Below are 144,179 nucleotides of genomic sequence, written 5' to 3' on the forward strand. Positions count from 1 at the left end.
ACAGGATCTGGCTTCCTGGAGGTGCTGATGAAGGTTGTGCAAGTGTCCTTGAACTTTTTGAGAAGAACTCCAAACAGTATCTCCTGAAGTATCTATCCTGTAAGGATGTAATGTTATTTTACTATTATTTTTAAGAAACAGCATTATTTGCTTTTGGTAAAGTATGAAAGTACCAAGGGCATTCACTGCACTGTTGGACAGAGCAGAGTGGACATTTCCTGGTATGTAAATACATTCAGATAAATCAGAATCACAGAATGGTTTGGTTGGAAGAAGCATTTCAAGATCATCCTCTTCCCAGCCCTTGGACTGGAGAGAACATTGTTGGAGAATGACAAAGCAAAGTTTCTTTGAGCCAGGAGATTTCTGTTTCATTTCTCATCGTATTTCTCTGTTGTAGACTGTGCTTTGTCTTTATTTATGACTGATAATGACAACCGAAATACACTGAGGAGCTTGGGACTGTATTTCAAGAGGAGCATATTTTGAAATCCAAAATGCAAAACTTCAGGGAGATAGTGTTTTGACTGTGTCAAAGTTTAATTGGGAAGGATTTTCATCCCAGATGAATTGCACTGGTGTTGCTACTATTTCGGCTATTGAACACATGCCTCTACTGTTCTGTTCTTCAGAATGGGGTTAACTGCTTCAGCCTTGGTAAAGTGAACTAGACCCATGCCTCTACAATTCCTGCTTCCCATCTGAAGGTTTCTTTTAAGTGATTTTGGTGCTTGTAAGGTTTCAGATGTTTGGTTTTGTTGGGTTTTTTTGTGCCAAATACTAGTTAAGCACTTCACTTTAATTTGCACCATACTTTGTAATGTGATTGAATGCTTTTCTTCTGCTGTTATGTTGTCCTTTCGCTGTTTTAGGAAGCTATGTTCAAAAAGTGTTTTTAATGCCCCTGGCCAGAGGACTCAGGCAAACCAGAAGCCCTGGCATGCTGCAGTAATGCTGAAGTAGAGCGCAGGGGAAGCAGCAGCTGAGCACAGGCTGTGTGGCAGAGGTGTCCTTGTGGTTGGGCAGCAAGGGCTGGGTGGGCACCCCCACCTTGGAAACTGCTGATGTGTGACAGATCTCCCCTCTGAAGCTGACAAGCTCTTGGGTTTGACTTTTTATTCCAGGAGGAAAAAGCAGATTTCAGACTAAGGATCTGAAATTTCATTCAGGGATAAAGCAGGATTTGCTATGCTAATTTCTTTTGCATGGGACATCAAAATAGAAGAAAAAGAGACATCGTTAATCGGATTTCATTTGTGTCCATCCATGTGGCTCTGCAGGAGTTTTTTCACTCTTTCTATAATTTTTCTTCCCAACTCCTTATACCTGAGTTCAGACCTGATGTTTCTGTTTCATGATGGGCAGGGTGAATGTTGTAGGGAGCTGGGTTTTGTTGGGGAGGCCATGCTGGTTAGGCTGAGGTCTGGTGTGCTGCAGGGGCTTGGAGTGCCCCATCAGTGGGAGAGCAGCTGGCACGGGGTCCCAGAGGCACTGGTGTGGGGTCCAGGACCAGACTCTACCCAGGCAGCCAGCCGGGTCAGCATCCGGCAGACCCACCACCTCCCAGACAGCTGGCACCGTAACCAAACACCAGCAGTTTTCAGAGCAAGACACATCTAATAACATTAATTTTCTAATAGAGCAGACGGTAAGGTAACTAAAGCCAGGTTGATTTGGCTTCGTTGGGATTTTTACCTAATGATCTTCCAGAAAGCAGGTGCACTGGCAGTAATTCTAAGCTTTAGAAAGCCCAAACAGTGTACAAAGTAAACCTTTGATGCTGTGGGGATTTTATAGGAGGGGGAGCCGCATTAGTTTTAGGTCATTACAAAACATTTGCTGACTACAACAGTATTAATGGTACTTTCATGGCAATCAGTTAATGACTGTCAACAAACAGAGTTGATTTCAGTTCAAATTGTGATTTTAAATCAAACTAGCCAGCTGTCAGACATGGGAGCAGTGTGGATGGTTCCTCCTGCAGCATCATGTGGTGACGCTCCTGCATTCATCGTTCTATCAGGTGTGTGTTGGGAGCCAGGTTTGAGATTCATTCACATACACCACCCAATACTAGTTTTAGGATGATGAAGTTACACAAAAAACCCAACTCACCTCTGCCTCACTGCTCCTTTTTACTATGGTAACATGAACTTCTGACAGTTATATTACAACTTCTTTATGCTTTGGTAAAGGAGGAAAGCAGCTACTTTTATGGCCTGATTCAGTAAAAGTCTCCTTTTGAGCTTCAATACCATGAAAATCCATCCAAGGCCATGAAAACTTCCCTAATCCCAGGGTGTTTTCCTAGGGCACAGTAGGCCATTTATAAGGGGCAAGACGGAATAATCTATTATACTGCATGTATCCCTCAACAGTTCTTCTGGATTATCAATTGTATGAGCTTTGAAAGTGAACAGTGAAGTGTCTGTATTGGTAAATATGTCTCTATAATGGTAGTGCATTATTCATGACAGGCTACTCTTCTCTGCATCTTTAGCTCACTTTTGAAATATTCGGATGTGCCAAAGCTCTTCCTACAGATGTATACAACTAAGGGTACTTAAACTGGAAGGGAACTGGAAAAAAAAGAGTCCAATATACCTCTAGCTTTTATATTTTAGCCACTGTGGGATGAAGACACATTCAGCCATCACCCTGGCCTTAGTATGTCTCTTCTTTAGTTTTTCTAATTCCTCAACTTGCTGTGATTGTCATTTTTATAAGGGACTTTCTCAAGTCATGAATATTTGTTTTCCTTTATACTTCTATACTGATTAGCACACCATGAGTATTACTTAAAACTTTTAATTAAAAAACCACACAAGACATTTTAATTGCACTTGAGTGTGGGAGACTGTGAAGGTGGCCTCAGCAGAAGAACTTGGATGGGTGTAACAGCAGTCCATAGTACATTCTTTGAAAAGCTCTGAAAAGTCATAAAAGGTTCAACGAATTAATGCTCTTGCAAAACAGGTGTTACTTACTTTATAATAATGTAAAAAGGAAGAGCTTTTCTAATGATGCAGATATCAGAGGGAAAAACAGAGCCAAGGAGTCTTCACTGCTCTCATCCTCTGAACCTGTTCCTCCTGCTTCAGCATTTGAATTAGTTTTGTACTTGGGCTCAGTTTCTCATTGAGGTGTTTCGTTGATACTTCCCTTTGTTTGGTCTTGGCCTGAGCTTGGTGTGTAATATCTCAGTTCCAGACAGTCTTTCTTTCCCACACAGATGTAAGAAAACCCCTCAGATTCAATCTTCAGGTGTGGGGAAAAAATCTGATTTTTTAACAGATGTAGCTTGAAAAGCTTTGAAACCAATGAGGACAATCATAAAATGTACTTCTATAAACATGTTTGAAGTCCTGAATGAAATAACTAATAAAGCCCTGTAATGCAGTTGGACTATATAGTGTATTACCAGCTAACATTAGCTAAGGAACTTTCAGCTTAGTACATATTCTAGCTTTTTGTGCAAGAACTGGTAAATCTGGAGCTTTAGAATTGAGTTAGTAAAGGGATCATATTGCCAATATTAGATTTCTGAGAGGCCAACAATAAAACACAGGCAAGCTATCAGCAAGGGGTTGCATAGAGAGAAATCTTGCTGCTGTGCTATCTCCAATAGCTCACAGGAATCGGTGAATTACGGGCTTCCTAAGCAGGCAGTTGACTACGGAAAATTACCTGTCATAAAGTTGTCTTACACGTTTTTGAAACCTTTTCTGCTTTTGCTTCCAGTGAGTTTTGCTAATGAGTTCAACAGTCAAATTACTTCTGAAAAAATCCAGACTTCCTTGTATTGTCTGATTATTTCATTGTGTAATGTGAGAAGGAATGGCTTCTGTATGAGGGAAAAAAATACAGATTAAGATGAAAGATGCAGGGAAAGTGAACTATTATACAGCTGTGTTTGTCATCTATTCTTCATAGCTCTTGCATTTCCATTAAATGATTTAGAGATGGAAAGACCAGGGCTGATGGCTGTATTCAAATGTGGGTATTGCTGGGGTTTGTGCAGTTTCATGATGATACTTTCTGCTCCGTAGTCTTGTTGTAAAATTCCACACATTCTGCTTGGCTTCTTACTGTGATTAAGCATTGAGCCTGTAGTTCAAGGAAACCATTCACACCTCCAGGTCTATTTTCTGAGTAGGAATAATTATGTTAGAGACCATGACTCTGGACATTTTACCAGTGTTCCCTAAGTGCACTGTGTAATGTTTATTGGCATGTGACTTTTTATTTATGATCAGAGGTTTTTTCTGCAACTCTGTTCAGCTGCTTTAGGTTTTGATGTTTCTTTTAAATCCTTTCAGGCCTATTTATGAGTAATTCTACTCATTCTGCATTCCATAGTGTTCTACACTCCATAGTAATTCTACACTCCATAGTGTTGAAACTCTCTGGTGCAGTAAAGAGCTGTCAGTCTGGTTTCACATGATTGTATGGTTAAAAAAAAGTGAAGATGTGTCAGATAATTCCCTTATAATTAACTGATGAGGTAGTGAAGGTCAAGAGAAAGTCCAACTTCTTCTAGAATTTGTTAACAAAGTCCTTATTTTAGAGAAGACTCGTAGGGCTCAATTTAATTGAAACTGTCCACTTGATGTCTTTATGTATTCCTAAGGTCTTAAAGTTCAGTATAGGCATCATTTGGTGTTCTGCAACACTTCTGTAATTGATTATGGCAGCAGTTTAAGAAACAATAAAGAAGACACTCTGAGTGAAAACCTCAGAAAAGAATATCCTAGATGAAACTTTGAGAAAGAGGGGAAGAAAAAAAAAAAAAAGGGTATCTGAGCAGTCTGAAGTTTGGGCAGCAGACCTGGTAAAGGAATGGTACTTTTCCAAAGAAAGCTAGCCAGCCCATTCACGTGAGAGTGGTAGATAAACAGGAGTTCATTTGATGGTTTTGGGATTTTTTCCTGTGTAGAACAAAAGGGACAAGTAGCTCTTGTGTTGTAAGCAATTATGGCAGGGAAGGTTCCTTATGTACTTTCTTTCCATTTCTCTTTAGATGTGTATGTACATTTTGGACCAGGAATTCCATAGTTCTGTGTCAATTTAACCATGGATGGCGGGGGGGATTCAATAGACTGGACTTTTGTCATATGACGTTACAGGTGCTTCCTACCTTCCAGGAGCCATCTGAGCCTAATGGAAGATTGTACTTACGGAGGCCTTTTCATTTACAGTTAGGTAGACTTGGATAGTCTTCAGATAACTTATAGTCCTGGGAAGTACAGAATGTGGGAATTCGATGTCCTGTCTTTTCTCCTACCACCCTTATTCTTGCTGTGACCTTGAGCAGCGCATGAAGTCTCAGTGGCTGTGCTAAAGGATATGAGTTTAAACAAGTGTCTTTCCTATGCACATAAATTAATGTTCATGCAAATATTGCATTTTATTTTACATACACAATCTTTTTCTTAATCACACATTTTGTGTGTTCTGATGTCTGTGGAAAATGTATAGTGCATTTTTACCTTGAATTAGATTTTCATGTATATCAAATCTAAATCTATCCTCTTTCAGTTTAAAGCTATTTCCGCTCATCCTGTCACTACATGTCGTTTTAAAAAGTCCCTCTCCAGCTTTCTTGTAGGCCCCCTTTAGGCACTGGAAGTTGCAATGAGGTCCCTCCAGAGCCTTCTCTTCTCCAGGCTGAACAAGCCCAGCTCTTTCAACCTGTCTTTATAGGAGAGATTCTCCAACTCTCTGGTTATTTTCATGCTCTCCTCTGGACTTGCTCCAACAGGTCCATCACAATTAACTAAAAGATCTGGCCAGAATGAGGTCAAGCCTTATAAGTTCAAGCCTTGGTTTAGGACAGTGAGGATAAGCAAATGTTTTCTCCGACTCCTTTTTTCTTATGATTTTTTTTTTTGTTCTACAGGTATGCAGTCATAAGACTATAAAATGTATCACCATCTATTCTGTGAGCTACGTTTCTGGGAATTCTTAAAAATTTGTAGAGTAAGTTCAGTGGGGTTGGTAAATTCAGGAGAATAGTGTGAATTCAAGTGCAAAGGAAACTTGGAATTCCACATTTGCCTCTAAGCCGCTGAGTTTCATCACTAAGTTTGGACCAACAACTTCACTATCCTCACATAAAATGAATGCTATATTTTATTCTATACATTTTACCTATGTGAAGGTAAAGCAGTCAGTGGCCGTTTATTTGCAGTGTCATTGCCTTGAATTTTTTGCAATGTTAAACTTTCAAATCTGGGTTCTTAGAAATCCACTTCTGTACCTCAATGATGAAACTATATACCAAATGTCTAAGTGATCTTGTAGACACTTAAAATGAATTAGGGAGCCTAAACAAGGGCACCTTGTTTGAAAATGTTAACAGGAATTTTGCTGTAACTCACATGAAATTAAATTCCATCCCTTTGCATTATTGCATTCCTGGTTTGACTATAAATTATGATTTTAGTCTTTATGGTAACATTAAATTGTAGATGATGAACATGGAAAACTCCACAATCAAGAAAAGTGTTGAATTATTCAAATATCTTTGAATTTCATGTAGAATAAAAATTACTTGATTATGTTTTAGTACCTTTTTGGTCCCTTTAGCTACAAATTTGATGTTGGGGGGGGATTAGGAGGTGGGAGAGAAGGAAGGGAAGAAAGAGATTGCTTTCTCCCCAGCATCAAATTCAACTTGACCAAAGCACATCGTATTTTAGTCATTAGTTCAATCACATTTTTCCTTGAATGTCATTCTGTGCTGCACAGTTTGTTATTTTCACCACATGTAACATCAAAGCAGCATATTAAGATGGAGCTGAAGAACCTGGAAGTACAACCTTTCCTTCTCAAATAAATATATTCAGTCCTGCAGACTGTGCCCATTAGTGGCTGCAGAAGCGGAAGACAGAACCCTTTTACTCTCTGTATGGGCAGAGAGCAGCAGGCACTTGATAAATGAATGGAGAAGTCTATGTCAGCTTCAGAGAAGGAAACGAAAGAACCAGAGGAAGAGCAGTGAAAAAAGAGACTGTCAGGGGAAACTGCTGAAAGATTAACTGTAGTTTTCCATTGCTTACTTCGTCTGCTGTTTCTTATTTGTTTGTTTGTTTTACCTATGCAACTGGAGTCCTGTAGTAATATATCCTTTTTCCCCCTTTTTTTAAGAACTAATTTTAAAGGACTGTCGAAAATATACCTGGGTAAATCATGTCTCCTTTTGTGAATGTAGTTTAGCTTTCAGACTATGTATGTGTCAGAGGAAGAAGTTGTCTCAGTAGAAAGAGAGAACACTTTCATTGAAAGATGGCATGGCTGTCCTTGCATGACTGTTGTCTAGTTGATTGATCTGACTTTCTTAAGTCCAAAATTTACACATCTGAGAATCCTTCTGCACCTCACAATATAGAAACCTTCAAAGACTAAGTTGATATTTGCTTCATGGTTTTAAACCTCTCAGCATGAACAGTATTTCATGGGAGTGTGGAGGAGAACAGAGGCTGATTCTTTCTAACAGCAATGAACCTGCCTCCATGGTTCGACACTGAAACCTTTGGACTTTGGGAAAGTTCAGAACCAAACCTGCCTGCTCAGGTTCTTCTGCCAAATAAAAATTAATGCTATGTTTCAGTGCTAGAAGCTGATATGAGAAGAGCTTGCTCTGTTAATGGTCATTATTTGATTCTTCCTGACTCTGGTCATTTATTAAAAGAGATGAAATTTGATTAAGATTCAGTCTCAACCTATCTGTAATTTACATAGAGGTTCTAGCAAACTTTACTAATATGCAGAGTTCGCAGTGATGGTCCATTTTTTCCTGTAGGTTTCTCTGCTTGGCTTTCATCCCGGCTGTTAGGTAAAATTAAGGCCCAGAAAATCGGATTATTACATCCCAAGGGGCTGGACTGATAAGCAGCACATGATTGTTGATCTGCTTGCTACCTAGTGTTGGTGGTGTTTGAGGTGCTGCTAGATGCAAAACCAATTTGTTAACAATTAGTGCTCATTAGAATCATTTCCTGTTATCAATTTTAGATGTTTGACGAAGCACTTTCAGGAAATTGCACCCCAAAAAAAAAAAAATTAGTAGCTGTACATCAATGCTTAGTAATTACAACTCTTTAGGGCCTAGTGTCAATCTTAACTAACTGGTTTCATTGGTTTCCAAGTAATTATTTCTGCTTTGGATCCCACCTGCTATCCCCTCCAGATTAAAGATGCTTTGGAACAAGGACATAGTTCTTGATTAGCAGAGTTGCTGAGAAAGGAATGAGAAAACAAAAGCAACTTTTTTATTTTCTGTCTTGGTTTGTCATGGCTTGGGCTTTTCATCTTGCGTAACTACCAATGGATTACATGATATACAATATAGGAATTAATGTCAGCCTGGAATTAAGTGTGATTTCCATTGGCCTTCACATTTAACATGTGGGTTTAATTTTAAATGCATCCTTGCCTTTATACACACACCGAGAATTGTGGAGCCATTAAAATCAAATTTACAAATGGTAACATTAGATATAATGGCATGTTATAATAAAAGCTTTGATATTTAGGAGTTGAAGAGGATATCTGTTGAGTTTCTTAGGAATTTGGGCTATAATTACTATTAATCCGGTTTACATGCCAGAAGATATTTGAATGCAAGATTATTTAATAAAGAGCACAATGTGTGTATATATATGTCAAAAGCACCAGATCAGGCACACCTGCATTTCCACATACACTGGATAGGTATGATGAGTTGTTATAGACTCATGCCTTTTATGAGTACACTGGAATTTTGGCTAAATTTGGCAGTGTCAAAGGTGAAGCTAGTAATATAGCCATTTGGGTTAATTTTCTCTTCTTCCTTCTTTGCTTTAAATTTTTAGCAACATCAGCTGAGGTTTCACAAGCACACTGCTAAAATGCTTGCAAACATTTAAAATGTATTCTGTGATCCCTGTTGCACAAGGTGGAGACCTAACATAAGACTTGACTTGTGCCTTTCCCACCCCCATTCATGAATTAGTCTCACGATTACTGTAAAAATTAAGGCGAGTGTGGGTGAAATACGTGAGGCTAAGTCCCTCTAACCTTAATAAACAGAGATGGTATTGACATAAGTGAATTTTGTTTAACCACAGTACATTTGCTTCTTAATTAGTGAATATTCATCTGTCATCATCAGCAGTTATGACACCCCTCCCCGCTAACACGTTCTGTCATAAATAATCAATGAGAGGCTATTAATATTCATGAGTGAGGATCTGTGTAGTCATGTGCACTGATGCAGAGACAGGGGGAGTGTTGCCATGAACTGAGTCGAAACTCTGTGTGTGTATACGTGAGTGTAAGATAGTTAGGGAAAGGGAAGAAGAGCATGCTGCTACACACTGCCCTGCCTTGTGCTTCCAGCTAACAGTGGTGTGCCTGTGTTTCGGAGCTGGAGTGACTGATGAAAAACAGTAGTCAAGTCTGGAGGGTGATTCCCTGTCAGTGCATTTGCCTTTCAGTGCTGGGGAAATTAGAAGCTTTGCTCTTGTGCTGCTTATTAGGATGGGCTGCAATCTGTGCACTTTTCAGAAGAGAGAGGAGCACTACAAACTGCTCTATGAAGTTTCACAGGTGAGTGCAGAGGATATTACCAGCATCTCCAGAGTAAAAATCTATGTTCTTTACAGAGAGTAAGTAGAAATGCTTTTGTTTTCCTTTGCCTTTTTTTTTTCTTTGCAAAATTGCTAGCTAAGTTGTTGTTGGGGGATTTGGTAATTATTAGTATTTTGGGTGCCTGTTGTTTCTGCTCGTTTGCCACTCCCCCTTCAGATGACTTCCTGTGGGATTCTTTTAACATTTTTGTGCATCTTCTGCCAAGATGTCAGTCATATAGCAGCAGTCTCACTGAACCGTATCAGTGATGTTTTAAGGGAGCTCTTGGCTTTGATAGTAAGACTGATTTCAGATAAGTTGCCCTGCTGCCTCTGAAAGCATTAGGTCTGTGATCTCAGGTATTTCTAAGTTAAGGAACAAAGTTTTTATGGCATGTCTGTGCTGGCCAAGAAGCATGTTAAATTTTCAGATTAATTAATTAAAACTGAAATTATGCTGAAATGTGCTTGTTATGTTTAAACAGGTACTGAGTACAACAGGGTTTCCATGGGTGAGGTATGCAGCTTGTTCTTTCACTGTGTGTCTGTTATTTCTGTTTACTACTATACAAAGATCTCAATCCCATCTAGATATTTTGGTGTCTCAGCATCATAACAGTGTGAGCAGCAGTGTGGCAGTGTGCTGCTGATGTGTTCCCAGCTCCTTCAGTATAAGATGAGAAAAGACGAAACAGGCACTTACCATAATAGCCCATAATTTTTGCTCAGATCCTATTGAATCAGTATTTGATTTGCAGCTTTTTGTTTGTTTTTTCCTCTTGGCACAGCAGACCCTTGCATACTAAAGTTTAGTGCCTTTCAGCATCTGTTCTCTCCCTCTCTGTAATTTGTCCTGGCTTTGACACATTGCCGTTGACGGAGGCTGAATGCTTGCAGTTTTGGACTGCACTGCTGCTGACAGGCAGCACGGAGGAGAGAAAACAGTTTACGGTGTTGGTGGTCTATTGGCACAGCAGCAGCTAAGTGCCCATTGCCGACTGGTTCCCTCCGAGTTCCTCCTGACGTGATTCATTTCGCAGTGGGCTAATTACAAAGTGGATTCTCTACACATGAAGCAGCCTCCTCAGTTGTGGTGTTAATGCACATTTTCATGGTAATGTGATCAGAGCCTCATTAGCCAGTTTCCAAAATGATCCTCTGCATTAATTAAATATAAAAATGACGCTTTTTATCACCATAGAGAGGAAGAAGAAGATTAGCATTGTTAATTACTACTGGGGGCAATACCTTTGCATCATTTCTTACCACAGAGCAGCAGGCATATTCAGTCCTAAAAGAGTGTCCGTCTGCAGGTAACCTGCCCATTGCCTTGCCTGGTGAAGATGGTCTCTAGGTGGAACACTTCCCTTTAGTTCAATATTTAGTTGTAATCCTATCATCATGTTTTCTTACAGCAATAGCACAGGGAAAAGCATAGCAGCAGATTTCCTTCTCCTCCCTTTCCCCCTCCCCAGCTCTGGATTGCCAAACTGATCTGAAACTGTAAAATGGAGAGAGTGTAGATCGATGTCTGCTTTTCTGTGCCAGGGAATAAGAAATGCAGGTTGTGCTATGAAAGGGATTAGACATTTCTTAAAGGGTTGCATGTGTGTGAAAAAAGAGGCTGTGCCTGGTTTAGAGTGAATGCATTTTCAAAGTATTCCTTGCAGTAATGTTGGATAGTAATAAATGCTATTGAAATGATCAGCACATCCAAAGGTGGGAGTTTTAGGAGATTCTAGAGAAATTCTTCCCTTTATCTGTTATCTTCTCTGCTGTTGAGTTGGAGTGACTGTGGATGTGAACAGCCAAAATGAACTAATGCTTTCACTTTTTACTCTGGTGCTTGCCAGATAAAGTGTAATCCTTGGGAGGATCTGAGAGAGTTTCCTTGGGGAGTTGAAATGCAGTGAGCCTGGTGCTGCATCTTGTGCTGTTCAGGAAATGTCACTGATAAGGTACAGAAGGAGAGCAGAGAAATGACTTAGTGTGCTTACTGCCAGATCCTGTGTTCATCTGTAAACTCATTCCTATCTTTGTTTCAGTGTACGCAGGTCAGAGCCCAAAGGATACCGAGCATATTTTTAACCAGGTGCTGCAGTAGAGATCAGGTAGTATCTTGCACCATTACTGCTTCTGTGTACAACACTGTTTTGCTGCTATGGGGGGAAGCGGCAGTAGAAGATGATAAATTAAATTAAGCCAAGGCAGGCATTACTACTTGATTTGCAAATCCCTTTTTAACTCTCCAGTCCTGTAATTCCTACACCACAGCCTTGGCTCTTTCATCTGCATGATTTCTGGAGAGCTTGGGACAAGTTAGCCTGTCAGGGACATGAACTGACTGAGGATGAGCTGTGGCTCACTAGCATATGTGGATCAGATAGATTAATTTATATTCATAAGAAGAAGCAATTCTAGCCTCATCGCTCACCTTTCCTGTGCTAGGCTACCTGATACCGTGGGTGGTCTGTGCACTCCTGTACTTAAAATACAGTAAACAAAGGAAAGTGTGTTTGCAGAGGAAAACCATGCAAGTGCTTACAGCGAGGCATGTTTTCTGCTACTGTTTGTACTAAGGTCATATTAAGCAGCAGAGAGGTTTTTATTGTAGAGCTGCTGGGAAATGAAGATGTCGTTAGAATATGTATAATTCCTTGCTCTTCCCCCCACCCTCTTCCTCCAGGCTCATTTGCCTTTCACTGAGGTAGCAGTTCAGAGACCATGGAGGCCCTTTCCAAAACCAGCATTTGCCTGTGTGATAGAGACTTTCATTTGGATAATTGTGTCTTGCATGTGCAGGTTGGGGTTAAAACAAAAGTAACAGTCATGTTTTAAGAATGAAAGCTTTTGAGATACCACTACACATTGGTCAAGGACCCTTATGCTTCCAAGTGCCTCTTCACCTGTCTTCAGGACGTGAGGATGGCTCAGCTTGTTGACTTCACCATAAGAAAGTATCAGGAGTAGGACTCCCCCTCCCCTCAAGTCCTCTTCTCCATATGCCTACCAGTAGAGAAATGGAAGATGTGTCCATTTGAAAATTATGGCCCTACATGCTACTTCATGGGCACTCGATGATTATTATTATTTCCTGTGTGCTGAATAAGCAGGATTGAGCTAATGAGTGCATCCAGGAAGTCTAAGTCAAATCACTTGAAGAAGATAGGACATGGTGTGTGCTCTTGTCCATTAGGAGCAGACGTCTGCTGTTCTTAGCTGATTTTCTCTTGCACTGCTGGGGTAAAAGAAGTGAGTTTAAGTGATTTGTTAGCTGCATGATGAGAGCTCTTCCCATTTAGGGGAAAGGGTAAGAGAAATATGGCAAGGATTGGAGGGAATGAAACTGAAACGCTATCTGATCCATCATCAGTAGTGATCTTCAATAGTCTTGTGTGAGACTCAAGGAAATGAAATTTTTTCACAGAATTCTGTAGATATCATATGGAAATCATTTCTGTTTGCTCGATTTTTTATGCTTTGTTTTAAAAATATATTGTTAACCAAGGGAAAAAGAGGGGAAGGAGAGAGAGAACACAGTACTTTCGGAGGTCAACCAAAGACCAGTGTGAACTTCTATTTTGAGTTACAAGTTAAGAACCAGTCCTGGTTCAGATGACCTTAGATTTTAAAGGAGAAAGGAGAAAAACTAGAAGAGAAAACAGAGGCAGTCTGGGATGGCTCACAAAGACAGTGGTAGCGCTGGGATTAAAATTAGAAGGTTGCATATTTATATTTTACGTTTGACCTGAGATGATACTAGAGCCTGCTTGCAGCATTTTTAAATCCTCTGAAGACTGATTATGCAGTTTGCTTCTCATGTTGGTTTCCATAATTAGCATAAAGCTCAAATTTTCACCAGTTTAGAGTTCTGATTTTACGTTCATTTTGACATCCCTTGGGCTACTTGAAGTACTAAGTTTTAGTGGTACATCTCTTCAAATTCAAAGATGTTCACAAGAGAGATATCAAGCCTGCCCACTGAAACAGCAGAAGCACTTCTGTATTTTTCAGGAAATGCTGATACAGCTGGCATTAGAAGAAAGAAAGAAGACTGGGGAGCAAGCAGTGTTTCTTGTCACTGGGACCTGCCTTCTCTGGTCTTGATGAAGTTTGGGTTTATTCATAGGGTTAAATAGAGTATGTGATCCTTATTTTCCTTCTGAGCCAACCTCCAGCCACTTGTATTCATTTTTGTACTTATGACCTGTGAGATATTTACATTACAACTCCTCAGTGTGGTGTTTGGCATTAGCTCTCAGTCTTCTGGAGATACTTGCTGGCAGTTTTTGTGTCCCCTTTGTTTGCTCCTCATGAATTTCAGCAACAATAGGAAAGTACTGTCTTGTGCTGCATCAACACAAACACATTTTTGGGTCCATTTATATTTAAGTTCTTTTTTAATAGAAATTCTGTAGCAGGACACTTTTACCTCTGGAGAATATGAAAGGAGAAAATTCTAAATTTAATTGTCTGGAAATAGTCAAATTATCTGAGTTGAACGAAATCAGTAGCAAAAGTAGATCTGGTTTTACTGCGTTTTCTAACTTTTCCTTCTTGCTTTTCTCTAAATCTTTAAACAAAACAATTGAAACCCCACTGATTCTTATTTTTTCTAAGCAACTCTTCTGAATGCTGATTTGTCTGTTTGAGAAGTTCAGAAATAAATTTTGAGGTGCTGAAGGATTCAGCAAACTTGTAGGAGTTCTATTTCCTCTCAGCTTAACTGACCGATTTTAGAGCTCTACTTTATGTAATTCCCCTCAAAGCTGCACTGTCTCATATTAGTACAGCAGTGTATTTATGGTAAAAATGTAATCAAGTAAAGCTTGTCGTACATTTCTAGCCATGTCCTAGAAACTTGCTTGGAATTTCCTTAAAGAACCTCAGCTGAACTGAAAAGACTTTAAAAACTGAGTTCGTAGAAGTTGACTTCTCCTACAGATAAGAGATGTTCTTTGTGGTTAGCAGGTACAGCTATGCCGTTTCTTCTGTTTCCTTGCTTATTTGCTTTACACTAATAATTGAGCAGCATTCATCTAAGTAACTAATCCCATTGCCATGTTTCTGCAGGATGTACTCAAAAGAGGTACTAGTGTTGTGGCATTGCTAACAACTGAGCTCTTGCTCCTGGTGGAGAAGCTCACCATCCCACACTGAATACTGGTCCATGGAACTAGGGAGCTTTGACTGCACAGCAGTAACCATCCAAAAAGCCCTGGGCACCCATGTCTCAGCTCTGTGCTTTGCGTCACCGCATGCCAATTGCTTACAAAAGATACATCTGAAATGCAGCCTCTTGTCTGGATTTAGGCTCTCTCCACAGAGCTGTGTTTAGGTGTGAAGGCTCCTTGAGGAGTCCTGGAAGATTGTGCCATGGGGATTTGGGTCTGGGGACATGTACGCTGCTTAAAACAACCAGTGCTGGCCACCTGGATGGATGGTGTCTGTTGAGAAGACACCCATGCATACAACTAGACATCTAAGGGAGTCGTCATCTGATTTTCTAGAAACCTAAACCTGTTAGCAGGATTTCTGGGATTGTTCTTTTAAACATGACACCTGAATTATATGCTAAGTACCTACATGGTATTTTGGATCTCACACCAACTACCTTTGATAAAACACTTAATTTTTTTTTCTGAAAAAATTCAAGAAAATGTGAAGTGTTGCCATGGACTTCAGAAGGGCGAGGCTTTCATTTTCTGTCCTTGTTTACTGTCTTGTGAAAGACGTATAGGTCCTGCACATACCTCAAGAGGAAAGATAAAGAAAGAGTCCCGAGATAAGAAAGCAGACAATAGTATGTGAGATAAAAATTCAGGGAGATGGGTACAACAAAGGCAGCTATAAAAAGACATACCGAGATTATATCAATAATCTGCAGGGATATGCAATGCCATGAAAAAAATAATAATAAAAAAGAAGTGGTTGAGGTACTGAATAGCACGATTTCTCTGTCAGTTTGCTGTTTCTTGCATCTTGAATTTAACAATGGGGATTAAGGATTCTTCTAATGATCAGATTTTTAGACCTTTTTTACAGAGCTATCCTTTCTTGAGGCTTGCTTCCTGATGTGATTTGGTATGGATATAATCCTCAGGCCTAAGGCAAAACATATCTTTATGTAGAGTCTTATGCATCAGTGATGTGATGAAGCCAATTTTGCTACCTTGAGCATTCACAGAATAACTGCCAAAGAAGCATATTTTAGGTGTTCAGTAGTTTTCTTTTGTGGTTCATTGAAGGGGATGGACATTAAAATGTCAGCCAAACACTCTGCCAAGTGTATGTTAAGGGTCAGCTGACAGTAGATACTTCACAAGTTTTCTTTCAAGAGCTAAGAGCTTACTGGAGACAGGTACAGCAGGGCTTGGTGATAACTAGCAGTTCTTCCACCCCTAGGGATTTGGTGAGGTCTCATAAAAATGATTAACAAAAAAAGAAGCTGAAAAGTGCTTGGATATTTGGCTTTAAGGCTGTTTAACTTCAGTTTGTTTGACCTGTTATTTTAAAGGATATGAGCTGTTTGTAGAAGTACCTGGTTTTTTGTCTACCCCGTAACTTTGAACCCACTGGCTGATTTCACCCACAAAGGCTTTTCTCATCTTGTAGGTTCAAGCAAAGTTTTGGTGATAGTGTTAGGCAGATTTTTTCTTTCCAAGTGCAAGTGGATTTCCTAGTTTGCAAACATTGCCTCAAAACATGAAAGAATTTAAAAATCTGGATGCAGATTATTCTTTATACACTTACTTTGTGTTTCTCAGTGGTATCAGTGAAGATAAGATAGTTACTTGCTATTTTGTGTGTAATAAGCTTGTCATTTCTTTTGCTTTCCTCAATAATTGTAACAAAAATGTCTGTTAAGTAAGGATATTAGATCAGTAACTGTTCAAATGTTATCTATATTTTTTTTATACTCAAGTATTTCACAAATACTTTTATGCCAGGGACTGAACTTAGAAATGTAATTGTGGTGCCTTTATGTAACACACTGCAAACTCTCACAGTTTTTTGTATTTTAGTTTGAAATAGTGGTGTGGATGGGCAGAAGACAGTATGGATATTTGGCCATTTTCACATAACAGGGTGATGGAAACTTGCATGATCCCCGTTGTTGCAGGTTTTTATTGTTTCATTTTGAGGAAGTTAGGAAACTCTACATATCCTTTTTCTCTCAGGTGATAAAAATAATTCATTCCTTTTCCTCCAGGATGAAGGTTGGGGTTTTTGTTTTGTTTTGTTTTTAACCAAGAGAAGCAAACCCCAATAATCAGCAAAGTGAAGCAAAACAAGCATTCATTTTCCTTTGTTTTGTGGTCTGATTGTGTACAATAGCAGTTTATTCCCTGGAGGTTTTGGCCATGAAGTTTGATCTCTGAAACAATATAGGCATGGTGGAATAAGTAATCTTACAAACTACCACATCATATATAGAATTCCCATGTTTTATGTTTATTAATGTCAAAATTGAACCTGAGAGGACTCAATTTGGAAAAGTCTACAAATGTCTTTAATTTGTATAAATACAACTTAGGTTTTGTAGTCTTCACCCAGATGGAGATTTTTTTCTGGTTTGTTTCATACCTCTTAGTATTTTGGGGGGTAGTTGTTTGGGGTTTTTTTCCTAGCTCCTGGAATTACACTGATTTGAAAAAAACCCTTTTCATTAAAAGTAGCCTCACGATCAGTGTGAAAAGTTTGAAAATATCAATCAGGTTTAGTTTACAGTTAAGGAAATTTGAAAGGAATTGGAGTAAACTTGAAAGATAATGTTTAGAAACATTAATTCTTGAGGGTTTAGTATTCTTCTTATGTCTAGGGTAGGCATCATTGCATGAGGCTGAGACCCACCCATCTGGAGTTAGCAGATGTGCATGGCCCTAAGGAGAGAGAAAAGGTTTAGCCTGTGATTTCGGAGTTTGTCCACAGACATCAGTGCCAAAAAGAGCCAGCCCTGGCTGCGTCAGCACGTCATGGCACGCTTGAGACCCTGGCTGGATTCTGGGTAGGATTGCAGGTTCTGCCCCTACACCTGTAGACATGCCTTCAGGGTCCTGCTTGCAAGTGTCAGTGCAGCTTCTGTGTCCATGTGCAGCAAACTGGTGAGGCTCCTGGGAAAGAACCATAAGCTTACTAGGTGTTCAGTTTCTCTCTGATGTCAGAAAGATAATGAACTGCAATGCCAGGACCCATGTCCTGAGGACCAAGAGGAGCATGGGAATGGGTGAACTTTGCTAAATCCTTATGAGGACTGAGCAGCTGAAATACTCAGAGAAAAGGATTATCTTTGGTTACGTGTGGTATAACAAAACAGTTGACTGACCCATTTAATATGTTTGATTGTATTTATAATGTGCTTTTTTGCATATTATACTGATGGATTTGCAGGGAAAGCTGCTCAGGGAATAATCATTATTCAGGCCTTTGACTTCCTCATGGCTAGAGTGTGAAATACTCGGATTATTCATGATATACATGAGCATATGAACTGTCAGCTCAAAACAAGTCTTAATGGCAAGAGAAGATGGAAGAAGGGGTGAATTATTAGTTGAAGTTCAGCATTTGGAATGCTTTCTCAGAGGTCAGGATTACTAAAAGTGGGGGTGGCATCTCTCATTGCAATATGGTTTTATGCATTTTCTTTAATTTAATTTGTCACGTACCCTACTATTACAGTAAGGAAAGACACAGACCCGTAAGTTTATAAATGGGGAATTCCAGGTGTGTGTGGTGTCTACATTGTTTTTAACTAAGGAATATAATTCCCTCAAAATCAAAATCCTTCATAGAAAACATAAATATTTCATCAAAACATGGTCTTAGACGAAAAACACGGGAAAGAAATTTCCAGAAATGTCTGAATATTATTTGTGTATCACCATAGTATGATATTTAGGTTGATTAACTTTTGAAACATACTCAATAGTTTTTTAAATGGTGTGTTACTTCATATATTGTGAAATTTGGAAGCCAAAAATGAGTCAAGTGTTCTTTTATCTTAAAATATTTTGCTCTTTCCAGAGTTGTGTGTACCGTTTGTGAAATCTCAAACCCTCTCCTGATGTGGAATTTCCACTCTCTATGAATTTCCCATTCTGAGATACATGGGTAACTCCTCCTAAGTATAATCTTCTTTACCAGCATATGCTTCTTGTAGAGATTTTGTCAGAGAGCAATCTCATAACTTGTGGGAGAGAGGGAAAGTATATATATAGTATACAACATAATATATATGTTTATGTAAACAGCTTCCAACTTTGTGCTTGTTAGAAAAAGAATACATCACCTTTACAGTATGTGTTGTGATACCAGAGAGAGACATTGCCCTGTTTAAGAGAATTTGCCAAAAGCTGGCTTTTTGCTTTCTGGATATCTCATGCCACTGGTTGGGTGGCTGTGGCATATCAAGGTGTAGGGCATTTAGCATGGCAGCGGGACTTGGAGGTCTGGCTCTAGTTCCTTCTGTTGTGGGTATATTTTAAGAGGTCATGGTTTCTCTTTTCCTTTTCTGGTATAAAGTTCTGTATTATTTAAAGCTTTAAAGATTAACTGTAGAGATCTCAGCAAATAGCTAATGAAGAAACTGGAATAGTATTGTCTGATAATGATGATGGTGATAACAATAAACATCGTAAAATGCTAGATCGATCCACTTAGCAATTACTGGTAAAGTTATAACACAAGTGGATCATTACAGTAGAGCGTAGACCTGCCTGCGTTTCCTAACAGCTCTGGGGTCACATGCTTCCTCAAGTCCAGAAAAGGTTTGGTTCAGTTTGTTAGATTACTGTTTTTACCTTCGCTATACGCTAAAGGTCGGTTTTGACAGGAATTTTCTTTGCAATTTCCTCAGAACCTTTTCTCTGATAACTAATGGGACATGTTGCTTTTTAATTCATATATTTTATTGTATTGTGCAAATTAGAGACTTTTTAGTATGGAATAATTCTAAATACTAATTTATTGGTATTGCTTTCTTCAGGTCATAATAAAAATGGGGGATTTTTGCTACTTGTTCATCGGTAGTTAAGTCCTGTTGCTGTCAATAAGTTCAGCATAGGTATAAAGTCTCCTCAGTCATTTGAGCATAATATATTTCAAATCTCAGGTGTGAATATTACTAAACCATTTAAAACCTTCTCAATTAAGTAGTTTTAAGTTCTCAATACAGGAGATTGTTCCCATTTGTCTCCAAATGACCGCTTTCTCCCCAGATTTACGTATTTCCTTGAATTAAAAATTTCATTTGGTCATGTTCAGTAGGAGAACGTCTTTGAAATTCTGACCTGTGGGAACATGATGAATAGTGACAGGAGAAGGATTTTTCCCAGTGAGAATACCAAATCATGTAGCTCTGTAGTTTCACTTACTAAATATTGTCCAGCCTCTATTGTTGAACCCTAAGCTGCCAGTGTCACTTTGTCAGGATGTTTTCTGTCCTGTGACTAGTAGCTTCAAATGTACTCATCCATCTTCTTGTCCCATTACATTTCATGTGACTGATGTTCTGCACCCATTAAAATTGATGGGAAAGAACAAAGAGAAGAAAAATGTGCCCTTCAACTGATTACGCCTTTGAAAGAGCACATTAGACTCTACTGCTATATTGAGTAAATTGAACAGTTATTTCTGGTTTTAACTATATTACTTAACTTTTATTAATCCTTATTAGCAGTAGATCCATTATTTTATTATTTTGGTATTATATTGAGAGCAGTAAGTTTATGTCAGTATTTGCTCCTTTAATCTTGTGACAGTAAGTGAATATACAGACTCTCTCAGATGTGTCAGCTGCCTCTGGTAATCTTGCCCATGAGGTACTGCTAGCATGCCTGAATACCTTCTCAGGGATGGATGGAGGTATGTTTGACAAGTCCAGCCCTTTCCTCTGTGGAAGGACTCACAAGCTTTTTATTGGCCACAGCTGTGAGGTGAGAGAGCACTTCTGTGGGATGTCGCAAGGTTCTGCTTGCTGATAAGTGCTTGCTCACTGTGTGCTGAAATCTTCAGGGCAAGTAAGTGGAGACTAGAAATACAGGAGCCTTTGTAGTATTGGCTTTATCTTTATTTCATGCATACAGCTGGATTCCCAAAGTGCTAGTCCAATGTTTCACAGTTAGATGAGGGCCATTAGCCAGCTAACTGGAAAGGATAGATGTCATATTCACTGTCAACCAAAGACAAAACACAGAGGAAAATCAAAAGGGAAGGCTCTTGAGTGATCGGTAGATCTGATTATTTATAGTTTATATGACAGCCTTCTCAATACAGCAGCCAACCATTCATTCCCGTTTGTGCATAGTAATGAGTTTGTCATTTCTTTTGTTTTCAGATCTGGGCTTTGACCATGGGCACTTGCTGCCCCCAAAATGCAACATACCAGGCCCCTTTAGGCTGCCTGATGTTCTTGTAGAGATTTCAGCAAATGTTGAATGCAGCTGTTCACTTCCCTATTGGTACTAGTATGCATTAAGCGCATGTAAAATTCAAATATGTTATGGATTTGTAAAATTCTGTGGCGGGATTTTGCGTTTCTTAGACTTTGTCTTGAAGTTAATGCTGTATCTTGGCAATTCAGGCTTAGTTGCTGCTCTGTCTGAAGTTCCCAAAGTGTGTTTGGCTTGGGGCCTGGGAAGTGCTGCAGAGAGCTCTGAGTCTTGATTTCCTACACCATTATCTATAATTATTTGAGATTGCTGATAGGCTTCAAGGCCTGTTTCTTTGTCCAACATTTTTTTTCAAGCTGGAGAGTGTACTGTGAAGTGGATAATATTCGTATGTTGGCAGTGCATTCACGTGGGTAATTATTTATCCATATTTTAAAGACAATTGTTCACATCTATAATTTGTGAAGAGGAGCTTGATTAAGACTAAAATAGGCAAATAAGACTTCAAGAACCTTAATTTAGTAATTTCTGTGTGAGCTCTCCTGCTCTCTTTAGTCGCTTGCTTGACCTCCAGCTGAGAATGGATTCATTATTGTAAAGGAACATTCTTACAGATAATTAACTCCTGAAATGAGTAGAAGTTAGGCAAAAATGCAATGAACCTGAACCTTTAGCCAGGTCCTACTTCTGCAGGTCAGCTCTGGACTGTTCAAGCACATTGTCACCCTTAATATTAGAGGCACTTGAACAAGTAACCCCACTGTAACCAGGGGCAGGGATATATTGCTACTCTTTTGCTGTGTGCTAAAATGACTTGGGGGAAAAGGCACTGGTGGCAGAAGGCACCAGGACAAAAGTATGCAAGAGAGAGCTGATGCTTTGAAATTTGCACCCCTGCAATGGTTATTCTTTCCCATGCATATGTCTTCAGTGGACTATGAAGAAGGTGGGAATTGGGATAGAAAACTTGGCTTACCATTCTTGATTGCAGTGACTACAGCAGCTGCTGGAAATAGGTCCCAATGAATAAATTCTGTTGCAAAGAAAACCACTTCTTAGCACACTATTCAGAAAGGTCATCATTCAAATAATAGTGCTGTTAATTTCTAGCATGACTTGAGAAGGGATAGATCTGAACCTCCCAACTCCCCAGACCTCAGGAGATTTTTGTTGGAAGCTACTCTGGGCCCTTGAGTTACAGAATTTCAGAAAAGCTGTTGTTCCCATGTTTCGGATTTGGAAGACATTGATAATTGCCTAGCTTTTTGTTATAGTGAGGAAAATCTGAATGCAAGAAGAGGAATGAGAAATCTGGATTTCCTTGTATTGCAGAGATACACTGTACAGCACTGACAGAATATTTACTCCTGTCTCATTCTTCTAATTTGATTATCTGACTACCATATCAATCTTTGTTCATTGTCAAAACAAAATTATGAAGTATGATAAGTGTTGCTGGTTGTACCTCAGCAACAACTGAAAGATGGGAAAGAATGGAAGATTAGAGCTGTTCTAAAAGATTTATTTGCAAGTTGTCCACAACGAAATGTGCCAAGGGTACAAAGTGTTGTGAGATGACTCTTCAAGCTATTTCAACCAAAAGGTCTTTTATGGTTTCTGTTTTGCTTCCTGTCTACATACGTATGTTATGGCTGTATTCAGTAGTAGAAAGTATTGAATTCTGACTGACTAGCTTTCTTTACATTCCACAGCACATGTATAGTCACTTGAGAAATGCAAATCGAATGGGCATTACTAATATGTACAACAATGCGGAGTAAAACTTCACTGTCCACAGTTAAAATACTGCAAATATTGTTCAAGTGGTAGGCTGGGTTTTTCTCTAGTGGATGGTTGTGTCTTTTACCTTGCTATTAAAGAAACAAATACAGTGTTGCACCAGGGAAGTTCACCTGGCTTCCTTGTACTGGCATGGTTTTTGTTTCGCCCATGCAAAAGGAAGAGAGGTTTTCCCTGGACTCTGATGAGCGGGATGTGCCACTACTTGCAGTAATGTCAGGGAGCTCTCAGAGTTTTTCTTATAGGATCTGAGGATGATCCATAAGCAAGCTAGTCTCATGGTTGCATTTGTAGGATAGGGCTGTTTTGGTCATCGCTTTCCAGGTAGGTAACTTTCAGGTTCTGTAAGTTTCTGTTTGTTATTTCAGGCATCTGTAAAAGTGTGTTTATGGAAAGCAATATTCAGAATTAAACCTCTCAGTAAGGACATTTCTATACTTTAAGTGCAATGGAGGTTTGCATTTACAGAGGGGAAAGTAATAGGTTGACATTATGTTGGGCTCAATTGGAGAACAGAGGTCAAATTCATCTCTGGAGAATGAATCATCTTTTCCTAGCATGCTACTGGAAATACAAGGTACTATTTGTTTCCTATTCTTAGAAACAGGCCTGTAGTTTTTAATCTATTTAGCATTCACAGAGCACCTGACACACTAAGATCTTTGTTAAGTGCATTATAGGCTGTGTAAATAAATTAGGAGGACAATAATGCATTAGGGATAATCCACTGACCAAAATTACAGGGCGGCATTTTTGCTAGGACCCCTGTGAAAGTAAATTAATGGGAAATCATAGAATCATAGAATAGTTAGGGTTGGAAAGGACCATAAGATCATCTAGTTCCAACCCCCCTGCCATCGCACTAAACCAAATACTTCGAACTTTTCTGTGAGAAGAGCCCTAATTTATATTTCATTCACAGCTTCTAGAAAATACTATGTGATGCAGATAAAGTCATCAGAACAAGATGATGCTAAAAATTCATAAATATGTTTACACTTGCAAGTGGCAAATGTTACAGCTTTCAGAGCTGAGAGTATATTCAGGAATATTGTCCATATGCCTCTATTGGCTGATAAAGTAATGCAGCTTGTGTTACTCTAAATGAACATTCAGAGATTGGAAACTTGCCGTTGTTTGAGAATTTAGACCTTACTCTACAAACTATAAACTTCTGATTATCCTTTACAAATGTTTTAGCTTCAAGAAGCATTTTCTTAAATTGCAGATACTTGGCTGTTTACACATTTGCAGCTAAAGAGTTGCAGTAGCTTGGATAGAACGGGCATAACAGGGTTAGATTCTGTTCATTTTTGTGAACTGTTATAAAGAAACCCAAAGTATAGAGATGTGGGTATTTATCTAAGAATATAAATAATTTTACAGAGCAGGAGACTTCAATTAAATACTACTTTTTATGCCTTGCTATATGTAACTGATTCATACTGGGGAACTGAGAAAGCAAAGTCCTCCATCACCTATATTCAGGAATGTGGAGAGAAAATTCATTAAATTAACATTAGCTTAAGAAAAATGAAACTTCTGAGCCATTACAGTTTACTGTTTACACTGAAACAAAAAAAAAAAGAAAAAAATGACCTTTGTGACAGAATATGTGACTTGAACAGGCAGTTCCATATAAAATTGAGAAGTCGCAAATGTCCTCCGCTTGAGTGATGGTGTGCATGTGATCTTAGTTCTGCTTCATTAGCCCCTAGTGAATGAGTGGTAAATTTTTCCTATTTATACATCTTCTGTCAGGGGATCATAAACATAGCCTGACTAGTGCATGTTTTCACTGCAGCCATTTCATTTATATATTTTTTTGCAGCTTTGATGAATAGGTTATATTCCACTTGAATAAATTTTTCTTCTTTTCAAATATTCAGATAGGTATTAGCAGTGGTTAATTATGCACTCAGTACCTTTTGTAATAGAACTATCTGTCATTATGGCAAGCTTTTATGTTGTATTTGGGGGATTCAGTCTTCTCAGTAAAATACTGCTTTTGCAGTATGCATGGGAATGATCAATTTTATTTTCTGCTGATTTGATAATTTTCTACTAAAATATAATCTTCTGCGCTATGGATTTTGTGGCCAATTGAAAGACTTTTCACTCTGCTAATAGAATATCTAATGCTTCAGCTTTTTACTTTTCATTTCTGTAAGCATGCCTTTAGATTTTTCTGCACTATGATACATTTGCATCTCCTTTTAAGGGTAAGAAATGTGCAGCTAGGTTATGTTTTCTGTGTCATTCATTAACTCAGCATATCTGGTACATGAACAACATTTCTTTTTTCCTGGATGTTGCACCAGTGGTGACGTTTTTTGTAGAATGTTGGGTAAGCCACTGGACATACTACAAATATGATGAATGTTGCATAGGTTGATGGATAGTTTGTTTTACTCGGTCCTTTTTATACATATGCAAATCACATTGCTGGGCTTGGCTAGGTTAAGTTTTGTGTGATCCTATACCTCTATGTTTCTGCTTTTCCTGCTTTCATAATTTTTGTCCAGGACTTTCCAAGGCCCTATCGAGAGTTAGATACTTGTCACAACTGAATTTCAAGCAGTTTCAGCAAATTTCTTAGTGTTCTATAAACCCTTCAGTCTTAAATCCTGTTAAAGGAGCAAACCGAATTGAAGTGGAAAGTGGTTATCTTTGAGATGCACCCGAGCAAGCTTTCGCAAAATGCTCTGCCAGTCCTATTGCACCACATCAACCTGTAGGATGAAGCATGTTACACCTCCAGCTTCTGGCAAAGACTTATTCTCCAGACCCTTCACCAGCTTCATTGCCCTTTTCTGGATGCGCTCCAGCACCTCAATGTCTTTTTTGTGGTGAGGGGCCCAGAACTGAACACAGGATTCGAGGTGCAGTCTCATCAGTGCCCAGTACAGGGGGCTGATCACTGCCCTGGCCCTGCTGGCCACACTATCGCTGATACAGCCCAGGATGCTGTTGGCCGCCTTGGCTGCCTGGGCACAAGCTCGCTCATGTTCAGCAGCTGACAGCACCCCTGGGTCCTTTTCCACTGAGCAGCTTTCCAGCCACTCTTCCCCAGGTTTGTAGTGTCGCATGGGGTTGTTATGGCCCAAATGCAGGACCTGGCACTTTCCCTTGTTGAACTTCATACAGTCAGCCTCAGCCCATCGACCCAGCCTGTTCAGATCCCCCCTGAAGAGCCTTCCCACCCTCAGGCAGATCAGCACTCCCAGCCAACTTGGTGTCGTCAGCAAACTTACTGCAGGTGCACTCAATTCCCTCATCCAGATCGTCAGTGAAGATATTAAACAGAACTGGCCCCAGTACTGAGCCCTGGGGGATACCACCGGTGACCAGCCGTTTAACTCCATTCACCACCACTCTTTGGTCCTGGCCTTCCAGCCAGGGTTTACCCAGCAAAGAGTACACCCATCCAAACTGTGAGCAGCCAGTTTCTCCAGGAGAATGCTGTGGGAAACAGTGTCAAAGTCTCTGCTAAAGTCTAGGTAGACAACATCTGCTGCCTTTCCCTCATCCACTAAGCAGGTCACCTTGTCATAGAAGGAGATCAGGTCAGTCAAGCAGGACCTGCTGTTCATAAACCCATGCTGACTGGGCCTGATCACCTGATTGTCGTACATGCTGCATTATGGCACTCAGGATGATCTGTTCCATAACCTTCTCCAGCACCAAGGTCAGGCTGACAGGCCTGTGGATCCCTAGATCCTCCTTCCAGCCTTTCTTGCAGATGGAGTCACATTTGCAACTTCCTGTCAACTGGACCTCCCAGGTTAGCCAGGACTGCTGATAAATGATGGAAAGTGGCTAGGTGAGCACTTCCACCAGCTCCCTCATTAACCTTGGGTGGATCCCATCCGGCCCCATGGACTTGTGTATGTCTTGGTGATGTAGCAGGTTGCTGACCATTTCCCCTTGGATTATGGGGGCTTCATTCAGCTCCCCATCCCTGTCTTCCAGCTTAGGGGGCTGAGTACCTGGAGAACAACTGGTCTTACTATTACGAACTGAGGCAAAGAAGGCATTAAGTACCTCAGCCTTTTCCTCAGCGTTTGTCACTATGTTACCCCTGAAATTTACCTTTGTGAAGAATGAGAGAGATGGGGAGCTGCATCTAGATTTTTCTGATGTAGCAGAACTCTTCGCTATCTTTGCTGTGCAAGTCCCATGGCTTGCTCATGGGGTGGATTCTGTTCCTCTTTTAGCCTTTGAGTTCTACAGATCTTTCCGTTCAAAATAAAGATTTAAAGGAACCTTGCACTTAGTTCATAAGTATCTATAGGTACATTGCACAGGATGTGTTATAGTACTACTCAAGGTCTGTTACCTTAACTATATAATATCAAAGCACCTATCAGTCTAGTAGAATAATATTGATCTGAAACCAAGAAGTAAAGGAAAAAAAGTGTGCAAAAAAGTTCTGTTCAAGGTCTCATGTGTTGCCAAGAACATCAAATTAGGGCTTCCGTCCGCTTCAACGCACACCCACCCCCCCAAAAAAACCCCAAAACTAAACAAAAAAACAAAAAAAAAAAACCCAAAGAAAACAAACCTCTGCTGAAGATAAACAGAAAAAACACAATTGGAGTTGTTTGGGGATTATGCCTGGTGATGTTATAGCAGTTCTTCAGGTAGAGAAAATGGCTCTTGCTTATGTTTTCATGGAAGGGTAGGTACATGTATAAAAATAATTATGCTTGGATCAGCATATTTGCAGGTTAACAATCAACTGCTGATTATCTGCTGATTCTTGCAAAACAGAAAATCTGTTCTTATACAAACATTAATTATGGAATATCTGACAGAATCATTCCAAACTAGTTTAATTATACACAGGATTTATACCCTGTTTAATTGCATTTTACACTGAAGAAAGATCGAGCCCAGACCTCTTACTAAAGCTCATTTTATATCTTTACATTTGCTTTGGAGGTTAAACAGACTGGCTTGTCCTGGGTGCTTCACTGTTGTGGTAGACCAGTTTTTTAGTAGCTCCCCAACCTCTGTTAATTACCATGTTGGGATGCGGCTTCTGTGTCACATCAATGGATTGCATCTATTACATCCAATAAAATTGGTGTGTGGCGGTTATTGATGGGGCCTCAACCATCACAGTTTTATTAAGACCATTTTTACACCTAGGTTACAAGCTAACAGTGCCATTATCTCTCCCCAAAATCCCTTGGCAGTTAGTACTGCCAGCAGCAGTAGAAATTACAGAGGGATTAATCTCTGGCTCCAGTCCCCAAAAGCTTTTCTCCGGAGGTACAGAATGATATGTTGAACTGTGTTAAGCAGTGAAAGATTTAATGAAAAAAAAGCCCCAAGTGCCTGCCTATATCAGAATCGGCGTCTGTCCCTTTCCAAACTTGTCAATACCATTTTCTGTCTGTGCAGGCCTGCTGGGCTGCTGAGACATGCATGATAGCTTGGGCTGTTTTGTTGCAGTAGTTGCTTTTAAAAGCCTGACCCTGCAGAAGGTTTGTCGGCGGTCGATTTCAGAGGAAAATGAGGATATGGAGTAGAAGGAGGAGGGAATTACAGATCTCTTGAGAGTCCCTTTCATTCTTTCAGCTATGGGCGAGTGTCTGGCATGGTGAGCAGAGCAGGGGGAGACAGATCCTGTGGATGAGGACAAAGAGTGACACTGGGCACAAAAGGGTGAGGGAGAGGCAAGGGGATGCGGTGATTTGGCAGGTCATTCCCGTGGCGCCCTGCTCTGCCTGATAAGGGTGGGTTTTACAGCGGAGATGCTCCCGTGGACACACCTCCGTGCACAGTGCAGAGGCACTGGGGTTTGGGAAAGGGACGATAAGGAACACAATGAATAACTAACAAAGCTCATTTAATGAGTGCAGTCATTTGCATTAGAGTGCCAAATAGCTTTGCTCCTGGTGGCTGAGTGTCATACCCAGCTACAAATATTATTAGTATCATTTCAATGACATCTAAGGGTGACAGTAAACTGTATGGAAAGATTAGGAGGTTTCAAATATTGCAGAAAAAAAGGAAGCCAAGAGAATAGCCAGCTGAGCATCCCTAGCTTTTGCTTGGGGTAGGGAAGTTACGGCAGGATTGCTAAAATAGGCTGCTTTGAGTTCTGGAGGGCTTATACAAGTAAAGGAAAATTACAAGACAGAACCGACATCATGGTATACATCATGCCGCCTTTACATTTTATGACTAACTTTTTTCAAATGCCAAAGAAAATGCATGGTAATTGGAGATTCAGAGATAGCTTCTGTGCGTAGGTGATGCCTATAGGCACAGCATCTACACATCAGCAGAGCAATCCTTATGACATTCTTGAAGACGCAGTATAAAACGTTAGTGCTAATCAGAGATTTCTTTGTGTATGTTTCTTTGTATTGTTTTCACTTTCATTCATAATGTTTTCCAGTAAAATATAAATGGATGCCTTTTGTGCTATGTTTTATTCTTCATGCCTCATTCCCAAGGGGAACAAAAAAAAATCATTACTTTTAATGACAGGGAGATATCATACAGGTAAAACATATTTCAATCTTTAGCCTACCACAAACAAAGAATATAAAAATCCGTGACCCAGAGACAACTGCAGGCTTCAGCTTCAACTCAAGTTACAATCTACCACCAGGTCCCTGGCTTGTATCATCTGTTTCTTCAATGCAAAAAAATAAAGGACATTCAGGACTCATACGATATATCTGAATGTTAGTTGCAGAATTAATATCCATTTACAATGCATGGTCTTGATACTCAGACACAAAAGCCAAGAACATTCTAGATTTAATAAATAACCTCTTATTCTTTAGTATCCTTTTTCCTTCCTAGTGTTTATTTCCCTGGTCATTTTTCCTTGGACATTAAGTGGTCTGAACTCATGCATATTGAACTTTTTATGTGTATATAGTTCATATATGTTTATATGCTCTGTATTTCCACTAGCTAGTAGTAGCTAGTGGCAATATAGAAAATGAATATTCTAAGTGTCAGAAGGTGGAAAGGTGGTAAATATTGCAAAGCATCTGTGTAACTCTTATAGGAGAGCTTTAATCTCTTGTTCTGTTTGGGGTACTTCCTTGCTGGAATACTTCTGAGAAATTAGAGAGTCCATGGAAGTCGAGAGACAAATGAACCATACTTGAAGAGAGCTAAAAAGCATTAAGAGCCTCAGACCTGAGAAGTTTGGGGGCTTCATCGTTCCTAAGAAAGCCAGTGATCATGGATGATTCCCAGCAGCATTTAAGGGGGGAACATGTTTGCACAGCCTGATTAAGTCTTACTACATTAGTAAGGGCCCCATCAGACTGTGGACAACCTCCAGCAATGACCAATCCTTCACTGACTTGAGCATCAACATAATTCTGATTTTCTGGTTTTCCTGTTGTATGATCATTTTTTGTTATTATTGCTGCTGCTATAAAAGTTAGTTAATAATTTTCTCCACTTCTCTTGCAGTTGTGAAATAAAGATACAGAAAAGCCAAGGGCGGTGGTGTTTGGGGTTTTTTTGTTTGATTTGGAGTTTGGGGTTTTTTTATTTTGTCAATACAATTATGTTTTAGATGTTCAGTTCACGTGTATAATATATGATCTGAATCCAATCTAGATCAGCTTTGATGCTTGGTAGGTGTTTGATCAGCCTACAGAAATACTTAAGTGAGGTAATTGCTGTAGAATTTCAGTATCCTCTGTAAGAAAGCAGAATGTACTTTAAGCCAGTGTTTTGTAATACCATTATGTCTTCAGATTTTTGCAAGTATATCTTAAAAATGCTTTCATTCCAGTGAGTCTCCCAGTCTCAACTGGGAGCACAGTAAGAAAATAAGAACAAAGTAACGAGAAAAATTTGAGCTATCCCAATATTTTAAGAAACCTTTTGGCTTTGACGTAGTTCAGCTAAAAGTTCATTCATTAGTAGCAAGCATTTCAGTTAAAAACCTGACTACACATTTTCTGTTTCCAGAAGTAATAAAAGGAACTTCTTAATTGACAAAACATTTCCGCCACTGAGATACTGACTTTCCAATCCATCGCAGTGTCAGGGGGTTATTGGCTGGAGTCTGAGGAGCCTGACTTCCAGTTGCCATTATTCATGTGCGCTATGACATGTTGTATTGCTTTCTGCCTTTAAAAGCCCGTAGTGTGCATAGATTTATTTCCAATTAAATAAATACAATTATGCATGATTTCTGAAAGTGTCTTCTGAAAGTTTGCCCTCAAAGAGGAAGGAATATTTATTTAAAGCATTAATGACTAGATGGGATCAACTCATTTATCTGAAGAGGCTTAACCTGCTGGTAAGCTGCCTGGGAGGAAATCCTAGGCATATACTGGCTCAGTGCAATGGGGTTGTGATTCGTGACAGGGCCTCCTGCTGGCTCCAAAATATAAACATAACTATAACAACATAAAAAAGCTGTGAGATTATATCAGAACAGCACGTCACCTCTTTCCTTTCATTGCTGTAACTTACTCACAGGCTTTACTGGGACTTTTCCCAGAGTTTAAAATGCTAGATGCATAGAGGCAGTTTTTCATTTTGGAGATTTGTTGAGCAATAACTGTTTAGCAGTATTTTTGCAAATAAAACATTCTTACAGTTTTCTAAGGTCCTCTACTACTGGAGGGTAATCTATTGTCACTACCTTCAGTTTTCATTCTCACCTGTGTGTGAATGTCCTTTTGTAGTTTAGTCTATTGCCAGTGTCAAACCAGAATTGAGGCATTCTTGCTTATTAATATATTATGAAAACGCTACACTGCCAACTGAGCTTAATCTCTCACACTGACTCCTAGTCATCTTTCAGAAGTGTACAGAAAGTGAAAATGGGCCACTTGAAACATTTTAACCTGATTGGAAACAATCTTTTTCTCTCCTTATCCTTGCAGCTCCCTGGTTAAAATTGTGTAGACTGCTGAGCTGAATGTGGAAGCACAAAGCGTTGTTCAGATGACCACCCGTCACTTTGTGCTTATTGATAGGCTTCGAAGGAGAGTACTGTGTGACTGACAGATGCAAAGGAGCACATGCTCTGCTTTAAATTCGGCATTGTCAAAATAGTGACGTACGCTTGGAGAAAGCCGCTTATTGCTAAGGATATGCAGCATGGCTCAGTGCATAGAGCTTCATAATTTATGTGAGGGGGGAAACAGGGGAAGGAGAAAGAGAGAATAAATATGCAAGTAACAGAATTATAGAGCTGAAGTTACACCTAAGGGTTGGCATGAAAGTGAAGCTCAAGACGTTTATTATCCTTATGATGGGAGAGGTCTATTTTTTCAAGATACAAATAGGAGTATCTCTTCTCCATGCCTATGAAGGGTGAGACAATAAATAACATGATTAAACTGCAACAATATAGGTTTGGGTTTGAGTCTAAGAAAAAAAAACCTTACAAGAGTAAAAAGGATGTCTTGGAGTTGCTAGTAGGCATCTGTTAGTAGCAGGTTTTGAGAACATTAAATAAACTCCTCTCAGATAAATCCTTGAGACAGCGTGGATTAGGTGATCGCCTGAGGTCTGTCTAGGCCTATTTTTCAATGATTTTACATCGTGTGTGTGTGCTGTGTACATGTGAGGAAGGAGAAAAAGGAGAGATGATGATTTTTACTTAGAAGGGAAGTTGCAAATCATCCCTCCATTCTCTGATCCTTTTTGCAGTTGCATATATTATAAGAGCAAAGGGAAAAAATGACATTTTTCAACATTTTAGTGAAAGCTGTATCTTCACTTGGTGTTCTGTAGAGCAAGCATAGAAACGTGATGAGGAAAAGTGCAGTATAGCATCACTTGGAGGTAGAAAGGGAATTAGAAAGTAGTAAATACATGGCCTTATTTATATGATTACACTCATTCAAGCTGAGCAGCGAATTCTTCTGATAGGGCAGAACTTGAGGACTCTGGCTTTTGTCTGGCCAAATTGCTCATGGCCTAGAGCCAGTGATAGGCAGGGGGGTAACCAAGCCCCCAGACTCAAAGGCAGCCCTGTGATTTCCGGTCCAGCTGCAGCCAGATGGTCAGTGAGCTCCTGGGGCAGGGACCCCCACCCTGTCTGGGGTGTGTGGGTGCAGTGTGCTATGGCTGCCCTTCTCCCTGCCCACCGCTTGGGCAGGGAGCAAACATGTTAGCATCTACGTGACCTTACAGAAGAGACTCCATACATTTCCCATCTGAAACTTGGCTAAGAGCATTTTGTTCCCAAGATTTCATGGGACTTTTCGTGTCAGGATGATCCTACTCATTGAACCATGAGCAGCATGTTGTGGAAGAGTCAGTTTGTTGGAAAAGAGGAATGTTTGTTAATCATTTTACAGTTGTCATAGTCCGTTGGTCATCTGTATTACCTTAGAGATAGAATCCATTGAAAAGGTTGCACGTTAAGTAGGACTCTTCTTCCTGCCAGTGCACCATTGCTATGAAGTTTCTGTGGTCAATGTGCAGCTGTAAAAAACTATTTGTATGTAGCAGCTGACTGAGAATTCTCTTGCAACTGTTTTATGTGAATGGGTCTTCTTTTAGCAAAATATTTTCTATATGGTATTTTTCTTCCCACCTGCTAGGTATCATTTATTCTTTTGCACAAGTGAGTACATTAATGCTGTGTTTTGAAGGCAAGTCAACAGTTTAATTGGTTGTCTTATTTAGTCCTCTGGAAATAATGAAAGACTATAGCATTGAATTGTCATTTAGCTACCATAGCCCTGGATGTACATAGAACATGGCATAGCAGAGTTAAATCATTTATTAACTCCTTAACAATGTATATTTAATCAGTTTTCTGGTGCTTCAGACCTTGCAATCGATAAATACCTTTTACTTCCTTGCCTTTAATTAGTGTATGTTTGTCAAATTGGCTGACTTGTAAGCTGCAAATGGTACAAGGTAGTGAATTCTTTACATCATTAAATGGGACAGTTGTGAATTTTTGCCAGGATACTCTTGTAAGAGAAAATAAAATGAATCTCAGTGCTTGACATGAATCCAGTGATTTTTTTATTTTTTTTTCCCCAAAACTGTGAGTGAATTATTGAGACTAAAATTTGCAAGGGAAAAATGTCTTGTAACAAGGCAGATTTCACATTTATCACTGTAGTTTTGTTCCTCCATGCTTATAATTACAAACCTGGTGTATTGGTGCAGTCACCTCTTCATACAGAAGGTTCTGCACAGGCGTGGAGTTTCTTAAGGTAGTGCCCACGTTTGAATCAGAAATTATGTCCACTGAGGTCTAAGAGCTGGTTTCTTTTTTGGATTAGGCAAGAGCATTTGATAAAACCACACGTGAGCAGATAGATCTCTTACCAGATCTAATTATGCAGTTTTAGTCAAATCTGAAACAGATGCCCTTCTGCTTACCTATTGTTGAAGCCATTTGATACCACTCTAATATTACACTGACATCAGGCAGGAAGGCCCTTTGTATTCCCCACTGAATCAGGCTCCTTAGGTGCTAATTTAATAACTTCACAGTCCCAGGAACCAAAAGCGAGTTTGCAGCACACGTGTTTGCACCTCTCCCTACGAGGTGAGCTGGCTGCCATGGGGAAGAGGATGCATTTGTTTATGTCAGTGCTATGTGAGAGGGGAATTGACAAGCAGGAGCACCTTAATGGCTTCAAACTACCTGTTAATGATTGTGGTGCTGGTGCCTGCCTGGCAGCCTCAGTCTCCAATTAAGCATCTGCCGGAGCTGGAAGCAGGGCTCTTAATTGGAAAGAAACAGATTCAAACCGGGTTGCATTTTCTGCCAAGACAGATTTATCAACAAAGCCATGCCTTAATCCATTATATCTCCTTTCCTACCCCCACCTGGCTTTTCTCTCAGTGGTCCCCACTGCTGCAGGCACAGCCTTCGAGCAGGGCAGGTAGCAGATGGATGCTCAGCACCTCAGGGAGGTTTGGTTCTCCCCTAACCTTTCCCTGACCTGGGGCCCAGTGATGAATGCTGCCCTAATTGCTGACTTTTTTTCCCCCAGACCCTCCACAGCACGCATGCGCCCATTAAGATATATTGTCTAGTACACATTCAGGAGATCTGTTTGCAGCTATCTTTTACATAGAACTGATTGTTTAATTGCAGATTAAAGATTAATGCAAGTATAATGATTCCATGAGGACACTTCAGACAAAAGCATCCTGCATCAGGCAGCCTGCATCCATTTTTCAATTTGGCCATAAATTTGGCTGGGAATTAAATAGTAAGTAGCCGTGATTGCAACACTGGTCTCTGAAGGCACTCACGGGAATGAAAATAAATGAACAAGCTCTCACACAAAGCATGTTTCATTATGGTCATTAGTGGACAGATCCTCAGCAGGGACTGGAGGTGAGATTGTATACAAGAAATGTTGGCACATGTCTGATGAAACTGAAATAGTAAGGAAGTGAGTATAAAAACGTTCAGGTCACAGAGCCTATGGATGACAAACTTGTTTTCTCTGCCTGTGAGTGTGTTATAAATGACAAAGGCCAATTTTTGCCATATAATCAATTTATTTGATTTGAGCAAGCGATAACAGATAAAACACAGCGCTGGGCGGCCGGGAAGTCTCTGCTCTTCCACAGCGCGTGCCCCTTCCCTGCAGATCCGGTCTTTTATACTTCTTTCCTTCCGGTGTACGTGTTCTTTCCATTCTTCATCTGCGCATGTGGGGCTTGTTGCTGGGGGGCGAATTCTGCCTCTTAGTGGTCGTGGGGATGAAGGTGAGTTGTCTTCCTCATCCACCTTTTACCTACTTTCTTGATCTTGCCGTGCTAAAAGTTTCACAACTTCGCTCCCAGCATGTCCTATACACGTTCCCGGATATTTGCGGTTATTTCCTGTAGCAGTTCGTTATACACAGTTTCAGACTACGTGACAATTGCACAAGGTTACATGGCAGTTTACACGTTCATATATTATACCCAGCTTCTTGATGAACAAACTTTATCGATTACAATCACATATCACAAGTGTAAGCCGCAGGAGGTGCAGAAATGGAGAGACCCCTGGTATGGATTCCAGCATAGCTGTATCTTATCTTTTACAGAGTATGAGCATGTTGGGGAAAATGTTTACAGTGTCATGAATGCATAATTGTTTATGTTATTTATGTACCAGGAGTTACTACAATTCATTACCCTGGTGATTTTGATGAATTATTAAGGTTTTGCTTTCTGTTATGTTTTTCAGGTAAGGGTCTTTTTGTTTTCCTTAAAATGCCCAGCTGGATGGTAAGTTTTTTCTTTCTCTTAATTTCTCTTCCCTTGTGTGACGTGCTGTGAACAGAATCATAAACTATCTAGGTTGAAGGGGACGGCTGGAGGCCATCAGTTCCAGCCCCCTCTCAGAGCAGGGCTGGTTTTATGCAAGTTGCTTAGGGCCTTCTCCAAGGATGGAGACTTCACAGCCTCCCCCAGGAACCTCTCCCAGTGTCTCACTACCCTTGTGACAAAGCATTTTTACTGATGACCGACTGGGGTGTCCTTTTGTTTTGCCTTGTGTCCATTGGCTTCTGTCCTGCTCCTGTGCGTCAGTGGGAAGAGCCTGGCCCTGTCCTCTCTGGACCACCCCACAAGGCTGTTGGTGGCATCAGTAAGATCTCCCTTAGCCTTCTCAAAGTGCTGGAACCTGTGTTGTGAGATGGGTCTGAGTTTCAGGCTTCTGAAGCACTGAAGTTACAGATTATTTCAGCTCAGTTTGGTTAAAACTGCTTTCTGGGGACTCCCCAATGTCTTGCATAGCTTTTTGAAATCTTAGCAGCAGCCACTAATTATGAGTGATAAAACCTTCTATTTCTTCTGTGTAACTAGCATTTTCAGTATAATTGATGCTATTTTGGGACTGACTAGCAATCCTAAAGTTAAAATTGTTCTTCTTCTGAAAAAGCATTATATTATGATAAAATATTTCCTTTTTGTTAAGTAACTAAAGCAATTCACTTGGGCTTTACTGAAATGTAACTAAAGGAATTCATTGGGGATTACTGAAGTGTGTTTGACTCAGCTTGCCAGACTTTCAGTGTAATAAGAATAAAACTGATGACAGCTTTAAAGTACTCAGTGTTTTGGGTTTTGTTTGTTTTCCATTCATTGAAGAGTCAGAAGCATTTGTTTAAAAATAAGGTCCTGTTTGCTCCAGTGTCTAGCAGATTTTTTGCCTTTTGTTACATCTTTGAAGTTGTACTTGTTTCTGTAACTTGTTAAAGGGCTACTAATTATAGTCTCAAAAACAGAGATATTATTTAACATCTACAGGAAGTTATGGAATGAGATGATGACATAAATAACATACTGATAAAGCAAATTTCATGGTCTTATTGTCAATCTGTGTTCCTCCTTTTGTTCTATTTTTTCTGGTTTGGTGATTTGTTTTGGGTTGTTTTTTGTTCATATACTGAACTAAAAACTCTTCTAGGCGCACATTGTTGGTTTTGCATTCATACAAAGACAGGACAGCAGTTTCTCCGTAAGTCCACTACATTTTGTAGCTGTTAACATGGTAATATATTTAATAAAGCTAATCTGTGTTTGTTCTGAACATAAGTGGAAATCTACCTGCCCATGCATATGTCCCTGTGTGTGTAGGAGAACGCAGATACTTTTTGGCACTAGTGTTTTGCTGCATTCCCTGAGAATAGCATGAAAACCAAGTGCTCGTAGCTGCCCACTGTTGTCTTACTATCTGTAGCATCAAGAGAGAATCATGTTTCATTCCTCCTTTAACCCATTTCACAATTTTTGGTAAGGATCTCCTTACCCAGCCCCTGCCTGACTGCCCAGCCACATGCCCTGTTGGCAGACCTCCGCTCATCCTGCTCTTAGCAGACTGGTCTGCTCTTGCCTGCAGGATGCTCCACTCTACAAATCCTTCCATTTCAAGAGCCAAAAATGCCACTGAGCTCAAGCTGCATCTACTTAACCCATACAGATCAACTTGGATATTTCAGGTATTCACCAACTCACTCCCAGTCAACCAGGTTAAAGACTTGTCTTTATAATTGGAAAGTAGAAAGCCAGCTACTTCATCTGGAGTATTAGCCTTTTTCTTTGATATCCTACACATTCCCTTTTCTATATACAGATGACGATAAAACTTTAGGGACCATTTAAGCCTATCCCAAATTTGGTGGCTTATTCAGTGGTTAAAAATTAGCTTACTCTTTAGTAGAGCAGAGTAAAGCAGCAGGCAAAGAAAAGTCTCTTGTAACACATGGAGAAGTAATGTCCTATGGCATGAGGGGTAGGGCCTAGATCCAGCAAACTGTTTAGGATCTTGAATATTTTTTAAACTCTACCTTTTCCATTTCTTTAAGGAATTGGGAGCCTTTGAACCAAAATCCAAGTGTTTTCCTTGTGGGGAAGGAATAAGGAGTCTGTTTGCTAAATAAGCTACAGTGAAATGTAGGAAGTCCTTGCAAAATCAGAAGCAGATGAATGTTGAAATATAGCTCAGTAAAGCTGTAGTTTCTCAGATGCTGTGTGATCTACCTTACCTGATCAATAAAGTTTATTTCTTTTTATTATTCAATTGTCTTTGCTGTATTAGGGCACTGTGATGTGTATTACTAGATAACACCACTGCATTTTTCAAGGATTCTGTGTTTATCAAAGCTGCTGGAGTAAAATGCTTTGAAGGGAACAAAAAGGCAATCTCTGACAATACTTAGATTTTTTTTTTTATGATTAACTTTTTCAGAGATGTAAGTATTTTGTAGGTTAAACTTAATAGAAGTCTTTATTTTAGGAGCTAATAATACATGAGGAGGTGCTCTTTTTGCTTCAAAAGACCACCAGGTCCTTGAATATATTGCCCTTTTGTTTTTTAGAAGGTAGCCTTACTATAAATAAGTTAGTGCCACAATTCTGGTAGTGAATTCAGAAAGAGGAAGAGAGAAAGAAGATTATTCACCCTAGACATGTTTTATTCATCTACGTGATTTATTATAAGGTTTTAACGATTCATAGTTGTTAGTAATCTGTTTGTAATTGTTCAATAATTCAAGTATCATAGGGCACAGGCTGTTCCAGTAATTGTCGATGCCTTTACAACAATCACCTTGTATAGATGTGCAAATACAACTCTGATAAGGGCTGTTTGCATGGAAGTGCTAGTACTTCACGTGCAGTAATGCTGCACTTCATGATAACTCCGGTGATGCATACACAGGGAGAGTGTTAGTGCTGTGGGCAGGCAGAGGAAGGCACCTTATCTTGTTTCATACAGAACACAATACTCACTCACTGAAATAGTTTCAGAAATATCAGTACTCTTTCCCATCCTGTTGTTTCTTCAACAAGCTGGTTTGAATATCGAGGATGAGCTTTCTGTCATTAGCAGCGTATTTCTTTTGTACTGAGCCAACAGTGAGATTTTTATAGAGAGCGCCATCAATCATAGTCCAGCATTACTTCAAGATAATTTACTTAGGATGGATTATTAAAGAAAGATTAAGGATGTGTTAAAGTAGTTTATTTTATATTAATAACACACCTGAAAAATGTGTGGTCATTCCAAGGTGCTCCCATAGGCTATTTGTAAGAAACGAGCTATATGTAGTACATCCCTTACAATTGAATGTCTGGAGATGATACAGAGTTCATGGAGAGAGTTCCTTGGGCAAGAGACAGTGTGTTAGCTGTAGAGAGGAAGACTGAGTTAGAACACAAAGGTGCATAAAAAGAAATAGGAAAAAGGTGTGAAACAGAATTAGTTGTTCTGGTTCTTGGAATCAGTGTGAAACGGGAAATCTTCATTAAGAAAATTGAGGAGAGACATTTTATTTTTGCAGCAGGACATGCATTAGCTGTCCTGCTCTGCATGGACTGTGCTGGGTGGAGAGAGTGAGAACAGCAGAGCCCAACAATGTGCTCACTTTGCCTGTCGATCAAATCTTTCCGAGCAGGCTGTTCTTTTGGCAGCAGCCTTCATGGTCTGCAGGAACTGATGGAGATACTTGCTTTTCCATTGGTGGCATTAAGAATATATTGATGAGTGAGGAGTCATGGAATGGGTAAGAGTAGCTAAAAGATTAGCTGTCCTAGGAGACCCTGCCAGGGTACCAACATGTAAACATTTAAATGGGATGTTTTTCACTATCTAGAAAGTGGTTTAGCAGTGGTTTTCTGACAGATACGTGTCTTCCTTACTGGTCTAAATCAATTCCTCAAGGTGCAAGAAGGAGGACATGACTCCAGTCTGGAATTGGTGCTGTTCAGGGGCTGCTGAGAGCCAACTCCTCCTTCACACACAACTTTCCTGTGACCTCTCAGGCCAGTGAATTCCCCTTGTGGTGGATGCGATCTCAGAGAGAGACCAGAAAAGCGGGTTACCCACTCCTGAAACACCTTTGTGAGACTTCTGGCAGTTTTTAATTCATCATGTGCTACATGTAATCAAAACAGAAATTGCTCAGATGCTGAAAGATTGGTACCTGATGAAATTGTGACAGGAAATACTTCTAGCTCTGATCTGGTGTTTGCAATGTGTGAGGGAGAGAAATCTGTTCTTGTGAGGTCTTTTATTCACTCTGCTTTCAAGAGCTGGAACAATCTGTCTCTGTGCTTATTTAATTAATGTGATGTCAACAGCGATAATGTGTTAAATAATATAGAATGAGTTGTAAACAAAGCAGGATTTGAATCTTCCAAATATACCACAACCAAAATTAATTGGCCAACCTCAGGGGAAATCGTAGTGCTGAACCTTCTTCTTGGGCTTTGTTTCCTTTTTTATGAACAGTGAATTAGTTTCAGGTTTGAAGCATGCTGAAATATTACCAGTTTGGCTGCCTCACTTTGAGAAATAGCTCACGCTCTCTCTCAAAGAAGAAGGAGGGGTAGAGGGAGGAAAAAAACCCAAACTCCCATGGCTGTTAGAGGCATAAAACCAGGATCTGAACTCAGTATCAGTCTGAAGCAAGACTGGAAGCGGTCCTATGTGAACAGTGACAGTATCCAAATTAAGCCATTAAAACACTGGAAGGTGATTTTAATTAGCAAACATCTGCATCTGATTAGCCAAATGTAAGTGAAAGTAAGGCTGCCTGAATAAAAACTTCTGGTGGCTTGTTAGTTAAGATATTTTTATTTTATTATGCTCTTGCTGTTTTTCTTGTTCATTTTCCTCTCCATGGGGGCTGATGCCAATTTATCCACTAGTATCTCACTGATACTGAAATCGTATTTCACCATGGTTGCAGCCAAGCTGTCAAGAAATGAAAGAAGCTTGAGTGGAATTCATGTGCCCTATTTCAGCCATGTATTTGGACTTGAGAAAAACAGGGTAAGAAACAGGCACCATCGGAGAGCAGCTGGCCTCTTCCTTAACAGGGGTAAAATGGATCAGATTGGCTTGAATCTATCCTCTTCCACACTTGGGGTTCAAAGGAAGCACGCGGCCACTAGGCATATAGCTTTGGATATCTAAAAGGCAGGTGAGGTGGATGCTATCTCATGTTTGCATAGTAGTATAAGCCTATGGTAGAATAAACCTCCCAGGCAGAATGGATACAGTGCCCTGTGGGAACCTTCTTCCTCTCCATGCCTCTCCTATGCTTATGTGACCTAAACCCTGCTGTTGCCTTAATTACGAGCACTGAGACCTGGCCTCATGTTGCAATGTTCATCTGCTTTTCTGCCTGCAGGGGCACATTTAGCCTCTGTTTTTTTTCTGCCGTGTTTCTGTTTCGCTGCTCTGAAGCAACTGCAGAGAATAAAAAAGGGAGAATTCCAAAGTTTCTGTTGTATTTTACATTAATCTGGGGATTTATCCATCCTGACTGTCATTGGAGCAAATAAACGATCTTACCTGCTAGAACTCCTGAAGTCTTCAGAGGAAGAAAGAAGGCACCCTTTGCTTTTAGTTGTTTTCCTTTTATTTTAAATGAATGGTGACTTTTACCACGGAATAGTATGCAATCTGTAGGATTGCTCCAAAAGGCAAACCAGACTTCAAACAAAGCAAATATGAAAGACCTTTGTGGGTTGTGTTTTTGTGTGTGTGTTGGTTGTGGGGTTTGTTTTTTTCACATTCCTGCTTGCAAAGGAGTGCAGAAACACTAACAACCTCACTTTCTTTGATAACAGTGGAGGCAAAAAAAAAGCCTTTTTTTTTTTTCTTCTTTTGAGAGTTTAGGGGCAATACATAGAACTGATGTATGACATGCTGCTCCTTTGTAAAAGTACGGAGAATATTAAAATACTCCCATTATCAGTGCTTAGCCTCAAGCTTCCTTTAATGATCCCACCACATCTTGTAAGAACTAGAACTAAATTGAGTATGTGACTTCAGAAGGTAGCTACACAGTAACAATTAATGGTTCTTGTCAAAGTCCTGCGCAATCAGTAGCCATGAATTATGACATCTAACCACTAGTCCTTTTAATCTCCACTAAAGGTTTTCGGGTTCCTTATTAAAGCATCAATCTGTGGCTCTGATGTGTCCCCTCAAAAGAAAAAATAAACAACTAATCAACTAGACAGTGTTCTTTGTGGTTTAATTCAAAGGCTGCTGTTGTACATATATTGCATTTATATGCTAATATCAGTTCATCAGACATTTAGACATGTAATCTTTTCATCTATATTTTGAGTCCTTGTTATTATGTCAGTCTGCTGTTGAACTTTCCCCTGCTCTCCATTCAGAGAAGTAGCTAATACAGTCAGCTAAGCAGATGAAAGAGTTACAGAGATAGGAGTTGGATCCTGCTGTTCTTGTTTTACTCACCAATAAAAGTTGTGCAACTTTTTTATAAAACTAAAGTAAAACAACTCTTAACAATGATGTGAGCAAAAAGAGCTTATAAGTGGTCCATAACAAGAATGAACAAGCTTTGCCTTTCTCTACAGGGTTTCTTTTTTAATGTGCTGTATCTGATCCTGGTGCCTTGTCTAATTTAGAGAATAACTATAGATGTGCTTGAAACTTGTGAGGGCTAAGAGCTGAGACACATTTATTCCCGGATTTGGTTTGCAAGCAAGGCTAGCGGGTCATTTCTCCTTGCTCTCCATCCCTCTGCCATGAGTAGCTGGCAATTTTTCTGTGATGTATACTTGTCCTCCATTTTAGCTTGAGGTCCTGCCATTTTCCATCTGAATGTTACCATCTAGTCCAATTCACACCAGCCAACCTTCTGGGTTACATCACTGAGCCGTGGGATCCAGTACAGACCATTGCTATCAGGACAGGAGGTGGCAAGGGCTGGAAGTAGATCTTCCTCTAACATGTTGTGTGCCCTGGATTTTGAGTATTAATTTGTCTTGATCAAAGACTTGTCATGCCTGGTTTGAAGTTTGGAATATTTAGTGTGGTTTTCCCCAGTATGACTCATTCTAAAAAAAGATACATCAAATTCCTTGTCTCTTTTTGACTGAAAGATGGGCTCATTGTGGCCCTGGGAGGAGGCAGGTGAAATAGAGTTGAAACCTCTTTGCCCAGTGCATGACTGTCATGAAGTCACAACAGATACTCTGGTTGTTTTAATCTCTTTCTTTCCTGTTTTCTCTTCACCTTCATCCTTTTCTAGCAGCATGATGGTACTTCTAGCCTCGACTCACTCACATTGCTGGCTCTTCTGGAAATTAATTCTGGAGGCTTTCAAGGCCTACGTTATTCGTGATTTTATTATTTGGGTAGGTTTGTTTGTTTGTTTGGGGTTTTCTGGTGGTTTTTTGGGTTTTTTTTAAGAGCAGCAGAAGATGGATTGTGCCCAGTAGTCTCAATAGTGAGCTTCTGTCTTTGGCAGAGGATGTTTGGGTGTGAGACACAGGCTTCCATGTGCAAGACTTCTGCATAGTAGCCAGTGCTAAAAAGCTAACATTTCCCTAGTAGAAAAACTCTAAAGGGTTCAACCTTCAAACATATTCTTAAAAGCTTTGAATTCCTCGTGACTTCAGAAAGCTCAGTTCAGAGCTAAATTCAGAAGATCCAAAGTACCTTTGTGATACATCTGCTTGTCCAGTATTATGTGAATGGGTACATTCCTAAAGTAAGACAGGAAATTTCTCAGAATCAGGCTTTCTCATGTAATTTACAGTCCTAGTCATACACCAGTGGGGGGAAAAAAAAAAAAAAGCATTGATACACAAGAATGGAAAAGAATCATTTCTTAAAAAGTAAAAGATGGAAACTCTTTTGCATAGATAAGTGCAGATGAAAGCATTTCACCTTTCAATTCCTGAACTAATTTTAGCATCCTAATTAGAGGATTAATTATCTCTGTATACTTCATTCAAGTCTTGCAGTTATTTTCCCTGTTCTTAATTGGTGATGTGGTTTGACATTACCTTTTGCCAATGTAGTCAATAATATTTTAAAATTAGTTAAATCCAGCCTTAATTGGTATTGTTCTGTAATAGCAACAGATTGATTTTGATTTTATTATTTTTTCATTTCTTTTTGACAGTAACTCCTCTTTTGGAGTCTTAGAGAAAGAGTATCTAATTTTTGATCCATTTTAATGATGGATCCAATCTCCACCAATCAATAAGAAATATTTTCTGTGATAGCTTACTCTGCAAATGAAGTAAAATCTGTTGTATAACTGGACCCGCAAAACAGGAAGTTCTGCCTTGCAGAGAAAAATGTCACTCATATCCAAAATCATGAACTAGAGGCGTTTGGGCATATTATATTATTTTCTTATAATCTACTCCTGAATAAGGTAATCCTTCACTGTTATAAGCTGCTGAGTCCTTGTTCTTGTTTCTTTCTGGGTTTTTACTCTTCGCTTACACCACCTCTTGCTCTACATGTGCTAACTACCCTTTTGTTAGCCTTCATATAATTAATACAGTTCAGTTCAGAGCAACTGCTGCAGTCCTCATTTCTTTTAAAGTTGCTGTGTCTGGTATGGATGAGAAGAAAGGCTTGCCTGTCTAAATTCCATGTATATTCCCCAGCTCTCTTGGGCTGTCATTCAGTGATGCAGTAAATGCAGCTCTACAGTTCATAAATACAAGAGAGCAAGTTCTGTGACTGTATTGCATTTGTCACTGGTTGGGTTAAAATTCATCTTCCAGTTTTGTTGAAAAAATGTTGGTTGGCTAATATCCTACCAGCAGGCTTATGCTTAATACCAAATCAGATACCATCTCTCTGCACCGTTCTAACTTTATGCTGGTTCAACAGTTGTCTGTTCTCCCTCAGTGTCATGTCATTGGCATTGCACCATAAACTTGCTATCATGCACTCTGGCAATACATCAGAAATGTGATTATAATGCAGGGTGATACAACTGTACGTATATTTAGGATCAGCAAATTGTGGAACTGCTGCATGACCTTTTCTTGTATGAGATATGTTATCATGTTCTATGTACTTTACTCTGATGTCTTTAGATAATAGTAGCAATAACACCATGACTAACTCTGTGTTGTATGTTGCTGAAACAGAGAAATTCTCTATTATTAGGTCATTTATTGAAAACAATGGAGATGAAATCGAGTGCAACTCCATCTCTTACAGTAGAAATGAGACACATTACATATTCTGATGTTTTCAAAGCCTCCCATTTTGATTTTTTTTTTTAATGTTCAGTTGCTCGGGTACCTTCTTAAAGCAGATCCTGAAGGTATGCATCAGCACTAGGACATATGAAGCAGCATTGTGATCCTTTTTGGTCATCAATTAGAATACCATTATTACTGTTTTGATGCACTTTTATTTTCACTGAGTTTGAGGTAGAGAATCTACTCAGGGCAGAATAGATGAATTATTTGTGCTGCGATAGTGCCTGTGAAAACAACAGCAATCCAGATTTTTAATAGTTCCATTTATTAAACACACCTCTTTCCAGTCTCCTTCCCCATGAAATATGCAGTGGGAAACAATGGTGTAAAAGAATAGAAGGCAAAGCTTGAGGACATATATAGTAAGTGTTACAGATATGAAGATTTCTACCATTTCAGGATGTAGAATATGAAATGTTACTGATACCATGTGTAGGTGAACATACTGCCTCATCTATCTTTATTGCTCTTCTTACATGCACAGTTGTTGATCAGTACAGCTAATTTTGACTGCTTTAAAATATCATCTTTAACTTCTGATCAGTGCTGCCTAAGATACTACACAGTGGCTTGCTGAGGAAGACTCACAGGTGAAAATGAAGGGGTTTATACCTCAAATTCCATGGTTTCAATTTGGTGGATTCTCCTCTGACATCTCTCTTTACTACAGATAAGTTTCTGGTCTTTACTGTTCATAGAACAAAATGCCTGAGTAAGGCTAACACATACATAGGGTGGCATCTTCTAAAAACAGGGCTGGGTAGAAAATACTAGGAAAGCCTGTCATCAAGATGAAGCCCAAATACAAATTGTTGACTTCTGTTTTCTTCTTGGTGCACATAACGGACATATGTATTTATGTCTTTATTCCAAAGGTATCCATTATCATATAATTCAAGAATGTCTTGAAAAAATAATGATGATATGTTGGGCAATGGAAAATGTGCCAAATGAAGTGCAACTAGCAACAGCGAGGTCCAACAGAATGAAGGAGCATGTGACTGAATATTGGGAATGGTTTGCTATTAGGGAATGCTAGTTATGGTGTAAATATGCAGAGTAAGCCCCTATTAATTAGTTTGCAGAATCCCATTCCAGAGACATTTTTGCATGAGCAAGAACAAAGACGATGGACTAGCTGAGTATGATTAGGACCTGTTTTCTATGGAGAAAGGCCTAGATGTGACTCTTGGAAGGCAGTGAGAGAATTGTATAGTTAAATGCATTTTCCACTTTTCCTGAAAAGCAAAAATGATGTAAATGCTATACCTTTGGCAGACAAGGTACAGCTGAGACATGAAGATGACTTCAGAGCCATGTTTCAGCTCTTTGACTAAAGTGCTGAAGTTTTTTCATGTCTTGTTAAAAGAGCAGGATATGAAAATGAGGTCCTTGGGAAAGGCTTCCAGAAATCTGTCCACTGCCAATTTACAACTTTAAATCTGTGCAATGTGCTGAAGAAGATAATATTTGCATCTGTATCAGGAAGAGCAGGTTTTGATTCCTAGATACAAAAAGGAGGGAATATACTTGTAATAGATGCACAGAAAGTAGAAGAGAAGACAGCAAAAACCCCCTGCAGTGTTGGGTTTTCATACAGGAAAAGTGCTTACAACTAGTCTAGCCTGTAACGTTACAAAATGTATGCAGATCACCTGTACTTGTGTGTGTTCAAAGAAAAGCAAGGATCTATAAATTTATTGTAGTCTAATCATAATGTCCAGAGGTTGCAGTGTGTGTATATGCGTGTAATATATATTATAAATGAAGCATCCATTTCCATTTCAACACTAATTCCCGATAAGCTGGTATTCATCAATATATGTTTGCTATCAGATCAATATCTAATCTGTTTGCCAATTTAATTGTATCGGGAGGGTGCATCTGACATAATTTTCAAGTCAATCTCCTGTGTTAACTGAAAAAAAAAAAAAGCCAAGAAAGTATTTTTGCTGTTAAAAATGAATGAAATATTTCAATGCAGATAAAATGCTTTGCATTCTCATCTAACTAAGCTAGCAGAGAGTCAAAACTGTTATTTATATTACCACATTAGGTGCTTTAGGAGCGGAAGATGCATGGTTGTTAGATTAGTGTAGCTATTTTATTTATATTTGCATCTACCCAGTAAAGGAGTGGAGATAATTCAGTGTGGGACCACATGAAAAATATGTTACAGCAGCACAACTGAGAATTTGTGTCATAGAAATGAAAGGAAGTCTCTAGTAGAAAAGATGCTGTAGCAGCTCTTGACTTTCACTGTTATGAGTATATGGATGAGTGTGTTTGTGGTCCCTGAAGCTGGATGGTTTACGCTGCATTAATGGGAATGTTTTTATCTGGTTGCATGGATCAAATCCAGCATTTGACCAGGATGGCTAAAGCTGGAGATCTGCCAGCTATTGTACTCCACTAGTTAGAAACAAAATGAAAAAGGCTTTTTTTTCTTCAGGTTCTCTGTGCAGCTGATGTTTTTAAAAGATGATCTGTAGAATTATCCGAGCGCCTGGGAAGGTACATGGGAATGGATTGCCAAAAGTAGTTGGCCTCACTTGCTCACTCTTACTAGCATTTCCTATTACCATTGCTGGAAGCAGGTTACCTGAATCGAGGTGGTTGGTCTGAGCCAGTGGCACATTTCTTGCATTCTCTCTGTGGTTCACTGGAAAAGTCAGAGTCATTCAAACCTACTGTCACTTTAGATTATTTTTCCTCTTTTGGAGAAATCCAAGGCACTTTGGGGCATCTTTTTCAGAAATCATTGTTATGACATGACATTTAAAGCTGATTTCTAAATAGTCTTACATATTTAAAAGGAAAACAACCTGCTCTCTGAAAGTTGGGATTGCAATGATCTCTTTTCAGCATGGATCTTCTGTACATATAATTCTGCAAATTACGTATTCTGTTTCACAGAATTACTATATTTATTACCAGAGGAAAATAGATTATTAATTACAGCCAAAGGCTGCTTTGATTAAATATACAATTAATTAGCTATGCTAAGCCCATCCCAAAGCTCCCAATATTTTCGGCTGGATGGGTTTTCTAGCACTTTTAATTAAAATTGTTCTAAAAAGCCACAAGTTAGCTTCATGTGCACTTAAACTGAAGTTAGCTCTTCAGTGTTTTGCTGTTTTCTGTATGTCATCTAATTAATCTGTACTGATTAAATGTACACAAAATCATCTGAAATACAAGGTAATTTGTGCAGATATGGAACAGTGGAGAGCTTTTACTGGTCCTTAGCATAATTGTTTTATCTTTGGAAAATAATTTCAAAAAGCCACAGATGATAATTGTTTTGATGAAGCAAATGTAGAAAACAGCATATGTTTGGGCTTTTTGTTTTGGTTTTAAACAGCAGCAGAGACTTACTTACAGAGAGGGAGGTGTTTGCTCTTCAGTGTGCAGCTTGTCTTTGTTTCTGGAGGTGCAGGCTCCATGTCGGCTGTCCTCAAAGTTTGGGAATCTCACCTAAATTCCTCTGTACTATCTGGCAGTTTACATCCCACTCCTGTTTTGATGAACTGGCTGTTGTGTGGGTAGGAGGTGGCTTACAGCTATGTTTTCCTTCATGATTTATGAATAAAGTTAGGGTTGAGTTTTCCAATGGGACCAAGAAAGCGAAGAGCTCCTACAAAAATCCACAGCTTCTGTTTTTCTGCATGCCATCAGTACTCTTGAAATTTCTCGTTACTGCTGAACTGTTTTCAGCAGAGATCTCAGAAATTAGTTCACATATAGTGAAACTTTCCTTAAAGGGGACAGGATGTTTGTTTTTTGGAGCCCAAATGCCTGGGATTTTTGACAGCTCCAAGAGTGTGTGTGGGCATGTGTAGGAGAGGATGGAAACTATTCGATTATTGCCAAAGAGAAGTAACTGCTTGGCTAGAGAAGAAAGAGTTAAAGAAGAAGCAAAGTACACTGTGTGATTAAGCAGAGCAACCCATGTGGACAGCAGCAGGAGAACAGAAAGATAAGGAACTGGTTATTTTGGGACTGTTCATGAAACGATGAAGAATGTTGAAAAAACGAAAGTATAAACCAGGAACTAAACATGATGTGCTAAAACTAGCTTCGTATAAAAGGTAGAGCAATAGACTAAAAATATATTCTGCTAGAATGGTATAAAAGCTAGAGCAATAGGCAATAAAGTGATTCGCTGAATGAAGATGCTCTGAGTCGGTGCCTTTCATACTCCACAGGTATGCATGGGAGTAGCAGACCCTTTATGTCACTCTAGCGAAAAACTGAAGAAATGAAGACTGGGGTTGGATCAGGGATGCATTGTCACTGGTTGGAGCACGTGTCATTCCAAAGACTGGAAAGGCAGCCCTACAGGTCACAACAGTGAGCAAGGAGGGGATTAAAGCACACATGTCCAAAAGCACTTTGCTCAAGGAGGTGCCTCGTCTTGCATCCCCCACTAGCCACTTCTGCATTTTTCCATTTCCTCTAGTGGCAGCAGAGCTACCCAGAGCACACTAGCTTATGGCCCGTTGGTTAAAACAAAATCCCCTACAGGTTTGAGCCCTCCAGACTGGTGGATACTCCATCTGTGAGGCTATTGTCTTATCAGCCCTCTGAACCTCAAGTGGTGTGGTCACTTGGCACAAGGTGTGTGATCACACGGTAACATTCTGTTGCTTTTGAACAAGAAGGGGCGAAGTTGCAAGTAAGTTTTTAGTGGTAAAAATGTTTATTAGCAAAAAGGTTAGAGAGAGTCTGCAGGGGAGGGAGGTAGAGACAGCATGGAAAGAAATTTGATTTGTAACTGAAGTTAGAGACAACCAGTGTAAAGATAATATGCAGTGTCCTGTGATGGAACTTAAGTTTACAATTACACCATTCTGGAATATAAGATGCTCTTCTACCTTATTCCCTTTTCTGTCTGAAGGCAGCAAAATTCCTCTGGATGGCTTTGATGAAGTTGCTGAAGGGTAAGGAATATAATATCTAACATAAAAAAGAGCTGTGCATCATGACAAAATTATATATACTGTCTCCAGAAGTACTGCCTTATCTCCCATTAGTCTTCATACCTTTTTGCTCTTTTTTACCCATTGTTAATTCCTATCACCAAAAAGAAGGCACACCTTTGTTTGGAGTAATACTAGTGTTCAGAAAGCTCATCCTAAATATACCACAGAGAAGAAGCAAGTTGATGCTCAAGTTCCTAGCTGGATGCTGGATCATCCCTCTCATGTCTCTGCACAGAGAGATAGTCATAGCACCGTCTGTGTCCTAATCTCATGTTTTTAATGTATATGAGCTGCCAGCTTTTAATGGTACATTAGCTTAATTTGTGGTTGGCAAAAACTGTTCCAGTTTTGCACATCTTGGTCTATAAACATCTTTCTACTTCAGTCAACAATAATCTAGCCTCCCATCAAATATGCCTCTAAGTTTTTTTGTAGGACTTTTTTTTTAATGAAGATTAATTTTACATGTCAAAAGCCTTGTTTTATATGTGCATTCCAGAGGGCTAGTTAGTGTATACAACAACATACATTCTAGCTTTTTCTATTTATCCTGATGACTTCTCCAGTCCATTCTTTTGACACAGAAGGGAATTTCTGAATGTGTCAAATGTCCTGTGAGTGGTGGTTAAAAAGCCTTTCTCATGCCTCGTGACAAACAACAGACTCCAAGCACAGGCATATGCTATGTGTCACAAGTTAAAAGCAAACCAATGTAGTGATCTTCTGACCCAGCTGTATCCATGTACCACAGAGTGCAAGTATGCAGAGAACCCAGTTTTGTGGTTCGCTCTGCCTGTATCCACTGTGTTACTGAGAATCAGAAACCAGAGGGCAGAGCCATTTCCGGTGCCAGCCTGCTGCAGAGGGAACATGCCAGTGGCAGAGCTGGACGGAGCTGTGTGAAGTGCTCCCAGCTAGGACTTGTTCTTTGTGGCCCTCATGCTTTCCAGAAGCTGTACCTGCAAGCCATTTACATCTGCATATGCCAACTGGTGTCCAGGCTTTAAATGGAGTCCTTCAGATGTCAGATAGATTGGAAATGCAGATAGTCTGCACAAAACCTGTCCTGTTTCTGCTAACACTGTTTTGTGATCCAATACCAGTCTTAAAAATTGGTATCATTTGGAAACACATGAATGAAGGTCAAATGTCAGTCATAACTTTTCTCTGTTACTGCTTTGTGCTGTTGCTGCAGCTTTTATCAAACTTCAACATCTGTCCTTATTACAATTTTCTTTGTGAGTGTGCTCTTTGAGATTCAGAAGTGCTTCACAAACATGAACTCAGCTGCACAGTGTTTCTGAGGTATAGTGTAACAAGTGTTCATCTTGCTTGGAGATGGTGCTTTGTGTATATGGCAAAAAAAAGAAAAATCTTACATTCTATGTGAAAAAAATCAATAGTTTATTATTTAAGTCAGAGCAGAACTCTACGGTTGTACCTTCAGCATAACAACAGGAAGGGGAAAAAGTCAAAATATAGTCAAGTGACTGTGCAAAGGTCACAAGGCCAAGCCAGTGCTAAAGGCTTGGACATTCTTAGTCCTGTGGTGCCCAATTCACAGCTTTGCTTCCATTTTTTGTAATATACTTTGAAATGAAAAAACACTCACTGTCTGAGTGCAAGAGCTGGCACAGTACGTATATATCTCCATCTTAGCTGTTCTGGGCTTTAGGATAAATACCTCACACCTTTAAAGCCTCTTTCAAACCCAGCTCATTATGATCTTTTGTGTAAATCCCTCTAAATTCACACATAATTGACAAGACTGGCTCTGAGGGGCTTACAGCCAACAATGTTAGGGAAGCTGCTTTAGGAAGTCCGAGTGCTGAGAAGCCTAATACATTGTGGGAGAAGAATAAATGATTGCCCATGCACAGCAACAGCTATACTAAATGAAATACCTCAGTTATTTTCTATTTTATTAAAAAAAAAATAATACCCAAAGGCAATAATCCACTTTCTGGATTAACAGCCTGTAAAATATTACTGTAAAAAAAGAAAACCATCTTTGAGCTAACTTATGGCCACACAGAAGGCATCAAGAAGCAATGGAGTCTCCCCTGTGTTGTACTTGTATAACTTGAAACCATGCTGAGTGAATGCTTTTTTCTGTTTTTATAAGACATGGGAAGAATAATTTCCATCCAAGACTATAAATCAGACCTCATCCTGGGAAATATGTTTACAGCACGCTTGAATACTGCTATATTTTCATAGAGATGTTCTCCTTGGATTACCAAAAGCCATAATGAAATATAATTTTTCAGCATTTAAAAAATCTGTTCTCTTCTTGTCTTCACCCATTTTATTTTAATGCCTGATATTTTGTCTCTAAATTCTCCAAAACTGAGGTCATGCCATGTGATGAATTAAAAGGATATTCACACACCATCCAAGGTGCTGAAATTTATAACTAGCTCATTTCTCTAGACTCCCTGTTGTCTTTGGAGAGAGGTGGCCATTTCCAGAGGGTGATTTAGCTTACTCATGGCTAGGGTACATCTCTGACTCACCCTCTCCTCCCATCTCTTGTCTTTAACTGTATGTAGAAAGAGGATAGTCAGTTAGATTAGGTGTCTACATTTGATGGTCTGAGTATCTTCTCCCATGCTGTATACTTCAAATTAAAACAAACAAGATGTTTTTCCTGCAGAAATTATGTGAGTTAATTGTACTTGTGCAGTAGCTCAAGACCCACATACTTTGGCTCAGATAAGTATTTGCAGCTATGCACATAGATAACTCTACCTACTCTCTCTGTATAGAAAAATCCCAGGTTTTATGCCTTCCAGCATTTGCAAAGAGGCAGGTGTAACAATGCTTCTCTTTTCTTCTAGACACCTGTTTTGGATTTGAGTGTGACTGGTGAGATTGGTGTCCCAGATGAAAAGTCAACAGTCAGCAGTTGACTGGGCAGTTTGTCCGGTTGCTCTGTAATTTGGTGTAGGTGATAACCACTTAAGTTACCTAAAGGCTCATCTTCCATAAAGCTTACAAAAACTATTAGGTTAATGGAACTGGTAGTTTCATCCTTTGACAGCAGCTGGTTCATGTCTTCAGATGAACATGCAGAAAATTAATGGTAAGAGTAGGTAGCCATGGCCCTTCTGTGAAAGTTAGATGATACAAGGGGAATACAGTTTTTTCTTCGGCTTGTGTCAGAGCTGATTGTAGAATCTGGTGAGCTGCTGAAGCATGGTACTGGCTGTATTACAGATGGAACTGAGATGGAAGTGAATGCTGGAGATTTGCTTCTTATTCGCACGTCACTAATGCCTTGTGATACATTGTGTCCAAAGTGTGGTCCTTGTTGATTTTGCTATGGTGAACCACAAGTCTCTTTATTTTGAAGGTCGTGTGTGTTTAAATGGGAAACTCTCAAGGATTTTGAAATTCAAGTTGAGTTCTCCTGATAGCTGGTGTACCTCACAGGAGATCATTTGAGGGTTAGTGTCCCAGACTGGAGGTCACTTGAGGCTTCTGAGGTGTATTCCTCCAGAAAGGTAAGTTTTCTTAAAATTGAAAGGTCAAATTGCATTTTTTTTTCTGTGTTCAGAAATCAGAGCTCAGTTCTGATTGTGTTGAATATGCTTCATCCACTCTATGCCCCATCTGATGTAGGACATGCCTACTAGTTGGTGGCAAAATTGAAAACAGCAGTTATTCTTGCAATATGAACATGAGCCTAATGTAGGTCTGCACTGGAGAAGTTTAACTGCAAATGCGAGGTGTTTAGTAGTAATGAGCGATTGCTGTCTTCCTCTTCGACCTGAAGACCTGGTTGGCTCTACTGTACAGACTGCCTTGTGTAGTTTCATGAGATATACAACCTATGGAGAGTAGGCATTTTATCACAGTCTGCCCCATTTTAAGAAGATTTTCTTCCTTTTGAGGAGATAAAATCTGCATCAGGCAGATAAGTTTAAAAACCTCTCAGATGATTTGCATAGGTATGTGTTTTGAGGGGAGGGGAAAAGTACCTGAAGAATGAAGGCATAGGAGAACACAGGCAATGTGGAGGGAGAAGGCAATTGCCTATAGGGTAAATATCCCTAACATTTTAATAAAGATGATTTCTGAAGTGGGGGATCCAATTTTTAACACAACTCCCATAAGTAGTTATACTGTGAGGCAAAGGACACCAGTGTTGAGAGAAGTAGTAGCCGGGTTGAATAGGGAGATTTGTTAAACTAGTTTAGCATGCAGGAGATGGTGGAATAAAATTAAACGGTGTACCTATGCTTAGAATCATTGTGGGATTTGGTATCCTTCAAGTTCAGCATACACAGTGTGGAAGATGTTAAAGTACAATTTGAAGAAAAGAATGATTACAGGAGGAGGCAAAGGGTAAGTGGGATGTAATGAATTGCAGACTAAGCACGGGTAGATGGTTAGAAAGCCAGGCTAACCTGATAGACTTTTAGATTAGCAAATGCCTTATCTTGACAAAGAGTATGTGGTAGGCTTCTTTATCTGGACTTCAGATGAACAAAAATATCTGATGTGGTATTATGAGGGAAAATACTAACTAAAGTGGAAAAGAAACAGATAAGCGGTTGTAAGGAAGATATGGAGTTGACTCTGGAGGAATATCTCCATGTAGTGTTAAAGAGGAAAGTGAAAGTCTTTAGAGAGGTTACTGCTGGAGCTCCAGAATGGTTTGTCTTTGCAGTGATTTTGTTTAATACTTTTATTAGTGACCTTTGCAGAAATATCAGCAAACTTTACCTGACAATTCCTAATGACTTGTCTAATATCTTCTAAAATACCACTGGCTTCAGCAGGACTGGGGGGTTTACATGGGAACCCTGGGGGAGAAAGAAGGAGGAGAGAAGGGGAGAAGGCTAAATATTGAGGCAATAAGGTGGAGGAAAAAAGAGAAATTCTGTAATGAGCCATGGTTTAGGAAAGTACAGTAATCAGAATGTAAGAATAAGAAGAGAGCCAGAGATTGAGACTAGACCTGTTATTTCTGAACATAGCTGTTGTACCCATTTGATTAGGATGGAGAGGATGTTTCAGAAAAGTAGCCTTAATCTACCCTCATCTACCCACACTGGAGTTAGCTCCCTAACTCCAGCCCTATTTGATAGCTTGTTAGTTGATTTAATTACTTCAAATTATGGCTTCAGAAAGCAGTGTATAATATTTTGCATTCCAAAATGTGCAGTAACCTGATGGAAAGACTCCCTTGCAAAGTGAAAGACATGATGTCATACTCAGTTATGCTGAGTTCAGCTTTCCCAGTTTCTAGGCAAAAGACTTACTCATTCAGCTGCTGTGTCAATATCCAGCTGCTACTACCCCCCAATCCTTACTGTCCTCCTTTTTTAAGGGAAAGTCTTGTATTCCACTGGTTTCCTTACTTTTAAAGAAGTCTGGCTGACTGTCCTGGTCCTGGAGCAAAAGGTAAGACCGGGCGGGGAGAAGCGGCTGCTTAACTGCAAGGCTTTGGTGGCAGCTTCAGAAGCTCCTTTTGAGTTTCCTTCCAGCCCGTTGTGCACAATGGCTCTTTACTTGCCCCACAGACCACGTGCATCTCCTGCCTAACAGCATCTGAGGAGCTCTGTGCCTCCTCCTGGCCAAACAACAGAGGGTGAAATGAGGATACTGAATACCTTTTGGTACTCATGCACCTCATCTGCTGATCATGCATGAGGCTGTCAGGTGGGACAGCATTGCCCTCTCTAAAGTCTCACAGTATCACAAGCTGCTACAAGTAATCCGTCTCTTCCTCAATAGAGGTGTGCAATGTACTGGACGTGGTGGCTTGCCTGCAGCTCGTTTCCACTGACTGCAACGCACCAGGGGGACACTGGAGATTAAAATTGCGCAGCTGGGTACCTGACCTTGCCGTTTCTGGGTTTTCCTAAGGCTGAGTTTTGGAGGAGGAGGTGGAGAAAAAATGCATTTTCTGAACATGTGTATGATAGCACTGGCTACCTTAACCGTGTTTTAGTGAGACTTCTGCACTGACAACGGAGCATGATGGCATTTCTATTTGGTATTAATGAAAGCACTCGAGGCTAGTATGCAAATTCTTTCTCACAAAAATCTTCTTCTCGGAGAATCTCCATTAAGAGCAGATTTGTCTCCTATGTATGTAAATATTGAATTTTCACAGAATTTGAAACCTGCAGTCCCTTTTCTGCGACATTTTCCTTGTTGTCTAACAGAATATCAATAATTAACTGCAAAGTAGTTACAGTGAGAAACAGAACAATGAATATTAACTTGGCAGGTTTATTTTTAAATTGTCAGCCTGAAAAGCTACCTGTGCCATTCCTAGCTGGAGTCTCACCCAATATTTCCCGTCTCTCGTGCAAACAGTAATCAAAGAATTTTCTTTATCCTGTGATCTTGAGGCGGAGTTGAAACACGGCAGACAAAATGGTTTATGCTTGGAACAAAGAACGGTGCTACGAGGGTTGGAGACCTGCAGTCGGGTGGTTCACTTTCAGATGTGGAAGCTGGCCAAATTTCCCCAGTGGCCTGGCCTTTCTGCCACAGTTCCATGTCAGCGACTGAGCCCAACAAGTGTCAGGACAAATTCAAATAGTAGAATTGATTGCCGGGAATGATTTATGCCTGTCTGCCTCTCCTCGGGTGGGGAGGGTTTGTTTAAATTTTGCCCTGCCATTTTGAACTGGCTTCAGACATTTCTCAATTTATTGGAAGTCTGCGTTTCAGCTGCAGTTCTTTTCACTAATAACTTTATGCTATGACATTTTACTTGACTGGCTTGTAAAACCAGCTTACCATGAAAGTTTAAAGGAACCTGGCTTTCTTAAGGAATATATCTATCAGCAGTAAGCTGAAAGCTACTCTCAAGTCCTACAGGATGTGGATTTTGAACAGGAGCCTATTTGATTCTAAATTTAAGGGGAAAGATATGCTTTTCTCGAAAGGGGCCTACAGCGATCATCTAGTCCAACTACCAGGTTGGACCAGGGCACATTGCTGATTAATATTGAACCTGCTGTAAGCCAGCACCCCCAGATCGCTCTCTGCAAGGCCACTCTCCAGCCACATCCTCTCCCAATTTATATTTGTACCCGGTGTAGAAATGTTACATTTTGTCACGGTTTCTTGCCTCCCACTGAAGAAGGTTGCAGAAGTTAGTGTAAATAAACACTACAAGGCAGAAGTCATGGTAATATGGCAAATACGACATCTTAAAATGTGTCTGTGAGCTTGAATTAAGAAGTTCAGTTGAGAAGTGCTACCTTTCAGTGTTGCTGATTTTAGTGAAATGACTTTGTTTGCTCTGAAACTTTGTTTGTACAAACACTGTGCTGTTTTTAAAGCTTATTAGAAGCATTCCTACATAGCAAGCTGTTACTCAACTATTCTTTCATGAGCACTTTTGTCTCCCTTTATAAAATAATCCTATATGTAATCCATATATTGCCAGTAGGAATTTATATGCACCTAACACTTCCTTTTGATATGTATTGTAAAAAATATATGAAATGTCATATCTATTAAAAAAAAAAAAACAAACCAGCTAATTTTTAAAAGGGCTTTATTCCTGAGACGAAAGGAAAATGACATGGCCCTTGTCTCGGTATCCCACAGTGCTCCATGGTTGAAGTATTTACACTGTCTAAACCATAAACTTCATTTTCAAGCATATCTATTTTAATTCATGTCCCCTTATAATTCATTGTCTAAATTCTCTGCACAGATGTATAATCATTATTTTTACTGCAGCAATGTCTAGAAGTCCCTGCTTACTTTGGGGCTCAGTGGTGCTTGATGTATAACCAGAAAGACATAGGCCTTGTGCCTAGGCATTTTTTTCTAAACACATAAGTATAGGAGGTATAAAGTGTGGAATGCAGTATTTTTTTCAGTGCTTTAATTCAATTGTTCATGATGCTTTTACGTGAGATAATCAAAAGCTGGCCAGATAATCTCATTACATATTAAAGGATAAATCTCTTCCTCTGAACAGAAAGAATTACTCTGTCCCTGATGTTAAAAGATGTTTTCTGCTCTATATGCTAAACTGCACTGTCTGATGTCGGTGCACGGCAATTGAAAGCAGCAAGAACTGCCCACACATATCCAAACACCATTTTTTCCCCCTCTGAATAGTTAACACAGAGATTCTTCAAAATCCGCTTGGATTTCAGTGGTATTTATCGTATTGCAATGCAATGGTACAAACCTGATTCATGCAGCAGATTCAGTGGCCAGTTGACTGCACAGCCTTGGCTACCAGCCGTGTGTAAGCTCTCTACCATATTTTTCAGCCATTTAGTCCTTAACAGCCTCACTGTGCCTTGGAGAGCTGGAACAGCAGCTCTGTCAGAGTCTTGCCATACACCCAGAATTGCCTGGGAAAAGGAAACTGATGAGCGTTGTGTATTCTTCCTCAGTAACCACCTTTTGCTGATTTTTTGAGAGTCCATTGCAGAGACAAGCCAGCTATTTCATTCTTTTCTGAAGCCAGTCTGGAGGAGCTTCATGTGTAGGGGAAGGTTCCCTTTGCAGGTGTTGTATACTAAAGCTGTATGGGAGTGGCTGATGATGATGATGATGCAGAGACCAAACTTGAGAAAATAAAGGAAGTCAAAGGAGAAAGATAAGGGAGGGAAGCCAAAGAGGCAAGTGGAATAAAACAGAAGAAGGAAGTGGTGGGGGAAAGCAGAAATACAGAGAGAGTAAGGAGAGACACTCAAGAAGGAAGAACAGACATAGAAATAGCGTCTGTAATTTATTTTCAGCCAGGAAGGAGCTGCAGCTCTTACTACTGAAGACGTGTACACATGGTGCTGTATAAATAAGATATAATTACGCAGGTCCTAATATTCATTTACCATTATCCCTTTTTTTCCTGCTAAGAAGGAATTGAGCAATTAAACTTTAGAAACAAACATCTTCAAATCTGTGTCACTGCAGTAAGCCATCACTTGGTAGAAAAAATGAAATAATCCTACATAATTCAATAGTCTTTAAAGGAGGATTGAAATAGGAGAGCGAGAGAAGCAAAAGTGAAGAAACACACAAATACGTTTCGTAAGATCCTTTTCTATGCATCTACATGTAGTTTCCTTTGTGTTCATTGTGTGTAACTAAACGTGTACAAGCTCACTATTGGTAATATTACCTGCTCTCTCGATGTTCAAATAAAAATTATTGCTAAGCTTTCCTAAAAGCTACTGGGAACTTCCTGGTACAAAAGCATCTGATGGACTTTTGAATGGCAGGTAAGGCTGCATTGCTTGCTTCATTTTACCAAATCAGTGAATTCACATTTTCTTCTTCTTTGAAAAAGAGATCAAGGAAGTTGCCATATGCCATGTTCCAGAGGCAGGATGAAGTTAAACTTCATTGTAATCTGTTGCTGTGTCAGCCCCCATGGCTGAGTGAATCTAAATACATGTCAGCTTGTCAAAAGTATTTTTTAAACTTTAAAGTTTAGTCCTATAAAAATTGGAAGGAATTTTTGCAAGTACTACTATGCCAAAAAAAGGTTGCCAATATGCTTCTTCTGGAGTAAAGCCATGAAAATCAATGGAGAACAACAGTGTCAAATTAGTGTCGAAGCAGCATGAGAGAAGAATGGAGAAATAATGAAAAGGAACTTCCAAGTTTTATTTTAAGAGAGGAGGAGCCTTTTTTATTCCTTCAAGATAAAAATTAAAGCAGATACACAGTAAGAAACGCATGTGAAAGTAGAGTGAGTCTGTTGTATGTTCATTAAAGAAAAGCAAGCACAGGTGCTTTTTATGAAGTACTCTAGCCTTAGCACTTCATGTGGTTGACACCCCAGCAGGACATTGGGTTAGGTTAGATGTGTGGCAGCAACTGGGACCTGGCCAGGGTTTTGGTCAGGCTTGGGAGCAGGCTCAGTGCTCTGACGTTGGGTGTAACATCGTTGATATTTTGCTGTGTGAAATGCTGGCACATAGAGCACTCTCTTGGCCAAGGCAGAACTATTTACCAGAGAGTCTGGAGGCAATGTGCTGTCAGCTGCTCTTCTCTGCAGTTTTGTAAGAGCCAGCCCAGTGTGCTGGTGGACATGCTGGCAGAAAAGTGCTGCCTCGCTGGGGCAAGGATTGCAGTGCACTGGGGAAGCAGGCTTGCTGGGAGAGCTCTAGCTCCTGCTGTGCTACCTTAAATTGAATTTAAAAACAAAAAATAAAATCTGCCTTGTGCTTAACTGCGCGCCTTAAACAGGGAATTTTAATAATATGCCAACAGCAGCAGTTTGGAGTGTCTTACTGAGGAAAAGGTCACTGTGCCCATAAGTTATCCTAGCATTTGATCAGTGGACTCCTTTCCAAAGACTTTAACTCTCATTATTCACTGCTTATAAAGTCACTTGAGATATAAAAAGTCTTTTTATAGTAATGAAAGAACTCCCACAATTAGCCAGAAGGCAGCCATCTATCTTTTTAAACTACTCGGTTCAGAGGAGACCAAGAGTTTCAGACATCTGAAGGTGGATGAATTGTTATGACAGTGATAAGTGTAACATTAATGTGGTGATGCTGGCCGTGGCTGAGTTCATGGAAGGTTGGGGACGGTAGGGGGGGGTGGTGGGGGTAGAAGTGAGAGAGATATTTTTTTTGTAGAATGTGATTCTCTGAAAAGGAAAAAAAGCAACTACATGTTATATACAGAGTCCTGAAATATGCCATTCGGCCTCTTCCATTATTCTTTGGGAATTGCAGATGATTAAACAATGTTGTTAATTTGATTTCCTAAAACTTGTAATAGCAACTACCTTTTGAAGTGCCTCTTCCCTGAGAAAAATGCATACCCTGGAACATAAATTGGAGACTGAGCTTGTGGTAGAGCAGAGACACCGTGAAGTTCACAGCAGAGCACAGTATTCAGTGCAGGGGCTTAGAGATAAAAATGATTTGTTCTGGGCACACACAGTGGCCCTTGATTGTATTTTTCCCTACCATCAAAGGGTTGCTGTATGTGGTAGATCTTGTGAGATGTTTATAACCTCCTATCCACAAATACAAAAAGTTTGCAATGATTAATGTAATAAAAGATGGTCTAATTATATCAAGAAGTAACTCAACATATTTTATGCATGCCACAGCTAGTTTGATCTTTATTGCCCTCAGGCAGAATCCTAATATCATCAGAAAAACTGTTTGTCAATATTAAAACAATTTACATAGTAAACACACTCCAGCCTTGTTACACCACCGTCTGGGTTAGCTGTGCATTCATGTTGGTACCAGGAGGTGCTGGTGAAGGCAGACCTCATGAGTGTTCAGACAGTCCTGCTGTCACCATGGGAGGATGACAAGTGCCAGCATTCACACCCCATGGGAGGGGGACAGGTTCAGTGACAGGGCAGCGGGAGGTCTTCATGGAGAAGGGTTCAGGAAAGGAAGGATGAAGGATGTTGGAGTTGGCAGGCATGAGAGAAGGGGACCCCTGGGGAACAAAGAAAGGTCCGCACTGAAAGAAAAAGGCAGAGTGAGAAGAGCAGACAATCTATGAGAGGAGAGAGAAGAGGGAGACCAGAGACAGCAAAGCAAGGGTGAGGAGAATGAGACTGGGAATGCCACCTGGAAGGAGATAAAAGAAAGATGGACATAGCAACTAATAACAGGTCTGCTGGGCAGACTGAGGGAATCAGAAAGGACTGCTCACAAATGCATGTCTGCTAGCACTTGTCTCTGGGCAGCTCACTATGAAACTAATGCAGTGATTCTTTAATTTAATTTAGTGTTTTCATTTCATTCACAAACCAAGAGAAGTGCAGATAATAGTATGTTCTCTCTTTCAAAACTCAAGTGAATCTTTTTTGACCTGTTCCTGTCGTTTCCGAACTGTGCTTTCTGAGCTGTTCTGATGTTGCAGAACAACATCAGCACCAAAGGACTTTAAAGGATTTATGGTCTAACACACAGTGAGGAGGAGGTAGAGGGGTATTCTCCAGTTACACAGACTGTCAAGCCTCATGTTATGAGGTGCAGGAATTCAGGTCGCATTTTGGCCATATATTGGAACTGCTAATTCAGCAGTGCTTTTAAACTTGTTGGAGCAGGCATAGTTATCCTGGAGGTGTGAATTGTAGCATCCAAGTTGGGTTTATTTGAAATATGCTCCAATGTGAGGGCAGTCTCCAATGTGTGTAAGAGACGTTAGGCATAAAAATGTCAGGTGTCTCCCTGAGTGGACTTTTCTATACACTGTTAGAGGAGATTGAAATGATCAAAGGCATTTGTGGTGAATGATGATTGTACCTAACCACAGCTGGAAACAGACTATAGGTGTGCGTCTAAAACACCATCCTTTTTCTATACTCAATGCCTTAAATGCAATTAAGCAGTCAATAAATTTGGAATTTAAAATCCCAAACCTCCTCCTAAAGGTGGTGTTGCACATTCAATATTTTTGAAACAGCTACACAAACCCTGCTCACTAGTTTGCTGTAGTTTACTGCAGTTTACTGCAGTTGTGATGAGAACTCTATTGCCTGTACATCTACCTGGGGCACTTTTTCCAATCCAGTTTAAAAATCTGTTGAATTCCGTAGGATAGCTTATTAGACAATACTTCCAGGCAGTGTCCAGCTCTTTGCTGGGGTCTTTTGGGGATGTGTCATGTCCTTCACAGAGAGGTGTTGCAGCTGTCAGACCTGCCCACAGATGCACTGATTGTGGTGGACAGCTCTGACAAAATGAAGTGTCATCTTGAGGGCACTTGAAAGAAGGGTGCGTTTTTTCTCACAGCTGCTGTTTAGATAATTAAAATTGCCAAGAAGTCACTGGGTTATCTCCCTCTGGAAGGAAGCTTTGCAGACTAGAAATGGGTATATTTCTGTTTTCCCACTTTTTGTAGCATTTCTTTCATCTTGCTTAGATTAAAACTTAGCCATAGGCTTTTCAGCCTTAGTCGATTTCTGCTAGATACTGGGAAATGCAAGTGGTGCTGGTTACACGTGCGAAGATGCACAGAAGGCTGCAGTACTGGGCATTGCCTATTCAGTATTGTTGAACCAGCTACACAAACTATCCAACAGGATAAACTTCAGCTGTACAGGTAATGGAGATGTAATTCTCATTACAAGCCTGTGGTTCAGACCTGAGGGAAGCAGCCAGACCCTGCATGTTCAGCAGCTCGTATAACTTTTAGAAGGGATGACAAGATTTCGCAGTCAGGGCAACAAAGGATCAATTAGGAACAAGTGTCACTTCACTCATCTGGCTAAGGAAGAGGAAATGTCATTAACTAGCGTAATAAAAGTTGCCCTTTTACTGAACTTCCGTGGACCCTGACTGAGATAGTGATATTGGGTAATGGCTGAATTAGCTACCTTTCAGATTAACTTGCTAAAGAAATGCAGCTTAGTACTGAACTGTAACTTAAAAGGTCAGCATGTCAAATGTCCTTTCTGTAGATGAGCTATCACATTTGCGTTAACAGAAGAGTTGCAGTGTCCTTTGCAGCACGCATGTCACTGGTAGCTCACATATACTATGCCCTGCTGTCCTGCCTAGACAGCATCACAGCTGGTGGCCCTCAGCAGTGGAAGTTTATCTAGAGTCTGTATGTGCTAGAAGCTGTAAGTCTGGGAGGAAGGTGGTTTTGGTTTTGTTCTTTTTCTGTGTGTCACAGTTAGGGAGGGCTCAAATTCCTGTCCTAAAGAAGGACTGGTCAAACAAAGGGAGAGTGTTTGATCCCTTCTGCCAGGGATGTACCCAGGGTGTTGTAGCCTGGATGCAGTGAGGGTGAGGGATTGGAGGTGAACAGACTGCTGTGATGAGAGCAGATTTAGCACCTGTCAGGTCAGAGACATCTTCTGCATGGGTGTTGAAATCTTCTAGGACAGTGAGCCTTGTGTGAACTCCATTATCATGTCAGACGGCATCTCTGTCGTTTTGCTAGGAAACCCTTATGTCTGGACGCCTCTGCTCTAGCAGAACTCTGGTCTCTCTGGTTATTCTTCCCTTTGCCTTTGATGATTAAATGAAGGGTCTCCAAGGATTTTACTTCAGCAGATCTGATCTTAGATTTTGACTTACATATGCTGGATATTTGCTGAGGGTAGAAGATTATCTCATGAACTGCTAATGTGACACCATTTGTGATTGTTGGATTCACATAACTACACATCTTTTTTCTTTTTTCCCTCCTTTTTCCTTTTTTTCTTTTTCCTCTTAATATGGAGGAAGCAAAGACTATAGGAAAAATTCTGGCCAGTGTTAAAAGAAATTATCAAGAGCAGAAAAGTGTTGGAAGACAAGTCTATTTCATTCAGTCACAGGCACTTAACACTTAAATCCTGGAAGCAGTCTTCTTGAAGAACTGATTTTTCCGTTTTTTTTTTTTTTTTGTTGGGGTTTTTTTTTTTTTTTTTTGGTAGAACTCAAAGGATAACCTAACAACCATTTGCCTACATTTGTTTTTACAGTCAGTGTTTTGTTATTTAGTCCTGTCCCTTCTTCCTTCTCTGCTGTCCACTTCTGCATGAGTGGGAATAAGCCCAGTGGTGCTGGCATTAGAAGTGGCAGTTAGCCAATGTCAGTTGATTTGTGCATGGAAGACAAATCCGTTTGCTGGTTTATTTTCTGATAATGGTGAGGGTTTGCATGTGGCTGGATTTAGAGCAGGAATCCAAAGAGAGTGGCCAAGATCCAGGCAGTGGCCACCAGTCACTCTGGGGGAGATGTTGACAAGTAGCCCAGACTTTGCAGTGTGTCCAAAAACAGGGGGAGAGTGTTCATTAAACAGAAGCTTAATCAAACAGGGGAGGAGGATGGTTTACATGAGAAAAGATATATTCTTTACTTAACATTCACAACTTGCTTGTGGATTAATTAGCCCATCTGCTACAACAAATGTATTCCCATGTCTTTGTGTTGACTGTTAAAAGTGACTGATTTCTCTATCCACTTAAAATAGTACCCTGGATTCCACTGAAAGTAACCTTTCCGAGGCAAGGAATTTATTTAATCATCCACTAAGAACCTGTAAGTGGCTTGCTGTAAATAAGTGCTCAGCTGTCTACAGCTCCCAGGATAACTATATGTGAGTGTTAAGTTGTATGATAATGCAGGAGGCAGAAAGCCCTTAAAAAGCTATGTGAAGAGAGCTTCCAACCCCATCTGTAGTATTGGCTTTAGGTTTTAAAATAAATTCTCTCCTCCCAGCCCCAAGTGGGCAGGACAGCTGCCAGCACAGAGTAATTCAGCTATAGATTTTCTTTTGAGAAAGGCGGCATTCATGAATTAGGTGACCTTTATGCAGATTGACAAAGCGTGTTGATGAACTTCAAGTGACAATTTAAACAAGTATTGAGTTTCCAAAGTACTTGTATTTCATCAGAAACCAACATAAAGGATGGAATGTTTTTAAAGTCTTTAAATTAAATAGGCATTTAGATGAAAATAGAGGTCAGCCATAGGTTCCCAGGATAAATAACAATGTGTAACTTTCGTGATTTTTCACACTCATGTGATTTTAAAATATTACTATTCTTTGGAGGTAAAATTTGCATGGCATGGTTGTGAATTTATGTCTATTTCCTCGGAAAAAGTGGTAAATATTAACAGATGTGAATAAACAGAGCTTCTGGTTTTCAAAAAAAATCTAATAATATATTTGGTATGCTATCCGAATATTTTTTTGTTTTGCTGATTTGGATCTCTGATAGAATGGTCGGTTTGTGCCAAAACCAATGCAGTTCAGCTGGGATACAGAAGGATTATGTGTTCGAATAGGGGAAAAATTGATACAGTGCTATGTGGTATTTATTCCCAAGCATTTGCTTTTAGAAGAAACACCTTATAGTTATACAAAACGTATCTGAAGTGTTAAAAAGGTTTGGGGAGGCAGGAAAGTAATTTTCCTGTTCCTAGGGCCTTAGGAATGAGAGGCCATATAGCACACTCTTGTTATAAAAACTGCAGAAACTGGTGGAAAATTGTGTCCTTGATAGGATCTCAGAAGCAAGAATGAAGCAAGGGCTGAACTGAAGAGTGACTAGAAGACCCAGGCTTGAAGCTTTATCTCTAATTGCCTCTATTATATGGGGCGGAGTTTAAACACCCTAGCAGTATAACTTGTGCTATTGAGGAAGGTGTGCAGAAGCTCATTCCTTGGAGAAATTTGATTTATTTTCATATAACATAACTTGTTTTTTGACTGTTCTGGCCCTTCCTCTTCTATACCACTGATGTTTTCCCATGTAACTCAGATTGATGTAACCCAAGGTTATAATTTCATGGATGATAATTTAAACGATAAAATCTTAACATGAAGTCTTCACGTTTTTGGCTTCAGTCATTAGAGAAACTATAATATGAATTAAACTTAGATGACCAAGATAGCTGTTATTCATATTACTTGATCACAGTGTAGGCCGCAGTAGTATAGTACTTCTGGTGGTCCCGGGCGTTCAGCACAGGGAGTTTTGAGCTTTTTTATGTGTAGAAACCTGTTCAAATAATGACTTCTTGTCACCACATACAGTATCAGGGCTAGCTAGAAAGGTCAGCTGACCTTTGCATTGGTGGCTATGCCATGGTGTGATTATTTTGCATGTCCTGTTAGTAACATAGCCATGAAAGCACTGCTTCTTTGGATGCTGCGTCAGAGGAAAGCTGGTTCTACCTTGTACTCGAGCATGTACTCTGGAAATGTATTGAGTTGATATAGACATGTAATTAATGGTCAGCGGTATCATAGCCATCCGCATACATAGACAGAACTATTGTTAACATGTGTTGCCTCAAATATGACATTTTTAGTTGCAAATACTTCTGACTGGTTTAAAAATGTTACTGAAGGTGTCTGAAAGGCAATTTTGAGTTAGCTGGCATTGTTCTTGTTCACATGTTTTCCCTTTATGACAACAAAGTTCCAAGAATTTCTTGAATGTAAGAGTGATGTGGCAAAGAAATTTTGGGTTCAACCAGTATTTGCAGGCATTGGAGAAAAGTCAGCTATGTGGTCTGTCCCATTTCTGGGGAGGGTTTAGACTTTGTTCATTACACAGAAATTTCATGACTTCATTGTCTATACAACGAAGTTAATTTGGGCATGAACTTGCAGTAGAATCTTACTTGAATTTGCTGCCAGTGTAGAGATTTTCCCAGGGATATAAATTTGAATCAGGTTTTGGTACCCTTCAGCTACTCACATTTCTTACTAGAAAACCCTGCCTTTCTACCCCAGCACAGGATCACCTCATCTCCACAGTAGCTCACAACAGTTAGGACCTGTGCAGCAGTCAGCAGCAGTCACATTAGTCTGGAAACAGCAGAATAGTATTTTCTGTCTGAGGATGTTGCCTGTGTCCACAAGCTTAGCTACTGACTGCCATTGACTGCCATAGCCCTCACATTTTGTAGTGGGCTCATACTTATGAATTTTGCCCTAAACATGAAAATTCATATGAACTTATCCTAAGGCCTCATCTAGTCTGGCTTGCCTTGCTGCTTTGCCTGTACCAGAGAGAAACCTCGCCACAGTCTTTCAGTTTTGTGAAGCTATGCTGCATTTGCAGCATAATTTTCTATGGTTTATTTGTCTATTCATAGCAAATTGTTTCTTCAGTTTGTTTGATTTAGATTTCTCAGCAGCTGACTGTGATAGTCACATCTTCCTGTCTTTGGTCTTAATGATTGTGTAATGGCCATAGCAGGTAACTAACAAAACATTGAAAATTGGCCTTGTTTCTTTTTAGACGAGACATGTTTATTGACATCTGCATTAATAACAGTGCTGTGCCAGAAATCCTTTAAAACAGTTACATGCCACAGAAAATGCTGAAATTGAAAATGAAAGGCACCCCTCCTTTTTTTATTTGTATTTTATGCGGTGAATAAAATAGCATGAGAGAAATAATTTCCAATGACCTTTTTAAATATTGTAGTTTCTTTGCTGTGTTCATATTCTATTGGGACAGTTACGGAAGATTTCAAACTCTTTTTAATTTCTAGCAAAGGTTAAAGAATTTCTTTATCCTCCCAGCTTGATCTTCCCTCTTGCATGGATGCCAAAATACAGTCCAGTCAGCATGTGGCTTGATGTAGTACACAAATCATTCATCTCCCTATATTTTACACCCACGTTATTATACTGTCTTTTCTTTTGTGAGTAACCTTTGGTGTATTTTTGTTTTTCTTTAGGTCAATGGGAAGGACCTCTCCAAGGCCACTCATGAAGAGGCAGTGGAAGCTTTTCGCAATGCTAAGGAGCCAATTGTCGTTCAGGTTTTACGACGAGCCCCAGTCAGCAAAGCTCATGATAGCTCTCAGGATGTTCGGCTTGTGGATGCCAGCACTCAGACTGACATCACTTTTGAGCACATTATGGCTCTGGCCAAACTAAGGCCTTCCACACCACCAGTTCCTGATATCTGCCCTTTTCTACTTTCAGACAGGTATGGTTTATCTTCTGCTGTTTACCTGAGAGATTGGGACACTGCAGGGGTAGGCTTGTAACCTTCTCTTGAAAAAGCATAAGGAACACTTTAAATAATTTCTAAATGTTGATAACCACTGTCCTATTCAGGCTTCAGTGACAGTTTTCCTAAACTCTGTTCATGAATTAGTGCTACAGGAAGGAATTTTGGCCCTGTTTACTTTGTGTTCATATGTTTGATCATCCAAACAGCTAAGTCCTAGTTAAGAAGGAAAACAATTCTGTGTTCTGAAGTACCAAAAGGGCTTCTTCAAGTTTAGAAATAGCTATCTTGTTGCTTTCTGTTCTTCCAAATTTCTTACCAAAAAAAAAATCAAAGAAATGAATTATTTAATTTAAAGGTCCCCTTATCAAAAGCAAAACAATTAAAAAATATAGAGATCAAAAGCACAATTTCACTTGTCATATGGCAAATGATATGAATTATATTATCCCTCAGCTGAATTCTTTGAAACTGAATTGAATGTAAACACTAACAGGCGGTGCTTATACAGAAATAGGGCGTGGGCTTCTTCCTCCTTGGACTCTACCTTGCAAGCAGCATCTAGTGGTTGACGCTTGCCCTCTGTCTGTAGTCAGCAAAACTGTGAAAGCCCTAGAGCTTTTCCACTGATTTTCTGGCATGCCATGCATCTCATGCATCTCTGCAGAACTGATGCTAATGGAGGACATCCCACTTTTGACTTTGACGTAGCTCCATTTTTAGAAGTTATAGGTAAGTTGGGTAGATGATTGTCTCAGAGGGGACTTGTCAGCCAAATGCTGGATTAAGCCTACCACTTACTGCTGCACAACTAGGAACATGATGCGCGTATATTTTTGAGCTGTTACTGGATATTACTAAACTCTGTGCTACCGTGATTGAAGTTCCAATACCCTCAGCATAGGGTAAAGTTTCCTACCTGTGCAAAGATAAATGCACACTGGGTGCTGCATGGTTGGGATCCAGCCTTGGGTCTATGTCTGTACCTAAGTGCGCATTGTAAAGATTTTACTCTTTGTGCTCCAAGCCCACTTAAAAGTGCAGTTTACTGACATTTTGAAGTGTGCAGCTACTCAAATGCACTTCGCCACCCTGTTATCACTTTAACAGAAGAGGATAATGCAAGTTGGTTTATGCTAGTTCTTCAAAAATTTGTGAGCCTGGTATGGGTTGTAGATTGTGGATGTTCAAGACTTTAGAACCAGATAGTTAATGAGTTGCCCTCAGCCATGACACAGCACGTGAATCTGGAGTTAGGTACCTTTATGAGCATAAAGAATCCCAAGTTGTCATAATTAAGTAGTTTGGCCCAAACAGACCCTTAAATCTGACAAAAGACAAATGCAGCAAAACGAACTCAGCTGGAGTATGAGCTTTTGAAAAGAAAGCAGCCTGTACTGCTTCTTCGTATTGTTTCTTTCAGGCTGTCAGGCCACTCAGAGTAGAATTCCAGAAATGAGAAAACTACAGAGAAGTGGGGGTTTCTTATCACATTTTAATTTAAAAAAAACTATTGTCTCATCTACTGTTGTTGCAATGCTTTGTTCCACACAGCTGCCATTCTCTTCACCCAGTGGAGCATGAATTTTATGAAGGTAATGAGTATCTTTCCAGCCTGCCTGCTGATGCAGATAGAGCAGAGGACTTTGAGTATGAGGTAAGATCACTGGCACGCTGCAGCCTTTCTTTCTGTTATTATAGATATGATATTTGCACAGCTGACAGCAGGATCCTCTGGGAAAAATAAGAGTGGGAATGCTTCTTAAAAAATTGGCACCAAAGGCTATTTTACTTTATACCTGGGTAATGTCACAGGCCTTACTGGGGTTAGGCTACGCACGTGAAATGTGAAAGCAGAATTCTGCACTGGCTGGCTACATAGAAGACCAGGAGGCTTATTAAGCATATTCCCTCTTTGTGCAGTGGAGACTGTAACTCAGATGCTTTGCTTTTGCAGTTCTAACACTTTAAAGCAAGCCTTTCCAAAATTACAATTGTAACTGGAAGCTTAATTGTTTTTTTCCTCCTAATTTTAAGAATTAGTTGGCCTTATGTCTCATGCCTTAAGGATCAGTCTTCCAGATATTTTATTGTGTACTTGAATGTTTGTAAGATCAGGCAACAACTTTGAAAATTAATACAATTTGTATTACTTGCTCTTTGATATTGTCACTGTAAGTACTGCAATTACAGGAAGTTGTGCTCTGTATCACAAATGTCCGTTTGCTGTTAAAGTATTGTACTCTCCAGTGACAAGGGTGGATGTGTTTCTGAGTCACTGGAAAATCATTATGTGAGGATTCCCAAAAATGATAACATGTGATTGGTGATGTTGCTCTTCATTAGATTTTCATTCCAATATCTAAATAGTCTTCTTGTCTGCCATCCATTAGCTCTTCATGGTTTCCACTGTCACCCAGTAACAAAGTGTTTGGAGGGACAGGCATAGAAGCAGATGGTTATTTTTAGTATTAAATAGTGCTGAGTCTTTGCATAAGTTCAAGTTACTGTATTTTAAATTAGTGATTATAAATAATTAAATATCTTTAATACAAGATTTAAAATACCCTATCAGCTTGTTTGCTCTTCCTTAAGGAACCTTTTTAAAGGTTTCATATAACTGGTTGACATTTGGAAATGAAATGAATGGCAAAAGCTTTGGCAAATATGCAGTGTGTTCACTTCTATTGTGTCTTTAGCAGCTAACATGCTCTATTGCAAGTTCAGCTCATTGTTCTTTTCTTCTGGCAGCCTGGGGACTCTGAAGTTCTTCCCCCAGGAAGCAGAAAAATCAAATATTATCCACTTAGTGAATCTCAATCAGAACAAGCAAACTTTTATTTGACCTCCTCAAAAAATCATTGCTAGGGATTAGTGAAATCATTATTTCTTCCCAGTTGGGTTTTGGTGTGATATCTCACAGCACAAAGGTCTCAGAGCTTAAGTTCTGTTTTAACTCCCCATATGTAATATAATATTAAGTTTCTCTGTCAAGTGTGTTTGTTTATGGTACTTCTTCCTTAAATGTAATTAATAGAGACTATTTTTCTAGTGATTGATTGTTAAATAAATTAGTAAGGTAAGCATCTAGGAAAAATATTTTTTAAATGGTTAGATAAAAATAATCTTCACCATTTAATCAGAATATCAGGACATATTCAAATACTAACAGTTTTAAAGAATCTACCTGGTGGAATCAGGTCCTCTTTATGACCATTATTAATCCCTAATAATAGCTGGCATAAGTATTGTAACAATGGCAAAAGCTTGGGCAGGTTCTCAGTTGCCTGTAATCTCTACTAATCACACCATCATAGCCATAAATTTGCTGTCAGCTGTGATTCAATTGCCCAAGGCAAATTCACTGAGTGACTGAAATAAAGCATTTCGTATGAGATTTATGTAGAGAGGGAACTGTGTGGTTTCCTTTGAGAAGAATGCTTTCTACTAAATACGAAGGTTTTGAAGGAGAAACAAGAACATCTCAGATCCTTTAACTAGCAGATCTATAGACATGAGAGACCTTCCAAAAGTTAAGCCTGTATAGTAATACAGGTTACTCATTGGTTTTATTATCTGTTATTTCAGGTCCTTATAAGATATTATTAAGCTCCCTTGCTGTAACTAGGTAGCTGGAAAAATTGATAGCATTGTCCTCAGAGATAGATATCTCCATCAAGAAAAAAAAAGTCTCATAAAGGACAGAGTCAAAAGGGATTTATCATCTGCTGTTGCCAATTCAGAGGAGAAACAGCAGGACAGTGAGTGGAGCAGAGGCTATGGTCCAATGTCAGGGTCTCTACCACAATATTGGCTTAGGTGTATACCCTGCTATAGTACCAACTCAGTCCCACCCTTGCCCTGGTGTTTTCTGGCCCCTCAGTTATGCCAACATTTCCTTTTGTGAATCAGATGTGAGAAGTAATCCAATATTTAAAAAAAACCTCAAACAAACAAACAGATTTTTAGAAGGGTTGCTTTTAACCTAGCCCAGCTGCCTGATTTAGTTTCCAGTAAAGCTCCACAAATTGCTGGTAGCAGCAGCATAAGGGAAGGAAAAAATGCTCAAGTACTTGGGAAGACAACAACTTATAAAATCAGCGTTGTCCATCTACCATCTAAGGGTGAAAGTAGCAAGAAGAGAGGGTGCAGAAGCTCTGTTTATGGCGCTCTGCAGGCTGCAGGCTGGATGGTAGAAGCACAGAGAATTCTCTATCTCCCACCATCCGAGTTCTCCTGTGTTAGGGGAAAGAGGTTTGTTATTACTATGCTTTCTGTAGAAGGAAGATTGTATCAGTGCTCCACGATTTTATCATTGTTTTTTAATTCACAGCAATTTTCTGCTGTGAACTTAACTAACCACACACAGCAAAAAACCTACCTGGTGTCACGAGTATGATGCAGTTGCATTCCCTTTGTACTGTACAGCTCAGAGGTCTCCATGGCAAACTTAATAATGTTTTAATGTGTTCAAAGCCAAACCTCAAGATTTCAGAAAGGAATTGAAAGAAGATAGTGAGCAGAAAAAGAACTAGGGCAACACCTTATTATTTCCTAGAAATGGTTTGTAAGTGTATGAGTTCTGAGACATATATGCGAAATACCCAGCCAAATGAGGAAGTAGGGAAATCAGATGGGTAGCAACTGAGGTGCTATAAACAAGAATGTTTTCCAAGAAGAGGAATGTCCTGGAAAGCTTCGATCAGCTTGGAACTTGCTTACAGATACATTCTGGTGTTTAAGTGCCTGAGTTATCATCTGTGTGTAGGAGGATCACATATGATAGCCAGCACTGGGGATATGGACTTACACTTGCCAGTGGATTTGGTAGGATTAGACACTTACAAGAATCTTCTACTCCTTTTCTAAGCTAGAAAAACCCAGTGGGTTCTTCTCAGATTGTCATAGTGCAATGAACTCAAGTATGAGCCAATTGTCTTGGAAGGATGAACTCCCTAGGAGGCTCATTAGGCTCCATACAGTACCATACTGTAAACAAATGGCTGGGAACATGATGAAGCTGGGAGGTTGCTGATAGCCAACTTGAGCATCCTTATGTTGCTGCTGCAAAACTTGTCCTAAAAGGAATCCAAATTGTTGGTAAATGTTGAGACAGCAGAGCCAGCATCAGTCAGTGTTGGCAGAAAGAGATCAAAAGATTTGCAATTCTGGCATAGCCAAATACCCATGAGGACCTTTAAGATAAAGTAGGAATTGACTGATTTGTAAATGCTCAGTTGGACTTGCAGTCAATATCAGTGAAAGAAAGCCAAAGATATTCAGGACAAGCCCACCCAATCTGTCTGTGAGGAGTGGCTGTTGTGCTGCTGGAATTGCATCATGTGATGTTAGAGTACACCTCACACTCTCTGGTATCGATGAGGTGAAAGGACTAAAAGTATTACAGCTCCCAGTAAATCTCTGTTAAACATGGCTCTAAAATTTGTCCTTGTAAGAAGAACAGAGGATACTGGTGCTAGAGAGGAGTAAATAAGCTAATGAGCATGCATTTCTTTAATGATATTTCTGAATCTACTATCCAGGAGAAAGCAACATCATATGCTTGGTTTGGAACATTGGCAGTAATACAGAAATTAATGGGACAAGGTCACTTAAATGGTGGAATAGTGAAAAAAATAGGTAAACCACCACCACCACCACCCCCCACCCCCCCCCCCCCCCCCCCCAAAGAATGTTGTAAAGACCAAGCTGGACAAAAGAAAGTGTCACTGATGTCTGGTCCTATTCAGGAGACTGCCTTTCAATAAGAGGGGCAGAAGAAAATAAGATGTTACAAGCAGGCCACAAGCAGGTAGTGTTGTTCAGTTAAACAGGTCCTTATCCAAGGGCAGAGACCTTCCTGCTATCTATGTACTGAAACAGCTTTTGAGCAAAAGCAAACCAGGAGGTTTTCTGCTGTGAGAGCCAATATCTCCAGAGAATTACAGCTTTAAAATCTGCTGTATCTGAGATAGGAAAAGATTCTTATTTCTACCTGGATGCTTCTTACAAACAGCAAAAGTAGACATTCTTGAGAAGGAATAACAATGGTCGAGGTTGTTGCATATATAAGGAAGAGTAGGCTGAAGTTGCTCTCAGAATTGAGGGGGGTTTTTTGGAGGGAGGTTGGGTGTTAGTTGATGTGGATGTGCTATGAAGACCAGCATAATTGTCTAAAAGACTTTTCCAGCTCTGATTGTTCTCAGTTTAGGCACAGACACAAGTGATTGCACCAGTATAATGACATAGCTTGCAGGAGCCTGGAAAACCACATCAACAATCCGCCATGCCAGGATTAACATTTTCAGAGTAAAAAAGACAGAATGGCAGCCATTGTATTAGTCTGCCTGTATCTGATGACTCCAGTTTTAATGTGTGCAAATGCTAGTATTGACAAACATGGGCAGTATTAAGACCAGTACCTGGGAGAAGTTGCTAAGGGTTGAGTTGACCCTATATGAAATTACAAGGTTCTCTGGTGCTCTCACTTAAGATGTTATAAACCAATGAGCTTCTTTATGTTTTTGCTCAGGAAGTTAATGCATGTCACTAAATCAGCAGACAACCACATGAGGCACGTGCACGTGAAATCTTTCTTTGGTTGGTTTTTATGAAGCCTTTTGTGTCCAGACAGTGAAAGGATCAGAGGTCCTGCAGGAAACAGCAGCCACAAAAGAGCATAGTATTTTGAGAAAAAGCCATGTGAAAAGGCATTTTTCCCACCCAGTGCCTCTGTGAAACTTGGAACATAAGCTAGAAACTACACACATGCTGTTTTGATTCCTCCTATGCTCTGGAAAATAGGACTTCTGAAAATTAGAAGATTCATATGAAGTTGCTTTACTCCATCATCAGTCTCTCCTCTGAAGTGGAGCAACCCATAGTGCTCTCAGGGTTGGTTAACACCTCGGGGTGAAAATTGAATACTCAAAGTTCAATGCTGTTGCTTTGTAGATCGCAAGGGAGAGATTTTCAGTCAGAATAGGGACATAAACGTGTGTGTGTGCATGCTGAATGTAAGTGCTAATTTATGGGTTTGCACAGCCGTTCATTTAAATGTTTTGATAAGTATTTGGCACTCATAAATCTGTTAACTGTAAATGCAGATTAGTCCTTTAAGTTTACCACTAGCCTGATCCAAACCACTGAAATAGCTAAGGTTTCCTATTGACCTGAGCATTTCTGGATCAGATTGCCGTTGACTGTTTTCACAAATCACTAAAAATGGTCCTTGAAGAGTGAAAAGCTAGAAAACTTTGGGAATTTCGTCATGAGTAAGGTTTTGTGTAGACCTCACTGAACACTTAAAACTCCCATAGGTGTGAATTTTTATCCCGTTCTCTTCCTTTCTCTTACATGTCTAAGCATTGTAGCAGGTACAATGCAGCAGTAATGCATTCATTTATTCTTTCCAGTAACACTCATCCCATAGTGATGGGGAAAGGTGTTTGAGGCGCAAATTCACATTTCCCATTTCTGTGATGTAAGGCTTTTGAAGTTATCAATTTTATTGGTATTTTTTTCCTTAAAGCAAAAGAAGCAGCAAACTTATTCAGATTAGCAGCCTGATTGAGGCTGTTTATCTGAGTGAAGTTACTTGAACACATAAGCATTTTGTGGGTTGAGGCCCTCGTGGGCCACTAAAGCATGGTCTCTGCTGACTTTGTGAAAGACCCACCACTGCTGCTATAGGCCAACAGAGACCTGCCTGCCCTGCGAATTCATATTAAAGGCCCTTGCAAACACTTGGATTATTTAACCACTAAGCCAAACAGATCTGTCTATCTTGTAAATACATATTTAAGGCCTTTTTAACATGAGGATTACTGAGCTGATAGCCTGTAACAGCTCCCTTCAGAGCTGTGATAGCCTGCAAAACCCCTGTGTGAGCATTACAGGCGCTTGCCGCAGTGCAAGTGGAGCTCCTGCTTCAATTGCTAACACCTGAATAAACCAGTTTTTATGGAAACGGCTTCTGTGCACACACTGCCAGCATTTCTCATCGCTGCAGTCAGGCACTTTTGTTACCCAGTGAGTGTTTCTGAACAACAAAGCTGACCCAGAAGGTGGATGTGTAACCATCAAAATGGAAAACATTTCTTAGATGACAGTTTTCTAGAGATTCCCTTACATTAGTATAGAATTTCTCTGAACAGCTATAAAGTCATGGTTTGTATTTAATAGCATAAATGGGTGTGAGAGAGAGAGAGAAACCTTGTTTGGGCAGGGATTATTCAAACCAAATTCCAGCCATGTTCAGGTTGGATGACAGGGGTAAAACCACTGTGTGGTTTTACTGCCAGTTCTGTTACTATAGAATCATAGAATCACAGAATAGTTAGGGTTGGAAAGGACCTTAAGATCATCTAGTTCCAACCCTCCTGCCATGGGCAGGGACACCTCGCACTAAACCATGTCACCCAAGGCTCTATCCAACCTGGCCTTGAACACCGCCAGGGGTGGAGCATTCACAACTTCCTGACTTACTGACTGACTTGGCAAGTCTTTCAGTGAGACTTGAAAGATGTAGAATCTCTGGGACTTGCTAACAGGTTGTGCTTGTTTCTTCTGTATTTCCTACTGAAATTGCATTCTTTTTTCCCCGAACTTTTTAAAACCTGGGAATGAATCAAAAAAGCCTTTGACAAATAAAAGGCAGGTTTTTAATTCAGCAACCACCAGATGTAATTTAAAGAAGAAGGCTTCAGGAAATAAAGATCGTAATAGAGACATGGGTATTGCATTGTAGAAGAGCTGAAATGGTGGACAAGGGTTGTTTTTTCCATTGTCATCAGAACCGACTGGTGTGGTTAAGGGGGGTGTGAAAGGCTTGTTGGCAAGTGTGGTGTAGATTTCCAGCTGAAAAGCAGATACTTCTCACCACTTGCCTTATCTTATGCACCTGCTGTTGTGGTGAAGGGACTGATCTGACAGCTCAGAGTGAGCTGAGGTAAACTAGGACTTCATGTATTATGTTTATTTTCTGACCATCACTCCATAATTGCCTAGCAGTTATGGCTGAATCATGGATGCCCCGTGGTATAGAGACATTTCACTGACACCATTATACTGATCTCCTGTGACAATTCTTAGTATTATATAGCATCTGCTGTTAAGAAGTATCATGAAGGAAGGGAACAAGTATATGTGTGTGCTTGTGATCTGTGGTCTTGATTGTTTAGGAAAGTCCTTCTGGTTTATGAGATCTGGGGTGTGGGGTTTTTTCCATTCCTGCCTGTTGTATTATACATATCCAGAGGAAAAAATGGACTGTATTCTAATGCTCTTAATTGAAAAGCTTGTGAGGAAATCCTCCTGGACAAGTAGATTTATTCGGTGTCCTTTCCACTTAGTCCTGAGAAAACACTACAAATGAATCAGGGTCTAAAACCCTTCCTCAGGACTTTTTTCCTTTTATCTCAAAAAGGAGTTCTGAGCTGTTAGCACCTGGCCTGTGATCCAGCTGACTGTCACTATGGACTATGAATGGACAAGAGTCACTGAAATATTTTTTTGCTGTAATTCTTTGAATAACACTGTGAAAGAAGACTTTCAGCATGCATTTGGTGCACTACAGCACAAGATTATGTATTTCACTGGCAATTTTATTTTTAAAGATGCCTAGGGATTTAAGTCAGCATAATTTACATGTAGACAATAATAAATATGTAATTTCTCCCTAACTGTGGCCATTGTATGCTGCAAATGAGCAAAGGAGTGGGTAAAAGGAGCAGTCTTTCCTTTTATGTTTTCATCTGTCTCTTAAGAATTGAAGTCACTTTTCAAGTATAAGTTAATCAAACTTAACACCATTCCACTGAGGTTCTTCAGTCTTACCATGTCCTGTATTGCTACAGGAATTCACAAGGAGGTGAACTAAGGACAGTTTTAATTGAAAGACTTGCAAGTCAGTCAGTAACAGAACTGGCAGTAAAAACCCAGGAGCCTTTACTTGTAATGCGTCAATTTTTGGCCATTAAATCACTCTTCCTCCTTGCTAGTCATTGGATCATTTAGATGGAAAAGGATGTCAGGGTAGTTTCTGCCACAGTTGTTTGTTAATTTTGAGTGTGTTACTGGATGTCATCACAAAATTCTGACATTCAAAGCAGATGAAGTTGCTGTCATCTCACCTCCCTTAAGTAATGAATATCCCAACATTAGGATTTTAATTGTGTCCACAACTACAGAGGATCATGAGACAGTGGGGAGAAAAAGACACAAAACTGACATGGGCAAATTTATCAAAGTTATTACCATTTATTGTGTTTTAAAACAGGAGGAAAGTATATCAAGTCATATTCATTTTGTCTCATGATTTCATAAAACAAACACAGGATTACTCCTCACTTCACCTGAAAGCTAATAAAAATCTTTCCTTGTTGTCAGAGCTTATGTTTTTCCAGGAAAATGAAGAAAAGTGAGCTTAGTTCAGCAGCACTTTACTGTTGGGCAACATTACAACATATGCTATGTGTTTTTTCTCTCAGCAAAGGAAGAAAAAGGTGCTGGCAATATTTTCATGTTTATGGAAATCTGTGGATTATAAATCTGTTTTGGAGAAATGCTTTGTTCAGACAGTTTTTATACTATAATACCATGTATCTCTGTATATGCTTTACAGTGAAAATGTTTCTAAGGATTTTATTAATGCTATTTTTCATATGTGTTCTGCTTGAAAGTTTTGTGTAGTCTATCTTGGAAACATAGAATCTAGCCTACACAGAGAAAAGATGGGAGAAAATAATTTCTTTTACATATTCTTTTAAAAATAACAGAAGTACATGTTAACCAGCTATTATAATGTCACTATTTTAAAGCTTAAGAAATTAAATCCTAGAAATTCAAGAGCCACAGGAAGCAAGGGCCGAATCCCCCTAGCAAGAAGGGAACCTTTTACGAGAAAATGTGCTTTAAACAAGGTTTCAATATTATGCATGCTGGGCCTTCAGAGGAGAAATCAAAAAAGCAGGAGAGGTCTTTTCTCTGGAAGTTTGCTTTTTTATTTAATGAGGCAGCTCTTCAAAGAGAATGTGATAGTCATTCCTGGAGGGCATGTTCGTGAGCGGAATACAGGTGAAACTGTAATTGCACATCAAAAAAACAGATGATGAGTTTGCTTTATATTTCATCTCATGATTTCATCAGTCATCCAAGTATGCGTTTTGGGGGTGAGGACATGTCCGTGTGCAACAGAAGTTTGAACAGCTGAAACTCAGCATGGATATGGTACCCATAGACCTCACTTTGGTGCCAGGAAAATAAAAATGCATTTTAAAAGTCATTGCCTATCGCTTCATGTGTTTGATTTATAGGCACATGTATGTGATTAAAATTTGCATGTTTCAACTGTACATATTTTAACACATATATGTCTCAAAGTAAACGAGTATGGATGAGGTAGAATTTTTAATGGTGTTTTTCTAAGAATTCTAATTTTATAAGCTCAACTTTAAATTTAGCTTTTTTATAGTAGTTTGCCTTTACTGTGGTCTGAAAGGCATAAACTGAATTACAGGAAGGTATATTTCTCACAGCTGTCTAAAACTGAAAAAATTACATTTTCAATTTGATTTTAATTAATATTCCAAAATAGCCTTCACACAGTTGTAGATCAAGGCTGTCTAAACATGTGGAATTGTACTGGTTCAGACTTTGATCTACAGCTACGCGTTCTGCTGTCCAGATAAATGCTTGTTGCAGCAGATGTTGGCACATCTGTTATGGCCTCCCCATTTCGATTGGGCTGCCTGGGTCTGTAGAAAAGTGCTGATGAGGCAGATAAATCTTCTGACACGTTTCAGGCACAAAGCAGGCAGCAGAGGTAATAATGATGTTTACAGAGCCAAGTGCTGGGCAGCAACAGTTTTGAAATACAGCAAAGTAAAGTACCATTTTACCTGCAGTAGGTGGAATGTGTTGTGAAAAGTGAAAGCTAATTGCACCAAGTGATTCTCAGCTGATTTGAGCTGCAGCTATGACAGCCCATAAACCTCTGGACTTTGTTGACTAGAAAAAGGCACTTGCTACAGTCTAGAAAGAGGTCTGAGCTGGGAAGGGGCTCTCTGATAAACTTAGGATACTTGGGAATCGGGTTTAGAAACAGCTGTAGCACATGTGGTTTTGGAAGGGGAATAGCAATCTTCTGGGGACTTGAAATTCCTGATCTTATCAGAATTCTTACTTCTAACAGGTTTTCCTTTACCCTTTGAAGCATGTCATATTTGAGTGTTTCCACATATTGGGGTCTTCTCCTAAGAAGGTCCATGTTGTATCAAAGAGGACATTCATGGACTGAGAAGGGTAGATCTGACAGTCTCAAGTGTGGAGACTGGTTTCCAAGTCCACAGAGCTTTTGAAGGTGTTGGATCCCTTCCAGACCATAATCTCCAACACAGTGAATGGCAAACAGAAAAGTAGAAGTCACTGTAAAGATCTTAGCACTGGTGTCTGTAAAGATCTTAGCACTGATGTGCACATATTGTCACATTCCCTTCAGTAGATGTCACCATGAAATGTTCCAAGTTGCTTTCAAGTACCACGATTTGAGGCAAGTCCAGAAATTGCAGAAACAGCATGTCATAGAGGAGCAAAGAAGTGGATGCTGATTATATAGCTGATATAGCTGGATATGTTTTATAGTATACAGTCTACAAGGTCTCTGGACAACTGTTCCAGTGTTTGACTACCCTCATGGTAAGAAGCAATTTATTTCCTTAAGTATCTACTGGGAATTTCCTGAGTAGCAATTCACGTCTGTTGTCTCGTGTGGCTGTCACGGTACGCATCCAGGAAGAGTCTGGTTCTGACTTCTCTGGACCCTAGCATTTGGTACTTGAAGGAAGCAATAAGATCTCATTATTAAGAAGATAACTTTTCTTCAAAAGGCTAACCAGATGCATTTCTCCCAGCCTCTCCTCACAGGAGATGTTCTCCAGCCACCTAATTAGTTAATGGACTTCTAGCCAGACATGGAGCACTGGTAACCAAGAGAAGGTTCATTCTAACATTTTATGGCAAAGCCATTTTCATTGGAAAACAGGTTGTGGAACAAGTTCTGAAAAGCCCCCAAACCAAAAGAATTGGACTGGTAAAGTTTGATGGGATCCCCCCCTCCTTAAATGGCTCAGACCAGTGATTCTTCAGCTGTATCTCTTACTTTTCAATGTTGAAAGCCAAAGAGTTTCAATGTGGCAGTCAGGATAGGAGCTTTAATGAAAAGTCAGATTTTTTTTCTTCAAATAGGTGTAATATTACTTTCTGGTTTTTGGTTGGGTGGTTTTTTGGATTTTTTTTTGGTCAAAATTGTCCAAATGTGAGGTATACCTTGGGAATATAGAGGCTGCGAGTAAATGTGAGTTCAGTGTATTCACGCACACTGCACAATGGAATAGTTTCTACTCCAGTCTGCTTATCTCATTTTACCATAAGGTTCAGTTTCTGCCCTGTCTGTACTATTCCCACCTACTTTGTTTAATGAGAAGAAAGTGAGAATGTAGAATCTAGGATTAGTGAAAAGGAAACCCTTCGCTGCATATTATCAGCTAGTTAATTTATACTTTAAACTCTTTCTCGTATCCTTGCAACTTCACACTTCTATTGAGTGAAAGACCAAAAGTGAGGACCAAGCTGACTGCTGAGAAATACTATATATAAGCAGTTCATCATGAATCTCTCTGCTCAGAAAGCAAGACTTCTTGGTTTTCTCAAGTGCAGAACGTACCAGAAGGGGTGTTGGGTCTCAAGCAGGTGAAAACATAAATGCATATATAACATAGGAAAACATATGTATATAGTTGAGTACTTGTAATAAATTAGCATTCATACTGCACCATAGGGAAAGAACAGAAATAGGGAAAATGAGTAGAGAGGTTGAAAGAATTAGGGACAAAAGTAAGACCATGGCTTGCTTGAAAATAACAAAGTATGCTGAGGACATTTTACTTTCCAATGTGATCATGCAGACAATAGGGGAAAAAAATGGGGTTTAATAGTGGTTTAGAATACTGTATGTTTAATACTTCCTATAAGGGTTGATTTTTTGGATTTATCTGTTTGACAGGGATCTGGAGATTTGGTATTATGCATGCTAGCTAAGAGGGAAAACTGAGGTTCAAGTGGATGATTGTGACTTTGTGGAGGATGTACTGTTGGCTGTTGCAGCCAGGAAGCCTGTGATCTGTAAATGGGTTTCTTTTCTCTCTTGGACTTCCTTATGAGATACAATCTCTGTGAAGTCCATCATTTGTCTTTAAGCTCAAGGCTTAAAAATATTGTTTAAAAGCAAGCCAGAAAGGCCACACCGAGTCTGGAGGCCCACAGAATTAAACGTTGTGTTTATCTTATCCCTATATTGCTTAGACCCTTCCTCCCACTGCAACGCTAAATTTGTTCATAGCGCAGTGATCAAAGGTTTCTCACATTTGTAGTCCAGCCACCAACCATTCATACAGTCCCAACCCATTCCCCCATCTGCTCCACGACTGCTATCCACCCCTCATCCCTCACCCACTGGGACTCTCAGCTGACGCTTGTGTGTCTTCCTCTTCCCACTCAGAGCCATCAGACTGTTACTGATCATCACAACATCAGACTGCTTGAATATGCACTGGCAGGCTTGCCATGCCTTAAGTTACTCCATTTGTTTGATTTCCTACATAGAAATGTAGTGTGCACTGAAAATATTCTCTCCAGAGCTGCAGGAGAGAGTGAATTCCCATATCCATTTGGAACTTCGTTTATTATCAAAGGATTCATCAGCTACAGGGCCAAATTCTGCTGCTACAGTTGCAAGATGCTAATTTATTAATAGGTGCCATATATGTCAGCATATTAATTTTGGTTTTTTCTGCTACTGCCTTTTTTTCTTTCTTTTTGGGTTTGTTTTTTTTTTTAAACGACTGGGTATCATTGTCTATAATATCCTCTGTCCCAGAGCATTCTTTGTCTGAACACAAACCGGCATGTGGCTCTAAGTGTAGCTACAAAGCGGAGATCAGGAAAGTGATTTTGTTTTTAAATATTTCACATTCTGCATTGTATTTGCTTTTGGATTATGCATTTGAGAAATGCTTGCTGGTATTTTTTCTTTCTGCTTTGAAGTAAACAAATCTTATGTCAGAGATTCTGAAATCTAAACCAGACTTGAAAAAATGAGGATTAAATGACACTTTAGTCTATAAGGCAAAGCCCCCACCCCTTGAACAGAGCATTGTTTTTCCCCACCATGTGGAATGGAGATAACCCACTGTTTCTTTGTGGTAGGCTACCAACCAAATCCATTCTGGTAAATCTGACACCCAATGTGATTTGTCCTTCTCGATGTAGTTTATGAGAAGTCAGGACAGTCTTCTGTCAAAATTGATAAGTGAGAAGACAGTGGGGAATGCAATTTTATTTTTAACAGCACAGCTGCCAGCAGTTCCAGCTTGTTTACATCTAGGCTGACTCCGTCTTGCTCCGTAGCTTTTCTATTTCCATCCAAATAGCCTCCAAGTACATTGTGGTTGTGCCTGTCTGTGTAAAATCTGCATAAGAGAACATATTGGGAATGTTAGAAAGGGGAAAAAAGAACTTAGATCTTTAGGTTGTTTTCACAACTTGAGAATGTTTTAAAAGTGAAATCTTGAACTCCACAAGCGTTTACAGAATGGGTTCTAAAACTGAACCATAATCTGCTAAAATCCTGCAATACTTGTTACCTTCCGTGTTGAAGGTACCAGAGGAGTTAAGAGCTGTGGCTTTATGATTGGAAGCATTCTTTTTCCAGTGGAGGTGGCCAGTGTTTGTAAATTAAATCCACCACAAGCATTTAAAGACAAGCTTATTCACTGTGAAAACAAGGCAATAGGACCCTGCAGTGACCTGTGGAGGCGGCGGGGAGGCAGTTTCATTGCACCCTGTTTCACACTGAATACTTCTACTACATAGCCTATAATTAGACATTAATGCATTTCCTAGAAATCCTTTTAACAAGAGACCATAACTGTTGATGGCGTTAGGATAGTTCTCAGGTCTAGGAAGTCTTTGTTTGCCTGCAGTATGACTTGCATTCAATCTGGCAGTCCCAGAATCCCACCAGAATCCCAAGTGGTTTTGATCTTTTTTCGTTGGTACACTTAAGAAAGCTGCAGTGACAGGTGTTTCCTCTTTATAGTCACTCCTTTGAGCTGTTTCTTTACAGTATCCCACCCTAAACATGTAGTTATCATGGAGATAAAGTAAAAGAAGGGTTTCATGTTTGAATGATCTAGCTTATGACAGAGGAGCTTTTCTAGCAAACTAAAAATTCTTGCTTCCTTTTTCCATTTCTCTTTTTGTAATTATTAATGAATAATTAGTCTTCTACATAGTTTGTCATCAATAGAGTCCAGAGATGGCTGTAAATGTCACTGCTCTGGTTCTGTGAATAGTGGATGTCATCTGACACTTTTGTTTTCTCATTGTAAGTGTGTTTTCAAGAGTTGCAGTCATGCTCTTACATGAATTGTTTCGTCATTGCCAGGGGAGACTCTTTGCAGTGTAACTGACCTGCTGAGTGCACCCTTACGCACAGATATATACACAGTGTATGTACCTATATATTCATATACATAAATTTACGCACGTATACTACCTCCCCTCCACACACACAAACACATGCACACACAAGTAAACAATTAAATATTTGACACCCAACCCAAGCCTGAAAACAAAATACCTACTTTAGTATGAAATTACTTTGTAAATGTACACCGAAGGTACCGTAGATTCTCTTCATCTAAGCAAGATAGGCAGCCCATAGGAGAAAAAATTCATAATATTTAAAATAGATTATTGTTAAGACTTCTAATGGTGCTTGGATTTACACATCTGTTTTCTGAGTTTCCCTCAGATTACCTCGTCATTGTTAAAGACATAACTGCTCAACAAAGCCTAGGTGAAGAGAGTTGGAAACATGATTTGGTTAAGGTGAAATGTGGATACTTCTCTGAACACCAAGCATCTGTTTGAAGTCTGTAGTCTTACCCATAGTGTACCACGATCATTGTAAGTGACAGTCGCAACTCCTACTGCATGGTACTGAAGTGAAATAAATGGTCTTTTAAAGGGAGTTCCTAAAGAACATCATTTATCTGCTGATGATGCTTTTTGTTGCAAACCCAGGCTGTTGTTCCTCTGTTTTATAACCCACACTCATTTGGCATGGTCTTTATGTGTAACATGTAATACCATTCTCATCACATCTGAATTTGGGAATGAATTTTTCTTTTTAGTTAGCTCCACTGTTAGCTCTCTGCCCTCCTAGGACTTAATTAGTTGAACTGTTCCTGTAAGAAAAGTGAGGGATAGCTCTGGTTCTGTTCATATTTGTTTATTTTTATTTCACGAGCAGAATTACTTGCCAGTGATGACAAGTGTGGCATTATGAAGATTAAATTTAACAGAAGATTGTAATGTAAATGACTGGTGATTTGGCAGTCTGGAAAAAGGTATATCCTCTCAGTCATGTGAGGAAGAGACCAAAGAAAGTGAAAGTGATTAGCGAGATTCTGTCAGGATGCTCGCTGTTTGGAACCTGACTGATAATTGATCCAAATGCTTACCTCACTCCCAGTGATAAGAACTGCAGAGTTGGGATTACTAGACCCAATTATGAGGTTGAGAGCAAGTTTTGCTTGATTTCCATAGTTTACAGACACCACTGGCAAGAAGCTGATAAAATTGATCTGACTTTGCAGGACAATCTTCTTACAGTAACCTTGACAGAAAGTGTAAAGAGCAGCCAAAAATCAGTTATGCATATAACCTGAACGTTGATCTCGCCCATAAAGGTGTAGAAGAAAGATGATACTGAAAAGTGAATCTTAATTTTAAGGTGTGTGTAATCCCTGTGGTCCCTGTGCACTTCTGTTTGAGGAAGAGTGACGCCAGCTCAGATGGATGAGGATTTTTTTTTTTTTTCAGTATAACCGGTTTATTAAAATAATTCAGACCTTAATGTACTTTCTCAGTTAATTCTTCATTGAGCTATTCTGTAAGTAGTCTGTTCTTGGCCTTTTGTGCTTCATTCAGTTAATCATTCCGTCAATTATACCATTAGCAAGATGAACATTAAACAGCTTCTCAGCTATTACAACAGGTAAAAAGGAAAAGCAAAAATAAAAGTAACTACTGTTTTTTTATTTTGCTTTATTATTTTGGTTTTTGTTTTTTCTTAAAATTTATGGTAAAGACTACACTCCTCCTTCGATCATCAGACATTGATTCCACTCATTGCATGCAATAATATGCACATGACCCCTTATGTAGTGATGGGCAGTAATTCACTAGTTGGTGATAACCATGTTGTTCTGTGTGGCTATGAAGATCACAATTTATTTTTTGTATTTTTTTTCCTTGATGTTGCAATAATAGCAACTAGTAACAATTTGTAATCTGGTCTGGATCCAAGAGGTACTAGTAATCATCCTATGGTAAAGAAAAATTGCTCAATCCAGAGACCTCCATAAACTGCTTCTCTCAACATTCTTTTACCTTAGAATACATTACCTGACTGTGGGCTTTGTAGATGGAATTTGTCAGCCTTAGAGACTTGAGCCAAGACACAGCTCTTTCATACATTTTGGGATGAAGCATATCTGAATTGCATTGTTTGTTTCACCACACAAGGACTTTTCCGGACTGGCAGCTTTTTAGCTTTCTTCTGGTGAGTAGGAATCCATCTCCAATACACTGTGGTGACTTCCTTTTCTAAAAGCTATACTGTTGAGTTGGCTCCTAATTCAAAACCTGGCGGTTGAATACTTGTAAATAGCAAAACTTCCCTTCTCCTGTTGGTTTTTTTCCTTATTCAGGAGAGTTGTTCAAAGGGGAGAGAGAAGAAAACACAGTGTTTTGGTTTTACAGGCTGGACTATACTGATATATAACCAGCATGAAAAGCTGACATTCTGTTCTTCTAAAGATAATGTAGTCAAATGGGAGAAGGTAGATGCTAGTTAATACTAAGAAGTTTAATAGCTGACTGTATTGTAAGCAGAACGTGTTTAGGGTCTTCTGTCCTACCGTGTCACAAAAATTCAAACCCTGAACGATGAATCACAGGTTCTGTTACACTGGAGAACAACTCTAATTAAAATTAATTTGGTATTTGACTATGTCTCAACGATGAGATGATTTTCTCATTGTAATGGGGACTTAAATGTTAACTTAAATGATCACACACTGTCCGTTTAGGAAAAATACTGTTGCGCTTTGATTCGATGCTCTCCCTGCTAATGGTGTTACCAGAGTTCATGAGACCCATTACTCTGATATACTGTACGGATGAAGGGAACTCAGTAGCTATGGTGATTTTGATAGTCTCTGTTGGTCCTTTTAGTGGTGTACAACAATTGCTATAAAGGCAGACAGGGAATATTGGAAGAATGTAGTATATTTGTAATATTTCTACAGTGCCTTTCAAATACTCCGTAATCATTTATTCTTTTATATCCTGCTACTCTGGTGGTGTTTGCATTGTTTTCTTCTTATAGATAAGGAAAACAAGTCACAAAAAGTTACATGAGGTGACTGCACCAAAGTAATTACAGTTGAACAGGGAACAGAGACTTAAACACAGGAAAGTTCTGGAACTGGCTAAAAAACTCTTATAAGGCAAGATCTTACTAATGTTTTTTTCAAAGTTATGCTGAATTTGAGAAGGTAGGGAAATTTCCCTTCCTTGGTATAGGGCATCATCCAGGGAAGAACCTCAGACATATGCCCAGTAGTCTAAAATACACTCAGTGATTTTTTAGAAAATTTATATTTCTTGATCTTGCAACCAGTTACTTATATCAATAAGTTCATCCTCTGTCATTTCTGATGGTAACCTTTTTTTGAGGTTTCCATTCTAGAAATGGATCAGCATGTTTCTGTATTTGCATTTGTATTTCTGATTGCAAAGGAGATCAGCAAGTTTACTTGTCAGCGTAGTCTCAGGAGACTCCCAGTCCTTCATATTTGGATGTGAGGTAGCCAAGTGTAGAGTTTAGCACTGTCATGATATAGAATTATGTTAAATAGTTGATTAACTTCTGTTAACTACTCTTCTACAGTACATACAGTAAACTAGTCTTATTGCATTTCAGAATCAGTAAGTCATGAGTGCACAAAATTAAAAATGGACATAGAATGAGATGAGATAGCGTTATAGTGTCCAGCAAATGGATTCTAAACTCATTTATAGCTGGGGTAATTTTTTTCTCCTTAAACCTCCTTTGCACTAGAGCAGCCCAAGAGTTACTCTTCCATGGAAGGAATTTAATGTGTTCGCTAGTTCTGTAAATATAAGAGGTCAAATTCAACAAAAATTATATTATCAATCACAGAAAGCATAAGAGATTCCCTGAATGCACTCATTCCCCAGCAGTTTGTGGGCAAGGGACAATCAGATCTCAAGTTTGTTCTGAGTTTCAATGTCACCCAGATGCCTCCAAACACTGAAAGTTCTTGTATGGGCTTTGAGAGTCTCCTACCTTAAGGAGAGGGTAGCTTGCTGTTCATCACAACTAATTTGTATTGAGCTCTAATTTCTTGTTTGCCTTATTTCCCACCCATAGAAAAATGTCTTCTTATCACACAAATGTGTGAGAAGGCAAGACAAACAAAGGGTCAGAGGATGAGAGTGAGGAAGGAGAACAAAGGGGCAGTAATAATAGGGTATTTTTGGTAGTGCCCAGCTGTATGCATGATTCATACGTGGTGAAGCGGCCACTTTACTAGATGGGACTTCATGCTTACCAGGCAGTAATTTCTTGTCCTGGGTTCAGCTATAGCAGTCATTTTTCTCCTTCTTAGGATTTCTATAGAAGACATAACAGGATGGGTTATAAGGTGAAAGTAAAAGGTAGGTGATGCAGGGGCTGTGTGGACGTGGGCACTAACTGAGAATGGAAATATTTGGGGGAAACGAGAGAAAAAGGCTGACGACTGAGGCTGCCATCTGTGAATATGAGTGAAGAGTTGCTTAGCAAAACTGTGAATTGTGAAAGGTTTTGAAAATGAGGACAAAAGGTTTGTGTTGTGGGAGAGGGGTGCCAGGGTGGGATGGTTCAAATGGAGGTGAGAGAGGCTGTGATGAGATGGAGCAGAGCTCAGCCACATTGTAAATGGGTTGAACAGGGAGTAGCTAATCCTGACAGAAAGTGGTGGAAGGATTCAAAGGTGTGCATGGCTTAGTATAGAGTATTGCCAGAGTGGTCAGCAAAGAAAAATGAGGCAGAATAGGATTCCATGTGTGCAGTTATTCCAGCACAGGGTCATCAGATTAATAACTCTTGTAAACATCTTCAACATACAAATTTACCAACTTCTCTCTTAGGCTGTAGTCTGTTTTCCAGGATGCGGAGGGAAAATGTGAAGCTTTTTTTGCCCCAGAAAAACTGTTTAAGAATGGTCATTGAAGGGCTCATGGTCTGTTTTCTAACAGACTGTCAGCTTTACTCTGAATTTTAGCTTTTAGTAGAAAGATAGCTATTACTGCAAACAGATGCAAACTTTACAAGATCTCCTTTAATAGCTCTTAACCTCTTTCCAGCAGTTCTAGAAAGCCAACAGCCCACTTGATGACATTTATAATCTACTTCTCTACCACTTGAGAGAAATGGCAGTATTAACCTAGCCTTCCCTCCTCAAAGAGGTGACAGCTCCTTGTTTGGTCTTACATCTCCTGAGGCTGACTGGTTTTCCATCATTGAAGCAAATGACGGCCTTTAACTGGGAGCCAGAGGCTACAGTCGCTACTCCATCACTTTAGAGGATGACCAGTATAACCAGTTTTCAGTCCTTCAGGAGCATGACCTGCACCTCTTTCCTGTCTTTTTTATGTCTGAAGAAATGAGCTGCCTTGGAAATTTGCATCCCTGTCTTTAAAGACAGGATATTCCTTATTCTAATTTCCATGTCTTTGTTTTAACTGAGTAATTTATAGCTAAACACTTTAAACTATTGTCTTCACTGTGGCAATGCACTGAGTTATTGTTCTGCCCACACAGAGAAAAAAAGAAGCAAGTCAAAGATATAGCAATTTGGCATTGATTTCTGTCACTTGGCAGCAGAATACTCTTTGTGTTGAGAGGCAGCTGCCCCCAGAGTGCCCAAAAAGGGAGGAGGCTGTCATCTCGTGAGCTGTCTCGTCAGCCCCTCTCCTCCCACCATCTGTCTGTCAGCACACTTGTGAATTTCCAATATGGTTTCTTACCTATTTTTAAAATGGGTGAATTTCAAAAGACTTTCGGTTCAGTTCCTATGTGCACACATACAAAACCCAAAGAGAAGCTACTATATGTGCGTGCGTGTTTTTTGCTGTGTCTAAAGGATTTCCAGAAAAGGAAATTACATTCTACAAATTCATTACTGCTGCCAAAACTTTGTTGCTTCTTCTGTTAAATACCCATTGGGGAAAAAAAACACTAAAAAGCATCTGTCGCGAAATGCAATGTCAAATGCATTTGACCCATGATGGTCCAGGTTGTCTCGTGTCTCAGTTGCTGCTCATCTGTTGAAGTTGTTTTCGGATGTGCTTGTTATATAAAGATCGGACTTGTGGGCTGTTGCTCTGAAAAATTATTTAATATTTTATGCAAAGTGTTTAAAAAACTTTAAATTTAAAAATTTTCCAAAGATGGAAAAGCCCTGATATAATTGAATGTGACAGCCTATATCACACTTGCTATAAAAAAGAAAGATGCCATGAAGGTAATAGTACAGTTGCCCAGTGGGAAAAAGGCAGTTATCTGGGAATGACTTCCAACGCAAAGCAAGAGACCTCATCCCAACTTCTCCCTCATGCCCTGAATGGGATATTACTTGAGTATGTGCTTGAGTCTAGAATCAAAACCATGAGATGTTTGGTTTGGCCTTTAGTACTAAGTACCAGTATCTCAGTCATAAGTATCCTACACCTTCTAAGTGGCCATAGCCCGTGCTCAAATCATCAGACTACATCCATACACTCATTTAATCGAAAGTGGTAGTTCCCAAGACTACCAAGTACAAATCTCAGCTCTAAGCTGTATTCTTGGGCAGAAAAACAATACTGTGGCAACTCACACACTGTGCACAGCCAGGACTGGTGCATCCCCAGTCAGAGGATATTAATCACTGATAGTGGTCATCAGCTGGGTTCCCAGAGGCAGTTATAGCAACACCTCTCAGACTCCCAGGATGGAGCCTTTAAGGCCATCCTCATTTTCCTTTGCTCTTTCGTGCCCTAAATGGTTAAATTATTCCACTCATTGAGCCAGCCACGCTGAAAGGATTCAGTTTATTTGGCAGCCCAAAACATTCGTACAGCTTTGCAGTAACATTTTGAGACAAATCATCCACTAGAACTTCAAGGTCATTCTTCACCAAAGAAATTACGTTCCAGAGCAGTCCTTGGGGCCCTGTCCAGCCTCAGTGCAGGGAGACGGGAGGTTTGTGCCAGCAGGACAATGAAAGTCAATCGATTTCAGCGTGTGTACAGCTCCTCATTTGCCTTGATTTAAAGTCCCAGTATCAGTCTTTATGGTGTGTTTTAGGCTTCCTTATAGGCCTCGCAAGGACCGCAACGCTTCTTTAATTCCCTTAAATAGTATACCTTGTTGCTCGGTACATTGAAGCCGTTTGTTACTGTAATTTCTCCCTAATATTGGCAGTTTCTAGTCAAGTGTTCATTTCCCCTGGCAGGCCATCCAGTTATTATACGGTTTGAAATAGGCTTTCCCTCCAGTACACATACTTATCTCCCAATGCCAAAATCAGGTCACTGCAATTCTCTTCCCTAATAAAACACAGGCCCGTTTCTTCTTTCAAACTCGATGTATAACATGTTTACTGGAGACTAATTCCACTTCTTACCACCATATTTACAACTCCTACCATATTTAAGAAAAACTAAAGAACAATACTGGTTTCATGGTATTTTCTACGTTTTCTTAGTTTTCATTAAGACATTGAAAGTCCAAAGACCAGGGATAAGTTTATAGGGTTTATGCAGGTACTGAACCCGTGTAAATGTGTACGTTGGTGAGGGAGCAGGGGAGTGAGCCATAGCAGTAAAAAATGTTCAGCTGAAATTAATGAAGTTTTTCTGTAAGTTGTCGTATTTCAGCACCTGGTCCCCATAACTGGATGGAACTCAGTAGTGAGTCCTCAGTGCTGTGTGTCTGGTACCTGTTTATGGATTAATCTGCAGGATATCTCTGGGGATGGGGGCAAACAAGCTCTACCACAGACTGAGAATGAAAGTGTGGGGTTTGTTTCTCTTCGTTTTATGCCAGCAATGAGAAGCAAAAGCTAAGTTCAGCAAAAGCTGACTTAACCAGCTGGGCTTAAACCACGACAGAAATGTCACCTGCAAATTCTCTTCAAATACATGTATTGGACTAAAGTTTCTCATTTACAACCACAGCTAATACTCTGTGCTATTGGATTCATCGTGCTTTATTACGATTATTTGTTCACAGTGCTTGCATTTTTGTGAATTATTCCCCCATGAAACCCTAACGATGCTTAACTCAGATGGGTGTATTGTAGTAGTTACCAACTGCACCATCTGCCCTAAAAACTTCACTTTTCAATGTAGATGCCACTGCTGGACATCTGGCACTAAAAATAATGTTTTCTGCATCATCTCAAACAATTGAGGAAGATGCCCTACGGCTGTTCAGCTCCACAGGAGATTCCTTGAAGCATCCGTCTGTTAACTAACAGCTTCAAGCAATGAAGCTATGAACACTAAACTGGCCAGGGAAGGAATTATGTATGCTATTAATGGATAGATACGCTATAATGACTTTATGCTTGGATTGCTGTTAGAAAGGGACTGGCATTTGTGTGATAGATTGAATGTGTAGCCAGCCTGTCTTATATCCTATAAATCAATAGTTGGTGTGATAGGACTAAAATGACTATGTAGTATAACTGTAAGTTCAGCTTCTATTATCCAAAAGCAAAAAAACTGCAAAATCCATGCACAGCCATATTTGGTCAAAGTTCAGCATGTCTTACTGAACTGTTTCTGTATGGCTTGAACCTGCAGTGTACTGAGATTTCCTTCTTAATTCACTGAATATTTTACCCAGTTAAAGATGTACACAAAGCACTGTTTGTCAGGACTGGGCAATATGAGTAGATCGTACAGAATGAGTATGTCCTGCAGTCGGCCACCCGCTCATGCTCCCTTGTGCTACACAAATTTTTCCACCCTTGGCAAAAAGCCACCATACAAGCCCGTGTGTTTCTTGTAGGAGGTGGAGCTGTGCCGCATTAGCAGCCAGGAAAGCCTGGGGCTTGACTGTCTGTTACAGAACAGATGATGAAGAGGACACAGGGATCTATGTCAGTGAGGTAAGGACATTGTCAATGGGGAGGAGCGTGGGAGATGCTCAATGTGGAGGGCTGAATGTTCCAGGGAATTTAAGAGCAAGTGCTCCGAGACCGGAGTGCTGAAGTGTCAGCCATCAGCCCAGCATGTGTCATTTTCAAATTCATTTGGATTAATCACTTTAAATTATGTTGCCCAAGTAGAGTAATTATTACTAGTGAGTTTGTTTTACGTGAATGGTTTTAACCTACATCGTAGTTAGGGAAGTACAAAGAAAAGCACATGAAATATTTTGAGAAAAGCACCTTCTCCACCCCCTGCTTGCATTCTCTCTCCTGCCACAGCCTCGTAATTGTAAGAGTGGATAATCATTATTTTGTTATTTGTGGTTTTGTTACAGTTGTGGTACACACAAACCATACCCACAGGTGGGTGGAGAGAAAGGCTAATAATTTTTTTTTACCAGACAAAAAAGTAAGTACTGGATACCGAGATGGGATGAACCCTCAGGTTTTCATTGGCTTCACCAGGAAAACATGCATCCAGCACATTTCAACAGGGTGTTAGAGTTTCACAGGGTCAGTCCTGCAAGACTTTCAGGAAATGCTAGCTCCCTTTGAGTTTCCAGCCATTCAAAGAGGGTTGTTTTTTCTGGATAAAGCAGAATTCTTGTGAGTCCAAAGTCCACTGGTGAGTCCAAGCTCACGGGTGATTGTCCTGAGTGAAGTGTGTTCCAAATTTTGTCACTTTTGTGGCAAGTTGAACCAAGATTTGGTCATTAGGAAAAGATTCTTCACTAAGGTGATGGTTGGTCACTGGAACAGGCTCCCCAGGGAAGTGGTTACAGCCCCAAGCCCGTCAGAGTTCAAAGAGCATCTGGTTGATGCTCTTAGTCATATGGTTTAGTTTTAGGTAGTCCTGTGAGGAGCAGGGAGTTGGACTTGATGATCCTATGGGTCCTTTCCAAGTTGAGATATTCTACGATTCTGTGATTCTAAATTCTGAGTGAAGTTTCATGGACCAGAGATGATCAATAAAGAGAATTCTCCTGCATATCAGTGGAGCAGGTGTGAAGGCAATATTGCACGTTTTCAGGCCAGCAGCAGTGTCAAAGAAGCTGAAAAGCGCAGCCTTGGAACAAGAATGAGGAATTAATATAAAACTACTCAAGAATAAGCCTTCCACTAGTTGTATAAGTGCTGCTGTTAAAGTCTGTTTGACCTTATGAGGACAAAGAAAATGCAGGAAGCTCTTATTACACTCCAGGATTATATCTGAAAGGTGCTGTTTTTCCTACATGGTAGAAATTTCTCAGACCCTTTAAAGTGAATGCAATTATATTGTCTGTTGTACTTCATTAAGCACTTCAAAATATTTTTTTTTCTATGACAATGCACAAGAAGAAAAATAATATCTAACAGCTGTAGAGGATGTTACCTTCCAAACCAAGTGTTCAACTCAAATGTTTGGTTTGAAAAAATAGCTTATGGCATGACGAGGCAAAATAAATGATTTTCAGATAACCATCAAGTGAAAGGTGATAGATCGAATTGCCCTGCAATGAACAGTAGGTCATTGCTCAGGGATAAGCTATAGCGACTTTGATTGATAAACTGTTAATGGAGCCCTAAACATCTATTTAGGTTAAACTAACTTAAAATTAACTGACTCAGACCAGGAACAATATACAGGACCTGTGAGTGATCTATACAATATAGATCCTTCGGGGGGTTTTTTGCTGTTCCTCCACAAGCTGCAAAATTCCAGAGGAAATAATAGATTGATAACCAAGATAATCACTTAATAGTAAATGTTTTCATGAAAGAAAAATAAATGTGCTGTTTTCCCAAAGACAGGCCGATTTGTATAGAGGCAACTGCTGCAGAAGCACCTCACTCCACACTGGACTTCCAGACTCCGCTCTGACAGCTGAAAGCTAAGGCCTGATGGTAGCATAAGAAAGCATTAATCTGAATATGCTCCCAACCCTTTCTGTCTTTTTGCTTTTATCTGAAACAAGCTTATACAATTATTTAAAGAACTGTTGAGTTTATTGACGCTAAAGGAAACTTCATATTGTTTCTGTGGAGAGTAAAAATGGTACTTTTTCAAATTGTGCAGTCATGCAGCTGTTGTAATTTCCAGTAAAAATCTCTCCATGTTCATTTACTGGATATTGTCCTGTGCAGGTTGATCCAAACAGCATTGCTGCCAGAGATGGACGGATCCGTGAAGGAGACCGCATTTTGCAAGTATGTGACAATAGAGTCTTCCTTAAACTCTTTCTTCAGACAAACACACAGTGCTGTCTTTTCTGCGGACTGTTAATGGGGGAAGGTAGTTCTCTTTGTTACTGTGATCGATGAGAAAATCCATGTCTGTCTGTTTTTTAACACAATAGCCAGGAGCTAAAAGTGCATGTACTGAAAAATGGGACTGACAAACTCATTCTGGCTCATGCCTTTATGTCCCGTGTCTTTTTTTGCCATATTTATTAGCAAATCTCATTTCCACTATCTTCATCTCAGTGTCAAATTCTAAACAGGGATCCTGCAGACATAAATAGGGGTGTCAGAGACTTGCTGATCATTCACTGATTGCATAAATTTGGGTAAAACTCACTTGTGCTGAGCATAGATGGTAAGAGCTTTCATATTAAAAATGTGCTGTTAGTGAAGGGTGATCTTGAACATACTTGAGAAGGGTGTTCATTAAGCTTTTGTTAATATTTTCTTTCCTCCGCTAATAAAATAATACTTTTATGTGTTCTTTGCTAATCCACCATCTTGGCTTTTTTTTCCCCTTTCATTTCTGTTGATCCATTCATTAAAGAGCTGCACCAAAGATAGATAGGTTTGTGCGATGCAACATAGCTGCTGTGGATGTGGGTGACCAGCTGCTGGCACTGGAGGAGGAGGGTACAGAGAGGGAAGTACCTAGAATGGCAATGGGTTTCCATTTTCAGTTGGCAGTGACTAGTATACTTTTTGCCCTAGTGACAAAGTCACAAAGCAGCTACCAAAAAAATCAGTAGAGTGGAAACTTTTTGCTGTACAGTAGCATTTTAGTTCTGGTTCCAAATTGATTTCCCTTGTGTTTTCACCTATTTTCACTGAAGCCCCAGAAGTATGTCTCAATGACAGGCTGCTTTTCTGTAAGCTGTTCCGTCATTGCCCTTCGTTAATTTAGGCACACGAACTTTCAGGTTGTTGCAAGATCAACCTGTCCTTCACTCCAAGTCTTCATTTTTGCAGGAAATGTCTATGCTGAAACCTGTACCAGTATCTCTTACCCTGATAACTGGCTTTGGGAGTCTAGCAAACACAACAGGGTCTACGAGCTGGCTTACCAAAGTTGCCCATTTTTTAGAGTGGAAATAACAAGTTACATTTTAATGTTAGGGCTCACTCAGGGGCTGCTGGTTTATGCTCCATGTGGTTGGGAATGTGAAAACATTTGCAGGACGGTGTTCCCCCCAGAAGACACAGACGCCACAGTGCGAAGGCAGTGAGCCCCTCATCAGGGCTTAGGGTAATGGGATCACATCATGGGGTGCAGCTAGGAGAGAAGAAGTCAATTCACTGCCCTTTGTGTCTTTTTATAATTTCCCTATTGAAGAAAACAACAGGATATAATGGTATTTTAAACTTTTGTCCTGGGTTCAGCTACAGCAGTCATTTTTCTCCTTCTTAGTAGCTGGTGCAGTGCTGTGTTTTTGACTTTCAGCCTCGGAACAACGCTGATAACACCGATGTTTTTAGTTGTTGCTAAGTTATGTTTACCCCGACCAAGGACTTTCTCAGTCTCATGCTCTGCCAGGGAGGAGGGGAAGCCGGGAGGAAGCAGAGACAGGACACCTGACCCAAACTAGCCAAAGGGGTATTCCATACCATGGCACGTCATGCCCAGTATATAAACCGGGAGGAGTTACCCGGAAGGCCCACATCACTGCTCAGGTCGGGCTGGGTATCGGTCGGCGGGTGGTGAGCAATTGTATCCTCTCCCCTTGTTATTTCCCCTATCATTATTATTATTGGTGGTAATGGTAGTGATTTTGTATTACACCTTAGTTACTGAGCTGCTCTTACCTCAACCCGTGGGAGTTACATTCTTTTGATTCTCCTCCCCACCCCTCCGGGAGTGGGGGAAGGAAGAAGGGGGGGAGTGAGTGAGCGACTGCGTGGTTCTCAGTTACCGGCTGGGCTTAAACCACGGCAACTTTCAGTAATCAGGAAAAACCCCTTGTTTATCGACAGAGTAGAAACAAGTTTCATTCCTACTCAATGTGTTTCAAAATAAAAGAGTAGGTCTGTTTTCTGCTCTTTTCATTGCTTTGTAAAATTTCTGGGTGAATTGAAGAGTCAACAGCAGATCAGGCAAATGTTCTCCAGTTCCTCATGAAATTCATTTCGATTGCGAGTAAAGACTCTGGGGGTGAGAGAAGAGCATAGGCAATTCTGCCATCCTTTTGTAGACTGGAGCATTACTTTAATGTCAGTGCTGATATATAGCTATGAGTTTTATCATTAAAGTTAACACCCAGAGAGTTATGTGGGGTTTACTTTCATATCTGAAAACACATTGACCCTCTATCTACTCTTATTGATGAGATAACTCAGGGAAATAGAAGGTGACAGTGCCATTACGGGGGGATTACACTGAGGCTGGGAGAGAGCCAGGTCCTTGAGCATGGGGCATTTTCTTGAGGGTGGCAGATAGCATTGGTTAAAACTATAGGAGGATGCTCTGTTTTCTGCATTCCTCACAAAATTACAGCAGTTTTCCTCTTGTTTTTAAGGCTGAAACTGTCCCCTTCTCATTCTCACAAAACCTCACACCTCTCCTGTCACCTTCCCAGTCTCCTTAAGCATCAGAGAAGAGCCTAAGTAATTTTAGATTAAAAGTTACAACGTCAAGGGAAACGTTTTATAAGACAGTCCTAGTTAGAATTGCCTGAATTTCTGCTGTTTTATAGCTGTGAACCTGCAGGCTGACAAGTGCTGTCCATGGGGGTAGGATGCTGTCGGGCAGGCTGGAGTCCTGCTCATCCCCTATGGTGGATGGAGATGATGTGGCGTGGGCACCTCCAGGCTTGTGGGGACAGCAGGGCCACTGCCTCCAGGGTCGGCTGATAGGAGTTGCCAGAGCAGCTGCCATGGCCAGGGGTGTTTTCCACAAGCTGGAGATCTCCTGGGCCTCTGTGGCTTCACCTCTGCTTTTCACGTTAGGGCACCTCTGCACCTCTACCAGACAGTTGTCTGGTCCCCACAGGCCACAGCAATCCCTTCATGTAGGCTTTGGAGGGTCTCAGACATTCATTTATTGCCAGTTAGTGTGCAGTACACTGCAGTTTTCTTTAAATGTGGTTTTGAGTCAGGGCTTTCAGGTCAAACATACATGCAGAAATGAAACTTTCTCTTTACTTCTCAAATGGGGAGTTCCTGCTACTTTGAAATCAAACTCTTAAAAGTTTTTATTTCCCCCAAATATGCAGATCCTTCTGTCTTCCAATTTTGTTTTCACCAGTTTTCAAATAGACCAAGTTTTTTGTTTTGTTTTGTTTTTTGTTGCCACAATGAGAATAGTCCACTTCTTGTACTGTGAATTGGACAAAACAAATACATATGGAAAGTAAGATTTTTATTTGATTCCCTCAATAATGGGTTTCGGACAATGCAAAATGTGTTTATTACCATGTAGTCATAGATGTGGCTCCTTTAATGAGATGACAATAGGAGAAAGGTAACAACAAAAGCATATTCTCATTGGAGAACCACTTTTATTTTGATTATCCGCTTGTAAGGGGGATACATGTGTTTTGTGTGGTTCTGGATACTAAGCTGTCCACGCAAATATGAAATGATTAAATGGAGCAGCAGTAAGCGGTAGCCTGTAAGTATTGCCTGGTGAGAGATAATACTGTAGCTCTCTAATTGGCTCTCTACCAGCATACAGTGTGACTGATTTCAGCTGTAGCATTACCAGTCTTGCTTCCACCAGCACCATTATCTCAGAATGACACTTTCCATTTACTCTGAACGGAGAAAGATGAACGTCACCTGTCAGGGGCTGGTTAATTGTACTGCTAGATGTATGTTACCAGGCGCAGGTTGGACATTTTATGAACATAACTGCTTCCTCTGATGTCCACCATCGTTCACGATCGATACAGCTCTTACAGTAAGCGCATAATTGAAGCTGAAGGCACTTACCACTGAGGGGCTGAAGATGAGCCCGTTGTGTGAGTTTCATTGTCCATACATTCAGCACAAATGAGGTGATATCTGCCCTTTATTGTGTGTTGCTTTGTGGAAATAGAAACTAATGTGTCACTTTCATTTGTTTCCTAGATAAATGGCCAAGATGTCCAGAATCGGGAAGAGGCAGTGGCATTGCTTTCCAGCGAAGAATGCAGGAAAATTGTACTGCTGGTCGCAAGACCAGAGATGCAGGTTAGAATAAATAGATGCACTGAGCCAGAACCTGGGTTATACCATACATTCACTATCACTGTAAGTAATGAACTGCTGAGAAATAGGAGTGCCAAAGTTCCTGACAAAAGAAAACAGATAATTGCAGAGCTTTGCCCCTATTTAGCGGACAAAGAAAATGATCTTACTAGGGCTTGTTTTCCTCAAACTAAGGAATCTCTTTCCAGCATAGTAAGTGGGTATGCAAATAAAGCTAATATGATATTAGTAAAATATGAAGTAGAACATGAAAACTATGTATTATTTTTTACATGATTCTTATTTGTTCTGGGGATAAATTTTCCATACTTACGTCAGTCATTTATATAAACGTACACAAAGCTCTAGTGGGTCATTGCTGGTGTCTCTTTTTATTCTATGCACTTATAAGCAGGCGCATAAACTATTCATTTATGTGCCAGTTCTGGGACTTTCAATGTAATACTACTCAGTAAACCTAGATCTGATTGTTTTCAAAGCACCCTGGTCACAAAAACATTCTTGTATCTCAGGAGGTGCATTTTCAAAAGCTCTTAGAAATACTTCTGTGGTTTTAAACATAAAATGATGCCAATGCCAAGAATCTTGCGATACTAAGAACATTTTATATCATTGCAGGGAGCAGATGTTATCAGACTAAAGGAGAGGTAGAGTGGAAGAAGAGTAATGTTTTGCTTCCCTTTATATTCTGCTTATAGGCCACTGCAAAGCAAAAAGACACTATATTGTCACTGTTCTGTCCATCTGCCACCAATTCAGAGTTGGTTATGTTGCCATTTGTTTCTTATGCTATTGATCTGATAGTCTCAGTCTTCCTAGCTGCATACTCTGTATAAATTAAATTAAGTAAGTGTAGTTCACTGTCACGTGGAATCTCTACTTGAATACAGCAGTTATAAAAGATTCACAGTTTCAGCATTTATTTCCTTTAGGTTTTCAAGGAACCTAAAACATTTCCATAAAATGGGTGACATAGTACAACAAAAAAAGCCATGCCTCAGTTTATGTTGCAAAATTGTAGCCTTCACCACAAGTTGCAGAAGTTTTAAAAGAGTTGTTTCAATATTATTCTTACTATTTTTCACTAGATTTTGTTTTTCTGTAGGAAACAGAAACCCACCTACTTATAAAATACATGCCCAGGGAAGGTTCATTCTCCGTATTTGTTTAGACTAGTAAACATGAACAAGTTAGTTACATCAATATGAGATAAGGAATTACTTAGCTTTACCAATATAGTTTCCCATATGGATGCTCCTTTCAAATTACAGTAAGTGTGTTTCAGTTTGGGTCTGGGGCTTTGGTGTTGTTTTTTTTTCATTTAATTTATGTATTTTAAGCACATAGTCATACAAAACTGAAGAAAAAGCCGTAATATGTCAGAAATCAGGCTGTCTGTAAACTGATTTATGTTAGTTGTGTTGTTTTGACTCTATTAAAAGCAGGATTAAGCAGGCTTTTACTTCTAGATAGAAAATGGTAATTTGCAATCTTGAAGGGTGACTGGCTGAGCCACATTCATTCAGTAACAAGGAAGCAAACCTTATCTGACCGTTTCTTTGCACAGTGAATACCAATGAATAATTAAACTTGGAAACAAAGCACCCAAGAAGTGCAAAGTCTGTTCAGTAGGTATACAAAATGGCACTGGGCACGTGTGCACATGTATGTATGTGCACATAGTGTATGTAGTGCACATGTATACTAAAGCCAAGTACTATTTTTATTCTAAAAGCTGTAACATAAAGTATTCCCATTAGTTAGGTACTGGGCCTGCCACAATCAAAGCAACAAATTTGCCCAAGTGAGATTCATGTTTCTTACTCCAGATTTGTTAATCTCTGCAATTTCCTCAAATGAGGAAGACCTGTGTTCATGCTTTCCTTGAGGAAAAAAGCAAACAAGACAGAGCAGACAAAACTAGTGGCCAGTACCAGATGTTTCAGAGAATGGCTTGGAACATAACGGACAAACCTAAAATTACATGTCCTCAAGAAAAAAAGCCGCCTTCTAATCCTGAACTGTTAAAGGCTGGCTTTGCCAAGGGAAATGGTGAAGGTTTATATTCTTTATAAGAGGAAAGAGTTCATTGGCATTAGCAAAAACACATCAGAGTTTGTGAGGAAACAGTGGTTTCCAGCCAGTATTCAGTTAGAAGTACCATACAGCATCCGTCACTCCTTGTGTAGCTTTGAACTAGTACTTTCTGATTTGGTGTAACTTTCTGACTGGCGCCTCTGGCCAGAGCTCTCCTTGCTTTGAAGCAGCAGTACTTCTGCTGTAGGTGTTGGCCCATGTTACATTGCTCTTCCTGTCCTGAGACACGAATAGTTGGTACTCTTGTAATTGTCTAATGCTGAGACTTTTACCTTTTAGCGTTTTTTTGTCACCTCCTTCTTCTGGTTCCTTCACCAGCAACAAAATAAATGTTTCCTACTGCTACAATCTCATCATTATAGCCAGGAGCGCCACTGACCCATATTTTCCTTTTTGACAGTGTGACATCTGGCAAGGGATTACAGATGCAAATGGGTGTGTGCCACATGCACACGTCACATGAACAAAATGGGAAGAATAGCAGTTTAGGCCAGGGGTGCCTGTTTTCATCAGTTTAGAAAGACGTGAAGGGTGAAAAGTGGGTGCGGGAGAAGGATATAGTCACTTGACAGAAAACATAGCATCCCCTCCTGTCCTTTTGCAACACTGTCTTCACCAAATGTTAAAAGTATTATTATTCACTTGGGGAAAAAAACAAATGGATAAGCCTTGCTTCTAGGCACACTGCGAGAACAAAAATAACTTCCCTTCAAGTCACCACATCTTTCTGTCACTCTCCTCTGTTTGTTTACCTGGAAGATCAATGGGAAAACGGTGACAGAAACGCAACGTAAGGTTTCTATTGAGGTGGCAGCAGCAGGCCACAGCACTGAGGCGGAGGTTGTTAGAGGAAAGAGCCCGCTTGCCTCCTGGCCCTGTTAGTAACGTTGCCACTCTTTCAGTGCGGGGGCTCTCGGCAGTAATGAACATGACAGCTTCAGGATTATGTGCTGCGCCTTTCATACCTTTTGAAAGGAAATAATGTCTGTGCTGTGCCAGTCTCCCTTCATTATGAGAGAAAATCAGTCATACTGTTTCAAGAAAGGATAAAAGGCATGAGAGTCCCTTTTTTTTTATCCTTCTTTTTCTTCTTCCCTTTTGAAATGTGAACTCCTACTGCCTAGCTTTCTGAAGAGAATCATTAGGATAAAAAGAACTAGTCAAGCACTGCCATTTGGGTTTACTTCGTTTTAGCATGTGTCCATGCTAACATAATAATGTACTAATGTATTCCTTTGCAGCTGGAGGGAAGGATGGCTGGATGATGAAAGGAATGAATTCTTGGAGGAGTTAAACTTGGAAATGTTGGAAGCAGCAGCATAATGAAGTGGTGCAGTACACAGGCCAATGAGGTGGAACAGGTAGGACTGCTACTAAATGGTATAAATTTGAAATTTTGCTAGGTTATACTTTTTTATTAATAAAGAATTAAATGGTACAGCTGTAAATGTAGTCAAAATGTAGTCAAAGGCCTTTGATAGAATTCTGTCCTCTAGAATGCTGTGAACTGTGGTTACGCTGTAGGTGAGGAAAAGGAGAACAACAGGTTCTTAGGCCCAGTATGACAAGTTAGCAAACAATTTAGGAGGCTGTGATAAATGTAGATTTCTCAATTTTCTCTGAACTTGAATATTACTTTCTTTCATTCTGAGTGTTTGGGGTTTGTGTCATTATATTTTATGTCAACTTGGGGTTTTGTTAATTGTATCAATGTAGCAGCTATAGCTCTGAGCTGGGATAATGGTGCCCATCTGTGTTGTATGCCATACAAGGAATGAGCCAGCCCTTTGCACCAGAGAGCTTGCAAAACAGGATGGAAGAGGGTGTTTAAAATAAACAACAGGTGTTTTAGTAATACAAGTGTATTTTTCATATACTGACAGAGCAACAGCTCGGCATTTGTTCTGTTAATGGAAGACAAATAAGCATAGTGTTAGCATAGTCTCAGCTTGCTTCTATCCTGACTTTTACCTGCCATATGTGCTGTAAAGCAGCGTGACGGTGGCAAAGATGCATATGCACCCCGAGTCATACAGCTTCATCAAGGGATGGGTCTTCTCAGTTGCTGTTTATTGTGGAAGGCAGAAGTGACCGTATCCACTCCTGGATCAGATGACCTGTCCACATGCATACGAATGCCAAACAAATAAATCCAACTTCATCTCCCACCGTTGTGCATATATGCAGCTGGGGATGAATTGTTTTTCCACCCAGTCACTTTGTGACTTACTTACTTTAGAATTTTTTCTCCATCCTGAATTTCTCAAAAGCGGAGCCTGAGGCATTTTTGTTGGAAGTGAATGGAGGGAGAAAGACTGTGAGAGCCGCCTTCTTCTGGAAACTGGGGAGCTTCAAATTGAAGGAAGCTTTATCTCCTGGTCCACACTAGGGGCCTGAAATGTGCATTCTAGCCTGTTTCCTCCTCGCATCCCCTCCAGCCTTGGCAACTGGGCTATTGACTAGGTGATAGCTCCTATTAAAGCTATTCACTGTACATAAATTAAATATTCATTGGGACAAACACTTACAGAATAATGAAGTCAAATTATCTGTAGTATTGTAGATCTACAGAGCAGAATGTAGGATTACAAATTCTTGATCTTATAAAGCATTTAGTCATTTACACAAAGTGGAATAACTCCAGGGTCAGGGGTGAAGGGAGCCTTGCAACCGGATTTATAGTGGCCTTTGAGCTACGACCCTCTTTTCCAGGCAGTGAGCCAAGCCTCAGTTTCCCAGGTTAAATGTGCTAACTACTGCATTGCTAGCTACTTTGAACTGACATTTGGAATCTTGTTTATTTTTCTAACCACAAATTTTATCTTGGATAGCAAGAGATTTCCCGTCAGACAGAACACTTGTTCTTTGCAAAGCAATTTCCTTTGCACAGTGACATTTTCACAGAAACCTCCATTCTGGTATGAATTCTTGAGCAGGTCTACCTACAAACCTGTACTAGCACCTTACATGACATGTTTACTTAGGGGTGTTGGTTGATGAGAAGCTTAACATGAGCTGGCAGTGTGCGCTTGCAGCCCAGAAAGCCAACCGTATCCTGGGCTGCATCAAAAGAAGCGTGACCAGCAGGTCAAAGGAGGTGATCCTGCCCCTCTACTCTGCTCTCGTGAGACGTCACGTGGAGTATTGTGTACAGTTCTGGTGTCCTGAACATAAAAAGGACATGGAGCTGTTGGGAGCGAGTCCAGAGGAGGGCCACGAGGATGATAAGAGGGCTGGAGCACCTCCCGTATCAAAACAGGCTGAGAAAATTGGGGCTGTTCAGCCTGGAGAAAGAGAAGGCTGCGTGGAGACCTCATAGCAGCCTTCCCAGTATCTGAAGGGGGCCAGTAAAGATGCTGGGGAGGGACTCTTCCTTAGGGACTGTAGTGGTAGGACAAGGAGTAATGGCTTCAAACTTAAACAGGGAAGTTTAGATTGGATATAAGGAAGAAGTTCTTTACAGTGAGGGTGGTGAGGCACCGGAATGGGTTGCCCAGGGAGGTTGTGGATGCTTCATCCCTGGTGGTGTTCAAGGCCAGGTTGGACAGAGCCTTGGGCAGCGTGGTTTAGTGCGAGGTGTCCCTGCCCATGGCAGGGGGGTTGGAACTAGATGATCTTAAGGTCCTTTCCAACCCTTACGATTCTATGATTCTATGATTCTGTGTTGGGACCTCTGAATCAATTTGCAGTTGTGACTTCCACTTCCAAGTTCTTGTCAAACTTTGGCTTTTTCACTGAAATTGGGTTGCAGATAGTGTTAATTATTGAACAGTGGTGTTCTGTGAAGTGGTTTCACTGAATCCATTGAGATTGTTTATTTCCCATTGGGATGTTATGTGAAGGATAAATCTCTCCCTCTCCTGCTCGCCTTGAGATTTTATATTGCCGTAGAAGAGAGCTACACTTGAAAAAATTATAGTTGCTAATGCTCTTTTGGTGTCTGACATTGAGCTGCTCGAAGTAATTCTAGGATAGCCAGACATTTCTTTGCCCTTCTGATGAGTAATCAAATCAACCAAATGCAGCTTGGTGTGTAATGGGGCGTCAGTAATTTGTGACAGCTGCTGTCTCTCTAGACTCTATGTAAGTGACTCAGCAAGTCAGAAAACTGGTTCTTTACTCCTTGTTAGGCTGGGAAACCTAGCACTTTCCTGAGGTGAATCACGTAATCCATCGGAGCAATGAAACTGCTATTGGTGCAGCTGCCAGCGGCCAAGCTGAGTATCTTCAGGCTCCCTGGCTGACCGTGGAGATTTCACTCCAGTGCTGGCCTTGATTTTTGTGAACGTAACTCTGGCTTCATAATCATGAATCTTTCAAGCTGCAGGAAGGAATACACACTATAGCAGAATATCCTTCCAAATACAAGTCTGTTTTACAGAATGCCATTTAACATTTAGTGCCATTTAACAGTTAGTGTGATCTATCACAGAAGAATTTGGTAGACATTTTAATAGAAGAATCAAGTAGAGTGCCATGTCTTTTCTGTATGTTTTTGAGGCACTCTATAGATTTCAATCAAGAATTTTATCTTTTCTATATAGAATAGTCCAATAAACCTTGCGGAAAGATGTAATTCTGCATTTTTTTGTAACTCATTGTATTCCTTCCCCTTTACAACATCGTGATTCATTGTGCAGCAGAGATAACTTTCAGAAGAATACCATACGTTTGCCATGCAGAAATTCTTATCAGTATCATGGAATATATCAAAACCTATTAAGAAGAGAAAGAATTGGATAAAAAATTCATTCTAGTTTCATTCAAAGCTGAAATGCAGTGAAAATATCTGGGGGAATTTCTTCTTTGAAGAATTTTAAAAGAACAGCATTGTTTTGCAGAAGAACATTTTTCCTTCTAGTGCACCACTGAAATCAATCCAAATCTTCCCTCATGGCTGGGAGTACTTCATGGTTAGCCTGCCACTGAAGATGCCTCTCACTGTGGGTCAGTCTCACTCACTATCAGAGACTGACCGGAGAGCCCAGCAGCTACGTTTGATTAAAGACCTTTGAACTGAATCTTATCACCTCCAAACTTTAGTAGCGGTCTGAGTTTTTGAATCCCAATATACATCATAAGTTGTAAAATGAGAATAGAAACAGTGCCTGAATTCCTGCAAGATTAGCCATTTTATAGGCATGAATGCTTGCTGGAGCTGAAATGCAGAATCTTCTGAGGTTCATTTATTGCTTGATTGTACGCACCGCCAAGATTTTGCCTTCTCATTATGTTGAGTTCTCACTGCAAAGATGAGGCCTAAGGAGCCCTTTGTATTTCAAACAGAAGTAATTGTATGAAGTGATTGACAATGTATGTTAGGAAAACAAACACTTTGTTTGGAATAGATAATAGATAACACTGACAAAAGCGAGCATCTGACAGTTGGAGCCTACCTCTTGTTTTCAGAAGGGATTTAACCTGGAGTTAGGCTTGCTACTTTTCAAAATAAAATTAAAATAATCTCATGTTGTAAAAGACTGCTCGACCTGTGCAGGTTTAGGAGCTCTGTCAAGCATGACAACTCCAGGATAGAAATGCCAGGGGTTACCTTACTGGAGTCACAGTAAAAAATATGATCTAAAAAATACACAGTAGAATGGAATATCTGTATTTACTTTTACGTTTTCTTAATTGAACTAGCTGCAAGTATCCACATACTGGGGAAAGACTTAACGTGCTATGGATGTCGGCTTTAGTTTGAGAAGAATCTGATTGTACAGGCACTTGTTTCTTCCTGATGGGGAGGGGAACCCAAAGTGACTACCTGACATTCAAGTGCCTGAACTACAGACACTTACATTTGGTCAAATCAGTCCCACCCATCCGCTTTCTGCTAGACTGGAAAGATGGAGTTTGCTTTGTTTACATCTTGTGTGTGTGTGTTAATTATGGATAGTGTGACTTGAGTAGATGGCAAAGTATTGTATTCACCTAGTCTAAGTCAAGTGGAAGTTGAAAGAGCAAAGTTTAAATTGTTGTTAAAAGTGGCATGGAAAACAAGAGCCACTAATTCTGAAAGTGTTGATTGCATGGGCCTGAACTGTAAAGTCTGTTTCCAACACCTATACAAATAGACACATAAAGAGATTTTTTCAGAAGTGCTCAAATATATGCTTTGGTTTGGCACCATGCTGGAGACATCAGAGGGTGGATCATAGAGCTCAGCTTCTGTAAGCTGTGCAACGGTGCGCATTACAGATAAGCCACCCTCTTTACAGGGTTAAGATGGGTTTAGTCATATGGATGCAAGTTGTGCTATGTAACTCACTCTTGGGGTCACAGAGCAGATCCTGGCCCTCCCACTTTGCTAGTGTGAATGGAGCACTGCATTTAAGACAGGCTGTTCTGCAGCACAGCCCTCCCGGTGTCTGGTGGAGCTGTTCTCCCTCATGTCAGTAGTTAAATAGTAGTTAAATAGGCCAGGGTGCAGTGTAGGTGATCCAGACCAGAGTCGCTTCTGAGTCACTTCTCTGCTGAAAGGTTTGGGGGCAGAAAAAGTCAGTACAAGCTGGAGCAGCTCCAAAGCAGGTGAGAGAAGGGACCAGAACTCACCTGGAGGAGGTGAATAATATGAAATTAAACCTATATCTCCAGCATTCCTTGTGAATACCCTGGCTACTTGGCTGCTTGGGGTACTTTTCTTTCTGGTGACTCTTGGTTTTCATGAAGAATTCTCTAGCTGTTGGGGTTTTTTCTCTGTGTAAAAGACAACATTTTGTAATTCTTAACCCATAGACATGGGAAAACATTTCATTACCACCAGTTGTCCAGCTACTCCTAAAAATGGAACTAAATTTTTTCAGCCTCTTTGGAAAAATGTAACAAGAGCCTTAATAAAAAATCTTCGAATATACGTTATACACCTTCACAGCAATGCATAAACTGAAGAGAGAATGAATGGATAAATGATAATTTTAGAAAAATTCTACGATAGCTAATTATTTAGTTATTGGTACTACTGTACATATTGCTTCTTAAAAAACAAGTTACCCTTGTTTTTTAAGCTGGTAAGTGGAAAGATCTGATTGGATCTCAGATGGGAAAAATACGTACCACTGAATTTTAAATCTTGCAGAATTTTCATGAAAGTCTGCCTTTGTCTCGTGCAGTTTCAAACTCTAGTTTCTAGAAAATTCTGACCCTACAACATCAAGGAACATTAAACCTTTGCATGATCCTTTGAATAACACTGAATACATTCTGTCCCATGACGTTTAAATTAAAGGGGAGAGATTCTCCCCATTTGGGGAGAATGAAAGATAGTAATTGGCACATTACCCATGTGGCTGCCCAACCTACAGGAGAATTATACACTTATTGTGCATTTTGTTATAAATGACACGTTGTATGTACGGAAGGATAAAACATAAGATTTTCTTTGCAGGTCCTGTCTGACAGCAAATTGCTAAAACATCTTTCCAGAAATTTTTAACTGGTCTGTCACAGACACCGATTTCTCCTGGTGTTGTGTTTCTTTTATTTATTTTATTCCACTATTACATTTTATTTGGGGATGGAGGTTATTTTTGTTTTTCTGACACTAGGCCATTATTTTTTCCTAACAACTGAAGAAGGGAAACCAGATGAAGGGTGTGTGATCACGAGGTGCACATGAAGACAGGAGGAAGAATGAGATAGGAGACATATTTTCATCCTGCTTTACTGTCTGTCGAACTAGAGAAAAGGGGAATTATGACAGTGGCTTCTTTGTGTTTGTTTCCTTTCGCTGGGTGCACTGTAGTGGGGTTTTTTGTCTTGGTTATTACTACCATTATGCATAATTATGCAATTATACCTTCCATAATAGAAACGGTGTTTGCTTGCTACTATGTACACTTAGATATTTGGCATGTGGGCCATATAAATTGCACTTTCTGTGATCCTTTGATTATCCAGTTTGAAAAATAAAAAGTGTCTGTCTCCTTAGAGAGAGGAGCTCACATTCTTTGAGAATATAAACAGGTTGAGAATATGAATAGGTTAGGTACAGTGAGGGAGTGTGAATTAAAAAACAACAGCCTAAAAACTTGACATTATGCCCCTGGCGAGCAGTCAGTGTTGTTCTACACTTAATGGTAAAAGGCTGATTTTATTTCTAAGGAACATAAGGTCTAACTAGGGAACAGAAATGGTCTCCAGGGATGCAATGGAGAGAGGTCTACCTGAGCAAAATACTAGAATTCAAAACGAACAGTCTTTTGGAAAAAGACTACTGAAAACAAGAAGTGTGAGAGAGGGCTGTGGAGGGTATAGTGGAGCTGGCTAACCCTCTGCAGGCTTCAACCCTGCCTGTCTCCATGGAGCGAACAAGGAGTTCACTGATCAAAAAAAAAACAGTAGCCTTTTGACACCCTCTTAGATTGTACTCCTCATTGTTTGATTGGCTGCTTGCTCTAGATTTTTGAAGTGATACCAGTAATGAAGCTTTTTCCCAAGTTTACAAAGATTTCAGCTCCACCACTCTCTGGCCATAATCCAGAATCAAAACCAGGCCACATCTGGTGATCATTATCCTTTAAGCACTGCAAAGAGATGGCTTAGCTAGAGAGGGAAATATTTCTCTCCGGACTTTAGAAGATATGTCTACTAGTGTTGTAATTCATCTCAGTCACTCGGTATGGGCCACCACAGCAATGACTCTCAGAAATGTTTAAAAGCTGTGGCAGTAAGACTGCTTTTAGTGATCTGTTTTAATCGGCATAAATGAGACCCCAGCTATTTAAGCAAAACAGAACTGGAAATATTCTCATTTTAATACAGTCTGCATTTGGTAATCCTTTTGGGTTTGCTCATTTTTTAGCCAAAGAAACATGAAGAGGAGATGGCACTACAGACACTGCAACCTCATCATCCACAATCACGAGAAGGACAGTGGGGTGGGACTCTACAGATGAAAGTCTGCGTAATGATGAGAGCTCGAGCAAGAAAATGCACCTGAGAGCAGAACAGTGCTACCCTGCAGAGCAAACGGGAGCTAGGCCACAGCCAAGATACATTAGGAAGTGTTGAGCTTCAGTGCAATGAAAGCTTTGTGTCTGGGGAATACATTGAATCTGATTTCATAGGAAATCCAGAGGAGGAATGTGAAAGGTTTCGACAGCTGTTGGAACTGAAGTGCAAGATTTCGAAACCACGGGGAGTAATGACCTGTAATTACCAAGCAGCATGATAGAGTGCAACAGAAAAGAGCAAGATGGAGTGGAGCATGAGCTGCAGCTACTCAATGAGGAACTGAGGAACATTGAACTTGAATGTCAGAATATTATGCAAGCTCACCGGCTCCAAAAGGTGAGGGATCAGTATGGAGACATTTGGGCTTTACATGATGAAGGATTCAGGAATTATAACACCAGCATAGACGTACAAAGAGGCAAACTGGATGACATCATGGAGCACCCTGAGAAGTCTGACAAGGACAGCTCCAGCGCCTACAACACAGCCGAAAGTTGCAGGAGCACTCCACTGACAGTGGAGCGATCCCCCGATAACTCTCTCCAGAGGATGATCAGCATAACCAACAGGAAAAACTTGAGGAGCACAATCGTGACTAATCAGTCATCCTCAGGACAAAGCAACAGGGAGACAACCTCAGCCAAAACCAAACCCACTGAGCAAAACAGTGCTGCTGAGAATGCAGTGCTGGCATCAGAAAGCAGCAAATTCACAGACCAGGAAAAGCAGAGCAGTGAACACATTCCCTACCTGTCTCCATATCACAGCTCTTCTTACAGGTATGGGAATATACCTGCTCATGCAAAGCATTATCAAAGCTATATGCAACTGATCCAGCAGAAGTCTGCTGTGGAGTATGCCCAAAGCCAGCTCAGCCTGGTGAGCATGTGCAAAGACTCGCAGAAGTGTGCAGAGCCCAAGATGGAATGGAAAGTGAAAATAAGGAGTGATGGGACAAGGTACATCACAAAGAGACCAGTTCGAGACAGAATCCTGAAGGAACGTGCCTTAAAAATTAAAGAAGAGCGCAGTGGAATGACAACAGATGATGATACAATGAGTGAGATGAAGATGGGTCGATACTGGAGCAAAGAAGAGCGGAAGCAGCATTTGGTGCGAGCTAAGGAGCAGAGAAGGCGGCGGGAGTTCATGATGAGGAGCAGGCTGGAGTGTCTTAAGGAAAGTCCTCAGAGTGGCAGCGAGGGCAAAAAGGAAATTAACATTATTGAACTGAGTCACAAAAAGATGATGAAAAAGAGAAACAAGAAAATCTTGGACAACTGGATGACAATCCAAGAACTGATGACACACGGTGCTAAATCTCCAGACGGCACAAGAGTGCACAATGCCTTTTTATCAGTTACTACTGTATGAATGCAACGTTTTTCAGAGTATACTACCAGTTTAGGTAGAGTACGATTGCCTCGTTCAATGTGGCATTTTTATATATTTTGTGACTGTTTATAGTTTGACCTTTTTTGTAAGCAAAATTTCCTGGTAATTTTTCATTTGTTTTTCATATAACGGTACCTTCTTTACCTGGCAGTCTTTCTTTATCCTGCAATATATTCATATTACTCATTTGTAGGAAAAAAAAAAAAAAGAAAAGCAAAACAAAAAAAAGTGGAGAAGCCAATTAATTTCTTAAACTAATACATATCCTGAAATTTTAGATGTGGATTTATTTCTCTAGTTTTCTTTTTTCTACTTTAGTAACAATACAATACCAAACCAAAATGCTTTATACTGTATCCTGGGCTTAACAAGTTTTAAAGTTTTACATCTTAGATTGCATCTATTTATAAATCATATGCAACATCCCATCGTATAGATAAGAATGACATTTTTTCCAACTACACATTGTACAGTACATTTAAGCTGTAAATTGCAATTGTATTTGTCCAAGTAAAGTGTAGGTGGGCAATTCTCCTGTGTATTGTAGTGGCATTGGTCATGTAGCTGGGCAGTATGTGATAATTGTGAAGATGAAAGAGAAATAAATTATTGCTTATCTTTAAGAAGAAAAAAGTCAAGAATTCTTTGATTTAAATTGAGCATTTGCTTTTAAAAGATGAGTCATTTCACTATGCGTATTTACAGCATATAGAGATTTCAATAACACAGGACACAGTACCATAGACTAGTTCTTATGAATTATCTTTTTATTTTGCAGAACACATAGAAGTGAGTGGGTCTTCCTGGCTTTTTCTTACTTCCTAGTATTAGTTGATTGAATGATTCATTGATACATTACTGCATTGTATGCTGTCAGGTAACTACTGTGGGTCCTTTCCCTGGCTGAGCTTGCTATTTGTTCTATACATACAAAACATAACAGAGCATATGCTTAACTTTGAGCCAAAACTCAAGCAAGAAAACTAACAGTGACTGTCACGGACATTTTTATACAAGGTGAGTTAAGGTAAAAATAGAGAATGAAAGGCAACTAAAGAGTTAAGGATTGAACTTTATTTGTTGAGGAGCATCAAAGCCTTTCAGAAGAGCGACAGTGGGAGCTGGCTACAGCACAGGAGCAAGTGCAACTTGCTGTCCAGGTGCCTGATGGAGTCCTTGTTCCCATTTCCGCAGAGGCATCTTGGCTGCCACTGGAGCATCTTCAGAGCTGCTGCTGCTGGCAGCTCAGTGAGTTACAGCAAGCTGAGATGACTAGTTATGGACAGTCAGCGGGTTGAAGAGTTTGCCTGATAACCCCATTTTCATTGCCCTGTACATGGCTCACAACAGTTCCCAACTGATGGAAGTGCTTTTGATAGCAGGATTAGGTGCTGAAGTCCCTTGGCATGAGACTTTAAAAGACATGCTTTAAAGATGCAGAAAGGCATATTACGGTATTCCAAATTATCTAGTTCTGGAAAATAGTCATTTGTTTTCTAACTACTTTTGGCACCAGTAGGCATTGGCAGTGCTCTCTGCATCTCCAGGCATGTAAATACCGTAAGAACACTGCTCTTCAAGTGCTTAGGAAAATTATGCCACTGACAGTTCACAGTTTGATAATCAGAAAATTCTCCCCACCAGGCTCAGGGAAACATCTGCTAAATCCTCACTAAGCATACAGCTGTTCATGCACAATATAAAATACTTCCACTGTTTCCCAAGTAAATTAGAAAAAATGGGGAATCCAACACCAGAAAGGATCACAGGGTGATACAGTATTGCTTTGAAGGGTTATTACCACATTGTCCCTCCATCTGAGCCAGGCAATTGTCTTTGACCAACCTAGGTAATCTAGAAAGGTACATATTCTTCTTCTGGAGACATTGAAGCACAGAGATTTGGCTGTTTCCCTCATTGCATTCCAGTGATCCCACTCATAAAATCCTAATCAGAGTTTAGCTGCCATCAGCTCCAGATAATGGCTACTGTTATGCCTTTCCCTTAGACATAGCACTTACTGTTTTCTTCCTGTTATTAAATCATAACTCAGAGCTCCATTCAAACTATTAACACCCAAATTCAGAGAACAACATGAGTCTTCAGAAAATGTAATTTCATCACTGAGAAATAGAAGTAGGAAAATCCATGTCTAATTAGAGAAAAGACGTAACTGGATGTGGGGGATAATAGAGAATACTTGGAGAAACAAAAAATATTTAATTGACAATATATAATAGGCTGTAAATGGAAATGCGTCCAAGATCTGAGGAGATCTGTCAAAATCTAGGGAGAGATGAAAGACTGAAAGGTGGAACAGTAATACTGCTGGTGGCACACCATGACATGGTTTTTAGCTTGGCACATGCCTGTCAGAGCCCAGCTACCTTCTCCTCCTTCCCTACTGGAATTGGCACATCCCTGCCCAATCCTTAATCTGGGGGTCTCCACCAGCCAATGGCTTTCTCTCTTTTTTCCTTACTACAGCTATGAAGTGACACTTCCTTTCTTCCCTAAGCAGTCTTTGGAAGAAGTGTTGTGTTTTTCCCTATTGAAATGCCTCAATCATTCCTGCTAGCATGGAGAATAAACTCATGACCCAGAGCGGGGCTGAGGGCCTGTGAGGCTTCCCAGGGTGGTGATGCAGAGGGGCTAGAGTGGCAGGTGGGTGTTTTGCTTGTTTTACTCACTGCTTTCAGCTGGTTTCATGCAGGCAGGACTTGGCATTGTGCTCCCTCATCCCAGCAGTTATCAGTGAAATCCAAGGCTGACATTCCACATGCAGTTTACTCCTGCAAATACTTTTTCCCAAATGTCGTAATTTTAACGAGGAAAATAACTTTTTAGCATTGAGGTAATTAAAAAGGAAAGAAAATACATTTTAACATTGTCACAAATCTTTAAAAAAAAAGGCTTGTCTGTTGTGAGAACTACTTTTTTTTTTTTCACTTAAGGAACATAAAAATACTTTCCAGGTGGAACAAGATTTGCTTAAGAGTGTTGCTTGAAGTTCTGGGATAAAAGAACAAAAGGCAGGGGAGTGCCATAGCTGTGTTACCATGGTCACATCACTGCTGGGGAGGAAGTCAATGTCCCTCTCATCTTCTCCCCAGTCCTGGTACCTAGCTGAAATCACTGGGACGTTATTTTTCCTACGAAGCCAGCAAGATGGCCTTGTGTCACTTGACAGCCATATTGCTAGGTGATTTAGAAGCATTGCTCACATATGAAAGGTTAAAATCTAGAGGATCCCTGGATCTTCTTCTCCAATGTAAGTATCCTTAAATGGAATATGGTATTTTTAGTATGATCTTAACAATAAACTAACCCTACTGCATCAGATTTTATTTTTTTATTTTTCAAAAGCAATTAAATAAACTGATACTACTATCTGAATTGAATGAGAAGATTTGGAGGTGAAATCGTTTGTGCTTGGTGCATTGCCCTGTAAGAGGGCTGCAAGAATCTCAGAAGAGATGAGACAGCAACTTCAGCATTACGCTTTCTGAACTAGTGGAGATTGAATTATTCATTAATATCATGATGCCTGACTTTTCCCTTTCTTTTATTTGACGAAATGTTCATTTTTAAACCCCCATTTCTTAGCACAAATATAGAACAGCACCCTTGGTGCATGATATGGCTTCAGTGCTGAAATATTTCCTGACTCAAGGCTGGAATTACTCCAGGATTTGTTTTACTCGGGTTCTTAACCTTAAAGCTGCTAATCATAAACAGTATGTGCTAAGTGCTCTATTAATATCCATTTTATGGACCTACTGGTTTTTTTCAGAGCATTAAATGCTTTTGAGGAGCCAGGATAAAATCAATGTGATGAGGACCAGTATTTGGCTAAAGCCAAACAGAGTAGCTGTCATAAACCTGGTGGTGTTACTCTCTGAAAGAGGCCAGTTTGCTAATGCCTGCTGGGCAAGAAAGGATATTATAGGGGGATCATGAGCAGGGTTTTTTTTCTTTAAATGCCTTTGCTCTGAAGTACTTTTCATTGTTTAAAGCAGCACATTCCTCTTGGACGGCTATTGCTGCATTTGTGAAGCAAAGCACTTTGCTCCACTTTTTAGTTACAGATAACTGCATCATGTATAGATTTTGCCCAGGTTTTCAGATGTCATAAATCTTGCCCTAATGTCAGCTCCTACACAGACAACTGACTGGCTTTAGATGACACCTCTGAGACAAGGCATAACCTCCCTTCCTCCCTTTTTTTCCTTCCCATTCTTTCCTTTCTTTCCCTCTTTCTCTTCCTTCCTTTTCTTCCTTCCTTCTCTTCCTTCTCTCTCTCTTATCCTCTTTCTTTTAGAAGCAAGATTTTTCTGAAGTTGAAAGGTAATAAATATTGGAGGGGAGATTTCACTAAAAGAAGCAATTTTTTTTTTTTTTCTCACGGATCAGCTTATCAGTGCAAATGGAAACCCTTGTCTGTAACTGTAGGTTTCCATCTCTAATCAGTTTTAGGTGATTTGGTTCATTTGGTACATTTCATATGCCACTTTAAGCCCACTCTGCTGAAGTGCTGCAAATGTCTTTGGTGATGTCTTTGTACGGAATGCATTTTTAAGCCTTGGAGTAAAGGAAGACCTTTTAAAATATATGTTCCCTTATTTGTGAGACACACAGTAACATATAAATGCCTATTAACCCAAATGCTTTTATAAATGCAAATACTTGCTACAAACAGTAAATTGTGTTAATCTGTGGGTGTACACACAAAGGAACATTTAACTTTCTATTGATTTTTAAGGACCTCCATTGCCCAAACCTCAATTTGAGAAGACATTGGTTCTACTCTTTTGTGTGTTTTCAACAATTCAGTTCCTAATTTTTCTGCTCTTAGACTGATGCAAAAGCAGGTTAGGAAAGTCTATTTTGGCCTATGGACAGAACCATGAGCTTCTAATACTGCAATAATGTCTCATGGAAGTCATTTATGAGATCTCATAGCTTTAATTCCTTGTCTTACTTCGCTTGGAAACATCTGCACTGCAATAAGCATTGGACATACTGTGGTATGTGTTCTTCCAATACATTCGCAAAAATGTTTAGCTTATTGCTAAGCACTAAGAGCGAATCAAGTCTGACATCCGGCTCCAGTGACAAAAAAAATAAGAGCACAGAGAATTGTAAGTATGAAGTGAATATAGGAAACTCATCTTGACAGTGGATAAGAAGCCAAAAGAAGAAAATTAAAATTGCATGATGGAAGATGAAAGGGTTGAAGTCACTGTTTTGACTACCGGACCTTGCAGGAAAGATATTTGAAGAAAGAATGTAATAGAAAGTTAAGCAGGTGAATATCACATAAAATTTACCACAGATCAAAATATTACTTTTTTTGCACATCAAAGGCAACTGTCTTATTTTCATAGGTTATTGGGATTGCCCACTGGCAATCTCTGCAATGCATAAATATTTTTGATGGCATGCAAAGTGTCGTCTTAATGGTGTATAGACACTGTATAGTGAGCAGGTTGAACAGTATAAATATTCATCTCAGCAAAGATGCTGTCAAACTCCAAACTTGACATGATATAAAAAATGAAAATACAAGGATGTTCTGTTTTGTCACCTCCTTTTTCTCCCAAGTTTGGGACCTGGCTGCATGGTCAGGGTAAAGAAATGCACCTGAAAGACTGTGTTTTGGTTCAGGTGCAGGGAATTCAAATGAAAGCTCCTCAAACTCGACAGTTTAATTTACTTCTCTTAAGCTCTTTAATACCAAACTTATCAGTTCTCTCTGTTAGGCATTAACTTGTTAAATGAGTCTTAATTATACATAAGCAGATGGAGATTTGAATTAAAATTACCTTACACTCGAGTGGCTTTAGTTCATTATAACATATCTTCCTTTTAATCATTTAGGCAGTCTCATCATCTGTCATATAGAAAGTTATTAAAGTATTCCAATTTCCATATTTCTTCAGATACATCCACTATTAAATGGCACGTAATACACATTAGTTGGTGACTTATACTGTGCAATAGTTAGTGAATTATTCATGTCAGTAACAATTTTTATACTTTTATGTCATCTGTATAATTTTATTTTAAAGGGTTTATATTTACAGAATGTCTCACATTTTACCTTACCTCAGTTTTCAGTGCAAGGTTGAATGCCTCAACATTTTTGCTGGTGTGAAAAGGGATAATGTCCACTCTGGTTTTTGCACTCCCATTAAGTGAGAAAAGGAAGTGGATCCAAGCGGGGCCCACTCCCAAACAAGTAGGTGTTCATTGGGAGCTTTGGAAAAATTTGGGGAAAAGGTAAAATTTCCAAAGGAAATTACAGTTATTCTCCTTTTCTTTTATCTTGCTTTGGCACTATTATCATCTCTGGATTCTTCAAAACCAAGAAGATGCTCCTCAGTATTTGCCTGGCCTCCAAGATTAGAAGAAGGTTTTGCCTTAAGGGGGAAAATTATTGAAAGCTTTTGCAGGCTTCAGTGGGCATTACCTCACTTATCTGTAATGACTTCAAAGCTGGGATAGTCATCTAGGTTAAGAGTTTAAGTCAGCTCCAGTAATAGTGAGGAGACACCTGCAAAAGACCAGCTGATTGCCCTCTTTAGGAAGAGTGTCCTCGCTTGTTCGGGTAATTCATACTCTGCCTCTGACTTAACTTTTGCATAGTTTTAGCAGAGTGAAAAATGTCTGTCTTAAAAGTATGTTAATGCTTTTAAGAAAGGGATACACAACAGGTAACCGGGTAGGAAAAACTCTTTCCTCCCCCTGTTTTTCAAGACTCCTGAATGCATATGCTGAGAGAGTCATGTGTCTCTTTTGGACAGAAAGCAGCATCAAGCAATTTAATCAACTGCTGCTATGTACCTCCTGGGTAAAATCAAGAAAGAATTGGATAAAAAGTGGCATTTTAGTTCCAGTAAGCAATTTACAGCCATTCACAAAGGAAAGACCAGTGGGACTTCTCAAAGACAAAAGCATCCAATATTCCCTTCTAAAGGTGGCAGACTATTCTCAGCATCCCTTTAGCTAATATATTAACCAGGTATCTTCAGTGTTGAATAATGGGTCTATAATACAGAAATAACTGTGTTAGCTGGATGATGGAGAGTGGCAGCTCAGCCAAATGGCTGAGTCTGCACTGGAAAACACTGCAGCCATAACCAAGGAAAGGGACAGGTCTGTGAGAGGCATTTGCAGAAATAGGATACTGCCATTTACATGACGGTGTAGGGGATTCGTGGCATCCTAGGAGCCTTAGCAAAGACTCTTGAGCCACACAGCTATTTCATTCCTCACCTGTGGTGGTGCATCCTTCCCCCAGTCCTCTGTGCTGCTCTACAGTTTAAGGAATTCCCATCTGGCCTTTGTGTAATGAGTTGGGTGGTGATGCATCCCTTGACTGTACCAGGAACCTTTACACAGCTAAGGAGAGAGGCACTGATTGTACCAGGTTCTCCTGTTGCCTGGATAAGGTGGTAAGAGAGAATAGGGATAATCAGTCATTCCCTGGCAGTCTCAGAATATTCCTTCCTTTGATCGTAGCTCAAGTGGAATTGTACCATTGCCAGTGAAGTTTTAAAAAATCTCCAGTAATTACCGACCCAGGTTGCACCTGGGATGTAAATTTACTGATGACTAAAACAAATCGTCGTGGGACCCTACAAACAGTGGTCCAAAGTGAGGCCCTTTGAGCTTCTCGTCTGGAAGCCTTGATGCACTCCAGGATGTGGATTTATCATGGGTAGTCTCAATGAATCCCACTTCTGCTTCCTTGAGAGAGAAAGCTGCTGCTCAACTTGCAGGAGATTTATGAGAAGAAACACCAAAGGAAGCCCTGAGGTGTTGTGGGATCTTGACTAAGGGCAATCTGTGAATTTGGTGTGAGGAGTATCCTGCACTTGTCATTAAAAACTGCAAAACCTAGCTTGAATATACAGCTTATTTGAATTTTCTGTTGTTTTCTTCACATCCTCACAAGAACTCTAAGGATTAGTAGTATAAAGGTGAGCAGAAAAGCTCAAATGAGTTGTGAAATTAAATGTTCCTCCACTGAGATCTAAGTGCTCTAAATAATAAGCCATAAGTGACCTGAGTCCTCATTTAAAAAATCATCTGGTATGAGCCTGTCATTTTCCTCTTAAGGCCTTTCAGAAAATTCTGTGAAAAAAAGGAACTAGAAAGTTGCAAAAGGGCAACTCTCCAAAGTTACCTCTTCAAAAGAGCAGTGTGTGTGTCTGTGTTTGTTTGTATGTGAACACACATATGTGTGTGTATGGGGTGGGGTTGTAATCAGGTGCAAGGACCTGTGTAGGGTCCTGGATTTGGACTCAACAGAGCAGTATAGTCCTCATGCAGGCAGGGAGAGCTCGACTAGATTTCTGACTCTGAGAATACAGTGATAGGAGCCAGATCATTTCCTTCAGCAGTCTTTTCCCCTCATGCTCAGTTTAACCTCTTCATTCATTGCCTGGCCAATGTGGCAGAGTGCACCCTCGGCAAGTCTGAGATGTTACAAAACCAAGTGGCTGACACACCAGCTGGTTGTGCTGCCATTCAGAGGGACATGGATAGGCTGGAGGAATGGGCCAATGAGCATCTCCTGAAGGTCATGAAATGCCAAGCCCTGTGCCCAGGAAGGAATAACCCCATGCACCAGGATATGCTGGCCAACTGGCTGGAAATCAACTTTGATGAAAAGCACCTTATGTTTCCTGGTGGTCACCAAGTTGAACATGAAGCCACAATGTGCCCTGACCACATTAGCAGAGAGTGCTGTGTCGAGTTCTGGGCTCCCCCACACAAGACAGACACGGACATACTGGATCAGGTCTAGTAAAGGGCCACAAACATGATTAAGGGACTGGAGCACTTGTTGTAAGAGGAGACGCTGAGACCGCTGTGGCAGTTGAGCCTAGGAAGAGAAGGATCAAGAGGTTCTAATCAGTGTGTATAAATACCGGATGAGGGGAGCGAAGAAGATGAAGCCAGAACCCTTTCACTGGGGCTCAGCAACAAAATAACAGACAGTGACCAAAAATTGAAATACAGGAAAATCTGTTTAAAAAGGAGAAAATAAGGCTTCTTATGGTGTGGGTGGTCAGACACTGGCACAGGTTGCCCAGGGAGGCTGCGGAGTCTCCAACCTAGGAGATATTCAAAACATGACTGAACACATCCCTGAGCACCCTGCTCTAGCTGACCCTGCTTGGAGCAGGGTGTTGGATGAGGCGATCTCCAGAGGTGCTTTCCAGCCTCAGCGATTCTGTGATCAATGATGAATTACAAGCACAAAGCCTGTGAGTGCAGGGGAAGCCAATGGGAGCTGATCAGTCCTGTGGGCTGCAGAAGTCATCAAGTGCTTTGGCTCTTGACTGCAGCTCACAGACACTGAGCTCTCGGCACATTTTATGTATGAAATCAAGCCCATTCCTTTCAAATGATGAAATCGAGCAGTATCCTAAGGGATTCCAGCAGCACTGTTCCAGAGCATGTCACCTCATCAACAAGCAAAGCCCATCTTCTACCAGTCCACATCTGCACAAGGGTGGTTGGATTAAGTGCCCAAACTCAGTGTCCTGGGGTTTCTGGAACAAAACAATGGATTTTCAGGATTTTTTTTCCCCCACAGGCAACCTGCAACCAATATGTGAATATAATGTTAACTTCTAATTGCATCGTATTAGCAATTTGACATTGCATCTTACTAATGCTTGTTTTTCCAGGATATAGTGTAGAAATATAATCATATTAACACTCTGAAAGCAAACACAGAGGTGGTATAAATTGTTAATGCAATCTTCTTTTAAGCAGCTTGTTTGAACAGTGCATTGGTGTGTGAGAAAATGCCAGCCTTTCAGTCTTTCCAAATAGTGCAGTGCTTGCAGTCCACTGCAGAATGAACATATACATTCTGTTTAAGGTAACAGATGCTCATTTGCTGTCTGTTCCCATAGGCACCCAATCTTTTGCCTGCATTCTGCTACCATTTGTCTGAGATCCACCTGTGAGCTAGCATAGCAGTTTCTTAGACATGGGGTTGCCTCACTGACATGTCATGTATAAACATGGTGGGGTTTGTTGATGTATAAACCTGTAAGTCTTTCTCGGTTTTTCCTTCCTGTGAGTGGGACCATTGATTCTCCTGACTTGCATCATCAGACTGAAAATAGCAGCCTCTGTTCAGAAATGCTGCAAAGGTGTTTGGATTCTTCAAAATCTGAAGATCAGCCTCTAAACCAACTAATTAAGTTTTCTGCTTGCTGCCATTGAAAGCCTCAGTCAGATATAATTAAAACTGAGCAGTCGATGACAGCGATGGCATTTGTCAGAATCATCCAGTGGTTCAAATACCAGTTCTGACAGAAATGTCAGACTGATAACACTCCCATCTTCCCATGCTTGCCAGAGAAAGCAGGAAGAACTTTTATTATAAATGTCTGACTCATAACATTTATGAATCCCCGAACACCAAATGCAACACACAAAATTTCATTATCCTGTGAGAGGGTGCTCATTTCCCATGAAGTAAACCCTGCAGTTCTTCATGCTTCCTTGTAATGCCTGCACCTTCTGGGACACCCTTTCAGAAATTCAAAGAGGAAAAAAGCCCTGATCCTAAAGCATGGATGATTCCAGCCTCACAGACAGCTGAGCTGGAAGAGATTCCTTAGAGAGTTAATGAGCTGAAACCAAATCAACATATTCCTCATCTAGAAAGGGCAAAGCCATAACACAGTTGTGTAAGCTATCCTTGAGCTGTACAGAAAGGTGAGAAGACAGAGTCCTTTCTGTACAGAGTTTAAATTGAACTGTTATTGCTAAAGATCACAGAACAGCAGAGTAAACAACAGAGACAGCTGAGAACAAATGAATAGGGAAAAACTACTTTTGGAAACATTTTGAGATTACATTTGCTGCAGCTTCATATGCAGCTTTTGCCTATTTTGTCTCATCCATTTTGCCATCACATTTATTATATGCTCTTCCTGCCACTCTGTCTTTCTTGCTTGAGAGGTTGGGCATTTTCTTTTTTTATGTGTGGTTTTTGTTTTTTTATTTTAACTAAATGGGGAGCAAAAAGGAGAACATATTGGAAAGGGAATCAGTGGCACTTTGAAGCAGCAGGAGTGGTGCCAATGTTGTCTCAAAGTCCCTCAACTCTACTCTTGCCTGTAGCAATTGCATGTTGTCTGCATGTTGGCCAGAAAGCAGCCCTCATCACAGCAAACCCAAGGGGAGGGATGTGCCAGTTGTGCATTTTTGGCAGTTCCCAGGGAAAGACACATGCAATGGGTGGCTTGGTGTCTCGGCATCGGGATGCTGAGCTGGGGCAGTGGGGCGAGTAGGGTACAGTACTATTGCTTATGATTCAGCTGGACTGAGGCAGGTCCTTACAGCTTGAGCTGGCTGCAGTGAAAGAATAGCTTCAAAGCAGACTTGCATATTGCAAATGCCTGAGTGGACTACTTAGGATTTGGACTGAGCTGAAAAGACATGACGAACCATTAGAAATAAGTTTGGCTGCTGCTATTGAGCACTTACTATATCATGGTCACAAAAGAAACCACCAGCTCTAATATACTTTTTTAAGTGCTGTGTTTGTAGAGATGTTCTTGATCATTTACTCTTCTACTTCACTTGCCTTATCAGGAAAATCTTATCTCCTGGCCATAGTTAGACCTGAGGCTGAGTTTTGCCCTAACTATCCCAGGAGATTTTCCTGCTGGGGATGTGCAAATATTTCTATTATATTGCTTTTTAGTTTGGCTGGTGAGCAGGTTCTGATCCCATCTACCTGCAGGGTACTTGTCTTGTGTTATTACCTTAGCTCTGCAGTAGTTTACATTTGCAAATGATGGTCTGTGATCTGCTCAGGATCAGTGTGTCTCTTTTGCTGTCAATCTCAGCAGACCACATCACACTGTATCATGCACTGAATGCAAGGGCACCGTCTTCTGTCTGAGCTCTTTCCTTTGTAGTAAGTAATCAAAGAACATTTACACTTTCCTTTCTTTTGACCTTTGTTAGATAAATAGGCACCTTAATCAGGATGTTTTGAGATGAGAGTGAAGTCCAGAAGGATTCTATTTTGAAATGTAAAGGTCTCAGGGATCACCCTTAGTATTTGTGGCAGAACTGCACTGAAATTAACATACTACAACAGCTTGTGTCAGGCTGGATTGCAAACTTTTCTGAAGCAGGGTGAGCAGAAAGGTCACATTCCTCATCAGCTCATACATCAGGCTGCATGAGGGTATCCAAAGAGGCTAAATTCTTCTTCCAGGAAATAAAATCAGAGTTCCCCATTTTCAGGTCCCAGCTGTGCTTCTGAATTCCCATTTACTTTGACCAAGGCAGCTAGCTTCATTACATAGGCATAGTATTTTGGCTCCAGAAAGAGTCATTGTTTAAATTATAACATGCCACTAGCAAAGGTCCTTTTGTAGTGACTAAAGTTAATACAGAGTTTTTTTCATCTTGCTCACCTACACACAAGTGCATATTGTGCCCTTTGTATTCTGTCAACCGGAGGACCTGCTAAATGATCTTCTGCCCCCAAAATTGATTTAACACCTTTTGCTATTATGCAAATAAAACAGGAAAAATAGTTTCCTGATTTCTTTTGATGGGCTGAAGCTGGCAGCTCAGGACTGCTTACTCAGGTCGCAGCGTATAATGGGAAATGCCTACACATTGGTGTCTGTCAAGCTGCACAATAGGAGAGCAGCCAAGCACTGCAGCAGCTGTCCCTATTCAGAGCCAGGATAATGGCATTGCAGCTCAAGTGAAAGGATGAGCTTGCCTCGGCTTCATGCTTCAGCATGCTATCGAAGTGACAGGTTATTTTCCATTGATGGCTGAAAGTCTTTTTATTTTATTAATCCCCTCATCAAAGAACAAAACTGGACATTTCTCTTCTGTTAACCACTGCTGCAAAATCTCCCAGTGGCTTCGTTTGGCCCCACGCTGCCTGTGGGCAAGCCCGGTAAATACATGAGCTCTGCTTCCCTTTGCCTGCCTTCACCTCTGTGTGCCTGGGCCAGTGAACAGGGTCAGAAAGCTGAAAATGTCAGGCCACTGTTTTGGAGATGCAGACTGCTCTTGTGGAAAGAGAGGAAGCCAGCTTAACTCATGCAGGGGACACGCATGAACATCTGCCACGCTTCACGGAACGGTAAACAATGCAAGGTTATCACCAAAAAGCCAGTGAGTTCTTTTCAGAAGATATCTTCTCCCCAGGACACGTCCCACAGAACTACAGCTCAATCCTAGCTAAAATACTGCATTTCAATATTTTGTTTCCTTTTCAGTTCATTTTGTCTCTATCCCTTTTTTCTTCTTTTTATATTGATTTTTTTTTTTTTTACTAAAGCATGCTGTCTTTCAATTAACATAGTAATGACCTATTGTCACCTGTTACCATGCTAATCCTTAGCTGGTGTGAAATTACTTTATAATAAACATTATGCAGTTCTGACTTTCAATTAATTTTTCACATGCTGTGCTAAATCAGATTAACTGTACCCCACCCTTTTGACCACAGACATAATTCCTTCCTTATAATGAAATTGAGGATTAATTTATGTGAAGCATATCTATACACATTTGCAAATAAATGTAAAGATAGACTTTGGACCATATTTGCATTGCTCACTGTGTCAGGTTGAATACGGACTTTCTGGGATTATTAATTTTTGTGTTCACTGGGGTGGCAAAGGATATTGCTGGGGTTTTTATTATTATTATTTTCACTAAATGTCTACAACTAAGAATGGGTAAAGAAACGGAGTACTAAGAGATTGGTACATAAGGAATTTCCACAGGGAATTACGTATAATGCTGTATAGCATTATGATGAACTGAGAAAAAGAGTAAACACTGCAAAATTAACCCTATTGCCATTAATTTACTAAATTGCCTGTCATCCTTCTTGGATGTACATATTTACAACCTGACCAAATATAATCAATGCAGCTGTTTGGGCTTCTTGATAGTCATTAGCATTATGAAGATTGTCGATAGCTTGAGCAAAGTCTTTCAAGCCCTGTATACCAGTATGGGGAAACTGTATAAGGGAAGTTTTTTAAAACAACTTTATCTTTAGTGCAGAAAACAACTTCTGCCATTTTGTAATCAAAAAGTAATACCAATACAGAGCTGACCCTTGCTGTTTCTCCATGAACTCTTTTTCTCTATATAGCTTAATTTTGAAGCCCAAAGGTGCAGAATCATTGCAAATATGAACTTTCTCCTTGGAAAAGTAACGAAGATGAAAATGGGGTATTTCTGCAAGCTCATGGATGCCTATGTCTGTCTGCTAGTTCTTCATTTGGTTCAATTCAGCATGCTTATCTGGTCCAAAATCTGAAGGTTTTTACTTAGTTACTTGAAGAAATTCAGCTCCTTAAGAATCATATGAACTCTCTGGCCAAACCCTATTCCAACCCGTTGGTTTTGAGTTATTTTTTTTTTTCATCTTGTTGCACTAAACTAGTTCAGAGCTAGGCTGGAGCACACCCCAAGCAGGGTGGACCACTCTGTATGGACCTGCTGGATCTTCATGTCCGACATGATGTGCCAGGTCTACTCCAGAGCTTCAGATTTACCTCCCACCCAAAGTCTTCATTTCCGGAACAGCCTATGGACCACCTTTTGCCAATCCAGGAAAAAGTCAGGTGCACTCTATGCATTAGCAAGGGTGAATTTACTAACAAGTGATGTACCTGTGAGACAGCAAGTGATTGATTTCAGGCAGACAACACAATCTCAGAGATCCTTCCCAAGAAAGGCCCCAACCTTGCCTACCACAGGAGCAGATTTTATAGATTTTTATAGATTGGTCAAACTGTGTTTGAAAAAGATGGCCACTGAGAAAGAAAGCACAGCCTTGCCGTTTACCTTGTGCAGCCGGGCTCAGTAGCCATGAATCCTGCCCAGGAGAAGGAACTTTGGCTGCTAGGCTGTTACCTAAGAAATGTACATTCTTTGGAACAGGAACTGATTCAAATGTGAGCAATGCTTTTCCAGCATGTTTTAGATTTACAAAGAATAGGACTAGCTGAGATTGAAGACACTTTTCATTTTTCTTTCCTATTGCTTCTTTGAAATAATAGCACTGCTGTACACAAGGAAAAAGTCATCGCATAGTCAGTGTTTATTGGCTTAGTACTGAAATTTCAATACACTCTTTTTTATTGCTTCTCATACTATTTGTGAAGTCCAAGTGTACAATAATAAAATAGAAAGCAATAGGCCTTCCTAGAAGGATAAGAAACAGAAAAAATGACCCGCAGGATGTGAGAGATAGGTATTCTTGTCACTGTGGTGCAGGTTGTATCGACAAAGCAAATATACTGGAATTAGCATATGGAGAAATTCATTCCAGGAACAACAAAGTGAGCTAAACCTGGTTAGATCAGGTCAAACGCACACAATCTCCACAAGGGGATTAAGGTGGTTGGAAGAGACATTAAATTATGTTCTCTTTTTTCTTAGGACTTTCTATTGTACATCTGTAATGAAAAGTCTTATCTCTGCCTTTTATTATGTAGCTTTTTAACTGTACGTATGATCTGACTTGGACTGATTCCAGCTTTGTTACTGAAAATCTGCTTTCAAATGCAAAAACAAAAACACCAAAGTAATATCCATTACTGGTATACAATCACAGTACTAAATGAATGAGTCATTAATAGCTTTTTTCATTTTATTTCAGAACATTTTACCAAACTTCCATAAAAAACTTCACCATTTCCACCGCTTCCACCCAACTGCAACTAGCATATCACTGCACATATAAACCGATTACAAGCCTTAGCCACATTACTGTAATCTGTCACACACACATATTTCTTGCAACCATCTTCTTTTTGCTTTGAAGGAAGCAAAGAGAGGAGACATCACATAAAATGCTCCTGTTGTTATTGCCTGGAGAGGAGAAATGTCTTCAGCTACCCAGTTATGGTACTCCAGTCAGGAAAGGTCACTCCAGTTTCCCCATCAGATGTTAAAGAATTGACAGCTTCTGTTTACTTATGTATCTACTGCAATGCAATCAACATGTCCAAAAACCAAATTGGGATATAACAGTAGTCCTCTCACATGTAAAACAGGCCACCAGCTCTCCTCTCTCATTGTATTGCCCTTCAGCTTTAGTAGAAATAGGACATTAATGAAGGTGTGGCAGGAAAGCCAAGGTTACAAACTGCCTTTCAGTTTGAAGGGGTTGGTGAGTGCTGATGACCTTCCTTCCTACACTTGCCTACTTTCTACATCTTTGATTGTGTGATATAGTGTGATGGAGAGTGGTGATCTGGGCAATGCACTGCTCAGCACCAGGCAGAAGCAATGAGGAGCAGCAAGATCTGAGTTCTACCATGCCATGTTCATCTACCATAAGGACAGGGGAACTACCTAACACATATGGGGCCCTTTTCATCAACTAGGAATGTAATCAAGTCACCTTCTCCACCAAAGTCTGCTGCATATTTATATTTGCTCTGGTTCCTATGCCTGCCTGGCTCCGGGCTCTGTTCTGTCCCTTTTAGAAACAAGCTCCACGCAGTGAGGTGAGGGCACGTAACAGGGGACCTGTCTTCTAGCCATGCAGCACTAAGAGGAGAAGGTATAAATACTCAGCTGCTGTGGACAAAGCAGAAAAGAGCAGGTAGGGGGGACAAACCCTGAGGCTGAGTAAGAGAGGTTAAAAATACAGGGACATCAGTAATCTAGCTAGAGTGTTGGCGGAAAAATAGAGAAAGAGTTCTACTTTCAAAGAGGATGGGGGTCATGAGCTTTGCTGAAGATGAATGAAGACAAGTTTCTGAGTTTCAAATGTCATACAGTGCTGCTCTGGGCAATAGGGTAATGTGAAGCATCACTACAGCTCACACAGGAATGTCCAAAGTAATCTAAAAATAACCTTTAAATAGTAGGAGAATAGGAAACATCTTTTTGAATAGTACTTAACTGCAGTTCATAAAATCCATGAAAAAGGAGAAAGATATCATTGAACGGTCTCCTGGTGGGTGCTGTATTGTTGGAACAAATCAAATTTTCACCGGGTATATGCAAGTGAAGAAAGAACTTGCTGAACACAGGCTCCTTTCCAAGATATACACAGGTAAGTACGTTTGTCATTAATTAATGCCAATGAATATAAAAACATCCTCCCAAACCAGGAGTTGCTGTCAGATGATGTGCTTCAACAACTGGAGAATCAGTTCATTGCAAGCTGCAGAAAATGAATGTGTTTTCTCTTCTCCAGCTGAACACCCAGGACAGACATAAATCAACTGGCAATTTTTGTGCTCAGGATGTTTGAATATAAATGCAGCTATTCCACTGACACCATCAATGAAGAAGAGCACAGAGGAACAGGCATCTTAAATGAGTTCAAAAAGTAGGTCATTAACAAGAAAGTTACAATGGTAGAATTGGTTTCTGCAACAACAGATGGAAGCACAGGTATAGCTGGATCCAAAGCTTCGTTGCTCATAATCATCAGCGAGCACTCTGTGCAAACATGAATGACTTTAAACATTATGGGAGCAGAAGTAAAAAAATCCCAACCAACTCTGTTAACTCCATTTGAATCAGAGGCCTTTGTGTTTCAAAGGCTGCTCGATTAAGCTGCTGCAGCTTGTAATGATCTAATTTTGCACACTGGGATGAATGAGATGTATGAGAAAAGGTATGGTTTTGCTGGGACTTTTCCTCTGTTTAAGATCAGAAATCTTAAAATCAGGAAATGAAAATTCCCCTATGAGCCTTCTGAAAGCATGAGTTTGCTCTTCATTTCTGATTTCTGAGTGACTTAGCTACAAGGCAAATGAACATAAAAGTTGCCAGAAAATGGGAGAATATTACTGAGGTGCTTCGTGCAGTGATTTCACTCAAAACTGGCTGAATGAATAACTCAGAAAGAAAGGATACCAGAATTTCATGGCCATGTGAGGAATCTTGGAAGACCGTGAAGGCGAAAGCAAATGGAAATGCCAAGAGGAATCCTGAATGTTTCACATGTGCTGGTAGGACAGCCCTGTCTCTGGCTCCCTTTGAGATTAACCATGCTGTGGAGGGCTTTGCAAGAGCAGAAGGACTGGAGAAGCAGTAAGCAAGCAGGAACCTCACTCAATACTACAGAAAATGGCTTGCGCTTTGTAATGCCAGAGCTGCACTGTTTTGTGGCAGAGCTCAGGTGGCAGCTGATGGCTTTGGGCTGCAAGTCTCTGTCTCAGATATTTAACTCAGGTCTACAAGACAGCATCAATGTTTCAGGGGGGCAGGATTTGCAGAAAGGCTGCCTGCTTAGCATTTCCCAGTGATGTACTGAATGCCACCCAGTGTCCTGGCCACCATGAACTGTGTAAACTATCCAACACATCCCATTCAATGAAAAGGGAGATTATGTGCCTGGCCTACCCCTGTGGCTTCAGAGAACTGTGCCTTGGCTTTTATGCTCTGCACATCTCAGTGCTGTGATACCTAAGACATTCCCCAGGTTAGCCTTGTCTGATGGCAGGGAGCTTCACTTCTGTAGGAGACCCACTAGTGACATCTGTGGTAGAGCCTTTCTGAGGCCCCAGAGTGCTCCAGAGATCCTGCTACACAGTGTTTTCCCAAGTCTCATGGTCCCAGCTGAGGTTTTTGAGTAACTGCAGTAGTGAATTGCACCTCTAAGAACAAGGGAATCTTTGTCAGGACCATGTCAGAAAGAGGATGCTCTCCTTGCACTTCAGAGGCTGAAGAAGTCTAGGTGATCAACTCAGGTGGCTCGTAGTGCAATATTACCACCTGACATATTGGCAGGTTTTGAGCTTCTACCTCACGAAAAGTTAAGTTAAAATACTCTGATTTAGGTTCAACAGGGAAGACAGGGTGGAAGGTTAGGAAATGGGGTGCAGGTGCCGTTATGGTATGGAGAACAGACCTCTGTAACTCAGTGGAGTCTTGTGTTTTGCTTTCCTGTACTCTCCCACTGATACCAGTAGAGGCCAAAAAGGCTCTGGGAGGTCAGTTTGCCTGAGGTGCAGCTTTGCTACAAACAAATCTCCTGATCTTTATGACGAGATAATCTGCTGCAGATGGAGGCACAGCAACAAGCCCTTCCTGCTCCAGCAGTACCTTCTGCATTGATTTCCTGCCTTCTGCTTCGCTCTCCTGCAGTAGAGAGTTATCTTTCAACAGGAACGTTTTTCCCTGAGAAAACCTTTTGGGGAATAACTCAGCATTTTTCAACCAAGTTGAGGTTACCCATTTTGTATTGCTGTCTTTCCCTTGTAAATACCTTCTCAACTACTCTGCTTTTCATTTTCGTACTTCCAGGAGATGGTGAATTCTTAAAATATGGATACTTTGTACAGAAGTAATATTTGAAACAGTTTGCACGATACATCTAAAATGACAATAAGTGCAATTTAAAAGAATCATTCCTATCTTTGTTGCTTTCATATGCTGTATTGCCTGCAGTGGTCCAGTATTTCCTGGCAGAAAAGCTGTATTTGTCCACTCCTAGAACCCTCAAGTAAAGAAAGAAGTTAGATCAGTTTTTCTCTGTGTGCTACATAAACCGAAAAGCTACATAATTACTGTAACAAAAAATAATCTAACAAGCAAACTAACCATTTTTAATTTGATGGAAGCATTTACATCTGCTAATGTGCCATTTAATGTGCTGTGTAACACAATTCTGAATTCCTAATTGAAGCAAACCTTACTTGCGCTGTATCAAATGTCTCATCGGTTGCATTTCAAACATCTCCCTGAATCTTTAATTATATTCCTGTGCCAGGAGAAAATTAAAAAAAAAAAAAAAAAAAGAAGAAAAAGAGGAAAATAAATTAGAACTAATTCCTGTTAAATTGTCGAAAGTTAAATAACCTTAACCGTAGGCATGATCTGAAATTCCCTGAACTTGAAATAAAAACTCCTGCTGGGTTCAGTGGGCATTGGCTCAGATCTTGTGTAAACAGTGTTGCAACCATACCTGCACTCCACAACCATTGTAAAAACAGGTGGAAGAAGTCCAGTGTATTTTGGAATGCATTGGCCTGAGGACAATATTACAAATGCTGTAAACATCTGATATTCCCTTCATAGATGTCTCTGGCCTTGTGACAAATGAACTAAGCCTTTGAGCAAGCAGGGAGAAGAAATATAGACAGCATGCTTACAAAATATATTAAGGCTGTTTACATGAAAAACTCTAGTAACTGAGCTGTTTGTAGCTGTGAGCAAGATGATTAGATACTGTCAGTTTTAGCGGGAATTTTTTCTTAGGGTTTTTCTAGCATACAGCCTTCTCAGTGGAATGGCTCTCAAGCAGTAAGGTTTTCAAAAGGCTTATGCTGAATGCAGTGTGATGCATTTTGACTTTGAAACAGATTGTATTAGTTTATATAGATTTGCCTTTGGTGCACCGAGATATTCCACTTGTCAGTATTAAGTGAGTAGGAATCCTTTGTCTGTTCCTTTGTGGCGTGTTGTGTTACTGCTAACACCTTATAAATCTCTTTCATACTGGACATCAGAATAGACTCTTAAGATGGTATGAGTATTATCAAAACATAGTTCCATTTTCTTATATTATGAAGCATCCAAACAGGTAGGCAAAGCTTATGGGGATATTTCTTTCTAAAAAAAGAGACACCCATGCCCAAGTCAGCCTTGATTTCATACAGTATGTTCCCTTGCAGGAATTCTAACCTGAAATGAGGAATTCCTTTCCTTGTGGGCAGTTTTACTGAAATAGAGATCCTACACAGTGTGTCCTGCAATCTGCAAGCCCTCCTCTTCCTTTGACCTTCAGTGGCTGGAAGTTTGTCATCTGTAGGAGAAGCTGTACCTCACATTTATCTCCAAAAATGGTGATTTTAAAGCAGTTATTTTCCCAAATAATGTTCTTTTTTCTGAAGGAAGAAGAACAGCTTCTATATACTGTGAAAACAAATGCATCGTGGCAGCGTAAATATGGAATGTTTTGCCAGTGGTTTTGGTGCATTCTCAGGTAGAGTGTACTATGGTCTTCTGCTAAAGAATGAGTCTCGTCTGTAAACAAGAAGCCATTCCAAGGAAGGGATGAAAATTAATGGTGGTTAAATTCTGAGATGGAAGCTGTAACCTTCACAAAGGCTTTCTTTCCAGCTGTGTTCAAAGGCACTGTAATGACTTCAGAGAGCTGCAGTGACTCATTTTAGATGATGACTACATAACTATTCATTTACCCTTAATGAGTTTATTCCACCAGGTATAGGACAAATTCTAAACAAATAATGCCACTGAATCATACACATCAATAAGTTTGAGCACTGAACTGATTCTGGGTAACAAAGGTAATGATAAAGAGAGAGGAAGAAAAGCTGTCTCCAATTAATGAAAATGCCCTTTGTATTTTCTAATAGCCCAAACATTAATTTGAAAATGGCTTTCTCTGCAATAATTTACAGACAAGCACTTCATAATGGGGAAACAATTCAAATTTATGTGCGCTTGAACGGTGATGATCTGATTAACTTATTAAATTCTTGTTGATTCTACAGTCCAGATGAAGTGTACCATTCTTCATGGGCTTCATACCTTTCAGTTGTAAGTTCTCACATTACCAGACTTCAGGCTTCAGTTGCTACTGAAGGTCTTTTCTCTGGGATGTCCTTTGGTGCAGACTGGACAGAACCAAGATCCCAGGGATTGATTTCATTTGTCTCTTCCCATTAATTCCAAAGATATGTTCTCTTCCACCTTGGAGGAGCAGTTGATTAAATTTAGCACTAGAATTCACATAGTCCTCAGCTGCTGTGGAGTATAATTGAAACAGCGTGAAATATTAGAGACACACAATTCAAGTTAAAGCTGATTCAGTCAGGGGATAGCCATGCTGGATTTAAGTTCAAGAAGCTTAGCTTGAACCCTGTCAAGCTTACTGTCCTTCAAAGGAAGTGAGTTAGCTTTTGAAGCAAGAGATAAAAATTATCCATAGGAAAAGACAAAAGAACACAGTCAAATCAGTCTGCCAAACATAGTGTCCAGTGGCTTTAAACAATGGGCAGTAATACCAATTTATCTGTAACGTAATTGTGAGCTAGAGCTACCCCAGCTTTAATCACCATCCCCTTGTATTTTTTGCGAACCCTAGCTAATTCCACAGACAGTAAAAAATTGTTCAGACTTTCAGATGTTTTGTAGAAAAGACTGCTGAGATGCCACACAGTAGCATAAATTATTGTAAATATAAATGTAGCTATCTCCAGCATCCCTTTCACAATAAAGGAGAGGCTCCCTGTGGTTATGCAGTGTGTCACATTCATTAGTGCAACCTAGTGTAACTGGTATTGAGTAAACATGAATCTTAAACCAACTAGCCCTTCATTTACTGCTCTGCTTCATGCTAACTTTAACATTTACTCCCTGTCATGTTGTGACTTTATGCTTCTCTTGCCTTTCAGGGTGGTATCAGTAGAGTCCACCCTTGTTCAGTCAGGAGATGGGCTTGAAGCCTAACTATATGTTTTCAGGGGCGACTCAGGTGTCATGGCTCTTCCCTGCATACCCCCCTGGAGCTGTAATTTCTAGACAACACTGTGTTTCAAGAAAGAGATGATTCTTTAGAAACATGCAAATTTTTTAGCTTGCCATAGTCAAAACTTAAACTTGTTACTCCAGAACAGCCCTAAGTCTTGTCTAGTATTTGCAATTTCTGAATAAACCTAGTTTGTTTAATGAAGAGGAACATAAATCTTTCTCTTTCATTGAACACTTATCTTGCTTTTTTTTCAGTGCAACATTCCAGCTTTTTCTATTACTAATCATTCATACAGCCACTGGCCCAGAGACTTTAAGACTTCTCCCCACTCCACCCCCTAAAATATCCCTTCTCATTCTGGAGACCAGGTTCTGAAATCTGGATCAATACTTCCTTAAAATTCAGTTGAAACTTTGCCTAGGTAGAAATTTTGAGTCTTTATATGAGTATAGTTTAAATAAAAAGAAGTATCAGTTTGACAGAAGCACCTGCAGAGATCCAGCTTAACGTAAAAAAGGAGAGTCATTAGCTGCGTTCACCTCGAATCATCTGCACAAGGACACCCAGAGGAGGTTAGGTGCTTGAATTAAATTTGTAAAATTTATTGGAATGTAATGTAAATTTGTAAAGTCAGCATATATACGTTGAGTATCTTCTAGGATTAGTCACAACCAGTTAAGGACTTTTTTTATTTCACTCAGAAATAAAACGTCCTTAACTGGTTGTGGCTTAATCCTAGAAAATACTCAACATATATAAGGCTCAGGATGAACACACCTCTCTATGTCTATCCCCACCATTAATGTTCCCCATCATAGAATCATAGAATCATCCTTAGACCCAATTAACTGTGGCCCAGCTTTTCGTTCCAGTGTTTATTGACACAAAGAAAGGCAGACACCTTTCTTCAGTGATTGCATGCATGCATGCTCCTCTGTATTCCCCTGCACTGTTAGGAACTCTTTCTTGTCAAAGGTAGTTCAGGAAAATCTTATCCCAGTCAGTAAAATGCATTCATGCTTTCACATGTAGAACTTCAAAAAACCCCAACTACTTGGGATGAGAAGGCTTAATTTGGTCAAATGAGTCTGCTTCTTGGCTCAAATCTTTTAATACAGGTTGCAGCCCAAAGCACATATTTATGACCACATTACAGTGTCAAAAAAGATCCCGTGGCCTCTGGAAAATACAGTAGCTATGACAGAAGTGCTGTCACAGTCTTAACTAAAGCAGTATAAATGCATAAATAGAAAGGACAAGGTGGAGGCCTTCAGGGCATTCCCCTAAAATAGTAACAGGTCTCTAACTAGGTATTTAAAGTGAATTTTCCCCTGTTGGGAAACTGTATAGCCAAAACTAGTTACCATTCCAGGCAGGCTACAAAAGGGCACTATTCCCTCACCATCTGATTGAAATTACCACACATTAAAAAAACCAATTTTCTTTTTCAATCCAGGTTGCAAGCACAAATCTCTGCTTTCCCAGAAAACTTTCCATAGAGACCTCTGTTTGCTTCTTTCCTCGGCAGTCCCAGATGAGTTTCATTTCTGATGGTCAGTGCAGAGTATATGCCACGCATTTACCGAATGCAACACAGCAGCATGGGGCCACTTGTGAGCCTGGGACAGATGTCAGTGGTCAATAAAGCTGTATAACACTTCTGCATGGCTAAATGCAGGCCGTCGAGCTTGTTCTAGTGATTGTAGCAGGTAATTATTAAAAGAATTGCTGTAAATATGATTTAAAAACCTGAACAATGCTACAGGCCCCTAATTATCATTAAAACGCTCCACTATCCCATTAATTTTAGTGTTCTGATCAGAATTTGATTAGGTAGATTGCTAAGCCTCCATTATCCAGTAGTGCCGAGGTCTGAGGAACTGCCTCTCTCACAACGGAGGGTGTCACCTGCACACAGCCTGGGCGTCATCGGGAGCTACGGTTGCATCTGCAGGCTATAAATTAACTGTTGCAATGGCCTGAATCACTTATTTAGTACTTCAGGAGCCATATGTCAATGTATATCAAAATAGCAATTTATCAACAACTGTCTGAGGCAAAGGACATGAGATAAAAAAGAAAATGGGCTCATTTTCTAAACAAAAATAAGGATTGAGTTGCTATCAAGTTGCTGATGAGTAGCTTCAGAAGCCATTGTTTGTAAGCCAGCATTTGCTAAATTCTGTCCTGGTAACCCTGTTGGCAAGGGGAGAGAGAAGGAGTGATGGCCCTCAGTGCAGCACGGAGACCCCTCAGCTCCAGCAGCTTGAGTTGGCCTTTGGTTTGGCCTTGTGCCATGTCATTGAGAGGTAATTAGTTCAGAGTCATTTAAAATGTGCTCATTTGATCAAATGCAGCACATACCTCATCAAAATAAGGGGGATTTAAATCAGCCTTACCATTTGTATTGAAGTTGACTCCAGCTATAATGGAAGCTATATATTTATAGCCGCCCCCAGAAAGGTTTGCTCTGTCATGTACTGCCTGATGATAAACAATAGAATGAGATTTTGATACCACATGAAATGGAGAAAGAGGGAAAAGAGATGAGGAATGTCACTTGATGGACACTGATAGGTATTTATTCACCATGACCTAATTCACTGCTCGTTTCTGGAGCCCAGGGCAATGCATAACGTATTAAGTGATATTAATATGAAATATGATTTCTGCTCCAACAGCAATCTTAGGAAATAAACTGCCATTATATGTAAAAAACATACACAACCTTTCCCTTTTTCCCAGAACCCTTTTCTCAGTTGCAGACTGTAGCAATATGGTTAGTTACATTAATGCTGGTATTATTATCAACCCCAAAGCCCAGGACTTTTCTAGTTACCCTGCCAAGCAACCCTATTCCTCTAATGCTATTTCCTTCTGTTTCTGAGTACCTTTCAGACCCTTTTAACGTATGAATGAAGTAGGAGTCCAGCTTCAATTTTTATGTCTATCAGCACTTTTAAAGACATTAACCAAAGCTGTTTATACACTCTCCCTGTAGCAAAGCAGAAGCTTGGAAACATTTCTTTATTTTCTAAAATCCAGGAGTGCATGTTCACAGGTGTATTTGATGTAATATTTTATACCAACATGATCATTTCTTTCCTGAGGAAAGCAGTAAGCAGATGAAACTGGGAAGCACTAGTAAGAAGCAGCAAATACATACACATGAAATATGATACAAAATTGCAGTAATAGTTTTTATGTTCTTTTATACATTCCCATAAAGTATAAATCAGGACAAAACTGAGATTATATTCGTGCCCCTCTTTAGAGGAAGAAGAAATGCAAATAGTCTATACATTAAAATTCATTTCTGGGCACTCTTCAAAACATATGCATCATACATAGGATTTTTTTATAATACAACTGACTTTTATTTTGTAGATGAAAATAAAAACATCTGTGCTAAAATAAGGGAAAATGTGCACATTAGCAGAGGGAAACCTCCCAGTCTGTACAAATAAACAAACTATCAAACAAATAAATAAATTCTAACAGTTTAAAGCCTGTTAAAATGAAGGTCACATTCACTGCAGTTTTACTAAGATGTGTACCCAAGGTGTAAAAAGGTTGCAAAACATCAGCATTTTTAATAAAATCTCACTATGTTTCTTAATTTCTGGGTTTTTTTAAACAGGCTTTGTTAATCTGACAGACCAATTTAAACAATTGTATTCTGTGTCAGCCCCTCTAAAGGGTGGTGAGCAGTACTCAGCTGCCTTCATTTAAAGATTGTCTGAATTCACCTCACCTAACTGTAAGTTTTTTAGGATAGCTGCCTGCTTACCCAAAAGTCCCTGTATTCTCAGTGGAGAGAAATGAGCCTCTCCCAAGGATGAATCATGTCCTCTCCATTTACTGTGCCGGGAACTTGGTCCCCTGTGGCACAGCTGGGCAAGATCCCACTGGCAGCTGAGGAAAGACCTGGATCAATGACTGTAGTCTTTCCCCAAGACCTGGCTTTCCCTGGAGGAAATTTTGGATGCATGGGAAGGAAGAGAGCTACACCACACTCCAAGATAGCTTGTGTGAATTGCGGGGTGCACCACAAAACTCATCTGTTCTGCCGTGTGGATCCAGACTGAAGATGAGATGGTGGGATGCAGTTTGTTAAAATCAAAGTAAGGGTACATAAGACCTATTCCAGCTCTAGATCTATGCCCAACCCATCTACATGCCCTTACAGCAGCTCCATTTGCAAAGCATCTTCCTGCTCATCATCATAAAGTCCTCAGGACACAGAACTATGAGCAGATTGCATTGACACCTGCACAGCAGGTGTGTCCCATCACTGTTCAGGCAAAATGCAGTGGTGGTGGCATTTGTCCTTTGCACAGTGGCTTAGTGAGTGGAAAGACAAACTTGAACATCGCCCCAGGCATAAAGACACTGCTTATGGTTGTGACAGTGTTCCAACCCAGGCTACAAAATTGTGCTAAAAACTATGGAATGTAGAGAGAAGTAACTAATGTGCTTGATAGCTCATAAAAATGAGGAAACATGAAAAAGATTTACTTTTGAGGTTTGAAAAAGTAACCATGCTAAAACTCAATCAGTTTAGAATAACAATTTTTACAGAGACAGAAAATACAAAGAACCTTTGCAAATAATTAAATACTATAATTGTAGATTAATTTTACTTCATAAAGAGAAAGGTTAGACACCTCCAGAGCTTTAGAAGACTTCTGTCAATATGTTGAAATTGATTGGAATTCAATTGTTCCACTTGAGGATTATTTGCCTCTTCTCCACGTGATTATATCCTTTTGGCTCACAAATCAAAACTACCTATCAGCAAAAGTTAGTAATTTCTTTTAAAAACAAAGTTTTTTTCTGCGTTCTGCTGCTGAGACACTGGTCTTCATTAACTTTATTTTATAATTTATAGAAGATGTCTGGTTTAAGTCTAAAATTTACCCAATTTATGTATTGCTTACAAAAGGCTAAGGCTTAAGCCATTTTAGAGGCACACAACACCCTTAAATTAAAAAATTAAAAATCCCTTCCTTTCTCAGGAAAGGTATTGTCGTTCTAAAACTACAAGAGGTTTCTCTTTAGCTAAAAGCTAAAAGGCAGAAGTGAGATAGATGTTCCTAGATAACTCGAAAAATCTTGAACTTCATGTTCAGATTTGGAATCAGCTGCAATCCACATGCCACCATAGCCTCAAGCAGGCATTCATCATTCTTACTCTGATGGTCACAAAGGGAGCAAGACCTCAGCTGCAGTGGATCCTGATCCAAATTCTCCTGACTGCATTATGGATTTGCGGGGGTTTGAGTTCAAAAGTATAGTTAAACAGTAAAGTAATAGTAAGGTCATAAGTAGAAATATGCAAAAGATAGTAAAGATAGCAAAGTATTGTGATATGGAGCGATGCAGTACAGGGGAAGATGTAGAAATAGCTTTCATTTTTATATCTTCCCAGTATAACATATTTTTCTAATGTATTGTTATGTTTTCTACTTTTTGACAATAGCTAAATATGCATCATTTGGCTATAGGAGTACATAAGCTGGTTGGAATTACCAGATCCCTTTTAGTTTCTGTGTGGGATATGACAAAAAGTGTCCATTAGTGATCCTTCTCCAAGCGAGATTCGGAACCCCTCACGATAACAAAGTCTGTCTTTCCTTCAAAGACTGTATGAGAACTGGAGGGCTTTGTGCCACACTGTGCGAACTGCAGTAGAAATTATTGTACTACCGCTGAGGTTGGACTTAGTAGCCTAAAGTACTAGTTTACCAGCCAACTGAATTGACATTTGGATATGTAATAGCATGGACTGACCCTACTTGCACTCTGAATTGCTCAGGTTTCATAGCATAGGACTGTTTTTATAGCATAGGTAGAGCAGCTGTTTTCATAGCATAGGACTGTATTTGAAATAATTAATCTTGGAGTGGAAATAGTCTTAGCTGTGCAATTCTTTTCATCTCACCATACAGTGGTATCCTTGCGAAATAAGCTTTTCAAAGTTAGTTAGACGTCTGGCTCCTAAATCAATAAAAGGTAGCTTTGAAAAGAGCTTCAAAATGCTAAAGTACCAAAGGGCATAACTGCAGTAGGTAGGTTTCTCAGAGTGAGGATTCCAAAACACTTAAATATCAATAGCTTTTCCTGCATTCCAGTATTTTAACTAAAAGTCTGTGTATATATGTGTGTGCATGCAGCATGTATAGTGTAGATTTTTAATTACATTGTATGTAAAATGAGAATCATTACATGCTAGTTTTCAATGGCAAATTCAAGACTCCTACAGTCACACAGAAAGCAACTACCTCTATGTTTGCCTGAGAATAGGGTTACCTTTGTTGTCATGCACTTCATTGTGCCCCATTGCTTTGGTGCTTTTTAGCATAATACAAACCTATAAATGTTCCTGTGCTTGCCAACTGGTGGCCAGCCATAAGAGCCGCTTTAAGCAGTTAGCAAAATCCCCCATCTGGTGTCTGGACTTCCAATGTATGTCCTGCACATTAGCACAGCTGAGGCTCCAGCTGAGACCCTCACAGTGTTTTCACCAGGTGAGCCAAAATACTAAGCCAGGATGAGCTTTACTAAACTTGTCTCAGCTGGAAGCTGGTTTCTGCAATTTTTTTCAGTGTTATTAAATTAGTTCATTCCATTCATAGAATCAGATGCTATTTTAGAACAATTTTAATCTTTTCGCCAGGCAACCTGGTTTTTATTACGAGAAATTTTTGTATGGATCTTGTTCTGCATATTCCTTGGAAGGAGAAAAAATGGTCTCTGAGCTCAAGGGTGCTCAGTGCCATTCACTGATTTATCAAGTGAATTTGGCATCACAAGTTTTTTCTCTTGCTCATATCTCCTGTTTCTCCTTGAAAGCTTCACTAAAAAGATCAATGCCCAGAGATCATAGCACCTGTATTCTTTATGGAATACATTGCTTCGTTAAAGATTTTTTAAGCATGCTCATTTTTCCAGAAATTATCTTTTCATTTGCTCTCAACTCTTTTCCCTGGCTGAAAAGGGATGGTGATACTATCCATCATGAACATCTGAAATGTCTCTTTGGGTCATCAGACCATTTCCAGTCTCATGTCTTTATTCTCAATGCAGTCTATAGCTACATGCTTGTGTTATTTTTGGGCATAATTCCCCCCACTTTTTTTTAGAAATGTAAAAGTAGCTTCAGAGTCTAATTTAAAAGCATTGTCAATGGGAAGGGATAAACACCTTCATTTAAGTTCAAGCTTTCTTTGTTAGCTCCTGTCAAATTTTTTTGAACCCACTGCCAGTTTTGAGCCAAGTCAAGGGACAATTACATGCCAGAGAGATGTCTACTGATGATAGTGTAGAGGAAAGGACCTTATTGAGCCAATCAGTGAGCGAAGACAGGGGATGATATATTTGGTCATATATTATTGAGCCAATCAGTGAGCGAAGACAGACCTGATGGATATATTTGGTCTGCCTTTCAGCCAAAAGGCTGGCCCGTGTCCATGAACATGGCCAGTCACACCCCGGACAGAGACACGGTGCATTCCAGCCTCTGCCTGGCCAGCAGGAAAAGTGTATTTGCTAGAAGACATGGGAGATGTCAGCCTCTGCGTGCTGGTGAAAGGCATGTAGATTTGGGGTTAAGAGTACTCAGACCAGGTTAATGTGGTATGGCTCAGAGCTGGACACAGTGGGGAACATATTGGGATCACAGGACAAAGCTAGATATTGTACAGTTAACTCCACTTAATAATAAAAAACTTTTTCACTATAAGGGTGGTCAAACACTAGCACAGGTTGCCCAGAACGGCTGTAGACTCTCCATCCCTGGAGGTATTAAAAATCCAACTGGATATGGCCCTGAGCAGCCTCTTCAAGTTGGCTCTGCTTGGGCAGGGGGTTTGGACTGGAGACAGCCAGAGGTCCTTCCACACTCTGCAGTTCTTTGACTCTGTGAAGTATAGAGCACATGGAAGCAAGCACAACCTATCCAAGTGGGGATGCCAGGAACATGGGACATGCTGAAGGGTATCACTGGAGGGTATAAGGGATATTGAAGGTAGCTGGGGAAATGTGGGAGACTGTTGTCAGGGGGTTATGAGAGTACTGTGGGGCTGTAAGTGAATTAGTAGGATGATAAGAGTACCATGGGGATTGCAGTGTGGATGGGACTTGAAATACTGCAAAGGAGACATAGCAGATGTTGGCAGTGTTATTCGCAAGAACCTGCAGAAATGGGTTTATTAGTGGAGAAGATGAGTATAGAGGAAATGTGGCTTGATTAGTTCCATGGCTCCTAAGAGGCTTGCTCTGCTTCATCGTGTTTTCAGTTCTTCAAACATTTTCAACTCTTTTATGCAGAATCTCGGTTGCTGTTTTGGGGGGAGGGTGGTGGTGTTTTTATCCTCCTTAATTTTTGCTTTAATGTCACGTATGTCAGTGAGACCATTTTTCACTTTCTTGAGTTAATTGTAGGCAAGAGGTGGAACCTGCTTACCATGTGTCACTTTATTATGTATTCTTTCTTTCTGCACGCTACTCTTTGATACGAATTACTTTGTTGGGCTCTTTTATTGTGGTTACAGAGTGCTAATGCACTTCTAGCATGCCATAGGAGTCATTTATATCAGAAGAGTTTTGCTTTGATCATGCTTTTCCTGTTATCCTTGTTGATTACCATTATTTGCATATTACTTGATTCCCCAGGTTTGTGATCTGTTGTTTGGTCTGGTTCCATCCTTTCACGTCTCTCCAAGTTCCTTGTTTGCTTTACTTTTCTGCTTTCCTC

General features: G+C 40.0%; 1 protein-coding gene across 1 annotated transcript; it reads left to right on the plus strand.

Annotated features, from left to right (window-relative positions):
* Nucleotides 1–9,242: 9,242 nt before the first annotated feature.
* Nucleotides 9,243–113,553, plus strand: PDZRN4 (PDZ domain containing ring finger 4). Its single transcript, XM_030478299.1, is given in 15 exon segments — nucleotides 9,243–9,591; nucleotides 68,394–68,647; nucleotides 70,226–70,328; nucleotides 93,927–93,965; nucleotides 93,967–94,026; nucleotides 96,193–96,255; nucleotides 100,354–100,455; nucleotides 101,092–101,120; nucleotides 103,812–103,881; nucleotides 103,883–103,912; nucleotides 103,914–103,931; nucleotides 111,374–111,392; nucleotides 111,395–111,500; nucleotides 111,502–111,697; nucleotides 111,700–113,553. Coding segments are annotated over 15 exon segments (2,358 nt in total). The 5' UTR covers nucleotides 9,243–9,522; the 3' UTR covers nucleotides 112,900–113,553.
* Nucleotides 113,554–144,179: the final 30,626 nt, after the last annotated feature.

Source organism: Strigops habroptila, chromosome 3 (genome assembly GCF_004027225.2).
Source record: "Strigops habroptila isolate Jane chromosome 3, bStrHab1.2.pri, whole genome shotgun sequence".
In the NCBI taxonomy this organism is placed as follows: Eukaryota; Metazoa; Chordata; class Aves; order Psittaciformes; family Psittacidae; genus Strigops; species Strigops habroptila.